The 144,179-nt window shown below is 35.1% G+C and overlaps 2 protein-coding genes across 2 annotated transcripts in view; both read left to right on the forward strand.

Moving 5' to 3' along the window:
• The first annotated feature begins 469 nt into the window (after positions 1-469).
• Positions 470-81,824, forward strand: IFIH1 (interferon induced with helicase C domain 1). The gene is made up of 16 exons (XM_044669106.1): positions 470-535; positions 3,614-3,785; positions 13,581-13,742; positions 39,328-39,432; positions 47,930-48,150; positions 53,929-54,139; positions 55,328-55,545; positions 56,623-56,739; positions 58,451-58,574; positions 60,290-60,532; positions 62,136-62,398; positions 65,395-65,544; positions 69,772-69,933; positions 79,301-79,491; positions 81,455-81,548; positions 81,639-81,824. The coding sequence occupies exons 1-16, from the start codon at positions 470-472 to the stop codon at positions 81,822-81,824; spliced, it is 2,685 nt and encodes an 894-aa protein (XP_044525041.1).
• Positions 81,825-116,981: 35,157 nt separating this feature from the next.
• The window catches only part of LOC123242237 (fibroblast activation protein alpha), a 92,839-nt gene continuing 65,641 nt past the window's right edge, over positions 116,982-144,179 (forward strand). Inside the window, exons 1-7 of the mRNA XM_044669830.1 lie at positions 116,982-117,235; positions 118,333-118,528; positions 118,848-118,932; positions 136,097-136,192; positions 137,915-138,009; positions 138,136-138,210; positions 140,258-140,310. Of these exons, the coding sequence (XP_044525765.1) occupies positions 118,523-118,528; positions 118,848-118,932; positions 136,097-136,192; positions 137,915-138,009; positions 138,136-138,210; positions 140,258-140,310 (410 nt within the window). The 5' untranslated portion in view covers positions 116,982-117,235; positions 118,333-118,522. The remainder of the gene's footprint in view (positions 117,236-118,332; positions 118,529-118,847; positions 118,933-136,096; positions 136,193-137,914; positions 138,010-138,135; positions 138,211-140,257; positions 140,311-144,179) is intronic.

Below are 144,179 nucleotides of genomic sequence, written 5' to 3' on the forward strand. Positions count from 1 at the left end.
ATAAAGGCAATATCCTTCTGCTGAGGATGGAGAAAAATTGAGGAGCTGAAGGAACTATCAAGGCATAGTAACTAAAAGCAATGCTGTAATATCATCTTTAAAATCTGGAGTAGTAGAGTGAAGTATTATGAGCAATACTGCATTATAAAAATAATGAGATACACTAGATAGAAAAAGCAAGCTATAGTGGAAAGACCACTGGTTCTGGAGACAGAGGACTAGAGTTCAAATTATGCTTCTAACATTGATTGCCTATCTCTGTAAGGAACTTGGACCTCATTTTCCTTATCAGTAAAAAAAAAAAAAATTGGATGGCTTCTGAGCTCTCTTCTTGTTCTAGTGCAATGATACTCTCTGATCCCTTAAATGTTCCAAGTTCTTAGAAATGTTTGACAGAGTACTCAATTAAGATTTATATCCTTTAAAGGGTAAAACTAGAAAGACAACGAAGAAACAAAAACTATTAAAGATGTGTGAAAATTCCTATAAGTTTTCTCTCAGTGATTTTGGAGCTGCTACATTTGTTCTGAAACATGTCAGTCCCCAACCCAGTGTGCTACACTAGGAAATATAAAATGGCAGAAAAGAAAATTGGAATTGGAACTGGACAAGACCTAAGTATATACAAAAAACAGATGCTAGAGGCAATATAATTTTAAAGTCACTGTGGATTCAATTCTCAAGCAAGGCAAAAGAAGGAAGGAGGAATTTTTGTTGTTTTTTAATTTGGAAAATTTTATTTAATTAATTTAGAGTATTTTTCTATGGTTACGTGATTCACATTCTTTCCCTCCCCTACCCCAACCCCTTCTCATAGTCTATGCACAATTCCACTGGGGTTTACATGTGTCATTGATCATATTATTGATATTTGCACTAGGGTGCTCATTTAGAGTCAGTATCCCTAATCATATCCCCATCAACCCATGTGATCAAGCAGTTGTTTTTGTTCTGTGTTTCTACTCCCAGAGTTCTTCCTCTGAATGTGGGTAGGGTTCTTTCTCAAGTCTCTCAGAATTGTCCTGGATCATTGCATTGCTGCTAGTAAGAAGTCCATTACATTCAATATCCATCTTTGTGTGTAATGTTCTCCTGGTTCTGCTCCTTTCACTCTGCATCAATTCCTGGAGGTCATTGCAGTTCACATGGAATAAGGAGGAATTTTTTTTTTAAAAAACAACTGTAGACATTAATACTACTTAAAAAAGGCAATCTAGATATTAATAACCATCAACTCATCTCTACAAAAATTTTAGAAGAATGATTTAAAGGTTCAAGATGGCCAGCATAGAACAAGTTTTCTCTTAATTTTGATTCTGATGAGTAGTAAAGATTTATATTCAATTGATGTTTGCTGTTCCTCCTTCAAAGAACCCTTTACTCCAAGACTTCAATGTGGGATGGAATTGATGTTGGATTCTTGGATTCATGTTAAAAAAGGGCATTGGTGCAAGGCCTTGTAAAAATCAGCTTTGTACAGATTCTAAGAAGGACTCAGTATTTAATTCATCACCAAAAGGCTGGCCACCATGTGAAGATTTTTTTAAGGCCCCCACCAACTTATGAAACCAAACTCCTGACAGTTTTCATCTTTTATAAAATTTTTTTTCAATTTGCTAGTGACAAATTATATATACATATGTGTGCATATATATTGCTTTTATATATACATATATAAGGAAATTAGATTTCTTTAGACTCTTTTAAAATGAATAATTAGGTGAAACTATTGCTTCCCAAGATCTTGATGTTTGCCAGCACCCAAAGTAGAGGATTCGTTTACTAGAATATTGATTTGACTGTCCAAGTTATACAAATGTATTGAAGTGTTTCTTTCACATGGATATTATAACAAACTAAAAAAAAAAATCTAAGGAATAATAGAATTCTGAAGATCAGCCTACATGAATTTAGGTTAGACAAAAGACTCACAAATGTGATTGCTTTTAAAAATAAATTTAGCAGATTAATAGTAAAACAAAAAGTAGTAGTAAGTATAATGATCCTAGACTTTTGATCAAGCATTCGTTATATATTTCCATCCATTTTAATTAAGAGAAATACTTCTGATTAGTTTGTCTATGGGTGTGTATCGCTTTATCAAAGCGATTGAAAACTGATTAAAGGATAGTATAATGAAAAATGGGAATGTCTTGAATTAAAAGATGGTGCTAAATCTGGTCATAATTTACATGTAACAACCCAGTGGAATTGTGCGTTGGCTACAGAGGGGTAGTAGAGGGAGAGGGAAAGAACATAAAACATGTAACTATGGGAGAATATTCAAAATACAACAAATACAAAAAAAAGAAAGAGAAGAAGAAGAATACTGAGGAAATATGATGATGTGAAAAATAAGAAATCAATAAAAATTTATTTAAAAATAAATAAATCTGGTCATAACTACTTTCTTTATCAATTATCTCTTAAATCAGCAGATAATAGTGTGTTATAAATTCAAGTGAACAAGAAATCTTCATAAAGGAGGTTCAGGGAATCAGTAAGAAAAATTTAAAATATCAAACTAAAAAATGATAAATGGTAGGAGAAAAAAGTCATCTTTCATGTATTAAGGGAATATTTTAGGTTTGTAGATGGTGTAGTGAATAAAGGGCTGCTCTTGGGAGTCAGGAAGATCTGAATTCTGTCTCAGATACTTATAAGCTTTGTGACTGAGCAAATTGTATAACCACTCTCAGTGCCATCTGTTTCCTCATGTAAAATGGGAATAATAATAGCACCTACGCCCCAGGATTGTTGTGAAGACAAAATGAGATAACATATATAAAGTACTTTCCAAACCTTATAGCACTATATAAACCTAGATAATGACTACTATAATTATTGAAATAATGAGACTAGATAAGTATCAAAGAGCTTGATTAAATGGTACAACAGCCTTTCCTTTACCTCTTGCCTTAGGTACCTATAAAACTTAAAAGAATTTGAGTGGTGGTTGGGGGAAGGTTAAAGGGTGCCCAGTACTGTCATATTTTCACTGTCCTCTATAGAATGCACCAAAATGCTTTGGGAAACATGCTAGATTTGGAGAGGGGAGACATGATTTCAAAGCCTGGTTCTGCCACTAATTACCCACCTGGACTTGGGATAACTGACTCAGTTTAGTCAACTTTGAATGAGGGAATCACAATAGATGACCTCAAAGGTCCCTTTTGTTTCTAAATCTTTGGTCATATTACCATAAGTAGATTGCAGACATTTATTATTTTGTACATTTTATTGTATATCTAATAATTTGCATTAAATCTAATTCTCTTAATTTTAGTAAAATATGAACAAAGTAAATGTTAATGTAAATTATTTTAAGAAAAAGTGAAAATAATGATTTAAAAAAAATTTATATATACTATTACACTTATTCATTTATTCAAAAAGGGAAAGTTATTCCATAAAATTTGGAAACTAGCACTTTTGGTGGTGACAGTTGTCTCTTTGCTAGGTAGAAAGAAACATTTATGATTTCTTTGTCCTAATTTGAGTCTTTATTTTTACTTGTGACTAATTATAAACTTTTTCTGGTAATTATTACCATCCTGTTGGATCTTTAAAGAAGTTTTAGGTCTTGTTAATTCTATTTTTCTTTTTAAACTAGGTTGTTCATCTTAATGAAAATTATGGAAATGAACATGCTGTCAGGGAGCTACTGAATAGGATAGTACAAAAAGAAGATTGGTTTTCTAAATTTCTGAATATTCTTCGTGAAACTGAATATAATAAACTTGCTGAAGACTTCATAGTCGTCGATTGCTTGGAAGACAATGAAGGTTATTTCTTTTTTTTTCCCCTTTATGTCAAATGAAAACAAATTTCTATGTCATGCCAAAACACTGAACATTTAATGAAACCTGTGTTTACATAATGCCAAACATCTAAGATATCAGAGTGCTAATATTTGAGAGCTGGAAGAATCTTAGACATCATCACTTAACCTCCCTAGGCCTTATCTTTTAAATGAAGGAACTGGAATAGATAACCTCTAAGCAAGATATTGTGGGGGAGGGTATGGTGTAAAAGATGGGGCACCAGGGATTTTAAAATATAAATGGTTTTGAGTACACACACTGGGTTGAAGGAGAGACAGGACCAACCAGGATAGGGAGACCAGAGTTCACTGCCAAGCTGGTAACTGTCAAAAATGGCAGCTCACCCAGCTCACCCCTAGGCCAGGGTCTATGGAACTAGCAGGCAAGGTAAAAGTTTATACTGTTTAATTATGATTAACTAAATAAAAGATGGAATAGGGGATTCTGCACTTAAAACCCTAAAGAGCAAAACACAGGGACAAGGGGAGGACTTGTCTACTCTAATTCTAATTGACCTAGGCCAGGCAGGGCTCAAAGGAGCAGTTTTGGAGTCACTGGGAAGGCTGCTTTAAACCTGGTTCCAGCCAGGTTTGACCCAGCACAGCTAAGGGGCCTGAGGGTGGCTTTGAGGGTTTCTCACGGTAATCCGTGATGATCACAGGATGCCAAAAGCCAAGGTAGTCCAAGGTACCCAAGTAGAGAGAGTGTGCTTGAGATACTGTCCACCAGATCTCAAACTCCTCCTCCACCTGGTGCAGCTCTGCAGGTCTTGTCCACTTGCTGAAAGCCACCACCACTCAGGATCCCAGGGAATCAGGATGCAGGTGTCCTTAACTCTGAGATCTCCCAGGGCTAGCAACAGTTTGTGCCAACCACTAATGGAGTCTCTCTCAGAGCCCAAGCCCCTACTTCCTGCTCCTTCATTCCATCTTGGAATTCTCCAGTCCTTCCTGCTAGGTCCAACACTAATACTAATTAATCTTCCTTACAACTATGGTCAGCAAGTGATTATTATATAAAAACAAAAAAATCAATAAAAATGTCTTATTTACTTATTTTTTTAAATTTTACCTTAGAAGAGGAAAAGTAGATCATCATCTGAGTGAACAAATAAGTTGATTTGCAAATAGCCTACATGGATGAAAATTTTCTTATCAACTTGTAGTTGATTCATATTTTGTAGGGTTTTTGGTGTCTTCCTATCTTCTGGGAAAAGTACTCCAGATCAATAGGAATGAGGCTTCTAGGGAGGCAGTGAGCCTATGGCTACACTCCTTTCTCAATTCTTAGCTAAATTTTCAAGCTCATTTTTTGTTGTCTTCCTCTATGCCCACTTTGGCATTGAAGTTGAGTGTTAAGGTATAAGCTGACTTATTTTAGAGGATTTTGTTAAGTTCTTAGTAGAATTTCTCTTGTTTCTGAATTTTTGCAGCAGTTTCTGGCTTGGTTATCTTCATGGTGAAAAATGCAATAAAAGATGGCCCAAGTCTTATGAAATAATGTTTGTAGTTGTAGTTGGGTGAAGAGTGAAACCAATTCTACTCATCTCTGTATTTGCCTTTCCAAAAAAAAAACCAGGTGTGATCCTTTCCTACATTTATCTGCAACACCCTTATGGTTTCTAGTTTTACTTATTTTGAATAATATCCTTTTTTTGCTTTAATTAAAAAAAAAGATTTTTCTTTACCCAAACTGGAAGTACAGGCCTGGTACCATTCTAATAGGCTTAAGAGTGTTGACCTACTATGTTTCTGACCTGAACCTGAACTGGTTCCTTCTTCCTTGGGCATCTTGATGGCCCCTGGGGACTTATCACATTAATGCCAAACTTAGTGGAAGCACTTCATCAGCTTAGTCCACTCAGCTCTTATTTCTCATATCTCTCAAATACCAGAGAACCATCAGCCTCAGCCTCCCTGATAACATACCTGCCTAAGAACAGAAGTGTTAATATGTTAATATGATTATATGTTAATGTTATATGATTCAATAAATACAAGTACTTGTTAACTAACTGTGTAGGCAAGGGACTATGCTGGGCATTGGATATATGAACACAAAATGCTACTTCTGACATGAGGCTTTTCCTCATGTTTCAGTTGTTGATGTTCTCTACCTTTTAATGGGCAGCTACATATCAGAGTTGATAGAGTGCTGGGCCTCGAGTCAGGAAGGATCATCTTATCTGGTCTCAAGACTTGTACTTAGCTGTGTGACCCTGAACAAGTCACTTAACCCTGTTTGACTCTGTTTCTTCCTCTGTCAGATGAGATAGAGAAGTAAATGGCAAACCCCTCTAGTACCTTTGCCAAGAAAATGCCAGATGGGGTCATGAAGAGTCAGACATGACTCAACATGAACAACAAAAAAATCTTTCAAAATTACTAAGTACTTTGCATTTCCTTATACGAGTGGTTCCCAAACTTTTTTGACCTACTGCCCCCTTTTCCAGAAAAAATATTACTTAGTGCTCTTGGAAATTAATTTTTTTTAAATTTTAATAGCAAATAATAGGAAAGATAAATGCACTTGTGGCCATCACCACCCCCCTGGATCGCTGCAGCACCCACCAGGGGGTGGTAGTGCCCACTTTGGGAATCACTGGTCTATACTGTTTCATCACCTTACGTTTTCCAGCCCCACCATTTAAGATCCTTGAAGACAAGATCCTGGCTTTTGTTCTTGATATCCCTCGAGAGTATCTATGGTCAGCTCTAACCTTACTTTCTTTCTTTCTTATTGACACTGTAGTTAATCAAATTCAATATTACACTGTCTTTTAATCTCAACTCCCTCATTCACTTATCTTATTATTGCTTTTGACTTGCCAACCCCCCACCTAGATTAACCCCAATATCTTCTTGTAATACTTCTCACAGATCACTGAATGGTACGGATCTAAGCCACATAATCATGCTGCCTGGGTCCACCGCAAGTTTGTCTAATCTCAACACTGCCACCATTACTTCCACATATTGTTTTACTCTTCCTTAACTGATTCCTTATCTCACTCCCCATAGCAGCTGTTCCAGATAGTCTTTCTCCTTTTTAACCTCTCAGACCTCCATTCCCTTGACCCTTTCATCAGAATTCACCTCATACTTTACTAGAAAAGAGCTCATTCATTCTTGCTAGCGAGCCTTAATCTCAACTCAAGCCAGAGCCTGAGCCTCAGCCAGAAGTCAGCCTTAAATACTCTTCTTCAACAAGGCGTTTCCCATACTCATGTTGTGATCATACAAAATTTCGTGACAGGTGCAACCACAGAAATAATTTTGTTTTGTCATCTTTAGATGATCCATATCATAGGAGGCAGGAAATGGAGAGGTAGATGAATACCAAAGGTATTTACCAGTGTCAAGGATGCTATCGTAAAAAATCCACAATGGAAATGGAATTCCCCCAAAATAGTGAGGTTCTTTGGATGCTTCTGCCCATGGATGACATCGTATCGATTATCCTAGAACACTAGAGGCCATTTTCAGTGAGCTATATTGAGACATTCACCTAGTAACCCCATAAAAAAACTAACTGAATGAAGAATATTTGGTTCTCAAATTGTGGCATGTAATTATGGGAGCAATGTGTTGTTTTGGTACCTTAGTAAATACAATTAAAATGAACAATGACATCGGCCCATGATTAATGAGGAGGATGAGAGCAAATTGAGTCAAATTAGATACACTGAGAATTATTTTACATGATATTGAGCTTCTCCCTGTCCCTCAAATCTATATTCTTACTAATATTTTACTTGCTAGGCTATGTGGATATAAATTACAGGAGTCCACCCTGTGAGAAGAATCAAAATTAGATATCACACAAACAGCCATATAAAGTTGCATAATGGGTATAAATACTTATTTTCCAATGATGACTTTCTTGTAAGAAATGCCCCCCAAAAAGTAAAAATCAAGGACACAAAAAAACTGGAAAAGAAGGTGTTGATGATCAGCCATATGGCAAGAACATCATTCCAGTTTCTGGAAATTGTTAGTATCTTCCCTCCCCTTTGAAAATTTGTTTTATATTTATGTTGTGTATATATTTAGTATTTACTTACCTATGTACATGTAGAGTATAAAGACAAGGACTATTGTCAAATTGGTTTTTTGCTGAGAGCTTTACTGATATGCTCCCAAATATCGAAAGAGTTAGAATAAGCCATCCAGTGCATTGGGTGCATCCACTATGAGAGATTCATGGAAGGACATATATAAGAATAACCTAGGATAAGAAGGCCTTATGGAGTTATGATCTACTCTTATAGAAAAAGTTTCTATGCTGATGAGATCATGTATCTGTCAGCATCTGTAAATAAAAACATATTACAATTATTTGCATACTGTCCAGAACATTCTCAAACAGGTTATAATAGATATCACATTATAACATTAATTATAATCTCAATGTGTCAAATGACTTGTTAATGGTAAATTATATTTTGCTTTTTACTTTTGAACTATGTGCAAGTAATATATTATAAAACATACTATATAAAACAAATTAAAATGTTAGTCACCAGTAATAATTATCAAATGAATCTAAATCATTGAGAATCTCATATTTGAAAATACACTTGGCCTTCTTCCACTTGGTTATCTAATTATTTTAGAGAAAAAACAGTAAATAATTTTCATGTTTCAAATGTAGCCCTGTTATTTGGGCATTTTTTCCCTGAAATTTCATGTATGTAAAAAATTAAACAGCCCTTATTAATCTTCAGTCTCTACTGCAATCTCCCTTTACATTTAGAATTCAACAAATAGATTCAATCAAATAGAATTCAATCAAATAGAATCAATGAGGTGAGCTAGTAAATGGAACCATACTGTGTATTATATCAATTAAAATTAACTAGACATGATCCTAGTCTTCTAAAAATAAGTACAGTAAATATCTCTGTATTAAAATGTTTTTTAACCAAAAAGTTTAGATCACTTGCATTTATGTCTGTATTCTATTATACCTTTTTGAGAAAGAGAAAAAATTTTAAAAATTGAGAATAAGTATCATTAAAGCATCTTTTATGGCATGACAGGATTGGTTCAGAGACAGTCTCATATATCTTCTTGACCTCAGGTCAAAGAAGTTTAAAAACAGATATATTTTGATAGCTGTATTTCAGTATAGTTGGTTTCCTTTAATGCTATGTGTTTTGTTTTGTGCATTTAAAAACATTAAGAGAAGCTTCATCACACTGCTGAAAAGGTTCTTGACACAAAATAGGCTAAGAAACTTCTGTTGTAGATTCTCAAAATAAAAATCAAAGTGATTTCAAGAGCCTTCTGAATCTTCAGAGGAAAAATATTTATTATATGATTTTAATAAAATATCATTTTATTGTCACACTTTTAGCTTTAGTAGCCAATATATGCATACATATCTATATCTATCTTAATCAGAATATTCAGTTAAGAAGAACACACAATTGCTAAAGATTATTTCAGTATTGAAATAGATATACTTGTTAATGGCTAAATCAATAAACTTTAACTGGATAACATATAGAGAGATAATACTATGTGAAAAGCATATGCTAAGTGGCAGCTAGATATGCAGTAGATAGAGAGCCAGACCTGGTGTCAGGAGAACCTGGGTTCAAATCCAGCCTCAGATATTTCCTAGCTGTGTGACCCTGAGCAAGTCATTTAACTCCAATTGCCTAGCCCAGTGATGGGCAAACTTTTTAAAGAGGGGGCCAAAGGAAAGGAAATGCTCATCTGTTAGTCTGTTTCTAAGGCATCTCTTTTGAAGTTTCATTGTATTGTTTCCTACTCATTGTATTTGTCAGATTAGGAATAATGTTGCACAGCTGGATAGAACATTTCAGGGGGTGGCATCTGACCCGAGGGCTGTAGTTTGCCCATCACTGGCCTAGCCCTCGCCACTCTTTTGCCTTGCAAACAATACTGGCATTGATTCTAAAAAAGAAGGTTGTTTTTTTTAAGTACATATTAACCAATACATACACATGTTCACCATTCTTAGATGTGAATTTATATTTTAGAATGAGTCATTCACATTCTGGAGATGATTTTTGTTGTTCAGTCATTTCAGTCATGTCCCCACTCTTCAAGACCCCATTTGAAGTTTTCTTAGCAAAGATATTGCAGTGGTTTGCCATTTTGTTCTCTAGCTTATTTTTTTTACAGATGAGGAAACTGCAACATGGAAAATGGCAGGGTGGAATTCCTACAAGATGCAGGGTCAAGCTTCACCCAGAATTCCAGGGGACCCCCCCCCCGGAGAACTCTGGGTGAGGGAATAGTTTGAAAGCAGTTGGACAGTTGGTTCCTGGGGGTTGAGGTGAGCAGATTGCTCTGCTTGCTGTTCCCAGTTTTGGGATTGCTAAAACTGACCTTTAGCTAGCTTGCCCTCAAGCCTATAATTATCACTTCTAATATCTAAAATAACTAAATAACAATTGTGCTGTTGCTAGAAAGGTCTAGTTCAGCTAAACAGGCAAACTGCAAAGCAGAACCAAAATGGTTCTTGCCCCAAATAGCCTCCTAAGCAATCCCAAAACCGGGAACAGCAAACAGAGCGATCTGCTCACCTCAACAATGGCAAAAATTTCTCATGAGATTCCCTGTTCATATCTTATTTGACATTCATATCCAGAATTTTTTTAAACAAATAGCTATTAAATATTTCGAGGAATATCGGACAATTTGACATAAAAGAGATAGCTTTGCAATCTGACCCCAGTCTCATCATTAAACTAAAATAATTTTCTCTCATGTACAAATGATCTCTCATTTGCCAAATCTGATAGTCCTATCCAAGTTCTTATCTTTTTTGATCTCTGCTACATTTGTTGCAGTACTGTTGACTGTCCCCTCTTATCAGACCTTTTCTTTTGAATTTTGTACCATATTTTTTGCCTGCCATTATTACTTCTTCTCAGTCTTCTTTGCTGGCTTCTTCTATCATAACTCCAACAGTAGGTATACCCCAGGAAACTGTTCTGGGTCCTCTTCCCATCTCTTTTTACATTCTTTTTCTTGATGACCTCATCAGCTCCTGTAGTTTTAATTATCCTGACCATTCAGGTAACTCACAGATATGAATTGCTTATCTTGCTCCTAAATTGCATCTTAATGTCCTATTGGACATTTTGTTAACACACACACAGATGGAAAGCACAAAGGCTATTCTGAGGCAATAGGTAACTTTAAATTAGTTAAGTTAATTAATTTTGACCTATTCAATTCCCAACCTAAGACCATTTGTCTCTCTTTAGCCATCTCAGACAATTCATTGATATAGGCAATTGGCAGGTTTCAGCTCAGAGTTCCATAGATCATCTAGCTTCTACCTCTTTGGTTAGATATTTCTAACTGTAAGCTCTGGAGACATTTCAACTCGTTTTGATCCTCTTGTTTTCAGTTGAAATTCTACTGATGGCATCAAACAAAATTCATTATTTTTCACACTCAAACCCACTCCTCTGCCAAAATTTTCTGGTTCTGAGGAGGGCACTACTATTCTTGCACTATTAATACAAGAATGCGTGACCCCTCATTCTCCCTCACTCAATATATCCAGTTATTTAGCAGATCTTGCATTTCTACATACATAATATCTCTCAATCTTTTTCCTTCTTTCAGCTCATATAGCCACCAAGTTAGATCAGGTCCTCATCACCTCTTTCCTGGATTGTTTATTACTGGAGCCTCCAAAATGGTCTTCCTATCTAATCTATCCCTACTCCAATGTACTGTGGAGCATAATTCTGAAAATGCTGAGAAAGCAATTCTCAAAGACTATAAAGAGGATTCCAAAGGTCTGAGAAAAATCAGACCTTATTATTATCCCTCAAAGAGATGACCAAAGAAATATCAATAATTGCCAACCCATAAGCTCGAGAATAGTCTAAATGTACCTCAAGGACACTGAGTAGATAGGATGTCCTGCCTCCTCTCAATTTTGTTTTCTTTAACATGATTCTGCTTCCTCATTGAGGACCTCATGCTACTGTGATAGACCATAAGATTAGAATTCAAATAGGGTAGTTCAGTTATTGCATTCTGGGCTCTTTTGAAGAAATTACTCATGATACCCAGTTGCAAAGATTCTTTATATTGCTTCTTGTTTCTCATTCTCAAACCATATTTTCCAACTTTTTTTGCTGTCCTCTCTTATGCCCAAGTTGGCATTGAAGTAATTTAAGTATTAGAGCATTAAATTAGATATTGACTGACGGTGGAGTTTCCCTGGCTCCTTATTTTCTATTAAGAATACTTATGCAATTAATAGTGCTCTTTTTTATAAATATCTGTTGTAAACACTGAAATACAAGATGACAAAAATGTATCATAAATGATATTTCTTATTGCCTTTAGATATATAATATCCAGCCCCTTTGTTAGCAGCCCTTTTATTTATCTCTTCAAGAAAAAAACAGTAAGATGTCCTTCCACTTAGCTGGAATATACTTTTGTCTTCTGGTGTCAGTGGTTATGAGAATATCAGGATTTATGGTACAGTTACTTTAGTAGAATGTCAACTTGTTGGTCACTGGACAAGGATCTCAAATCTAGAGTGCTAGGACATTAGGTATGATCTAAAAATGGCATGAATTTTTAGCACTCTTTGTCAGAGTTGGCACAATTTTGCTATTCAGGTGGAAGGGAGCCATAAAAGACTGAGGGGCATTGTGTACTTTTCTTTGTTCCATGGATATCAATGTCCAAACAATTTATCACAAACTGTTCAACCCATGAGGAGATAGAGAATGAAACCCAGAATTGAAATAATTAGATAGTTTATTAAGTTATATGGCTAGAGGGAAGAGCCAAAAAAAAGAATAGCCTGTGCCCCTAGTTCTTTAAGTTTTACATTATATGGTAGGGCTCTGTACCTGTAGGTCTGTATAGGATTCAAACAAAGGAGCAAGGAATCAGTAGTTGATTGGTCAACATTTTGGCAGTTTCCAGATAAGATACATGGGAAACTTGAGTTGTATAGTGGGAGAAAAAAACTTCCTACAGTCTTTGCATCGATTTTCAAATCTGACTGGGTTTCTAGTTAATATAAACAAAGTTATTATAATGCTGAGTTTAGCATTAAACAAATCTGGTCTCTAAGCAGCTGGTCTGGTTTCTGAGCCACACAATGCTAGGTTCAAACAGTGCCTTACGGTTTTCCTACACCTAATGGTGATGAGCCTCTTTTGTATTTAGCTGGGCTAGTCCTGGAAAGCAGAAACAGGCAATTGTCACCATCCTACTTGAAACCATTCTAACTTAGTAACGGCTTCCAGAGAAGATTAACACCCAAGATTATATTCATGCTTTAATGAGGAACTTGAGTAGGATTTTACATAGGATAGATATTTTATTAGGTTAAAATACATAATCCTAGCTTTTACTGATTGAGTAAAAGATAAGAATTTAAAACCAAGCTTCAATTTTAAGCAGAAATGTTACTTATTAGGGGGCAGGTAGATGACTCAGTGGATTGAGAGCCAGACCCAGAGATGGGAGGTCCTGGGTTCAAATTTGGCCTCAGACATTTCCAAGCTGTGTGATCCTGGGCAAGTCACTTAACCCCCATTGCCTTGCCTTTACCACTCTTCTGCCATGGAACCAATATGCAGTATTGATTCTAAGATGGAAGGTAAGAGTTTTTTTTTTAATTTAATTTCATTAATGGAAATGTTTCTATTAGTAAGAGATATAAATGTATATGGTGTCTATGAAAAGCAGTTTTAAAAAATATTTGCATCTTAATATTTTTGCTCAAAAACAGAAATTAAGGAAAATGGAACTGAGGAATTATTCCCAAAGGATGGTCAAGATGTTGATGAGACATTTCATTCTTTATCGGATCAACAACAAGAAGAAAATGATGGCCTATCTGTGGAGAGTGATGAATTGGAATCATCTTTTGCAGGTTCTTCTGTGGTTTCAGGTAACATGGTTGTATCTAATATTAGGAACACATCACAGAGGCTAATATTACAGAATGAATAACGGTTATCTTATTAGATATGAAGGAAATTGACAGCCAATGAAAAAAAAGGAAAACATTTTGGTATACATGCTTTTCTGAACTTTAAAAAAATTAAAATGATACTTTAAAGCAGAGATAAGTCAACAACACTCTGGAGCAGCTAGAACCCTATTCAGAATATATTTAGGATATCGTTAACAAAATAAATAAAAATGAAATAGAATATAGATAGTGTTAATATGGGGCATTCTAAGTCATATATGGCCTGCAGAGATCCTTATGTACAGGTTTACTAGTACCCTACCTCCTTTCTATTTGAGTTTGATACCACTACTTTAAAGAAGTGAAGTAAACTTCTTTTTTGTGATCAACATTCTATGTCTATTATGTGTGTATATATATAAACATACACATATATGTATATATGTATACATATGCATATCCTATTTAATTTATTAAAACAAACTATGATCTGAATTTGGGATTGACTAACTGACCAGATTCAAAGATTAAATCATTAATGGTTTGATGTCAACTTGGAGGAAGAGGAATGATTCTGGGATGCCTTGATCCTATGCTCTTCAACATTTTTATCAATGATTTGAATGAAAACCTAGATGGTGTTATCCTATTTGCAGAAGATGTTAATCTGGAATGAATAACTAACATATTGGATAAACAGCTAGGATCTAAACAAGTTAGGATGATAACCTGAATTTAATAAAACTAAATTTAGTAGGGATAAATAGGATCAGTAACATAAAATTCCACACTTGTGTTCCTATACCAGTATAGGCTGAGGGAGGTAGCAGATTCTCTGAAAAAAAAATCCTGGGGAAGGGAGTTAAAAACAAGCCACAAATGTGTTATGGCTGCCAAAATTACAAATGCAATTCTGTATTTGGGATTACATTATATTAGTCTATATCAAGAAGGAAATGAAGGAAACAAGCAAAGTGCCTCCTATATGCCAGGTTTCACAATTATTATTTCCTTTTCTCCTCAAACCAGAGGACCTAGACCTTCTTGAATGCCCCATTTTACCCATCAGATACTTGATAGTTGTGTGATCTCTAGCAAGTCACTTAAAACCACTTCTTTCAATTCAATAAACATTTATTAAGTGTTTAGTATATGCTAAGCCCTTTTCAAGGCTGCTTTCCTGCTCTGGTGTTCACCTTTCACCAACTCTCACCTCTGGCCCTACTATGCTATAGCCTGTGTAGTGACTACTCATCCTGGTAAACCATTTCTCAGGAAGGTGGGCTAAATAAGACCAAGGGTGATCAACAGGCTTCCAATCTATTGGTGATTTAGCGAGATTCCCTGATGTACTAAGAAGATGAGAACAATTTTCCCCAAAGGCCATAGAGGCAACTGAAGCAAGCACTATGGAGCTTAGAGCTTGGTCAGACAAGGAAGGAGCCACAGTCATTCACTGCATCCTAGGCCTTCCCTAGTCCTCCCGTCATCTTGTCACTGGATTTCAGTGATTCTGGAAGAGAGTGAGACTGACCACTCGGTGCAACTCTGCCCCACTTAAATCCAACTCACGAGCAAGTTAAGACATAACCCCATATCATTCATCCTCTTCAAAAAAAGAATGAGCCACAACAATCTTTGAATTCTAATTTGAATTTGAATTCAGATCTTCTTCATTCCAAGTTCAAAACTCCATCATCACCACCACCTACCTACCCTAGCCAATGTCCAGAATAAGGGAGGTGAGTATCTCCACTATATTCTGCCATTGTCAAGTCACATCTATCATATTTTGTTCAGTTTTAGGAGTGATATTTTAGGAAGGACATTGAAAATAAGGCAGTCATGATGATGAAATGGCTAGCGAACATGTCACCTGTGTAGTGCTTCAAAGAAATAATTGAATATTTAGCTGAGGAAAGCAAAGACTTGGGGAGAAGATGGTAGCTCTTTTCAGGTATTTAAAGGGCTATCATAAAGCTCTTTTGGGATGAAAGAAGAATAAATCTTGTTCCCTTTGACTCCGGAAGACAAGGCTTAGAAGCAAAGAAATAGATTTTTATTCTAGTTAAAGGAGAAAAAATTTTTGTGTGACTTAAATCTTTTAAAAAATGAAATGTATCTCAGGAGATAATAGTTAACATTTTAATATATAGTTTTAAGGTTTGTAAAAGACTTTACATTCATTATCATATGAGTCCTAATAATGTGACATAAATACTGTGGCTATCCCCTCCATTTTATGGGTCAGAAAATTGGACTTGAAAGAGGTCATTAAGTCAATTAGATTTTATTAAGTTCCTATTATGTGCCAGACTTGCTTATGAGCTCTAAAGAGTTTCTTAAAATATAGAAGAAAACTGATCAAATACTGTCCTCATCCATCCCCCACCACCTATAATTTATTACATTTAACAGTACAATTTCTTTAAGAAAATAAACTGCCCAAGGACAAATATATTTTAATTCTAGGGGTTATTGAAAGGTATTATTTTTAGCTTGACTTGGGAAGGCTGGTTTAGAGGATGCTGCAAATTGGGCATCCACTAGCTAGCTATACAATTACCCATGGCATCAGATCAGCCCCTACATGTACTGTCTTCTCAGCTTGCTCTTTTTACACACAATTGTTTCCATTGCTGATGTGTGTTAAAGATGCTTCTTCAGTTTTCTTTCCTTCTCAGTAGTTCTAGGGTAAGTGTCAAAGATAGAATTCTAATTCAGGTTTTCCTGACAATGCATCCAGCATTTAATCCACTCCATCTGGTAGTAGCTTCTCCTTTTTACTGAAGGTCTTAAATCAGAGACTAGACGGCCATTTGTTGGTCATATTGTAGATGTTATTTTTGGTCAGGTAAACCCTAAACTGGATGATCTCTGAGATCTCTGTGATCTATCTAGGCTTTAGGGTTAGAAAGAGTAGTTACTTTTGTTTCTATAAATTTTTTATCGCTGTTTTCAACAGTTTTGTAATTGTTTTCAAAAGGTACATCCCCAAATTTAAGAAGAATTAGTAACAAAGGAAAAGAAAAGAATTTTTATCTTTAACTTCAGATTGTTTTGGACATTATAATCTTAAAAAGCTGGACTAAAAAACTAGTCAAAGGAATTAGGATTTCTCTCTTTGAATGAACAGGTTTATTTGAGGCACAGAGGCAGAATTCCAGAGTCTTAATAAATAAAGTCCTTTGTATTTTTCTCAATGCAAATAAGTATGAGCCATAGTTAAAAAAACAGGTTTTACATGAAGAGCTATGAAGGATTGTAGTATAGATTTTGAGTTTGTCAATTTTCTGAACCAACTCATTAAAATTTCTAAAAGAAAAAATTAAGAGCACTAGATATGACAAGCTTAGAGAACATTGTTTCCTGGGGTCCCAGTCATGATTCAGGGTTAAGGTCAGAGGGGTTAAATAATGAATCCCTTTAGTAAAAGTATATACAAATACTTTCAGGTAAAAGCTCTTCCTTAGGCAGTTCATGAGTATAAAAGAAAGCAAAAACCACTGTTGAGGAAATTGAAATATTTTTTTCCAGGAGATTCCCTGGGGTATCCTGTGTGTATCCTCATAACTTTCCAGTTCTACTAATATCTTGACTCACAATTTTGCACCCTTTTATTCCCAGCCACTAATAATATAGATGGCAAGGGTCACACACCTCAGCTTTAAGGCACAAGAGTCCACCCCTTCATCCTGGCCCACATATTCATTCTGCTCCATGTTCTTTCCCCTTCTTTCCAAGACTGAAAATGGCCAGGTGAACCTCTGCAGTGTCTGTGGGCAGAACCTAGCCAACTAAGCGGACCAGCAACAGGGGTTGGATTCTTTTTCCAATTTTGATGGTGCCCCCTCAGCATTGCTGTAAAAATGAGGAAATGAGATGGGCTGTGATGCTCACGTTCAGTGTCTTGGCCACCTTAGTTATTGGCAGCCTGGGGTCAGAGGATAGTGGTGGAACTGGGCAGGAGTGAGATAACCCCCGTGCTCTCTCAATACCAGCTTGGATTGTGAATGGAGAAGCTATGGGTATGGACGTGGAGTAGTTTGAGTTTGGCTTCAGGACATCATTTGATGACCCAGCTATGGCTTTTTGGGCAAGAATAATTTATAAAAGTGATTTCTAGGACTTTATATGGGGAATTCCTGAGACCCCAGAGAACCTACTCGTTGGCTACCTATAATGTCCTTTGACCTGCTTTTATTTTCAGGAGCTGCTTTGGGAACTTCTTTTACTTTGGGGGTATTTGTATAATTTTTTTTAAAATTAAAGGACTGATTATTTGAGCCTTCAGATTCTGAGTCATATCATAATAACAGCAACAAAAATAAATAACAAATATGTAAACAATAGAGCATTTTATAGTTTTATAGAGTTTATGTGTGTTGTTTCATTTTGTCCTCACAACCACACATTGTGATCAATGCTGTCATTATCCCCATTTAATAAATCCCAAGTACAACGTGTTGAACACATTTAAATCAATATATAATTAGATGAATAATCAAATATGGTTTACAAAGATGGAGGATTGAGAGAATAAGCATTTATATAGAAACTATTATGTGTCAGGCACTGGGCTAAAGCGCATTTTACAAATATAATCTCATTCAATCTTTAAAGTAACCTGTGAAATGGATAGTATTATTATTGTCCATATTTTACAGTTGAGGAAACAGACGAAGAGTTTAAAGGATTTCCCCATAGTCACACAGCTAGTAAATGTTTGAGCCTGCATTTGAACTCATGTCTTCCTGATAGCAGGCCCAACACTATATCTACTGTGTCACTAGTAGACGCAAAAAATCTATTGATGTCTTCCAGAATTAAAATTTTTATTGAAAACATTTCAATTTCTTTTTTTTTAAATAATTTACTTTTATTTTTTTCTCTTTCTAAATGAATTTGGCCAATTAAATGAAAACAAAAAAAATAATCAAACTTTTAAAAAATAATTTTATTGATCCTTTTTGGGGAGGGGTACAAATAATTTCCCAATATACCCCTCACCCATAGATCTCTTTAGTGTAACAAAGAAAATCATTTAAGAAAAAACAGCTGACAGAGGCTGAGATGCTTTAGTATATAATATTCTGTACCCATAGTCCTCTACCTTTATCAAAAGGGTCGAGGAGTTGACATCTGTTTTCTAGGATTTGAGTTTGATCACTGCAGTTAATTAGAGATTGATAGCCTTTTGGTATTTTTTTAATTATATCATTGTAGTCTTTGTGTTTGCCATTCTCTTGATTACGCTTTCCTTGCTGTGTTAGTTCATTTAAGATTAGTTAAATCCTTGGTAGCTGTCATGAAAGAAGCGATTAAGAGGTTCTGGGACTTTAGGAAGCAAGTCTGCAGCATGTTCCAGATCTACCTGTTTAGTAACCATATGGAAAAAAAAAAGAAATTATATTAACCAACTTTTTGATGAAGCCATGTTGGTGCTTAATCATCATTGCCTCCTTTTCTAAGTGCTCATAAACTATCCCCTTAATAATTCATTCTGAAACAATCCAGTGAATTAACATTGAGCTCACCAGCATATTTTTTTCAAATTTTACCACTTTCCTTTTTAAAAAAAATTAGAGCAGAATTTTCCATCTTTAGCCTTGCAGTACCTTTCCTATTCTTCTTGATTTTTCAAAGATTTTTGATCAGTGGCTCAGAAATAACATCTGCCAATTTTTTATTTCCTGAGTAATCTGAGGATATCTTCCAATCCAGAATGAGTTCTAGTCATTCTGACTGTACAGCATCTTGGGGGTGTTTAGTTTGATTCCAGTTATATATCTAAGACAAAGGTAAAGGCTGGCTTTTTCTACAGCAGATGCAAAGATTGCCTACTTATAGTGCCTGCATATAGGACAACTAGGTGTCCCAGTGGGTAGTGTCAGACTTGGAATTAGAAAGATTTATCTTTATGAGTTCAAATCTGGTCTCAGACACTTAATAACTGTGTGATCCTGGGCAAGTCACTTAACCTTGTTTGCCTTGGTTTCTCATCTGTGAAATGAGCTAGAGAAAGAAATGGCAAACCACTCCAATATCTTTGCCAAGAAAACTTAAAACGGAGACCCAAACAGTTAGTCGTGACTGAAACAACCAAACAAAAGTATATGTTTGGTTCATTTGTCTTGTCGTTTAGCCCTGCTGTACCAGCGCTGATTCCACGGGGGAAAAAAAAGCACATGTGAACACACTCAGAAAGACAAACCCTATAAGGAACTGACAATATTTTTGTTGGTTTTTACAGTACTAAAATGTTGTAGTGCCAAATTTACTTAAAATAAACAGGTCCTTGGTGGTAGTTGGCAAACCTTTTTCATTGAGATTTTCGTTGAAACGGTTTTCTTCAGGAAGTTTTGCTTTTATAAAAGTTCTTAGAATTAGGCAAAGAGTGATAATAATCTACATTATTTAATTATTTAATTCTTTAATTTTTTTAAACCCTTAACTTCTGTGTATTGGTTCATGTGTGGAAGAGTGGTAAGGGTGGGCAAATGGGGGTCAAGTGACTTGCCCAGGGTCACACAGCTGGGAAGTGTCTATGTTATTTAATTCTTAAAGGTTTACAAAGTTCTTTCCCTACTACACACGTGGGAAGTAGGCAGTGTGGATATTATTACCTTTATTCTCCAGATAAGGAAACTGAGGCTTTGAGAGATTGAGTGACTTACTCATAGATGCACAATTAATTAGTGGCAGAGCCTGGATTGAAATCCATGTCTCAACTCCAAGCCCCACTACACCATACTCAAAATCTCCTAGATCTTTACCACGCATTGCTGCATGCTTATTGCCTTAGGTATTTTCTCAATACTGAATAAGCCTCATTTTGGATTCTAATGTATTTTATGAAGATTTCACGAACAGTAAAAGCAAAGTAGCATGAAAAAAACTTGTTACTCAAGCTGCACCCATTCTGTAAGTAGACAGAAGACCTCAGTTTTTAGAATCATCAATCTGGCATATTTACATGTGCTAAATTCACTTGCAGAAAGACAAAACTGGGGTTGGTGAATTTTTTTTAAATGACCTGCCATTTCAGATTTAGGACTCTCTAATATTTGTTTTTGCATCCATTTTTAATCTTAACACATGCTTATCTTTATAAATTTATTATTCAAGAATGATTTGAGTATCTATTACACGTAAAGCATTGTGCTAGTGAATTAGAATGTTATTTCTAATTCACAGTAAGTATAAATGTGAACCATTATTTGGAATTTTAATACAAAGGTTAGTAACTTGATTCCAAAGAAAAATCTAATGGTCATTCAATAAATATTTATTAAAGGCCAACTAGGTGTCAGACACTGCTAAATTCCAGGGATATAAAGAAAAGGAAAAGATACCTCTTCCCTCAAGGAGCTCACAGTTTAATAGGGAAAAGCACCCATGCAAACAGCTCTGTATAAAGAAGCTATATACAGGATAATCTGGAAATAATCAACAGAGGGAAGGCACTAGAATTAAGGAGGAATCGGAAAAGTCCTGCAGAATTTGGGTGGGGGTTACTTGGTTTGAAGCTAGCGAAGCCAGGAGATGGAGATGAAGAGGAGGAATATTCTAGGCATAGAGGACAGTCAGTGAATATGCCTGGAATCAGGAGATGGAGAAGCTTATTTGAGGAATGGCAAGGAAGCCACAGTCACCAGATCACAGATTATGTGGGAGAACTAAAGTATGAAAAGACTGAAAAGGCCAGAAGGGTCCAAGTTATAAAGAACCTTAAAAGCCAAACAGAGGATCTCATATTTGATTCTGGAGGTGATAGGGAGCCACGGGAGTTTACTGAGGAGGAGGAGGATGTGGTCCGATACCTGCTTTGGGAAGATTTCTTTGACAGCTAAGTGGAACATGAACTGGAGCAGGGAGATGGAGACTGGAGGCAGTAGCCCAGGCAGGAGGTGATGAGGGCCTGCAATAGGGTGGTGACAGTGTGAGAGGAGATGAGGGGATGTATTGAAGAGATATTGTAAAGTCGAAATAGACAGGCTTTGGCAACAGATTGGATGTGAGGGATGAGAGAAAGTGAGGATCGAGGATGACCCAAGAGTTGTGAGCCTGAAGGACTGGACGATGGTGGCGCCATTATTAGCAAGAGGAATGTTAGGAAGAGAAGAGGAAAGGGAGGTTTGATGGAGAAAGAGGATGAGCCCAGTTTTGAATATGTTTGTCTGGAAATGCGGAAACGCTCTTTTGGAGTTCAAGATGTCCAGTTGGCAGTTAGAGATGTGAGTCTGGAGCTCCAAAGAGAGGTGAAGGCATATGTTGGAATTTTTTTCCCCCACATAATTATCTAGAGAATCCAAAATGTTTTTTTAAAAAGAGAAATGAACTTTTCCCCTTCAGAAAGAGTTGAAAACACACAATTAATGATATATTTCTTTTTTTAAAATTCCTGGTCACCTGTAGAAGAGACGCAAGAATAACCCATCTACAAGCTCTATTTATGTTGCTAGTGACATTCATCTAGTGCTGTACAGATTGAAATGTGGTTTACCTATGTCATTTCATTTAAGCTTTTTAACAGCTCTGTAAGGAAAGTAAAAAAGATATGATTATATCCATTTTACATTTAAGAATACTGAAACTCAGAGAAGTTACAAAAACCCATGAAAGTTGAGATTTGAACCTAGGTCTTATTGACTCCAAAGCCAGCCCTTTAGTATACTACCTCTCCTGAAAGAAAGAAAAAATTTAAATAAAAAAAAAGGTTTATGGAGTATCTTCCTTATAATAATCCTGTGAGGTAGGTATTACAAGTTATATTTCTCCTTTTTTTACAGATGGAGGAAACTCAAGGCTCAGATTAAGTGATTTACCTGTAGCTACACTTTATCTGTCAGAGGCAGATTCTGAATTTGGTCCTTTCTGACTCAGGTCTAGCCCCACTGTGCACTATATCACATAAACTCTGTGTTGGACCATCAAGGCAGCTCTCTTCTTGATTATTTGAATACTGTTTTCCTAAAATATACAAATAATAGGTGATCATTTTTCAGTTCTCGGTTAGATATACAGATCTTAAATTTATTGAAACAAATGACTATTTTCAAAAATGTTATCCTTTATGTGCTTTGCATTTGGAGTGGTTAATGTAGCTTATTAAAATAAGAGTAAAAGTCAAATTGATTAAAAATATGAATTTGGGTTTGTAATTTTAAAAATTTTCACATTTATAAAATGAAGCACCCCCCCCCCCCATATTTTTGTCACTGGATGTTATTTATGGTTGCTTTAATTCCTCTTAGGAACAAATACCTTGCATTTTCCACCAGAGGGTGCTTTTGCATTTATAAAGACCTAAAGTGAAACTTCATCGTAAGAGTCTTATAATGCAGCAGTGATAGAAAGTTAAGTTTTTGTATATGAAAATGTTATGTGTGAATGCCTAGTGCGCATGCATCTGAATACGTGTGTCTATTTTGATTTATATATTCTTTCACGTGAAGATTTTTAAATTCCACCCCAGCTAATGAGCTCACCAACCTGCTTGTTTTCAGACTTCACTACCTTCTTTTTCATATTTCCCCATATGTTCCATTCCTAAGGTTTATCTGGTGACATTATGTTCTGGGAGTTATTGTAGATATATTTTGCAAAGAGAAGATCGTGTTCTGTAGGAGGAGTTTAAAAATTGACCTTTATGGAAATACCTTCCCCCTCCCCCATCTGTTGTAGCATTTTCCCCTGCATTTTTTATATATCAAAGTCCAATCTTGGGTCTGGTCTGTATTTATTTCTGGATAAGTCTCCCCTATCCCTTCCAAACCAAATTTCTTTCTCATCCGGCCATATAAATCATCACCTAGTTTATCAGCTCCCGTTCTTCACCCCCCCCACCACCATTTACCCCCAAAATATGGACAGCATGCTTCATGAACTGCCAAAAATAAAGAACAGCATTGAAGGGTAGCACCTTAGATTCCAGCAGCTGGTATCCTCTAGCTATCTAAGCCTCCTACACACTTAGTATATTATGACTTGTATTATAGTTATTTGTGTACCTGCCTTTTCCTTCTACCCGACTGTAAGCCCCTTGAGGTCAAATACTGCTGTTTTTCCATTTTTAATCTCAATTATCTAATGCCGTACACTCACTGTACATGGAAGGCTCTCAAGAAATGTGAGTTGAATTGAATTCAGTTGAATTTTAATGTGCTTTATATCTTACAGGAAAAGGTTAGCGTTTCATTTTAAAATTTTTATTTGGTGGCCAACTTTGAAATGATCAGCTTAGGAAATGTACCTTTAAAATTGAAGTTTTAAACTGCAGATTTTAAGGCAAAATTGGTGCAAGGAACATCGCATCATTTGAATAATTGAATGCCAGATTGATGTGGATATGTTCCATAACTTTTTCCATATTTTACTTTTTAATAATAGTTTGTAAGTGGAGGACTGCATTTCTCATTGGATCATAGAATTTATGGTAAAATGGATTTGGAGCTGGAAGAGACTTTCTACAATCATCCAGTCAAAACTTATTTTATAAATGAGAAAACTGAAACGCAGAAAATTTAAGAGACTTACTTGCCCGAGATCACACAGATTTCAGGAATACTTGAAGAAAGATTTGAATCCAGATTCCCCCAGCGAATTTTTGGAAGTTAAATCTCCCCACACCTCTACTTAAAGAGTGGGGAATCCATTGGCCAAAGGAAAACAGTCTGACTCATTCTTTCCTACCATGTAACCTCATTCCTAATGATTGCTCAGTCTTGGGTCCTCCGCTTCTTCCTGTGTAGGGTAGCCAATGGGACAAGTCATTTATAATGCATGGATGTGAGTGTTCATATTTTTTATGTCACAATTTAAATGTATAACAGTTATACAAAATACCACACTAGTTCATAGAGATGCAAAAACAAAGATAGTCTTGCCCTAAAGGCACTAACCTCTCACTGAGACAATACACCGTATTAAAAGATAAAAATATATTTGAGAAGGAAAGAACACTTAACAATTAAGGAAAGCCTTTCTGATGGAGGTGACATATGAGCCTTTAAGAAATCTAGTTATTCCAAGAAGTGTTGGTGAGGAATATAATACATTCCAGGCCTTGGAAACAAACTCTATAATGGCAAGGAGGTTTAAGATGGAGTACCCAGCGTAGGGAAAAGCAAGTAAGCCAGTTTGGCTGGGATACAGAGTGGATGAAGGTGAATAACACGCAGTTGGATTGGATTTAGCTTATTTCTTTTTGTGGCTCCTCATCTTCCTTCATCTTCTTGACATGGGTGTCTTCCAAAGCTCAGTTTGATGCTCTCTCTTTTTCCTTATTTATAGTGTCCCATGGTGATTTCACTCCGTGTTTTGCCTCAGCTCTCAACTCTATGTTGGATGACTCTCTTGACTCTTTCTCTTTAGCCCTGGCTTTTTCTCTGAATCCTGAATTTTTAGTTTCTTGTTGAGAATTTTTTACTCATGCCCTAAAATCACCAATTTCTCATTCCCAAATCCAAATCTGTTTCTCCTTTTAACTTTCCTTTTCCTCCAAGGAGTCACATTTGGTTTCTTTTTTTATTTTCTCCAATTTCTCATACCCATTCGATCCAATATTCAAGGTCTGTGACTTTTGCCCTCATAGCATTTCATATATCCCTCCTTGTCTTTCTACTCATATTGTTTCCACTTTAGTTCAGGTCCTCATTACCTTTGTAAACAGTCCTTCAGCAACCGTTTACTAAGTGCCTACTGTGTGCAAAGTATTATTTTAAACCCTGAGGTAGGTAACAAATGGTCTTGAATGGGGGATATGACACATGCATAGATAAAAATATTATATAATACACAAGTATGACTTGGATTTGAATATAAGGAGAGCACAGGACAGGTAACAGTAGGGTGTAATACTGGAGGAAGAAATGGTTATTTCTGTTGGTAGAGAGCTGGAAAGGATTCCTGAAAGAAACATGAAATTGGGAATGAGCAAGTTTCCAACTAGCAGAGCATTCTAGGCAAAGGGAATAAAGTATGAACAAAGGCACAGATATGGGGAAATCTCTGAGCAAGTATATGGAACAGAATGTAGTATAATTTGGGTAGAACATAGCACACTTGGAGGCAACAGCGTGAGATAAATTTGGATACACCAGGATTTAGGCTAGGAAGAAGATCTTAGGCTGTATTTGGAAGCCATCGACGGGTTCTATAGCATGATCAGATATGGCAGTGGTTTAAAGGCTACTTTAGAAGGAAGAGAATCTGGAGGCAAGGAGAACAATTAAGCATATAGGTAGTAATAAAAGGCTTGTACCTGGGTTGAGAATTAGACTAAATTTGAGGAGATCAATGGGAAAAATACAGTAGAATTCTAGATTGATAGGAATTCAAAACTAAATATAAACAGGAAATGAAAGAGAAAGGGAACAATGCCTTTTGATCACTAACAATTGAGTGTATGGTGACATCTTCAAAGTGGATTGGTATTATTAGGAATCACTTATGAATACAGGATGACAAATGCTGTTGTAAACACTGAATTTAGGCTGTTCTTTCCAGTACATAGTTGACTGTGAGTAAGGAGCATGAGAGAGGGGGTCCACTGGATCCACAGATTCTAGGCAAAGGGAATAAAGTTTCCCTTTTTCCATGTTTCCCATCACTCCTGTTCATCTTACATCACTTCCAAAGTGTCATTTCTCTGCCTTAAAAAATAAAGATCTATGCTGACATCTCTGGATGAAATAAAATCCAAACCCCTAGAGCAAATGGTATTCAAGACCTATCACAATCTGGCTTCACCCTATTTATACACGCATTGCCCCAGCTGAACTACTCACTTTTCTACCAACTCATCGTGCCCTCTTCAAAGTCTCTTTAGACTTTGAGATCCTTGAGAGCAGGCTTTGTCTTTTACCTTTCTTTGGATCCCAGGCATTTAGCACTGGCTCTTAATTGACTGAACCACTATTCCAGGAAAGTCCTTTCCTTTTTTCATCAGTAATATGAGTGAATTGTACTAGAGTCCCTTTCTGTTCTTAATCAGTCATTTTCTGATCCTTTTTGGTTCCTCCTCACTTTACCTGCCAATTTTTCCCCTTTGAAATACCATCAAGGGACAGCTCAGGTGGTCTTCTCCATGTAATTTTCTCGAATATATCAGTTAACAATGTTCTTTAACTCCTTAAACTTCTCATAAGATTTTGTACCTCTCCTGTGCACTTACTACATACTATTTTGTACTGTAATTATTTTTATTTTCCCGTCATCTCCACTACTTCAGTCTTCTTCATCTTTGATTCAACCCTGGGACCTAGCACAGGGACTTACTAGTAGTGCATACTTGATAATTTTTTTTAATTGAATTGGATCCAGGAGAGAATGTGGGAGGTGGGTGGAGGAGGCTTTTCTCCCTTCTGCACTCAGGGAACACATGTTCCCTAGAATAGAGGGGAAAAATGTAAAAGACCAAAATATGTGTGTGTGTGTGTGTGTGTGCATGTGTGTAGGTACATATACATATCCTCTAAAAAATGTAAGCACATTTTTCAGAAAAATCAGGAATTTTTTCAAAGGAATTTTTATACCAATAAAAAATGGCCAGATTTCACCTTCGCCATTGTAGGAAAAAGGGGTAACTTTTGTGCTTGTGGTCACAGCCTCAGGTATGAGAAGTCCAGTCCAAATGGTAAATGACACCAGTATGGAGATGAATGAGTGGGTCAGGGGAAGTAGTGCCTCAAAAAAACCAAGAATAAACCAGCCACCAGAGTGTGATGAGGAATCGTTTCCCAAAGGGGTAGAAATTAGATTATTTTAGGGCTGTGGTTCAGCACTATAACCTAAAATCGATTTGGAGCCTTAGTTCATCTTATGTAGCACTCCTAGAGACGACTCCATGCTACATTTATTTCTTTATATAATGCAAACTTGTACTCTGGGGAAAGGGGGATTGTGGAGGTAAGGAAGAGACTGGAAAAAGGAAAGGAGGAAAGAAAGAAAAGAGTCGGGGTGGAGATTTCTTGTAAATAACAGGATATACTGATCCAGAACACTGGGGGAGAATACACTGGCAGGCACAACAGAAAGATGAAAATTGAGAATGTCCTGCTTAATCCACTATATCCGGTCTTTATTATTAGAATAGAAATATAAACTGTCTTGCAGGGTTATCAATTTATCGTCATTTTATGTTTGTCCAGCAGAGGGCACACCTCACATTGGGATAAATTTAAAATTAATTCATGCCAGAAAATGTGTGTGTGTGTGTGTGTGTGTGTGTGTGTGTGTGTGTGTGTGTGTGTGTGTTAACTTTGGCATATAAAAACTTTCTATATACTACACCGCATTTTACTTTGGGTCTCTAATTGGCTTAATATATCAATATGGTATTTTAAGCTATTACTAAATCACACATTGAATTTGTCAGTTGTCATTTAATGTGTGTTTTTACCACTATAAACTGATGAGATTGATTTGTGTGTATGGCTTGTAGAACAAGTCTCATTACTTTATAGCCATGCCACATATGTGTGAGATAGTGTATTATTTTTCATAAAGTGAAAAAGTATCATAAACATTCTTATTAAGTTTAATTTCTTCTATTTCAGTAGACTGAGAGGCAGCATGGAGTAGTTGAAAGAAAAGGTTGATCTTGGAATCCAGTCTGGATTCAGTTTCAAACTTTATTGACTCTGTGACCCTAGGCATGTCATTGTCTTGCTGCAGACAACTTGATAATAAATAAAACAATCAATAAAATTGGTAAAGAATAAAAAAGGGTAAAGAGTATTTGCTGATTTGTATTGGCAGGAGGAATTCCTTCAACAATGAAATAAAAAGTTTAGGTTTTAAAAAATCTAATATGACATGACCTGCTCAGCTATACTTTTTGAAATAGAGTGATGCTATTTTCTAGTCTTTTCATATATTACTCTAAAATTCCTCCTGCTTCCCAGGAGAAACTGTACTTAGACTAATGATGAAGCTGTTTTTCTCTTCAATAACACATCCATCTAAAAATGTATAAAAGAACTTTGAAAGTGGATTCTGTTTCTTGTCAAGCAATTTTTCCCCAATTTTTTTCTTAATGAATAATGCCTCATAAACATATAGAGATACTAAACTGTGCTTTGTAAACCATGATCATTTAGCAAGAAAGAAACTTTGGTCAATAAAAAAAAGCAAGAGAATCATTAGACTGACCCAAAATTAACTATTTCTTCATAATACCACTTGAGGGAGAGGTTGAAAACCATATTAACAACCATTTAAAACATTTTTTTATTTTTAATATTCCCCCATAGTTACATGTTTCATGTTCTTTCCCTCTCCCCTAAGCCCTCCCAGCCCCCTTTAGCCAATGCACAATTCCACTGGGTTTTACATGTATCATTGATCAAGACCTAATTCCATATTATTGATAATTGTATTAGAGTTATCATTTAGTGTCTACATCCCCAATAATATCCCCATCAGCCCATGTGTTCAAGCAGTTAACAACCATTTTCTAAATGTTAGTAGGTACCTGTTATATTATTAAGTAAACCAGTTAAAAAGGGTAACTTTTTAATCCTGTTTTTCATTCTATCTGTATGTCTTCATCCATTAGGAATTAGATATTATTTTAAAATATTTGGAAACTTGAAAGATATAAAGCATATGAAGCATGTTCTTTTGGTTTTTAAATTTTGTTTGTTACATTTAAGTGCCCAGTTAACTCCCTTTCTCCTCCATTAGAGAAGGCATTATTTGACAAAAAAGATTTATGTCTATATAAAACTATGTCTTACTTTTTTTATTTATTGTTTTTTTCCCTGACAGTGGATGTACACAAGTCATTCTTCAAACAATATTTCTGTTGCTATATATAATGTTCTCTAGGTTCTGCTTGTTTCCACTCTTCATGATTTTATGTGTTTTCCCAAAATTAACCTTTTCATCATTTCTTATGGCACAGTGGTATTCCATCACAATAGCCACTCCCTAATTAATGGTCATCCCTTCAATTTTCAGTTCTTTGCCACCTTAAAGAGAGCTGCTATATAGTATTTTAGAACATATAGGAATTTTTTCCCTTTTCACCTGGTCGCCTTAGGAAATAAATCTAATAGAGATATTGCTGGGTCAAAAGATATACACAGTTTTATAACTCTGAGCATAATTCCAAATTGCTTCAACTGAATGTTGTTCCACAACAGTGTATTAATGTCTCCGTTTTTCTATATCCCTTTTAACATTTGTCATTTTGTCTTTTTATCATTTTAACCAGTCTGATAGGTGTGAGATGATATCTCAGAGCTGTTTTGATTTGCATCTCTTTATTCTCTATTTCTAAAAGAAAGATATTCTTTTGAAAGATAGCGTCTCAGTATTATAGATTTAAAACTAGACAGACTGACTGAATTTTGAAACTAAGTAGAAATTTATAAGGCCTTTGGCTAATTCCCTTATTTTTAACCTGATAGTATTAGACAAATGTAGGAAGGAAAGAACCAGGAAATGAACCTTTAGATACTATAGTAAATATGAAATCTATTTCATTATTAAATTCTTTATACTATATATTTTATTTCTGTGAATATTGAAATACAAAAGACTTCAACTCTGCAGAAGCAAAAATATTACTTACAAATTGATCTTATGTTAGAAAAAGGAATTGATGTATACTTGTGATAGTGAAAAAAGAAAATTGGTCAAATGGATATTCACAGGAATAGAGAGAGAAGAACAAAGAATTGATATTTTCCTTTTTCTTTGTTTTTAGAGAAAAACTTAAAACTGCAAGTTTAAGTGATTAATCCTGTCAGGATGGAATCAACATCAATTTCATATCTAAATGGATTTTTATTTTTGTCACATTTCTTGAAAGGACTTTTTTTGATTTTATAGACAATATTGTCAAGCCTATTGGGAAATGTTTCAGATCAAGTGGACAATCTGTAGATGTACCTTATGTGATGTATTTTTGAAGCAGTTCATATCCCTCAGGATTAGGAGTATAAAAATTTTGCACGATATAAGGCATAGCTGGCATGTGCCTTAGATTCACAGATGATGCTAAGTGGGAAAGGATGACACATTGGATAACAGAGTCAGGATGGCTAGCGTACTGGGTTGAATCTAGTAAGATGAATTTCATTAGATACAAATGTAAAGTCTTATATTTGGGTTTTAAAAATTCGTTTCATATATAAGGGACAGGGGAAGTATGGCTAGCTGACAATTAAAAAAATGTTTTTTTATAACCCTTACCTTCCATCTTAGAATCAATACTGGTTCTAAGGCATAAGAGTGGTAAGGGCTAGGCAATGGGAGTTAAGTGACTTGCCCAGTGTCACACAGCTAGGAAGTTGTATAGTAATGTACTCAAAAATTTAAATGATTTAAATTTTGTATGACAGTTATACTGTTAGCCTTAGAATCAATCAGAAGTCAAGGGGTAGGGAAACACTTAAGGGATTCTATCAAAGAAAAATAGATGGAAACAAAGGGATGCAGTTAGGCAATGCCCTAGGTTTTCTACAAAATCTGTTTTTAAAAGTCTATTAAGTTAAACTCTTCAATAAAAATCCAATTTAAGTCCTTCCTCTTTAATAATAATAATAATAATAATAGTAACTTTTATATAGTGCTTTAAAGTAAGCTCAAGAAGATTCTCCCTCCACCCTAGGTTCTAAGGAAACCTCTGAAGGGTAATGGAGTTCATTCTAAAAGTCAGGCCAAACCTGGTATATTACCATCAATATCATTCACCATTGATTACTGCCCCAGTATTGGCTAGTGGATATCTCCTTGATAGAGTTGCTAAGCAATTAACATCAGTTACTTTTACAAAAGAATATTTACTGAAAATATATAGTAAGAACCCAAGTCCCCCAAACCACTCTCCCTTGTACCTCAGTCATTTGGGAGAATGGGATTAAACTTTATGGTATTACTATTACTACAAAAGAATCGCCCTCATCAAGTTCACTTCCAAACTTAGCATAACGGTGGGTGGCGCCACCTCCTCACAAGACACGGCCTCTGAGATGCCTGGTTGTTCTGCCATTGGGCTAGGTCAAGCGGTGTGGAGTTCATGGCTCCACTGGTTCAACAGACTCAACTGCTGGGAAACTCAGACCTCAGAGTCCGCCTCTCTCTGGTGGCCTGTCTACTTTTCAAAGCTCATAAGCTTGTAGCCTAGCCCAGTGATGGGCAACCTACGGCCCAGGGGCCAGATGTGGCCCCCTCAAACATTCTATCCAGCCACGGGACATTATTCCCAATCTGACAAATACAATGAGTAGGTTACAATACAATGAATCTTTGAAAGAGTTGCCTTAGAAACAGACGGACAGATGAGCATTTCCTTTCCTTTGGCCCCCTCTTTAAAAAGTTTGCCCATCACTGGCATCGTCCAATCTATTTCCAACACTCATTCATCTCATAGCAAGGAAGAATAAAACACAGCAGAGACAGAAAGAACAGTCAGTACTCATGGCTTCCTGTCAGTTGGGGAGGGAGAGTAGATGGCTGGCATGACCTCTCTCTTCTTATGTAGTCCTTACATTATTCTCCTCCAGGATGAGATAAAATAAGCTGGTTAATTCCTTTTGTATGGACATTCAGTTCCAGCTGATCAGCTAATTAAAAGGCTTTTCTTCATCACTCAGTTCGGAGCCAGGAAGCAGTCACAGAATTTGGGGCTGTTGTTGAGTCTTGTCTGACTCTTCATGACCTTATTTGGGGTTTTCTTGGCAAAGACACTTCAGTGGTTTGCCATTTCTGGCTTCAGCTCATTTTACAGATGAAGAAACTTGGGCAAACTGAGTTACATGACATACCCAGGGACACAAGTTAGTGTCTGAAGCCAGATGTGAACTCAGGAAAACGAATCTTTGTGACTCCCAAGTCCAGTGCTGTATCCTCTGTCGGCCCACAGAATTTCTGTGCCTTTTCCAAAGTGGAGAGTCAAGACCTTTCATCCCACTTCCCACACTTCTAAAACAGGTGCATCAAGAATCCATTTGATTTGTCACCAGACAGATCTGACGACTTATGCTGGAAGGGGTGGACTTTCATTGGGTTCACAAATTTGATTTTGTGTATGCACACATATAGCATATATTTATACTGGTGTATGTCTTATCTAATTAAATAAAATGTGATCTTCTTGAGGGCTAGGACTATTTACTTTTGTCTTTGTATCCCCAGGATGGGTGATCGTAGTGCAGTGACTAGTACACAGTAAGTGCTCATTGATTGATTAATTGATTCATTCATTTCAACAAGAATTTATTAAACCTCAACTATGTTCCAGTCACTGTGCTAAGCCCTGGAGATACAAGGACAGAAACAAAATAGTCTCTTCTCTCAAGGAGCTTCCATTTAATAGGAGGGAGAAACATGAACACAGATGTAAAGTAAAGATGAAGTAATTGGTCTTTGTGTGTGTGTGTGTGTTGGGGGGATATCAGCAATTGAGGGGTTTAGGACAGTTACTGACTAGGATGCAGCATTTGAATTGAGTCTTGAAGGAAACTAGGGATTATGAAAGGCAGAGATGAGTAGGAATTGAATTCCAGGTATGGGAGACTTACTCAAAGAAGTGGATAGGGGAACTAGAATGACACATTTGGGGAATAACAAATAGGCCAATTTGGATGAAATGTAGAGAATGTAAATAATAATATGCAATAGTCCTGTATTGGAAATGTAGGCTGGGACCAGATTATAAAGGACTTAAATGCCAAATAGAGCAGTACCTATTATATTCTAGAGGCCAAATGGAGTTTCTTGCATTAGGAATGTGGAATTGGCCACTGTGATAGGCCCTACCTGAAATGTGCTGGTGGCTCTGAGAGTAAAATCAATAGGACAGATATAAAGATATAGGATTCATAGGCAGAAAGACGATATTTGAACCAATGGGAGTTGATATGATCACCCAGAGAGTGTAGGGAAAGAAGAGAAAAGGGCCCAGGATGGAGCCCTGGGGCATTTCGAAGAAAAGGAGATGGAAAGAGAAGTACATAGCGCTTATTATGTTCCAGGCACTGTGCTAAATACTTTACAGAACTTATCTTGTTTGAACCTCACAACCACCATGAGAGATAGGAACAATTTATCACCACCATTTTACAGTTGAGAAAACAGACAGTCTAAGTGACCCATCCACAGTCTCATGGCCATTGAGTGTCAGGTAACATTTGAGCTCAATCTTCCTGTCTCCTCTACGCCCAGTGCTTTGTCTAGTGTGTTACCTAATTGCCCTAAGGAAGGAGACACAAATGAGGATCTAGCAAAAGAAACGGGAAGGAGCTGCCAAGAGAGTAGAAGGAGAACAAGAAAAGAACCAATGTCACAAAAATCCAGAGAAGAGAGACTACTGAAAAAAGGAGGGATGAGCAGGAGTGTCCAAAGCTGCAAGGAGGTTAAGAAGGATTAGGACTTAGAAGAAGGTGTAGCGTTTAACAGATCAGGTCTCACATCACAACTCCCCAACTATAAAAGATAACAAGAGAAAAATGATAAATGTTGGAGGGGAAGTGGGGAAATGGGTACATTAGTATGTTGTTAAGGGAGCTGTGAAATGGTTCCATCATTCTTGAAATCAACTTGGAACAATGTCCAGAAAGTTGCCAAACTGTGTATATCTTTGACCCAAAAATGCTAGACCTATATTCCAAAGATACCAAATAAAGGATAAAAATATCTATACATTTAAACATATATTTATAGGAGTCCTTTTCATAATAGCTCCAAACTGGAACCTAAGGGATTGTCTTCCTTTTGGAGAATGCCTAAAGCAATTGTCATATATGCATGGAATAGAATATTATTGTGCCATAACAATTGAGGAAATGTACAATCTATGAGCTGATGCAGAATAAAATAAGTAGAGATGGGAAATAATTTATGCAATTATAGAGAAAAACAATTTTAGACATTAAAACTTTGGTCAACACAGTGATCAACCAAGGTCCAAAAACATGAAAATAAAACAGACCACTCAACTCCTCACAGAAGTGATGAACTTAAAATGTAGAAAGAGGTAGACATTTTTGGAAAGTGGTCAATAGGAGAATTTGTTTGAACAAAGTATGTAGATGTTTTTTGAGGGATTTGTTTTGTTTTGTTTTTAACTTGATCATTTGGGGTGGGTTAATAAGAAGAAAAGATATGCTAAAATACTTGTTACTTAAAAATGAAAATTTTTAAAATTAAATTAATTGGTCACCTTAGAGAAAATGGTTTTGGGGTCTAAAGCAAGTTTGTAGAGGGATAAGGAATGAGAGGAGAGGAAGTAGAGGCAAAAAAGTATAGACAGCTTTTCGGTGAAAGGGAGGAGAGATAAAGGACAAATGTCTCCATCAATTAATCAGTCAACAATTTGAGTATTTACTATGTGCCAAGAGTTGTGACAAGATCTGAGGATACCAAGCCACTGCCTTAGGAAGTTTACATTCTGATGAGGGAAACAATATCAACATATACTTATATGTGTATATACATAGTGGAAGGGAGTGTACCAATAGCTGAGAGCATCAGAAAAGGCTTCATATGGGGGCAGCTGGGTAGTTCAGTGGATTGAGAGCCAGGCCTAGAGATGGGAGGTCCTAGGTTCAAATCTGGCCTTAGACACTTCCCAGCTGTGTGACCCTTGGCAAGTCACTTGACCCCCATTGCCTACCTTTAACACTCTTCTACCTTGGAGCCAATACTCATTATTGACTACAAGACGCAAGATAAGGGCTTAAAAAATAAATAAATAAAATTTAAAAAAAAGAGAAAAGAAAAGAAAAGGCTTCATATTTATGGTGGCATTTGAGCTGAGACTTGAAAGAAACTAAGATTTCCAAGAGGTAGAGATAAAAAAGAGAGGCATTCTAAATTTAGGGCACAGTCAGTACAAAGGCATGGAAGTCAGACAGTAAGAGTAGGTCTCAGAATACTACAACGAGGAGAGTAATGTATAAGAAGATGGGAAGTAAGAAAAGGTCAGGATATAGAGAGATTTTTTTTAATGTTAAAGAGTAGAGTTTCTGTTTGATTCTGGAGGCATCATAGAGCCACCAGAACTTATTAAACAGGGGCAAAAGGATCAGACTTGAATTTTGGAAAAATCACTTTGGGGTTAGGATTAAAATTTTCTGGAGCATATATCTTAATTTATAATTATTTGTTAAATAAATTAAAAGAGTGGACCAGAGAAAGAAAAGGCACCAGCTACATGTGGCCAGCTGTTCCCTTCAGAAGTCTCCTCTCCTAGCCAAAGTTTGCTCAAAAACTTGCCCTTTCCTCACCACCTTCCCTGAGCTCACTACGTGGTCCCATTACAGATGAGCCTCCTCTCACCATGGTTCTGGGACAAAGGAGCCAGCTACATCGTGCTCTCCTAACCCCCTCCTTTCTCCCTTTGGCTGGCAAAAGGGACCTTTTTCCTTTCTGGACCCAAACTTATGTTTTCACTGATATCACTTTACTGAGTCCTTCTGACTTGGCAGTCTCTAAACAGAGGCTGGTCTTCCAGATGCCCAGAGTCCCATGGAATAAGAGGCAAGCATCCTCTAAGCGCATCCCAAAGGGTGCATGTGTCCTCCTTTCACAGCTAAACCCTAGACTGTGTGCTTAACTCAGAGAGAGGGGTTGAATGGCAACCTCCAAAGAATGGGGTTCAGGATAGTGTTAAATTCTCACAGTGGTGATATGAAAGATAGACTAGAGCCTGGAGAAACTTAAGGTAGGGAGACCATTAGGAGGCTCTTGCAGTAATCTAGGTGAGAAGTAAGTAAGAAGGGTGGTGGCTATATGGAGAAGAGAAGACACGTGCAAGAAATGTTGAAGAAATGTCAAGATTTGGCAACAGGTTGGATATGTGGAGTGAAACTGATGGGCCATAAACCAATTGGTGAGTTAAGGGGGGGGTGTCTACCTCAAGCAAATGAAGACTTCCCATGGCAGAATGGACAGAAGAGAATACTTTGTTCCATTGGCCATGAAGGTAGTTGTGGGATTTCACATGGAGAAGGGCCACATCTTTATTAGACATTAGAGCAAAGAAAGAGAATGGGTAATGATGCCAAGGGGTGTTTTTTTTTTTATGAAAAATAAAGGAGTAGAGAGAGTCCAGGAATAACCTCTTTCTCAGCAAAGTACAGGAGAGGTTCTTTGTTGAGAAAATGGGGAAAGGAAATGATGTAGAAATCTTGAGCAATGAAAATGTTTGGAACAATGACAGTGAGGACTTAATTAAGGAAGAGTAAAATGATTGCATCTCAGCTGTAAGGACCTCTAGCATAGACTAGATAATAGATAAATTTGTGGTAACCTTGGTTAGCACTGTCCTGTGGCTTTTTCTGGCACCATTCTTCAGTAGCATGTGCATAAGAGTGGAGAAGGAAGATGGTGGGGGTTACATAGCATTAGGGTTTGGTAGGGGAACCATCATGCTACAGTAGAAAAAGAACTCAAAGGACCTATGTTAAAATTCTGACTCAGATCGTGTGACTGTGGACATGCCATTTCAGGATCTATTTCATGATCTATAAAATGAAGTGGTTAGAGTAAAAGACTGTTAATGTTTCTTCCAGTTGTAAACCCATAATCTTTTTATTAAGACATAAATGGCAATTGGACTAGGGAAGAAAGGGGTGTAAGTGAACTATTATGTGGTAAGTTCCATAAGGGCAGCAATTATATAATTTTTTAGCACCTGGGTTTGCACATTAATAGTAGGCTTTTAATAAATATTGATTTAAGTTGAATTGAACTCTCCTATTCCAAGTATTGGGTAAGATCTTTTTAGCTTATGAAACTTGGTGAATTACAACCTAGCCCAATAAAATATGCATACCACGTCCCTTGAAAGCTAAAGGGAACTGATAAGAATTTTATAGAAAAATTCTCTGCTAATATGCATTTTGTTTAAGCATATTAGAACAACATAAATACACAAATGTGAAAATACTGTGCTTATCAGTTGTCACAGATTAGCTCCAAAACTCAGATTTGAAGGCTCCCTTATGATTGCAGGGGAAAACCTATACATCTCGCTGAGAGATTTTAAATATGGCACTTTGCAATTCCCAGAGGTACCTCTTGTTAGTAGCTCCGAGGAGAGTGTGGGATAGAGTTGTCAAGTAGGAGAATTTTATGGGCAGATGTACCAGTGAGAGGAGTATGTTATTTAGTGAGAAAAAGGCAAGGAATAAAATCAAACAGGAAAAATACCTTTGAGTACTTCTTAATCTAGAAAAAAATTTAAAATATGTTCTCTTGTTAATTTTTATCTGTTATTTTTGGCTAAATTTACTTTGAGAGAATCAGTGACATCATAATGACTAACTGGAAATAGAAACAAAAATGATCTGATCTTCAAAAACTATGTGTAATAAAAAAATTTCCCTAGTGATATTAAAAGAACATGTGATTTCCATTTTTATTGTCAAAATATAAACATTTAAATTGATTTACTTCCATTTCATTCATTCAATAAACAATTATTAAGTGGCCCAAGTCCTGTAGTAACAAAGGCAAAAGCAAAATAGTCCCTGTCCTCAGGGAGCTTGGATTCTATAAGGGAAGAAGAATGTGCAAAGATAAATGAAAATAGATCACCTTCCAGGTCTCTACTGAATTCCCTGAAGATGTACACAGAGTAGAGCACTAACATGTGGGCATTTCATGAAAGACCTGCTAAAGAAGGTGGCATCTAAGCAGAGCCTTGAAGGAATCCAGAGATTCTGTGATATTATTTGGATTTTAAGAGATTTTGACTATTGATTCTCATCTTAAAAATGCCCTTCTATAATGCTTGAAGAGAAATCCACAAAGAGGAAATATTTGGAGAGATAGTGAAAGAGTTTTCCAGAGTAGTTTTTTTTGAGAACCTTAAAGGGGAAAATCAGAGTGGTTAAGGCAATGATAAAGAATCCTTTCATCTGTTCACATCACTCACTAAGATTTAGCTTAATGCTAATAAAGGGCAAGGTTGAATTCCAACCTTAATTCCTTCTTCTACTATGAATTTTAGATCAACCTATTTTCATACTTATCAGTGAAAAGCAAATGAAATTTCATTTTGGTGATTTGAAATTAGATTTTTGTTGTCTAATTATAGTATTTTCATAGTCAATCAATATATTACTAGAGTTGCTTAATGTCTTGCAAAATTTACATGTATAGAATTTAGTGAGATCCAGATAATCTTTTGGTAGATAAGATAATGATATCAAGTCCAGTTTTTTTTCCCCCAGGTTTTTCTTGTATAACTTGTACCAATGGAAAAAGGTGCCCCAATAAGTCCCAGTGCAATGATTGCATTCGACCGTCTTCTATTTCCCCATGGGTACATTCTCACTATGTTGTACTTGCTAAGAAACCAGTATTTCATAGTTGATCATCAATGTTTGTCTCCCCATCCAGCAGCTGCTTGCCCAAAGTGGTGAATTTTTTTAATGTAGCTATCCAGAAACTCTTACCTTACCTTTTCAGCATCTCCTTTGGGTGTGCCTTCACCACTCACACTGAACTGTATGTACTGTGTATTGTAGAGGTGTGCAGTTAAAAATACGTTTACGCTTGGAAATATTTTTAAAATATTTTAAAATGTTTTCCTTTGCAGAATCAGACACAAGTTTGGCAGAAGGAAGTGTCAGCTGCTTAGATGAAAGTCTTGGACATAACAGCAACATGGGCAGTGTTTCAGGCACCATGGGAAGTGATTCAGGTACCGTATAACTGTTGTGTAAACCTTAAAAAGTGTGAAATAAGACAACATATAGTAGGAAGAGTGGGGGCTGCGGCTTATACCCTACTTAGTGTATTTATGGAAGTTGAAACAATTCTTTTCCACTGTGAGGTCGTTTTGGAACTTTGCCATATACCTTCTTTTGAAGTGTAACCTACAAAAGTCTTTCAGAACTAAATAATCTAATTTAGATTCAGAACCTGTCTTTTGGTCTGGCACATTCTAAATTCCATAGAGTCGTAGCTATTTTATTTATGAAATCTGTTATAATTTAATTTATTGCTTTTGGATTCTGTACTTCTTTTTGTACATGTGCCCAAATGCCCAGGGGCATATTTTTAATCCAAGAATTAATAAAGATTTGGCTAATGAGAGTAAAAATGTATGTGGCTTTGTAAATAATAATATAATAACTGCTCTTAAAATGCATATTCAAAAAAGGACATGTAGAAAAGAAAAAGAATTCTATTTCTTCTAAATGTTGCCAGAAAAGAAACAAGAATTACAAATTATTTGGTCATTTGTTTTAGGGGGGAAAATTGTAAAGATTTGTGTGAAGACCACTGGTAAACTCTTATCTACTGTTTTTGTTTTGGAGTCAGGAAAGTGGCCACATTAGAGATGAAACATTCTAGTACTTTTTGATTCTATAGCCTAGTGGTAGAAAAAAACAGAATAAAGAATATGTGTATATTTGGGAGTTCCCTACAAAGCACTTAAAAAAATCCCATAAATATAAATCTGAAAGAATTTTTAGAGAAATCACAGAAATATTGGACTGAAGAGGAAACATTATAAAATCATTCCAGAAAGACTGTTTTTAAAGATCTCAAGAGGAAATTCATATGCTCTTTTGATCACATTTCATTTCTCATAATCCTACTTCTAAAATCACAAAAGAAAAAATTGTCATTTTGAATATCAACCACGTATAATAATAAAAAGGGCATCATTATTTTCAATTAAAAAGAATTCAGCTCAGTATTGTTTATTTAGTATTTACTATGTACCTTTTTCCCTGAGGAAGGCAGTGTGGTAGTGAAATAAACTTGGAGTTGGGAAAGAATCAAATCCTGGCTTTGGTACATCTTAATATGTACTTGGACAAGAAACAACCTCAATTTTGTTATTTATAAAATAGGGGTAATAGTATTTTTACAACCTACCTCACATCAGGGGCACTATGTATTTAAATCATTTAAAGTGTGTTTTAAATATAATTTGTTATTATTGCTTATTTAATTTTGCTTCTTTTATTAGATAAACAAATGCTCTAATGGAAAGAGAGCTCACCTTAGGAAATGAAAGAGCTGGGTTGGAATATCACCTCTGACACATACTGGCTCTGACCCTGGGCAAGTTGCTTAACCTCCTAGTGATGTGGTCAACTCTCTGGTGCCAACCGGCATTGGTAGGAGGAGTTTTCACATCTGAGAGTTCTCTATATCAGTAATATTGCATAGAAATTATGTATTTTAGTCATATATTTCATGTACTTGCCATCAGAAATTGAGGTTGGTACTTCCCAGATCACCCTATTAATAAATATCAAAGTACTAAAATAAAGAAGTGGGGAAGATTATTTCAGATTAGGGATGGGGAATAGGTGGTTGGTGGAGAATAATGCTATAAGCAGATAATGATGTCCCCAAAAGGAGACGTTATTGTGGCAACAGTGCTCTGGCCTTATCATTTGGGAATAAGAAATTCACAGATCCTTCTCTGCTGCTTTAAGCCTAAAGAAAGATGGGAAGGTCAGCTCCATTGAAGAGAATTTTAGGGAAAAATGATGTCATCAAGTGAAATATTTTTAGCGATATGGGGAGTAGACCTGGGGAAACATCATGAGAGACTAAATAGGGAAATGAAGTATAAGAGAACATAATACAGCGTGTCCCAGAAGTTTTGGTACAGATTTGAGCTATTAAAACTATTTAAGTTACACTAAGATTTTTTGGACTCCTTATTTATTAGAATATGATAGCATCTATATCAGTTAAGTTGTTAACAGGAGTAAGGGAAGTAGATCATTGAGAGGTAGCATGCATGTATTTTTTTAGGGAGGAGTAACAGTGAAAACAATTTGCTTTAGAAAAAAAAGAATTAAGTTTAATTAGCTAGCTCAGGGTTTCATGGACCCCTATATACTTTTCTTTCTCACTAGGTAGTAGATCTGACATGATAGTTTAATAGAAAACAAGATTTAAGACCTTATCAAATGTTATTCATGTTACATAATAAGATTAATTTCTAGCTAGATTTTACATAATAAAACATTTTAGGAACCTTCATGGATTGTGATTCTGATTAGACCTTTGTTTCTTAAGTGAATTTTTATTTATCTTATTCAGGATTCATTAACATTCATTCCTAAAGTCAACAAATATGTACAATGCATTCATGGTATCTGAGGTATTATGCTAGATGTCTTAGAAATATTAAGAAATGTTTGCTGAAATACAAGACTTGTTCAATCCAATCCTAAACATACTTATAAAATGCAAATTTGTCAGGAAACCATCATTTATTACCAACTATGTGCCAGGCATTTTGCTAAGCACTGGGGAAAAATACAAAGAAAGAAAAACATAGTCTCTGCTCTCAAGAAATTCACAGTCTAATGGAGATGGGGGTGGTAGGAAGAACAACCTACTAATTCTTACAGTTGCTATTTTTTCCCTTCCTTCAGACATGATTGGGGTTTAATCTTTAGCCATGGCTGGAAAGATACACGTCCATAGGCGCTGCCCTTGTATCTTTATTTAGAAAACAGTATTGTAGGTTTAGAATGAGAAGAAAGCTTAGAAATAATTTATCACATTCCCAGCCTACCTTGATTTTCAAGCATATGCTTCCTTGATGAAGTACTTTACTTTGTTTCCTCCTTAGAGTCCCTTGTTACATATTACACCCTGCTCATATATATAATGTGTTCCTCCATTGATTTCTAGGCCATACTTGTTTTCAATTACTTAAGCCACCCTAGTGTTCCATGAACAATAACCAAACAATTATGTGAGTAAAATACAACTTTTAAAAAGATGGCTCTTTATTTTGCAGTGAAGTTTGATATTTTGAAAGGAATTTTGCTATTTATTGAAGGCAAACTATTCCATTCTCCTCCTGTTTAATCCTGGACCTCACTATTATTCATTGACTTTGCTATTTACCCAAAATATTTTCACTGATAGATAATCTCTTTAGTCCATCTTGGTGTCAAAATCTGGACAACAGACATTGTTAGTCCATTTGTTTTTTTTTCCTGTGCAAATAATAAGATTAAAATTTTCAGTAGTTGTGAGTCTTCATAGTGTTTAGAGCTTGTTGCAAAATTCTCAGGGTTATCTGAAAACAGGAGCATCTGAGGGACCTCATTGCCCAGAAGAAAACCCTCTGCAACTTGGATTTTAGACTGTCTCCTTCATGATATATATAAACATATTTGGCAAGCATATATCTCTTTTGTTTTATTTTAACTTGATATTTACAGTTGAAGAATCATCAAACTCTGCCATACCTTTCAAGAAATCTTGGATAACTTTAATATGGCAATGGAAGACACCTTATTGGAAGAATGCTTTTAAGACAGTGTTTTTCTATATGGAATAAAATATGTTTTTGATGGCAAAATAATGGCACAATGATATCTTATATCTTAGTCATCATTTGGTCAGTCATGTAATGGTAAAGATAAGACATAAAATGGAATATTATATGCAAGTGTATCTCTCCCCTCCTAATAACCAAATTGAGAAGATCCTTGATATTTTTCTATTAAAATTATTTATAGATCAGAAAATTGTTTGCTATAAAAATGTAGACAGTGTAGTAGCAATATTTCTCTTGGTTATCTTTTCTGATATTAATATGATCTGAGATTTTTTTCCCTATCCTTTTTAGCATCTTCCCTTCCTTCAGATTCTTTGTGAAGCAATCCCTCAATATCAACACCATTGTGTGGCCTCAGGCAGGAGTCTCTTCTAAGTATACTGTTATAATCCAGCTGCTTTTCCAGTTTTTGTGGGAGGGAGATGGGGTTCTATCATTTCTTCCATTTGTACCATTTCTGTCTCCTCTTCAAGCACATTAGGGACCATAATGTCAGAGACAGGAATTGGTGGCTTAGTTGTTCTCAAACGTTTAAAAAAATGTTCACAGATCTTTTCCATTTTTCTTTTATTTGTTGATATCTGTACATTTTTATCCTTAAATTTCATAAAGGTGATTTTCTTAGTTGGATCTATTACCAAGATTTCTTCAAATTGGTTTTAGCCTTTGCTGCTACCTTTTTATTAGTTTATGATGCTCATAATCTGCCATCTTTATCTGTGAGATTTGATGAATAAATTTATATTCTAACCCCAGGTTTCCTATGACAACCATATCTTCTGCTTGAAAAGTGAAATGTTTGATGAACCTACTTTTTAGACCTTTTAGTTATTTTTATGGCAATTAATTTACATTGTTAAAACTGCTGTATTCACACACCATATAATTGTCTTTGTTCATATCTTTCTCCACATAGCTCATCTAGTTTGACTAGATCTGGGTTCATTTTTTTTCAGTTACACACCATTATCTTTTTCTGATAGCTTCATACTAATTTTGAGATTTGTTTTATTAAATTTAATTTGTTTGTTGTTAAATGGTAAATACATAGTTAATTCACTAGTGATTCTAATTTTAATTATCTTCTGTGTTTTAAAATAAAATAATTTTCATTTTTTTCAATATTATTGGTACTTGCTATGTCTAGTGCCTACTGATTCTATCCTTGAAGAAGGTATTCAGGCATTAGGCTTCTATAAATTTGAGGCCTCTCTAATCCCTTATTTTTTATCTGTATTTTCTACTACATTTTGTATCTTCCTTGTTTATTCCCATTTGAATTGAAGTTGTTGAGCATCAGATTATATATTGATACAATCTGAAGAATCTTATTAAGCTCTTTCTTATAATTTTGGTATATCTTCATCCTCTGAAGCCTGATGTTGGTGTATTTAAAAAATACTTTTTGTAAACAGGTCAGCTAAATAGTAGACAGAGAATATAGAGCTCTAGCCTTGGGGTAAAGAAGACCTGAGTTCAAATTTTGCCATAACCACTTACTAGCTGTGTATGACCCTCAGCAAGTCAATTAACCTATCTAGGCCTCACTTTCCATCTGTAATATGGGAATAACAACATTTATTATGTGGGTTGTTGTGAGGATCAAATGAGATATTTGTTAAGTTCTTTGTAAACCTTAAAGCACTACATAAACATTAGCTATCATCATTGTTATTATGCGCTCATCAGTAAGAGACTTTGAATGTCCTATGGAATATTCTTTTTTGTATTTGGTCACAGAGTAAAATCAACTCTACCAATTCCCTTATTTTCCTGTCCAAGGAGAAGGAATAAATAATCTTTCCACTTAACTGAAACTTCTTTTTTCTTCTAATTTAATTTGTAACAAGAATGTAAAGATCAGTACTATTAGTTCCTTCAGTTGTATCTTGGCACATTCCTGAAGGATCATTTTCACTGTAACTTTATATTCTCCAAGGGTGCCAGCCCTCTTGGCCCATTCTCCATACATGCCTAGCTAATCATTGATTAAGCATATCTCATTTAGAATACCAAAATATGATAAAAAAATTTTAGATAATATAAAAACAATGTGATTCTTATCCTGTTTCCCTTTCCTGACACTGCCACCATCACTATAAGAAGCAGAAGGTTAGGCACACAGCACTTGTAGTTTATTTTTGTTTCATAGGTTGTTCGTGGCCAAAAAATTTCATCACCAAATGGCCAGCCCTAATGGTGATAGCTTTTGAAAAGTGGACTCAATCTTTTGCTGAGACTATTCTTAAAAACCTTTCTAGCAATGTAGGAGCTGCCAGTTTTTACTCCATGAAAAAGAACCCTAGGTTTCCCCCAGGATGAAACATTAGAATAGAACTTAGTGAGGATTAGTTGCTCTTTTTTAAAGGTAAATTAAGAATTCTAATCACATATAACAATTTTTTCTGACTCATTCATATTGGGTTAAAATGCTTCTCATAAAAATGTTAATATTTTAGCATTAAATATTTGTTTAATGTGTAGCTATTATTCCCCATAGATTTGTAGATAGTGCATTTCAGCCTGTCCAGCTGGAATAGTGTACTTTTCCATCATTACTTATTTTAGGTGGAGTTATGCTTTTTGGATTTCTAACACATGCAGTGACAGACCTTTTTTCTTCAAGAATAACTGAGCTGTCAAAATCAACTTGAGGCTGAAATTTGCCACATGGTGTAGTTCCAGTCGCATATTATTATTTAAAGAATATTTTCTTTTAATTTGGACATTGATGAGCTATAGAATTCCAAAAAGAAAAATGATTTTTATGTTTTCAGGCTCTATATTTATTGTGGAGGGAGGATATTTTAAAAATATTTATCTATTTAAAATTTATTAATTGATTTTGTGTTCCTGAAGGGAATCAAATGATTTTTTAAAAAAAATACATACAATAAAATAAGATCCAAACAGTGCTTTTATAAAGGAAGCTGGTTAGTATCTTGGTTAAATAAAAATCAGCTCAATTCTCTACTTTTAACCACAGAGGGATGAAAACTCTTCCTCTATTGATAATACAGAGAAATTCTTCCTTATCACAAGGGAATATGATATGGCAAGAATCAAAGTGACAAGTTGACACTTACCAAGTAAGCAGGGCTGTTTATTTAAACAGTTAATAAACCAGTCTTCTTTCCTCTTCCATTTACATTTATCCATCAAGTTTCATTGTCTTCAAAGGGATTTTAATAAATAGTTCAAATAGTACAATATTTGTAAATTGTAAATACATTAAACTCCATTTTGAAATGGAATTATCCAATTGGGTTTTTTTTGAGGCTAATGAATTCTCTTTGGTTTTATTGGAATCATTATATAAAAATAATCATGAGTGACACTTGGGCCTGACCACGTAAGCAGTAAAAATCTACTTTGACCAGTTTATAGAACTTCTGATCAACAATAAGATCATATGATGTTAAAACTAGAAAAGGACCTTAGAAACTAAAGATCGAGAAGTCACTTAACTTTCTTTGAAAATGAGTTTCATCTATAAAATATGAGGGGGTTGGACTCAGTGCTTTCTAAGTTCTTTTCCACCAATCACATTCTATATAAATATGATCTATACTCACTTATGGGGAAGAAGGCTTATAAAGTCACTGTGTCTTTCTTTGAATCTTGATATCCACAGATAGGGTAGCATGAGTTGGGTAGGAAGAGTGGAAGACAACAGGAGGAACAATTTTATAAATAAATTTTAAAATACATGTAACTATTTTGATGGAAGCAGCATTTTTTTAATCTGTGCAAAAATGTATGCAGATTGAAATAAAACAAAAGAGAACTGATCTTGTTGATACCTTTTAACAAACTGTCTAGCTCAAACAGCAAATTAGCAAAAGTAAATACACTGATCTTGAAGTTAAACACTGCTTAAAATATAACTTCTCTTACAAATGTACTAGTTCTTATGCAAAAAGTATTTTTAAAAAGTGATGAATGTAGTTAAAATAAGTGAAATGTTGGTATTTTGGTGATCTATAAAGAGTCTTTCATGAAGAAGTAATGGTGTTTCTGGATAAGGGTTCACCTTAATGTAAATAATTTAGATGAATTATTAATAATTGTTAGCTAACTGCAAAATAAGCATAAAAAGAACTCAAAATATAGCATTTTAAAGTCTGGTGGGCTAGAATGAGAATTTGATGATACTGAAATTAAATGAATCAGACAGATGATCCAATGTTAGTTTAAATGTAATGCATCTGTTTGTATTCATTCATACAGAAGGCAAACTTCCTGCAGGGTTAGTAGATGACTATTACTAAGCACTGTTTGGTGTGAATTTTCCTACCGTTCAAATAGTACTATCAAAATAAGTTAAAATCCATTTTGAAATGGAACCATCAGCAAGTTGGTTTTTTTTTTTTGAGGCTAATGGATTCTTTTTGGTTTTATTGGAATCATTGATAGTAGAAAGAGAGCACTTATTGTGTATGTAATATAAGACTGATAAGTCCTACAATTTCATTTTTCTCTAGAGATTTCATATAACTTTGGAGATTTTTAAGTTGGAACAATATTAACTTTATCTCAATGAGGCCATGTTTTTTAGAATTAGCAAGTATATAAATAGATTCAATATTAATAATTGTAAAATTCAGGTAGTCTTCAAAACTTTCTAAAGGGAATGATATTGAAATAATTTTTTGACCCAGAGCTCCTTTTTTAAAAAAAATCTCATAATGCAAACTGAGAGCAGAAACTCCATCTGTGCGACAGAGCAGAAAAAGGTTTGAATTAAACTGTACACAAAAAAGAATATGGAAGACAAGGCCCATGCCTCATTCAGTGTTTCCTACTGTATCTTATTTGACCCTTCTCTTTTTCTTTTTCCTCCCCCCAACTTTTTAACTTCATTCAGATCAAGATGATGAGAAGAAAAGAGCATCTCCTGAGCCAGAACTGGTCCTTAGGTCTTATCAAATGGAAGTGGCCCAACCAGCTTTAGAAGGGAAGAATATTATTATAACCATCCCTACAGGAAGTGGGAAAACAAGAGTAGCAGTTTACATTGCCAAGGACCACTTAGATAAGAAGAAAAACGCATCAGAGCCTGGAAAAGTTATGGTGCTTGTGAATAAGGTATAAATTTAAATCTCATCTAAATATTGGTTTTTCTTTTTTCTTTTGTTATTCTGTTACATTTAATCCTCACAATAATTATAACAAATCACACAGAAATAGTTTCATCAAAAGGGTATGGTTAAAATAAAAGTCATCTTTTTTCTCTTGTACTTGAAGTTCTAAATAACGGCTAACTTGTCACTTAAAAAAATGAAGTTCTCTAATGACAAAACCTTCTATTTTAATGGTTTTAACTTATGAATACACAATGCATTTTCCTTGATATTATTTAAGGTTAATTTGTGCTAGTGGAAATTATCAAAACATATTGACATAGATGATCCCAATGGGGAGAAGGGAAATGTGGAATTAGACACTTTTTTTTTGGCTAGACCATTGATTCTATTTGTCCTTGGATAAAGTGTGTGGAGAAAAGTCCTATTTATATATGGAGTGGTTTGGGAATGAAATATCCTGGCTAATGGAGGGTTTTAGTTAACTATAGGATGTATCAATTGAATAACTTTATTACTCAAGGCATCATGCTATATCTTTTACAGTATATCAGAGGGAAAATATGCTTATTTTCTTGGTTATCGATTAGATAAATGAGAATTTATTGCATACAACCTCCTTCAGGGAATTGGAATAGGTCAGAAGTATCAAACTTGCAAGCTGAAAAACTCCTGTGTGGCCCAAACCAGATTAAAATATAATCAGGAAATGATTATATAAATGAAATAAATTATATAAATGAATAAATAAATAAAACTACATTGTAACCTAGAGAAAATGTCAATTTGTGATTTTCTAAGTCAATATGCAGCCCATTGGGATCTGCTTCTATTTGAATGGGAAACCCACTGAATTAGGGAATTTTTAAAGCATCTCCCAATTCTTAGATTCAATAATTCACAGATTTTCAATATTCATTATTTTTCATACTGTGCATAGTAATTTAATATTGACATCAATATTTCAATGGCCCCATGATCTCATGGGTTGCAACCCAAACATGCCTCATACTTGATAGTTCTTACAAGTGTCTTTCTACCTTCCTTTTTATAAAAGAGCTTTCCAGGGTTTTCTGGACCCTTTCCTCTAGGTCTTTCAGGATAACATAGGTACCAAGGCAGCACTTAGATCAGTCATATTTTATGCCTTGTTCTCACTAAGAGACTCATTTGCCTTGATTATTCCTTGGAAATATTTTATTCCCCCTTTCATCTGCATCACTAGTAAAAGGTTATAACCAACTTTTAATACCAGTTATAGTCAGCTTAATACTAGCTAATGTATTTCCTTTTGCCTTACAGTTTTAATTCTTTGGAAACTCTGCTGTTCCATGATCAACAGCCATATGATTTCACCATATTGTATTCCCAGTAGAATACTGGTGTTAAAAAGATGGTTCTTTCTGACAGGGAGCCACTTGAGGTCATTAAAAATACTGTTCTATTTCCTAAATGCACAATGTAATTCATTTATATTCCCTATGTAAAATGAAGCATTTTTATGAGGAACATAATTTTTCTATCCAGTTTTTGAGATTATTAAAAAGCTATATCTGTGAAATGTAGCATCAACATTTTCCTTACATAAAACATGTTATATAACCTTTTAAGCAATTGCTACTGCAATTAAAACTTTAAAGTGAGAAATACTTTTCAATGCTAAAGTAAACATATGCCCAGAAAAATGCAGTAGAAATCCTAATTTTTATGTCATTTCCATTATGTAGCTCACAGTGAATTTTGTACATGTCATCATTTTGTAAACAGTTCTTCATATGAAGTGGGCAGCTAGGTGACACAGTGGATAGAGTGCGGGGCCTGAGGTCAGGAAGATTCATTTTCCTGAATTCAAATCTAATTTCAGCCATTTATTAGCTCCGTGATCCTGGCTAGTCATTTAACTCTGCCTCATTTTCCTCATCTATAAAATGAGCCGGAGAAGGAAATGGCACTCTATTATTTTCCCTGAGAAAACAAATAGGGTCACAAAGAGTGGGATATGACTGAAAATAACTGAACGTTATATGAAGTATCATATGGGCATGTGGTTTGTTTTTTGTATTTTTCCTCCTCCCAGTAAGAGGCACACATTTGTGCTACTCCACCCACAGTCTCTCATTTGGTACCCTCTATGACTAATGGCAAAATTTTTTCATGGTCTATAAGGAGGAGAAAAAGTGAAGTCTATATCCATAAAAGAGATAAACTCTAAGTAGAACTTATTTTGAACTATTTTGGTAGTTCTATGCTTCAGACACTTGAGCCAGTCAACATGATAGTATTGAAAATGAAATTATATTCAATCTAAATTAGACTGCATAATTTTTAGTTATTAATTAAATTTCTGCTTGTTCAAATGAACATAACTAAGAGACTGGAGGACCTTCATAATTTGATTTTTCAAAATATACTCATCATATTCTAGATGTACCAGAAAGCATTATGACTAAAGTCTAGGGATTCAGTGATAGATGGCCATGAGTTGTTGGGATTATAAAACACAGTCTTTGGTTATTAAGGGAAAATAGATTGCTGGATTAAAGATAAAATATCCAGAAATAGATACTGCCTGACATTCTGTTATCATGTGATGTTTGTCAGTAGTGAGTACAAAGTTTTTATATATGTAATTGGTGGCTGATTTATACTGACTTTTGCTCCACACATAAGAAAAGTAGTACATGTTCATAATTCATTGCATTCAGCCTGTTGTGGTATGACAAATGTGTAACATATATTAAACAATCTTGCATTTCAACTGACTAGTGAACGGTCCATTCACTATATTTCTCATTGTCCTTGACCTTTCCATTCTATTTTAAACTGTTCTTCCTTAAAATCTTTTCCTTCATTAGCTTTTTTGACACTGCAATGACATTACCCTAGTTATCTTAACTGCCTTGCTGCTCCTCTACCACATTCCTGTACTCTATGGTTTTTCTCCAGGCCCAGTTCCTGACCTGCTTCTTTTCTCTCTACAAATCCTACCCTAGAGAGCTTATCTATTCTCCTGGCATAGATAATCAGTTCTATGCTGATTATGACTCTTATATTTGAATCTCTGGTCCTAATTCTCAAACTAAAACTAGTCCTGTATCTCCAACTGGTCTTGGATTTCAAGTTTGAAAAGTTCAATATTGAACTCATTTTCTGTAGTTCCTATCAGATTCATAGTCTTTCTTCTTTCCCAGGCCCTGACGTCAGCATTCTCCCAGTCATCGAGATAAAAAAACTTCACTCATTTCTTTCATCCATCTCTTATATCATGTAGTTATAGAATCATAGAATCTTCACATTGGAAGGGTCTTTAATACCTCCTTAATCTGAATTTCTCACCAGGTCAAGAAATTTCCTCTACAATATCCCTAAGAGGTAATCATCCAGGCTTTGCTAGAATTTCCAGTGATAAATACTGTTTCAGAAGGAATCACATTCCATTTTGGATAGCCCTATTTTTTTAAAAAAAAGTTCTTTACATTATAGACTCATTGACCCAAAATCTGCCTCACTATAAATTCTGCCCATTAGCCCTCTTTTTGCCCTATGAAGTTAGAATGAATCCAGTCTGTCGTTCATGTGACAACTCCTCAAACAGTTATTATTCCCCCCACCCCCAAACCTTCCCATTTATTCCTAGTTCTTTCAATAGTTTATTAAACAACTTTACTATCCTACTTGGCCTCCTTTGTCAAACCATAATTTGTCCATCCTTCTCAAAATGGGGTTCCCAGTATTAAAAGTGGCACTCTAGTTGTGGTCAGAGCAGTGTGGATGTAATCTGAATAATGCAGGAGACAATGAAACTATTAACTCCTTTGTTCTGTCTTGAAAGCCCAAGACTATGCTTTCTTTGGTAGCAACATCACACTGTTCACTCACATGGGTCCTCATAGGCAATGAAACCCATACAGCAAAACCTTATAGTCAGCAAACCTCCATAACAATTCATAGGTTGTCATACCGATGAGCTTTTAAGCTAAGTTTTCTCAGTCCTATGCTTATATAATTCATTTTGTATGTGTGTGTATTTGGGAAGGGGGATGGAATGATGTGCAAGATGTTATGTGTATCATGTTATTTTCAGTATTCTCATTCTACCTTGCTGTCATCAATCAGCTGGCATTTATTAAGCCTCTTCTATGTGCTGGGCACTTTACTAGGCTCTGGGTGGAGACACAATTTTAATTTTTATCCTAAGACTTCCTTTTAGCTTTTTGTCTTTCAAAGATTTGGGTAAGCATGTCTTATTCTCTTTTCATATTAATTGAATAAGATATGAAGCTGTATGTGGTCAAGTTTAGGGCGTAAGAGAACCCCAATGTAAAATCTGTGGTCATTGGATCATATCAGTCTTTTCTTTAGACATTTTAAAAAATGCTATTCCAAGGGCCTCACTTTCCCCTTCCTTGGTGATTTAGATCTTTAAGATGACATAATACTTTCTGCCAAGTTTTGTTATTTCCATATCATCAACTAGTTCTTTCTTGATGGTTATAATTGTAGTTTCCTTTTTCTTTATCTACCTCGTTTGCTGCCTCCTTATTCTCCTTTAAGATAAGCTCTAATATTGGACCCCTTCTCTCTTGTCTCTGTACCCTCTTTTGATGAGCTCATCCACTCAGAAACAATTACACTTAAATTAACAACTTGATCCCTCAGACTCTATTCTCATATTTCCAACTGATTGCTGTACTATATAACTGCATAGGGATGTCCTTTCGACTTCTCTGACTGCACACTCACAACTAAACTCACCATCTTTGCCCTTCAAAGCTATTTTCCCAAACTGTTTCAATTTATGGGCCATAAAGAACAGTCATGCCATTATAAAATTCTCCTTTTTACTCTTTCCTCTCATTCCTTCACACCACACATCAAGGTAGTTGCCAGCTCCTAGTTTCTACTGCTTTAATGTCTCATTCATCCTCTTCCTCCTTTCTACTCCCCTGCCAAAGAACCCTTCATTAAAGCCTTCCTGATCTTTTTGTCTCCTGTCTGCCCCCTCACTTTTCCCACCATTCCATTATTTATTATTAACTCCTTTATATCATATCAATTTCATTATCATTCATGATTTCAATTATTAATTCATTTGTTCATTCCATACTATGTATTGAGGTAGAAGGCTTATTTTGGTCAAACACTTCCTTTGTCTTGTCTATGATTATAACTCAATGCAAATAAGTAAATAAGTTCAGTTTACCAAATACTTATTGTTTGTAGGCACTATTTATAGAAATGACATGAATTCTGCTCTCAAAGATCTGACAGTCCAAAAGGAAGAAAGGATTATACAACTTTGATACAGGTGAAAATGAGATAAGTGCAAATGATGGGCAGTTTGAAGGAGAAGGCAACTAGGAGACAGGGGTCAGGGAAAGATTTATGAAAAAGATGGCCCCAGACACTGTTTATCATCTGTATCTGGATGCCAATACTCCTGTCCACTACAGTGATCATATTTTCTTCACATTTGTGGCCACGACAGCCCTTCTATTATGGGACACAACAAATATGGCACCAGTGTGAGGTCTCCTAAAGACTCTGCCTAGGATTTGTTTTTCTATCCTATTTAGAAATCCTTCTGCTTTTTAATCAAATGGTATATTAAAGAGGCATTCCTTGAGCCTATTTATCTTCTCAGGAGAACTGTTTGAAATTGTAATTGGTGAGTGCCTCTAGCAGGAAGTTTTCAATAGTAGGATCATAGTAATTGCTGGATTGATATTAAGGATAACTTTGTTTTTGTTTTTGTTTTTCCTATTTTGGGTATATTACTTAGGTACCATTAGTTGAACAGCACTTCCGCAAAGAGTTTAATCCATTCCTAAAGAAATGGTACCAAGTCATTGGAGTAAGTGGTGATTCCCAACTGAAAATATCATTCCCAGAAGTTGTCAGATCCCATGATGTTATTATCAGTACAGCTCAAATCTTGGAGAATTCCCTTTTGGACTCAAAGAATGGAGATGACGATGGTGTCCAATTATCAGGTAACTTTGACTTAAAAGAGTTTTATTATTGTAAGTGGAAGTTCAGAGGTCTTTGATAAAAGGAAAAAGAAGTCTTGATTTGGTTGGCATTTTATGATTTTTAAAGATTCCTTTCTTTTACCTTTTCTTTTAGAAGCGAACTAAAAATGTTTGAAATTCACTTATTCCATTCCCTCTTTTTTTTAAGGAAATAAAAAATGTATCAGGGTTAGAATGGGGACAGATTAAGTAATAATGGGGAAGGTAGAAAATGTATGTGAGTACATATTTCAACAACCTTGAGCATAGGCATTACCCAACAGACTTCAGCAAGGTATGCTTCCAGGGAATTTTATTTTTTAACAACCATGTATTGACTCTTCAACCAAAAGGACCATTTCTATTTCTCAAACTAAAGTAGCACAAGCTTAACTAAACTCATTTAAAAAAATAATCAGCTAAACTTTACTTTAAGAATGTTAAAAAATGAGATATTTAATGAGACAAAAAAATCAAATTTTTGTTATAGTGATAATCATCTATATACAAACATTCTCTTTTCGTAGGAAAATTACATAGCTAATTTGAGAATCCCTTGAACTTTCCATTTATTTTCAAACTCTTTATTAGGGACTGCATTATATTTTTTATTCACAGTAGTACGTTTCTTTATTAGACCTACCTGTAGAACAAAATCACTTAATTTTGGGCGAAGAAAGGAAATGTACTAAGCAACAAAATGGAAGATTAAAAAAAGATATTAAATATGTTAACCTTCCATAATAGTGTTATGGATTTGAATACTTATTCTCATATTTACTACATATATATATTTGTGTACATACTATATATTTTATAGAGAGATTAAGTATTCAAATACATATATATGACCTTGGGCAAGTTTTACCCCCTTTTCTAAACCTCACATCATCATCTTTAGGATGAAAGGTTGAAGCTAATGACATGAGGTCTCTTTTAGTCCTAAATCCTACAAAACCTATGAATTAATCATTGTTACTTGAAAAATCATAGTCATTCTGTGACAAGTGAAATGTAGCCACTCTCTAATAAAAACCAAAAATATCCCCTTTCCATAAGACATCCAAGTTAAAAATAATTTAATGTGTTTGAAAATTTATAGTTTGACACTATAGCTCAGAGAAGATCATTTAAAAGGAATACTCTGAATAATTTTGATTTTCTTTCTAGACTTTTCCCTCATCATTATTGATGAATGCCATCATACTAACAAGGAAGCTGTCTATAATAATATAATGAGACGTTACCTGATGCAAAAGATGAAGAATTGTCGATTGAAAAAGGCAAATAAGCCAGTAGTACCCCAACCTCAAATACTTGGACTGACAGCTTCACCAGGTGTGGGAGGGGCTTCGAAGCAAGCTAAAGCTGAAGAACATATTTTAAAAGTAAGTAATTACTTTGAAAGTGAGAAATTTAAAAGTAAGTAATATTTTACATTATAGGAGAAGCAGTGCCATGTAGTATATTGATGTCTGCCCTCATAGTCAGGAAGACTTGGGTGTAAGAACCCCCTCTGACATACTGGCTATGATGCATTGATCATTCAAGTCACTTATTCTCTCAATGACCAGGGCAACTCTCCTAGATAGTAAATTGCAGAGAGAGGTACTGAGTTACATTATTAAAGGAAACTTCCTCGCTGGGAGTTCTCTGTTCTAATGAATCATAGGTCCAGTTAAAAAAATTATACTTTGTAATTTTTCCTAACATTGTTTTGAAATTTTAATTTGTGTCCAGTGATTTATAAATAAGAGAAATGAATATATGCATGCAGAAAATCTGTATAGATAACCTTCTGCAAAACATTGATTCATCTAGTTATAATTAAAAGAGGATACTATTGCATGAACCATGAATAATGTGGGACAAAATTAATATCGCTTATTTTTTAAAACATAAAGGCATTGAGGTATTGTGAGAAAAAAGCACCATCCTTCTCATAAAAAGACAAGTTAAAATCTGAGATTTGCCACTTGCAAGATTGTAAATAAGTGCTCACACTGAAAATTTTACAGTCAGTTTTCCCAAGCTGGTTGGAGCTTGCTCTAGCACACCACTGGTTGAGAGCATTCAGAAGAAGAGATCAGTCATTGGGAGGAAGACAAGGCTTTGATTATTGGCAATCTAGATTTCAGAATCACTTAGATGAGAAGGAAAATATGTTAATCACTGAGGGATGAGTTCAGAAAGGTTGTCATTGCTCACAGAGCCTGGGAGTGGAGTTGTCCCAGGGCATCAGGCAGCAGTGTCTAGCTAGAAGAAGGGGACAGGGTGGATCTGTCCAGGCTGGGGCAAACTGACTACTGTAGGGTTTGCTTTCCTGGAGAGATGTCCATAGCAACTATAGGCAAACAAAGCAAATAAGGAATATTGTCTACTTCTTACATGAGAAAGATTTCTATACCAAATGGATCCAATACATAAATGAAAAGTAATTATGTCGAAAACATTTCTTTTTACAGCTATGTGCTAATCTTGATGCATTTATGATTGTCACTGTTAAAGAAAATGCTTCCCTTCTGAAAGAACAAGTGAAGGAGCCTTGTAAGAAGTTTGTGATTGCAGATGACAACAGAGAAGTATGTTTTGAAATTTCTGTACTGTCTGTTATAAAAAAAGTGTTTTAAAATTGAAAATAATCATTACTTCAGATTTTAAAAATTACACAGGCTATTTTTACCCTTTCCTCCTAAAGCTTATTATTCAAAACGATTAGAATATAAAGCTTCAGGGCAGGTAGGTGGTTAGTGGAGAGAGAGCCAGGCATGGAGACAGGAAGTCATAGGTACAAATCTGGCTTCAAGACATTTCCTAGCTATATGACCTGGGCACTTCACTTAGCCCTAGTTGCATAGCCCCTTACCATTCTTCTGCCTTAGAATTGATAAGAAGGTATGTTTTTAAGCCCCAGTTTTGCTATTATGCATTGATAGCATGAAAGAATATATAGCAAATTTTCTCTTCTAATTTTTTGCTGTCAGTTACCAATAGGCTATCAGAGAATACTTGCTAGATCGAAATTTAGGGTAGAAATTTCCTTTAGCCTTGACTATCTCGCAGAATTCCAATACTACCAAGCTAATATACTGTTACCTTTCTAAAACTTTTGAAATAATAATAATAGTAGTAGTAATAATAATAACTAATTTTATATAGCACTCACTATGTGTCAGACATTGTGCTAAGTGCTTTACAATTATTATCTCATTTGATTCTCACCTACTCTATGAGGTAGGTGATATTATTTTCTCCATTTTACAAGTGAGGAAACTGAGACAAAAGTGACTTGGGCAAGATCACACAGCTAGTAGGTATCTGAGGCCAAATTTGAATCTTACTCCATGAGCAATGCTCTATCCATTGCACCACCTGGAATATGACAGTGGTAGTCCTAGTTTCTGTAAATTACTTCAGGTTTTTGAAGAAGATATCACTCGTTGTGAAAGATAAATAAATTATATTCACTTGTGGCTGTACTGTGGGTGTATGTGTGTATAGTAGAGGCCCTTCTCTTGCACTGGAAACTCAAATGCCCCAGAGTACGCTAGCTACTTCTTGCCTCAGGGCTCTAGAGGACCCTGAAAAGCTTTATTACTATAGTATTTGAGCTCCTACTCCTGTTTTTTTCTCACTGATTGCCTTTTTATATCAGTTAGCCAGCCAAACTTTAGTTTTTAGAAAAGAGTATTAACTAATAAAGTAGTATCGTATTAGAGTAATTTGGTACAAGACTTTTCTCCAAACTATTTCTGTAAGTATGTACAAAATCCAGAGGAAAGTGAGATATCAAGGTTAAATCACATGTGGCAAAATGGGTAACTTCCCAGCCCCTAGAAATCCTTTTTTCCCCTTCATGGGGCCTGTAGTAACTGTTCCATAGACCTAATGTAGAATATTCAGGGTTCTTTGTATAGAGTCCTGAAGCTATCTTTCCTCCTCTAGTTGTAGTTTATCCTGGAATTCAAATGCAAATAGTGCCACAGGCTCTTCAGAAAAAACTATGAGAATACCTATCACACTTTCAAAGTTCACAAGGTCTTCCTCTGATCAGGCAGAGGGAGGAAGACAGACAAAGCTGTGAGGATAAAGCATTTAGCACAATGCCGTGCACATAGTAGGCTCTATATAATTGCTCATTTATTACTCCTCCTCTGGATTATCAAAAATATACCCATTTCTTTATTGTAAACAAATATTCCTGCTGAAGTCCATGGTAATACTAATGCTATTTTAACAAAGAGGTCAGTTATCAATATGAAAGTTACAATTATTTTGTTATTTTATTTCTAGAATCCATTTAAAAAGAAACTTCTGGAAATAATGACAAACATTCAAAACTTTTGTCAAATGAATCCAACATCTGATTTCGGGACACAAAGCTATGAACAATGTGTCATTCAGAAGGAAAAAAGAGGTAATTTTGTGCTTCTTCTCAGTACTTTTAAATTTGATTTATCATACTGTGTCAAAAATTCATATTTAAAACTGTATATTTTCTAATATTGTTTTTTCTGTACATTATAGATGCGATACAAAGTCAGGATAAAGATCAATATGTCTTTACATTTTGTCTAAGGAAAGAGGAACTAGGCATCTTGACCTCTTAATCATCTGTCTTAAGATGCTTCTCCTCAAAAAAAAGCCTTCAAGATAAATATTATAAGTTGATATTAAAAGATAATTAGACAGCACATTTCCTCCAGTGTTGGTTGAAGAAAAGTCAGCAGACTAGCTAACCTGCTTCAAGGGAGGGAGCAGATGCAGTCAAAAGTGCAGCAGGATCTCTCCTTTGATAGGGAATGGAAGTAGTCCATATACTTAAACTCAAGGGATCAAGAGGTGTTGGAATATTTTAATCCTTAAACAATCCTTACAAATCCATGTTTAGCGCATGAGCCAGTGTAAGGCCAGATCACAGCATTTACAGCCGAGGTCATCTAGTCCAGCTTCCCATTTTTCAGAAGATAAAACTGAGCCTTCGAGGGACTGTGACTTGACCAGGGGCACCCAAGGAGTAAGTGTCAAAAGTGGCGATGTATCTGCAGAGAAGACTCCCAGTGAGCCGCCCTTTGCCCTGCACGGTGCTGCCTCCTCGTGGAGAGTTTCTAGTGGAATTATGGAGTTATGGTCTCCTGGGTTCCTAATGTTTGTACAAGAGGAAAAGTAGAATCATAGAGTCAGGAAGGGAGCAAGTATAGCCACTGGCATCGGAAGAAAGTACCTTAGTGATTCCATTCATTCAGAGGCAGAGTCATGCTGGCATCACACACACACACACACACACACACACACACACCTGCCTATAACTAAGAGACAGATAGATATAAAAATAGCTGCCTCTGTGTATGCATGTGTGTATACCCTTACACACACACACACACACACATACCTTTATCTACACACACAACAAAATTATGTGTTTTATGTATACATTGTGCACATATACACTGAAATAAATACATTTATAAATGTATATACAGCAGAATTAAATATATATGCTATATACAGAACTAAATATATATGTATATATAGCAGAATTAAATATATATGCTCTATATGCATTTACCCACCCACACATACATATACATTTTGGAAAGTCATTTTTTGTATCTGTGAGAGTGATCTTTTAAACCTTAGATTCAGAGCATGGTAGGTAAAAGCAAAGGAAAGAAGGCAGTAGATGGGGGTCGTAGTTGTGGCAAGGCACGCAGCTGTGGGAGCCTTTGTCTGTGCGTCCTCCTGGCACACCAGTCTCCTTAGGAAGCAGCTGAGAGAACAGGGAGTATGAGTCTGTAGCCATATTAGCAAAATAAATACCATTTGGGGGTGATGGCTCTCCCTTCTATTCTGTAGAAAGTTTATACCTTTTAGAAAGGTTCCACGCCATTCCTTTCTTTGGGGCATACCTGGTACAGATCTTAGGAGCATTTCTAATGCACATTTATCCTTTATGTTCTCCTGGAATGCTTTCAAAGCAATTTTAGTCTAGAAAACACAAACTAGTCATCACAGATATGGGGCAGGATCTGGGGGTGGCCTCAAAGAAGAGCACATTTCAGGAAACATTAGGATTTTAGAAATGATGTATATAGCATGATCTTAGGCAATATTTTCTTGAATTCTTTATAGCTGCAAAAGAAGGGAATCGCAAAGAACGTGTTTGTGCAGAGCATTTGAGGAAGTACAATGAAGCCCTACAAATCAATGACACAATCCGAATGTTAGATGCATACCACCACCTAGAAAGTTTCTATAATGATGAGAAGGAGAAGAAGATAGCAACGCAAGAATATGATCAAGAGGAGGATGACGATGAAAAAAAACCATTGAAAATAGATGAAACAGATACATTTCTTCTAGATTTATTTTATGGTAAGTATCAATTTTTGGTTACATTGCAGAGAAGTAGAATTAAATTTGATGCAAGGAAGATTTTCCTAACAATCAGCACTATCCAAAAGTGGGATAGGATAATTTAGGAGATGATAATGTTTTCCTCATCAGATGTCTCAATTGAAGGCTAGGTGACCACTGGATGAGGGAGATTAATCAGGTACAATTTATAATGCATGATCACTGAAGTAATTTCTAATTCTGAGACTGTAAACATTAACTTAAAAAAAATCTCCCAATAATACAGCTCCAATATCCTTTTCCAGGCTTAAGCTTAATCACTTCCCTTGACACATTCTCAATTTACAATTACACTAGACTTTTTTTCTGTTTTCCAATCTTTTCCTATACTTTCCTATCTTTAAGCAATCATTCAAGCTGTTCCCTCAGGCCTGGAACACATTCTGCATCTCTGCCTACTGAAATCTTTCTTTTATAGGTCCAGCTTGCCATTTCCAGATGCCATTTCCTTTCTTTACCACTCAAACTGAAAGTGTTCTTCCTTCCTAAATTTTCTTGCTTCAATCTCTTTTTTGCCTTTATCAAGCTCTACTTTATATAATACTTATTTGAGGATATGTACGTATTATTATACAATATTTCCCTTAGTGTATAAGCTTCTTGAAGACAATATCACATTTTATTTTTGTATGTCCAGTGCCTAGCAAAACATAATGCATATAATAATAATTAAGGGATGTAAAGAGTGTTCAGGGAAGACCAGTACATCTTGTGTGAGGGTTTGCCATACCCTTTTCAGGTCATCTTCATGAAGTCCACCTTTCATCCAACTCTCATCTGTGGCTCCATGAAGCCATAGCATGGGCATTGACCACAGCCCTGTAAGCAAGCCATCTAGGCAGGCAGGCTAAACCAGGCTGAGGGTCACCAATAGTCCTCAAACCCATCAGTGAGATAGGAGGATGTATACCTCAAAGCATGTGAACACTTCCCCTAGCAGAAGGTGATGGAAACTGGCATTGTGGAGTGCTTAGGACCTGACTAGACAATCAAACAACCCAAGAAGCCACTCATCCTGGGCCATCGCTAGTCATTTTCTTGATTTTTGTTTTGCCACTAAACTTCAATGACTCTGGAAGAGAGGAAAGCTATAACTTCATGAAACTGCCTCACTTAAATCTAATTTATTTAAGAGTCAGAAGACACCACCTATGATGTCATTCTGGTCCTCTTTGAGTAGGAAAGACAACAACCAACCATAAGGCTGTAAAAATTCCACATGCTGACAAGATTACAGGTTTTTTTTGTATATTTGAATATATTCAGGATTCTTCAAAGAATCTCAAAAGGGAAAGTAATATGAGGAGGTCTTTGACATTTAGCCTGTTTTTCTGTAATATGACTGAAGTTTCCACAGTATGTGTTTTGTAATTGATTGATTGGTTGTTAGCATGATTTCTTTGATGGGATTTTCTGCCACATCTAAGTTATATTAACAACCTTGAATCCTCTTGTAGTTAAGACACTTTTAAGTTCCTATTTCCAGGAATTTTGGGATACTTTTGACATAATTGTTTACATATTTCATTGATTTTTTTGATTTATTAATTGCTTCTTAAAGGAAATAAGAAAAAATTGAAAAAACTGGCCATGACTCCAGATCATGAAAATGAAAAGCTGACCAAATTGCGAAACACCATAATGGAAGAGTTTACTAAAACTGATGGATCTGTAGCCCGAGGAATAATCTTCACCAAGACTCGGCAAAGTGCATATGCTCTTTCTCAGTGGATTAACAATATTGAAAAATTTGCAGAAGTAGGAGTAAAAGCTCACCATCTGATTGGGGCTGGAAATAGCAGTGAATTTAAACCCATGACGCAGGTATCTCACTGGGTATATTAACCAAACTAAAACTGTAATATAATTTTATTTCTAAGCAAATTATTTGTACTTTCTTTTTATTCACTTTTTTAATATGTGTTCTTGAAATTTGACTGGGTACAGTGTGTAAGCACCTTTCATAAACCATACTGCTCTAGAGGCTAAGGCAGAAAGATCTCTTGAGCTAGGCTGCCAAGGGAAGGGTAAAATGACCCAGGTCAGAAAAGGAACAGGTCATTCCTCATCTAGGAGAGTGACCATTATACTTCTAGCCTAAGTAAGATAAGGAGACGTGTGTATATGTGTGTGTGTGGGAGAGGCAGAGGCAGAGACAGATAGAGAGACAGAGACAGAGGGATAGAGGAGAAGAAAGAAGAAGAAGAAAAGGAAGGAAGAAAAGAGTGAAAGGAAGATATTGTTGTAAATTTTAATAGAAGTCTTATATTTTATTATAAAGTGTGGCTAGAGTACTATTCCAGCAATCAGAACCTTTCAATTCTGATCTCAGATCTGGTACAAAATCAAAAGTAGAAGTGAATCATTACTTGACATACTTCCAGAAACCACATTACTAGATTGACTGTTCTTTGCAAGAATTATTGCCATTACTCAAATAATTAGAGGTTCAGATACCTCCCTCTTACAACACATCCCTGAATGATGTGCAACTATGAGTACATTATCCCCAGGTCATAGTTGGCTTAGCTATTTGTCCTCTGTGTAATTGTGTATTTGGAATTTCTGCCATTATTTCAGAGGGTTATGGGTCTGGGATATTTGATTATTATTCACCCAATGTCAGTAAATCTAGATCAGCATAATCCCAGGTGGTCTGCAAAACCCCCAAAGGTGGCCCAAACCAGATTAAAATGTATTTATGGAATTTTTAACAAAATAAAGAAAAATGCAAAACATAGATAATGTTAATTTGAGGTTTTTCCAAGTCCATACGTTTCCCACAGAAATCTATGTCTATGTTAGTTCAATACCACTGATCTAAAGAAAGGCTCCTATTTGGTTTAGATGTGGAAGACTTATGGGAGGGAGTGGACAAGAGTCACCAAGGAGATGATATGAATAGATAACTTACATCATTGCATAGAGTACCCATATTATTTAGGTCACAAATCGATTGCAGTATCAATTTATAAGTTCCATTGGGTTATTCCATTATTGTTTGTTTCTGTTATTAGCCTACTTCTTCTTTATGAGTAGACTTGAGGAGTGGACAGATGTTTAATATTAAAGCTTATTATCCAATAAGTTTATTCTTTTCAATTTATTCTTTATCCACTCTTGTTCAAACAGTGTATCTTTTGAGTATCATGGTGGTAAAAGTCAGTTCCATAGGACCTGGCACTTGGCTATGAATGCAATTCTCTGGCTTGCATCTTGGTGGAGGCTAACAAAGGTGACTCTAGGATTTAAGAAAAGACTTTTGAAAATCCTACATGTACTTTTTCCTACTGCAAACCAATCAATCACTCAATTAGCAAGGACTTAAGTGCTCCCTATGTGCCAGACACTGTGTTAGGCACTGAAAACACAAGGACACAAGCGAAGCTTTTCCTCTGCTCTCCTGGAGCTAAAGTAGCACAGCTGTGTTTAGCAAAAGGAAAAAAAAGCAAACAACTGCACACAGATTTTTTCTACTCCTAGAAAAGTGGCAAGGCATATTGACTTCAATCTGAAATAAAAAGACCCAGTTTGGAATTTCAGCTTTACCATTTACTTAAGGCATGTTCTTGGGTAACTTGAAGCCTTTCAAAGAATTGATTTTCTTCATATGTAGAATCTGATAATAAGGAATTTTAGGCCAAAAGAACACTGTAAACTGAAAAGTGCAAAAATATAACCTCTTTTGGTCATTCATTCCTTATTATCCCTGCTTTGAGAGTGTAGGGAACTCAGGATTTACCCCCAGATAAAATCAGAATACATTTTTTCAAGAAATTTTTAAATATTTCTCTTAGAGCATTTTATTAAATTTGCCACCAGCCAAAAAGAGAATATTACCTGAGCCAATGGAATACTTAAAAGGGAAGTTTTGGTATGTGGGAATGATGGCAAGAAGAGAGGATAATTCTGAAAGACCTAGATAGTGGCCTTGTATATATAGAAACATGTACTGATTCTATCACTATACATGCTATAGTGCTATTAATGCTAGTTCAATTCACCATTTGATACTACAGAATATATATTTGTTTTTTAATTCACATATAGCACCAATATTTCAAATTTCGGATAGTCATTATTTGTTTTAAATTTAATTGAAAAAATCATAAATGTTAGTTGTTTTATATAAAAAAAATCCATTTTATGATTTAATAAACTTTCAAAACTTCAGTGCCTTTGATTTTTATGTTATGTTTTTTTACTCAAATAATTTAGATGCTATATATTTCACTATTTGAAATTTTCTCTCACTCACATGAGATACCCAACTGAGCCACTATATTCTAGATCAGTGGTTCCCAAACTTTTTTGGCCTACTGCCCCCTTTCCAGAAAAAATATTACTTAGCCCCCGGAAATTAATTTTTTTAAAATTTTGATAGCAATTAATAGAAAAGATAAATGCACCTGTGGCCATTACTGCCTCCGTGGATCGCTGTAGCACTCACCAGGAGGAGGAAGTGCCTACTTTGGAAATCACTGTTTTAGATTTTTGAAAGTCCAAAATTGAAATGAATGCAGCAAAAATATCCTTTGCAGTTTTTTAGTGATATTGAATATTCTCCTACAAAGGAGAAATTAATAAAACAAAGGTACTTTCTTTCCATCTCCAATTTAGACAGCATTTCATCTCTGTAGCATAAAAAATATTTTAACGTGTCATCATCAAAATGAAAATCAGATGTTAATTTGCTCAAAGCCAAAAGTGAGTGGCATCTTTTGATTTAGACCAAGTTTCAGTTTATAATAATTTTTCCAATGGAAAAATTTTTTAATGTGTTCAACTACATAAAAATAACTTTTTGCATCTTTCTGCAGAATGAACAAAAGGAAGTACTTAATAATTTTCGTACTGGAAAAATAAACTTACTTATTGCCACCACAGTGGCTGAAGAAGGCCTGGATATAAAAGAATGTAATATCGTTATTCGTTATGGTCTTGTCACCAACGAAATAGCCATGTTGCAGGTATATTAATTTAACCTTAATTTCTTTCCTTCTCTATTCAATTCTTTTTTCCTTTTGTCTGATTTACTTTGCTATTTGTTTTTAAACAGTGCAAAGTTAATTATAGAATAGAATATTCGAGCTGAAAGTAACCTTAGAGTTCATATAGATATCTTCATTTTACTGCTGAGAAATCCAAAACCTAGACAAGCTAAACGTCTTAACCCAAGTAAAACAATAAATTAGTGTATCAAGAACTGTCTCCCTCAATAAATAGAAATAGGAATTGGGACCAGATCTGTGATTTCATAAGTATAAAGAATTCCCAGATGAGGAAATGTGCTCTACCAATATAGACTGGCACTTCCTCAGCAACTTATAGTCATAAAGAACAGCTCAGCATACTAAAAGCTGAAAGGTAGCCCAGGGTCACTCTAGCAATATGTATTAGAGCGGTGCTTGAACCCAAATCTTCCTAGCTGACACCAGCTCTCTAGCTGCCCCTTTCCTCTATCCCTGCTCTTTCTCTTTCTTCATTTAGAGATATAATTCTTCAATTTAATTTTTAAAATATTTGTTAAATGTCTACAGTATTCTAGGCTTCATAGTAATCCTGGAGAGCTAGATGGTGCGGAGGATAGAGTGCCAAACCAGGAATCAGTAAAACCTGAGTTCAAATCTGGCCTCAGACATTTGCTAGCTGTGTGACCCTGGACAAGTCACATAACCCTGTTGCCTTAGTTTCTTCATCTGTGAAATGAGGAGAAGGAAATGTCAATCCTCTATAATATCTTTGCCAAGAAATTCCCAAATGGGGTCACAAAAAGTTAGACACAAATGAAACAATTGAATAACAAAACCAACTCTGTGTGTGTGTATATACATGTATATATATATATATAATATCCATATATATTTATATATCTATATGTAATATATATAATATCTATTATTGTATGTGTGTGTGTATATATTCACACACCTAGAGAATAATTTTCAGGGGGAGGGTATTAGTATTTGGAGTGATCAGGATATGCTTCTTGTAGGACATTTAAAGCTGAGCTTTAAATGAAAATAAGAATGATTTGAGGCAGAGATGAGAAAGGAAGACAACTGAGATATGAGGGACAGCCCCTGTAAAGGGCCCAGAGATGGAAGAGAGAATGTCAGACAGAAAACTTTGGTTAGTATGTGGAATATGTAAAGGAAAATGATTTGCACAAAGCCTATAAAGATAGGTTTCATGGAACCATCTTGCAGAAGGCTTTAAAAGACAAATTACCCTAAAAGCAAGAGAAAGCCCCTGGGACATCTTGAATGGGAGGTCATGGTGTGTTTTAAGGAAATCAGTCTCTCAGATGTATGGAAGACAGATTGGAGAAGGGAGAAGCTAGAGTCAAGGAAGCCACTGCTATAGGTCAAGCAAGAGGAGACTGAGGGCCTGAACGAGGATGAGGAGTACAGAGAAGGAGACATAAAAAATATGTTATGGAGGCAAAACTGACAAGACTAAGCAGCAGATAGGATATGAAAAATGAGGGACATGGAAGAATTAAGGATAATCCAAGTTGACAGCTTGGGTAATTGGGACAGTTGTGGTGTCCTCAACTGAAATAGAGATGTCAGGAGAAGGGAAGATTTAAGGAAAAGATAATGGGATCTGTTTGGGATGTGTTAAGTTTTGAAATAAGGCAGCTAGATGGAGAGAGTGCCTTGCCTGTAGTCAGAAAGACTCACCTGCATAATAAATTCAAATTCAATCAAATAAATAGTTTTATGATCCTGGGCAAGTCACTTAAACCTGTCTGCCTTAGTTTCCTCATCTGTAAAATGAACTAGAGAAGAAAAATGTCAAACCACTAGAGTGTCTTTGCTAAGAAACCCCTAAAGGGGATTACCAATAGTCAGATATAACTGATATATGAACAATAGAAGTTTGAAATGCTTATGAGACATTCATTTGGAGATGTCCAATAGGAAGTTGGTAACATAGGACTAGAGATTAGAAGAAAGACTGGGGTTGGATATATGAATCTAAAATCTACTACATACAGTTAATAATTAAACTCTTGGAATCCGTGATATCCTCTAGGAAAGCAATTGCAAAGTTAGTTTTTTTTTGTTTTCTTGCATAGCACCAATGGCTTTATTTTCACTTAATTGATATAGTTAATATGTTAGAAGTTTCAGCCCAATTTTTTAAACATTTATTAATATTTATTTTTTAGAAAAGTTAACATGGTTACATAATTCATGCTCTTTACTTTCCCTTTCACCCTCCAAGCTCCCCCCCCCCCCACCATGGCTAATGCGTATTTCCACTGGTTTTAACATGTGTCATTAATCAAGACCTATTTCCAAACTGTTGATAGTTGCATTGGTGTGGTAGTTTCAAGTCTACGTCCCCAATCATGTCTGCCTCAACCCATGTGCTCAAGCAATTGCTTTTCTTCTGTTTCCACTCCTATAGTTCTTCCTGTGATTGTGGGTAGCGTTCTTTTCCATAAATCCCTCAGAATTGTCCTGGGTCATTACATTGCTGCTAGTACAGAAGTCCATTACATTCTCTTGTACCCAGTGTATTGGTCTCTGTGTACAGTGTTCTTCTGGCTCTGCTCCTTTCACTCTGCATCAATTCCTGGAGGTCTTTCCAGTTCACCTGGAATTCCTCCAGTTTATTATTCCTTTGAGCACAATAGTATTCCATCACCAGCATATACCACAATTTGTTCAGCCTTTCCCCAATTGAAGGACATACCCTCCTTTTCCAGTTTTTTGCCACCACAAAAAGCACGGCTATAAATATTTTTGTGCAAGTCTGTTATGATCTCTTTGGGGTACAAACCCAACAATGGTATGGCTGGATCAAAGGGCAGGCGTTCTTTTATAGCCCTTTGAGCATAGTTCCAAATTGCCAGCCAGACTGATTGGATCAGTTCACAGCTCCACCAGCAGTGCATTAATGTTCCAATTTGGCCACATGCCCTCCAGTATTCATTACTGTCCCCTTCTTTCATTTTAGCCAATCTGCTAGGTGTGAGGTGATACCTCAGAGTTGTTTTGATTTGCATTTCTCTAATTATTAGAGATTTAGAACACTTTCTCATGTGCTTATTGATATTTTTGATTTCTTTATCTGAAAATTGCCTATTCATGTCTCTTGCCCATTTATCAATTGGGGAATGGTTCAGCCCAGTTTTTGAGGCATGTGATACTTGAATCCTTTTTGTTTCTTTAATAAGACTTTAAATATAGTATTCTTTTTTTGCATAGCTGGAAATAGGCTACTTGATTCTTATGATTTCTCTTCTCTATTCTGGCCTATTACTTGCTAGAACAGTGTTAGATAAATTAAAATATAACTTAGACTGGATTTTTCTATAATCATTACAGAATTCTCTTCTTTTATGCCCATCACCTTTTAGAAATAAAAAAAGGTATCAGAATTTTTGTAATCAATTTTTATCCAGATTCTTTCTTTTTTACTTTTCTCTTACATTGTAAAAAGACCAGTTGTGTTAGGGAAAAGAATATCTGATCTGAGTGTATATTAAATTGTAACTTTTATGGAAGAACCTTTCAGGATAAGGTGGTCATGTATGCCATTTGCTAAGCTATACTTTTTGTTGATTCTCTGAAACCCCCTAATATTTTTTATATACAGCATATACCTCCTTTCTTTTTGAAAATTCAATTTTAAATAAATGCGTTTGAACCAGCATCATCAACAAAGCAATGTCTGTTAAGAAAAGTATCAATCTATAAATAAATTAAATTGTAACAAACATATTTAAAGATCAAGTATAAATTCAATGCTCAGAATATCCTGGGAGTACCCCCCGAAGAGGCTGGCTTCATTGTATCTAGTATTGGTGATATTTTTAATTAATGTGAATACAAAGACTTGTTAGATGTTGAAAATTTATATATTCTAGTTGTTTGATCATGTATCCTAGCTGCCTACTAGAAATAAGCTGCATTGAAGCAGCCACTATGTCTTATTTAACCTTTGGGTCTCCCTTAGCCAAGTGTTTTGTATACAGGGACCTAATAAATAGTTTGTCAGATTGATTGTTGAATATATGCAATAGCCTACTATTGCCTTCTATTGCTTTTATTGCAACATTTTATTTCCAACATAATGATCTTGGAGTAAAGAGTATTATTTTTCCATATTTTGTTTTAAAAAGGAGGTAAGTAGAGCCAAGATTTTTTTGTAAATAATTAATTCTTTTTATATTTTTATAGGCCCGAGGTCGAGCTCGAGCTGACGAAAGTACGTATGTACTAGTGGCAAGTGATGGCTCAGGAGTAGTTGAACGTGAACGTGTTAATTTATATCGTGAGAAGATGATGCATAAAGCTATTGACCGGGTACAAAACATGAAACCAGAGGAGTATGCTCAGAAGGTATTGTTCATGGCTGTCTTTACTATGCAGTTGGTTTTCCTAGAGCGTCACAGAATCTGAGTTGGTAGGGACCTCTTGTCTAATCCATACCATTACAGGAATCCTTCCTACAATGCCCTTTTCGTTTTAAAAGAACTCTTACTAAGCATGGTAGTCCACACCTGGATGTCTTGATATTAGTGAGGCTGAGGCTGGTCAATCACTTGAAACAGGAGTTCTGAACTTAGGCTAAGCTGATTGGATGTCTATACTAAATAGGGAACAAGTACAAGTGAATCGGAGTTGTGGGCCACTGGGCTGTCTGGGGTTGTTGAAACCAGCCTCAGTTGAAAACATAGATCAAAAGTCCTGTGAAAATTAGTAGTGAGCAGAATTAAACCCATTAGTGACCTGAGTAAAGAGAGCAGTCCCAGACACACAAGAAAACAAACAAACAAAAATTGTCCATATTTGGTTGCGATAACTTATGTCTGGCTGAAGGAGAAAATGTATCTCCAGTGGAAATAGTGAGTAGCACCAGGCTCTCCAAATCCAAATCTGTAAACAAATATATTTTCAAATTCTGTAGAATGAAAGAAATCTCAAAGGAATCTAATAGACCAGATTGTGCCAGTGACGGTCCTCAGCAGTATCCATGGATGCTCATCCCAACTCAAGGAAATTAGTGTAGTTTACCATTTCGGTTAATGTTTTTATTCTTAGAGTGAAGCATCCCATAAGGGCACTGACAGTATCTCCACATTGCAGGATATTGTAATTGAAAATATAGATCATGATAAAATGAAGGCTGATGTGCTGTTGCAGAAGAATAAGGAACTTCTTCACTTCAGAGGATCAAAAGATACATATGCACAATAACAAATCAGTTTTTTGGGAGAAAATTAACCTATGTGTCTATAAGGGTGTTATTTTATTTATTTATTTTGTTCTTGGGAGCAGTATGGAATTCTGTGATGCAGCTTGAACCCCTCTCAGAAACATGGATATCACACATGAGATCTGGTTCAGTAGCATTTTGTGAATCCATGGGTCCCAAGTTGGTACATGTTGCCTTCTGAAGAGAAGTTTTTTTTAGGTTGGTCCAAACCCACCTGGCCAGACTTTTAGCTAGTTTCACCTAAGTATAATAGGGATAGGCTTGGGGAATATATCTATATCCATTGATATTAAGAATTCCCTAAACAGAAACTCCCTTTTGTAATAAAGAGCAGCACCTTTTTGGCAATTTGAGTCTTAGAAAACATTTAGAGCACTATGAGTTTAAGGGACTTACCCAGGATCACACAGCTTAGAATTTAGAAATGTAAAGTACCTTAGAGGTTCAAACCCCTTATTTAATAGATTGATGAAACTGAAATCCAAAGGCATTAAGTGACTACTTGTCAGAGGGTAAATACAAAGGTACTACATGGCCAAAGTGGAATCTGGAACAACATCTTCTAACTCCAAATTCAGTACTACCTTATCTTTTTTTTCTTTTTACATTTGTGGTTTTCTTTTCTTTCTTAATTTTTATTTAGAATATTTTTGCATGGTTACATGATTCGTGATTTTCTCCCCTCTCCATTGTCCCTCCCCCCTCCTGGAGCCAACAAGCAGTTCCACTGGGTTATACATGTGTCATTGTTCAAAACCCATTTCCATGTTATTCATATTTTCAGTAGAGTGATCCTTTAGCATTAAAACCTTAATCTCATACCTATCACACTATGTGATCGATCATATATTTTTCTAATGCATTTCTGGTTCCATAGTTCTTTCTCATAAGTCCTCTGGATTGTCCTGGATCATTGCATTGCTGCTAGTAGAGAAGTCCATTACATTCGATTGTGCCACACTGTATCTGTCTCTTTGTATAAGGTTCTCCTGGTTCTGCTCGTTTCGCTCTGCATCAGTTCCTGGAGGTCATTCTAGTTCACATGGAATTCCTCCAGTTCATTATTCCTTTCAGCACAACAGTATTCCATCACCAACATATATCATAATTTATTGAACCATTCTCCAATCGATGGACACTGTGCTACCTTATCTTTTAAATTTTCAGCTTTCCATGCTAAAATCAAAGAAAAAACTGAATATTTGTGGACTAATAATACCATTAGGGAAATTATTTGTCACCATATCCTTATATTTAACAAATATTTATTAAATTTAATTCAGGATGTTGTGGCAACTGTTAGAAGAGATATAAAGTTTAAATAAAAGATGTTCCCTGCCTTCATGGACTTTATAGTCTAGTTCCACATTGGCGAAGTATTGGCATGGGTTTAGAGCCAGCACTGAGGGAGCTGCTCTGTTCCCTCTCTTCCTAGCACCAGAAGACATCTTTTGCATGCTCCACCCCTGTGTCCAGCTGCCCAAAAGTGAGTACTCCCTCCCTCCATGGGGCTTACAGGCAGTTTGAAACTGCATTCTGGCTACCCAAACTTGAAAACCTTCGCCAACAGTGGTCTAGTCAATAGACAATTAAGAAACTGGGTTCTTAATGAGAAATGAAAAGTGACACCTAAACATCTGAGTTATCCTAGTTAACTCCATGAGAACAACATCTAGATAAAACCCAGCCCATCCTGGTCTTCCTTGTACCAAGCCTAAATGTGTACTGGACAGAAAATTGTTTCAGCATTTTTTGGTTTCTCTGGAACATTCAAAGTCCACTCTGCACCTGATCTTAAACCTCCTTTGAGCCATTTTTCAGTCAAGTTCTATTCTTTGTGACCCCCATTTGGAGTTTTCTTAGCAAAGATATTGGAGTAATTTGCCATTTTCTTCTTTGGTTAACTTTACAAATGAGGAAACTGAGGCAGAAAGGGTTAAGTGGCTTGTCCAGGGTTACTTAGCTAGTAAATGTCCAAGGCTGAATTTGAACTAAAGAATATGAGTCTTCCTAATTCCACACCCAGTGGTCTCACCATTGTGCCACCTAACTGCCCCTTAAACTTTATAAGCCAAACCAAATTTCTAGGGACAAGAGCTGTTCCTCTACTCCTTCTCCCTGGAATTCACCCAGTTGTGTCCACTTTTCTTATTTTTACAATTTCTCTCTACTTAAGTTGATTGCCACAGTGTCCATCATCATCATCATCATCATCATCATCATCATCATCATCATGATGTCTATTGCTCTACTACTCCTATATTTTCATGTTCTTGTGATATTTCCAGACTGTTCTTTCAGCTTCTTATATAAATCTTACATTATCTTAATGTATTCCTAAAAAGTTTCTTCTGCCTACTGTGTGTGATTCATCACATAGTACTTTGTAAGCGCCCACATGAACATGGTGCTATGCTAGAATGCCTCCTCTCTTCAGTTCATTGAACTGTAAATGTCTTGATATTCACTTCTAGCATGACCAATCCAGCTAACATCCTAACTTCAATCCTCATATTATTTTACCTTACATATAAAAGTTGTTTATACTTGATTGACTAAGTAATTGTCATACAGCCTTATGATTAGCATCTGGCCTTACTTTGGAGTTTGTTTTTTCTTTTGGTCTTCTGCACTAATCTAAAATTTAACTTTGTCATCCATAGCCCCTAGGCATAATATAGTTGCCAGGTATGCATGATAGCCCATAAACTTCTGTTTAGTTCTGAGGAATGTAGAAAAATAATGACAAAAACTTTGGTATATAGAAGCACATTTAGCTACATTTAATAATCAGTTAATAAGTTGAATTAGAAATCTTATCTTGGCTTGACAAAAGTTTGATTGCAAGTTTGAAAGATAAGAGGAACTCATTAGAATATGACTGTCAGCTCTTAGAGAACAGGAATTGTTTCTTTTCTTTCTTTGTATCCCTAGGGCCATGGTGGCAAACTATGAGAAATAAAATTTAGGAGTCTGGCCCTTAATTTCCATCAAGTTTATTACTATTTACTTGGATAGGTAGAGGCAGAGAATTAGAGAAAAACCTATTCTATTTAACTATGTGGGTGCTCTCAACATGGCTCCCTCAGCCTTTCCTCTTGGCTGGTTCCTCCAGAAAGAAGAACTTCCTTGTCTCGAACCTTTTTTCCTCCCTCTCCCTTCCTGGTCCACTTCATTTAGGTTGGGTTCAAACTCAGTCACATAACCCACACTAGATGATGTGATCGTAGGAACACAAGTAAGACCCTGTACATGATCCTGGGAGAGGGTTCCCTTTACACAAAACTATGCATGCCAGAGGGCACTTGGAGCCCTCTGTGGGCACGTGCAAGTTGCCCCAGCACAGAATTTTTGTCAGAGTTCATTACTAGAAAGCCAGAGAGAGGCAGGGCTGGGTTGCTCCCCTACTCCTCACCTGAGGACATTTCTCACATTACCCACCCCTCTAAAAGATTCGCCATCACTGTCCTAGAGCTTATCCCCCGTGCCTGGCACATAGTATGTACTCGGTAAATGCTTGTTGATTGACAATATAGGTACAGGATCCATATGTCCCATAGTTGTTACAGCTGTGTTTTGCCAGTACATGCTCAGAGTTCCTCTATAATTCAATTTAATTTAACAACTATATTGAGTATTTACTATATAAGGCTATGTGTGAAGGAATACAAGGAAGAATAAAATATGATTATCAATGCTTTCAAAGAATTTATATCCTAAAAAGGGATTTAAGACACATATTAAATTTAGTGCTTTTAAAAATGGAAAATAAATGTACATTAAAGTGGTGCCACATATAGTAAACATTCAAAGGTAAATGGGACCATTCCTAGGTAGATGAATAGATCAGAAAAGGCTATGTCCAGGAAGTGGCACTTGTCATAAAATCAGGTGTCCATTGAAATGAAAGTGATCATAAATAATTACAGCATAGTCAGCTCTCAATTCTGTGTTCATCACAGGAACTGAGACAATATATGCTAGACTAGAAATAATCCAAAAGCAAATACACCATTTTAACAACATATAAAATCCTTGCTATATGAAGAACTTGAAAAATATACATAATTTAATGTCATAAAATTGCAATCCCCGTTGCCCTTCTTGACAAATCATTTCCATAAGCATTGATTAAATGCCTACTGCGTGCCAGGTACTGCTCTTAATGCTCTGTCTACAAAGACCAAAAACTCAATAGTCTGTAACCAGGAGCTTACATTCTCCTGGGAAGATTCAACATGTAGACTGACAAATATATATATAGATATATATAGATATAGATAGATATATTTATCTATATGTAGATATAGATATAGATATAGATATAGATATAGATATTATACTCAAAGTAATACAAGTGACTTCAATGGAACAAGAGCACTAAAACTGACCAAGACTAACCACTCTATTTGGGCAGTAAGGTGGTGCCATAATGCATTCATCTTCTTGAGTTCAAATTCATCCTCAGACACTTACTTGCTGTATGACCCTGGGCAAGTTACTTAATCCTTTTTGCCTCACTTTCCTCTTCTTTAAAATGAGCTGTAAAAGGAAATGGCAAATCACTCTAAGTATCCTTGCCAAGAAAACTCCAAATGGGGTCCCAAAGAGTCAGACATGACTGAAAACTACTGACCAACAACCATTCTACTTGTGCCTTTGTGTCTCTTCTTTCTGTCCCCTGGGAGCTTTCCCCCAAGTCCTTCTCTCTTATTTTCAGTCTCTCCCTATCTATTGGATCCTTCTTACAAATATGCTCAGGTATCCCTCCATTCTTAAAAAACAAAACAAAAAAAAAACCTTTCATTTGGCCGTGACATTTCCTTAAGCCATATCTTAAATCTCTCTTTCTTTTTCATTGACAAATTTCTAGATCTAGGAAAGTTTAGAAGTTTGGAACAATGATGATAAATTCTACTGAAGACATGTTGATTTTGAGGTGTTCACAATGTACAGAGTAAAATTTATCAGCATACTCCCAAAATTTCCAACTTCCCTATTTTGGTTGAGGGCACCACTATTTTCATGTTCACCTAAAGTGATAATTTCTGAGTTATCCTTGATTCTTCTCTCTCTCTCATACCATTTGAGTGAATCAGTTGCCAAATCCTATTGATTCTGCCTCAATATCTCTTGCCCTTATTTTACCTCTAATCAAATGTCCATTACTTCATATCTCAACTCCCTCATCCCATTGCCAAAATTACCTTGGTGGGGAACAGGTCTGACCATTCATCACTGCTTTCATTAGCAGACTGAAAACTTCAGTTTGGTCTTTAAGACTCTTCGCAGTCTGAATCCCACCTATTTCTCTAGTAGGTTTTGCATTATACCTGTTCATGTGCTTTTTGTCCTAAACAAAATGGACAATTTAACAGCTGTTCCACAAATTCAACTTTCCATCTCTTTTCTTCTCTACATCCCTATTAGCTAGCCCCTGTGCCAAAAAGACACTCCTTCCTCATCCCTGTCTTTTGCAATCTTTAGCCTGCTTCAAGATTCAACCCAAGTAAAAATTCTCTCTGAAGCCCTCCACAAGCCTCCTGGTCAATGTCCTTCTTCATATTATCTTATAATCACTTAATTTGAATACTGCCATATTTCCCTAGTGAGTCCTTAAAAGGTAAGCTATGTTTGGTTTTGTCTTTGTTTATTTAGTATCTTGCACGTAACAGGAATTGGATAAGTTTTATTATTTAAATCATTTTATGGGGGAAAAAATCTTCCCTTTTACATTGAATTGAGTCTTTGAAAGATAAGCTATGTTTGGTTTTGTCTTTGTTTCTTTAGTATCTTGCACATAACAGGAACAAGGTAAGTTTTTATTATTTAAATCATTTTATGAAAAAATCTTCCATTTTTCATTGAATGAAAGCTTCAAGTCTTCACTGGATAATAGAACTCAGGTGGAAAGCTTTAAATGGAAGGTTCCAATTCACAAATGTTGCTAGGCATTTGTGGTTTGCTAATGCATAGTATCATTTTCCTTCTCCTAGAAGAAGTATTTATAACCTTGAATGAGTGAACTTGTCTTGTTTTTTGTTTTAAATCCTTATTTCTATCTTAGCAACAACTGTAAAACAGAAAAGCAAGGGCTAGGCAGATGGGGTTAAGTGACTTGCTCAGACTTACGCATCTATGGAACATCTTAGGTCAAAATTAAACCCAAGATTTCCCAACTCCATGCCTGGCACTCTATTCACTATACCACATAGCTGCTCTTGTACTTGTTAAAAGCCTATTTTGATAACTATATTTCAATATAATGTGTTTCCTTATACAGTGATTCCTCACCTATTGTGGGAGTTATGTTCCAGAGACTCCCGTGATATGTGAAAATCCACAAAGCAGCGGGGTTTACTGCCAGAAGCCTTAGAAGGCGCAGAATGTTTGGGTGGCATAGGGCTTGAAATAAATTCAAACTTTTATGAAAACTTCAAAAAAACATACCACCATAGAGCAGCGCTATGCACAGCTATCAGACGTCTATGTGAAGTGGACAAGGAGAAATGCTGAATGTATGGGCACAGTGTAGGAGAGCAAACGGACTGATGCTACAGTCTCTGAGCCAATCAGCATCTAGGATACAGAACACAGCACTGTGGTTGGTCACCTTTCATTCCATCAATCAAGAGTGTGACATGTACAATCTCACGGTGGCAAACTTGCCCAAGTGGTTGTATGGTATTCATCTACAAAATTCCACAATATAGAGCAAACTCCGCGATATAGAATTAGATTTTTTTTTAACCCATGATACAGTGAAGCCACGATAAATGAACTGCAATATAGTGAGGGATGACTGTATACTTTATTTTATGCATTTAAAAACATTATTCTGAAACTGTTATTATGGATCCCTATTCTTTGGCCTATGGGCTTTAACCACAATGCTAAAGAAGTTCATAACACAAGAATATGTTTTTAAAAATTTGCCTTGAAGATTCACTTTGTTATATCTTCTTCATGCTAACACAAAAATTGGTTTTCATTAACAGGGAAAAGTATTCCCTGCAGCATTAGACAAAGAAAAACTAGTGTAAAATTAGAATTCTTGGTGGCTAGTTCTTAAAAATAGAAAATGAACCGGTAGGCTAATTCTCTTAGAAGGTTATGGCTAGCCAAGACTTAAGGGGTCATTGTGATATACTCCATCTCACAGGAGAGGAAGCATAAGCCTAGAAAGTTTCAGAAACTTGCTCAAGATTGTGTTTTCCTCATTAGTGTAGCAGCTGTAGCCGGGGCTAGCATCCTCATCTGTCTTCCCAGTCTAATTTCTCTTCCCTCACCTCCAATTCTTAGAATCCTTCTCCTCCTCCACTATTGATCTCAACCAAAATTTCCCACGTGACTCCTTTCTTGATTCTCACAATCTACTTGTGCCTTCACCCAAATTACTTGTTATTTTCTGTGTTCCTGTGTGTTTTGGGGAGTGTGTACATACATAGCATTTCCCCATAGGGTAAGGACATTTCTTTTTGTATCACCAACACATAACATAGTGCCTGTCACCCAGTAGGTGCTTAGAAAATGTGTGCTGGGAAGCCAGGTGGCTCAGTGGATAGAGCACTGGTTCTAGAGTCAGGAGGATTTGGATTCAAATCTGGCCTCAGACCCTCTCAAGCTGTGTGCAAGTCACTTAACTCTTTTTGCTTAGCCGTTACCCCTCTGTCATAAAGTTGCTACCCAGAAAGAAAATGAGTTAAAAAAAATGCATGCTGATTAACATCTTGCCACCTAGTCCAGTCGTCATTTTATTTTATCCACCTGGCTTAGACGTCTTGAATGATTATTTTTAGTAATTGGCAGAGGTGTTGCTGGAGCCAGCTCCAACCACTTAGGAAAGCTGATTGTTAAATTTCCAGTAGGAGCAGTTATGCTTCAGAAATTGGCTATTGCCAGAAGTTAGGGCTTGATTTATGATGTTGTTGATGATCCTAAACTTAAGGAAATGTTAATAATAGAGATTAAATTTATGTGTGAATGCATACATTCTCCACCCCCCCCCCCATCCCCAGAGATCCCAGTTGTTAAATATTTACCAACTCACCCTGGATTGTTCAATAAACATTACCCCTCAAGCCCAGCAAGGGCACAGCAGAAGGCTCAGAGAATGTAGCTAGACTGGAGGCGTGGGTACAAGAGGCTAATATTACTACTAATAATAACTTGCATTTACATAGAGCTTTAAGGTTCACAAATTATTATTATCTCATTTGAGCTTCACAACATCCTTAGTTATTGGTCACAATTCAGCAACTTTAACAGTCATCCATTAAGCACCTACTCTGTGCAGAACAGAGCCAAGTGTTTATTTTCTCTGAGTAATATGTTTGTTTTTAATTCTCAAACTAACAGTCATCAGATGAATGGCAGACATTTCAGTATTTTTAAGGAATTTAAATGACCTAAAGCCTATACTCAAAACTCTAAAATATTGCAAGGTTAAAAAATCCAACTTTCAATTCTCTTTTTTTCCCTTTGGTACAGATTTTGGACTTACAAATGCAAAGTATAATGGAAAAGAAAATGAAAACTAGGAGAAGTCTTGCAAAACAATTCAAGGACAAGCCATCATTAGTAACCTTCCACTGTAAAAACTGTAGCATCCTGGCTTGTTCTGGAGAAGACATCCAAGTGATTGAGAACATGCATCATGTCAACATGACACAGGAATTTAAGTAAGTGTCTCCCAATTAATATTTAAAGTTTTTTCTTAAAGGGTGTGTTGTAATTTTAATTATAAATACTTTTAAAATGCATTCAGCATCTGTTGATTACAAGATTTTCTATTTTCTGCTCTCCTACCCTTCCCAAAGTTCTAAAACAAGCTTTTAGAGAACGTGTTGTTCTGATTAAAAAAAAACACCCCCTTATCCCTACAAGTGAATGCATAAGTGAGGTAAAACTTTACCAGTCAATCAAGCAATGCAATGATACCCACCTTCCAAAAAGGTCTGAGATGTTTGTCATGTTTGTCATCCTTACTCACCATACTACTAGGACTTCTCTACCTATTTTTTCAGACCTAAATTAGAAATTACATTAGTTTTTTTTTAATGGGGGCAAGGCATCTAGGTGGCTTAGTGGATCGAGGGCGAGGCCTAGAAGGTCCTGGGTTTAAATCTGGCCTCAGACACTTCTACCTTTGTGATCCTGGACAAGTCACTTAACCCCCATTGCCTAGCCTTAACTGTTCTTTTGCCTTGGAACTAGTACACAGTATTGATTCTAAGATGGAAGGTAAGGGCTTTTATTTTAAAAAGAAAAAATGATAGTTGCAATCTTAATTTCATAGAACCATTTGAACAGTGTAATATATTTAAAGTCTAACCTAACAAGTGATCTTCCAAATTTTAATCTAAATTCAGCTCAGTGTCTTCAAAAACAGCAGAAATATAGCCTGTGCAAAACTTACCATGTTTGTTATTAAGAATCTAATGAGCTCCCTTAGTGTATGACACTGTAACGAGTGCTATAAATTTATGTCAAATATTATTCATGCTTGCTTCAGATGAATTCCTGATCAAATGTCAAAGATTAAAAATTAAACACAGTCTTAGAATTATGAAATTAATTGTAAAAGTGAAAGAACTAGAGTGGGGAAGACCTAGATTCAACACAACTTCTGATAGTTACTTCCTGGATGACAAAGGGAAAGATACAACCTGTCAGCCTCAATTTCCTCATAAGTAAATTGAAAATAATAGTGTCCATAGCAGTGGTTCCCAAACTTTTTTGGCCTAGCGCCCCCTGTCACATACTATCACTGCCCCCTTACCGTTATTCACCGCCCCCAAATGTACCTGTGGCCATCACGGCTCTCCTGGATCACTGCAGCACCCACCAGGGGGCGGTGGTGCCCACTTTGGGAATCACTGGTCTACAGCATATACTTGACAAAAGTTGTTGTGAGGTTCAAGTGAGATTATGTAAAATACTAGCTAAATATCAGCTATTTTCATTATTTTCTAGTGCAGTTGTTTTTTAATCATTTTTGAGTCATGTCCAACTCTTCATCACATGACTCCTTTTGGAATTTTCTTGGCAGAGATACTGGAGTGGTTTGTCATTTCCTTCTCTGGATCATTTTACAGATGAAGAAACTGTGGGAAACTGGGTTAAGTGACCTGCCCAGGCTCACCCAGCTAGTAAATGTCTGAGGCCAGATTTGAACTGAGGTTTTCCTGACTCCAGGTTCAGCCCTCTATCTGCCATTTTTTATTGCCACCCATCAATTTATACATGAGAAAACTAGGGCCAGGAGTTAAGTGACAAGCTAGTTCAGGGGTAATGTGTGATTATAAACTGCAGCTGGGAAAATTAAGAACATTAATTCTTAAGAACAAAAAAAAAGAACATTAAGATTACTTCAAGGAAACATTCAGGACTATGGAGTGGCTGGTGTCTTTTGGCCAAATGGAGAAAAAATAGCCATTCAAAATATTCAGCAGAACTTGAGTAAATGTTTGAAAATAAAAACCACAGCAGAGAACATAAAGATATGTTTTTTAATTAAAGAATAGTATCTGGCATATTGTGTATGGCCTGTTACTTGGTTTGGCAGCACAAAGCTCTGATACCAGTTCAGACTTAGCAAATGCAAACTTCTTGATTGATATGATATCCCTTGTCAAATTTTAGGACGTTCTACATTGTGAGAGAAAATAAAGCACTACAAAAGAAATTTGCAGACTATCAAACAAATGGTGAGATCATCTGCAGTCGGTGTGGCCAGGTAAGCCAATTTTTTTTGTCCTTCCAGCCAAAAGTCAGGCTTCATATAATATGTATATAATTTTTAACTTCTCTTTTCTTTTCTTTCCAGTCCTGGGGAACTATGATGGTGAACAAAGGCTTAGATTTACCTTGTCTCAGAATAAGGAATTTTGTGGTGGCTTTTAAAAATAATTCCCAAAAGAAACAGTACAAAAAATGGGTGGAATTGCCTATAACATTTCCAAAGCTTGACTATGCAGAACATTGTATGTTTAGTGATGAAGATGAATATTGACTTAAGTTTCTCTAAATTCTTTGAACTTTGCATCTTTACACGGAATACAGAATCATATTTTTTGCAAAGATTGCTCCAGATTGTTGAGAGAAATTTCTTGAAATCATTTTGAGCTCTCTGAAGAAAGGTACTCTGTCAGGTTTCATATTATCTATGTTATTAGTGAGCAAGTATGAGAAAAATCCACAAATGATCTAAAACTACATTTGATTAATGTAGGAGACAGCATCATCTAATTCTGAGAAAACCAGAAGAAGCTTGATTTGAAACTCACTAATCTTATATTCTGAGGGTCATGATAAATGGCAGAAAAATTTACCAAAAAAGACAGGAACTCAGAAGGAAAAGAAATGAAAGAGACAAGTCCTAGGGAATCAGAACTTAAATATTTATCAGTCATTGCCATTATTTATTCCCAAATTTTATTTACTGATATCTGCTAATTTATTTAGTAAAGAAATAACAGTTATCTCTTTCTTTTCAAAAGTCTACTTGTGGCCACTTTGACATTGCCTAGTTCTCATAATAAAAGCCAATGAGAAAAAGCAAGGGTTTTGCTTTTGTGAATCAATGAACATTCACTATGAGTAGACAGAACAACCCTAGTTAAAACACTTCTGTTTTCTCAAAAATAAATGAGGACCAAGAACTCTGATCCTTCTTTATCAAGGAACAATAATTACTGAATTCTTTTAGCTGACTTGTTACAAGACAATTATCTTCTGATGTATCAAGAGGAGAAAACTGTGGCCACTTATTGAAGATTCTTCCTTCTCCTTTACTGATTCTTCATTTTAGAGACATAAAAATAAGCTTAAACATAATATCTTTTTAATTTTTTTCTGATGATATTTAGATGCAAATTTACAGCATAAGATACAAAAAGAACAAATTAATCTATTCTCCTCTATGAAAACAAAACAAAACAAAAAATACCCTGAAAGAACACCTACGGATTACAGAGAAAGTAGAACTCTCTTCAAGTGGCATCTGGAAACTGTACAAAAATATCAACACATAAAAATAGCTAATTGAATAGCTATGAATTTTTGAAATATCAACAAACATCAGATTTTTTTTCATCTAGGTTTCCCAGTGCTTTCTTCAATGCAAAAATCATTTCTCTTCCAAAATCTCAAGATATATGTTTCAAATATTCTAAACTTTTATATATATTAGTGCCTCAAAATGGAGACTGATGATGAATTACCTTTGACTCGAAAATAAAAGCAAATCTTCATTCATTTTGTACTGATTATTGCTGCTATTGAGGAGTTGTAAATGCCTAGAGCATGTTAGATACCTTATAGAACATGCATATGCACTCTCCTTGGCTTACGAATACAGTCTTCTTACCATTGTTCATTCTAATGGTTAAATGACTATAGAGTAAAATTCCACATAGCCATTTAAGCATGTCTGCACAAGAGAGGAAAAAAAAGGCAGGGGAAATAAGCTTGGCTTTATTGTACTATGTACTATTTTTATACATGTATATTTTTATTTGTCTTATAGTTTTTTGATATGTCTTAAACCCTTACTAAATTGTAAGCTTCTTGGGAGTGAGGACTGCTTTTCAAGGTTTCCACAGGCATTCATTAAGCATTTCCTCTGTGAATAGAAGCTGTGCTGATCTTTGTATTTCCCTTCCAGCACAGTACAATGCAGAGAATGGAAGCTTTAGAATCAGTGTTCTTAACCTGTGGCTCCTGAACTTTTAAAAATACTTTATTAAATGCATTTCAATATGATTATTTTTTTGGTAATCCTATGTATTTTATTTTATGAAGTTAAAAACATTCTGAAAAGAGATTTATTTGCTTTACTAGACTACCATAGAGGTCCTATGACATAAAACGTCAGCTTTAAAATATAAGCTTCTAAAGGTCCATATGAACTGATGCAGAGTGAAATAAGCAGAACCAGGAGAACATTGTACACAGTAACAGCAATGTTGTATGATAATCAGCTGTGAAAAATTTAGCTATTCTCAGTACGACCCAGGACAATTTTGAAGAACTATGACAAAGAAAGCACTATTAGAATTGGAATGCATATCAAAACATATTATTTTTCCCTTTAGTTTATTTGCATCTTTATATGGGAGGTTTGGTTTTATATGAGCATTCTCTTACAATGACCAATATGAAGTATTTTCGCATAACCCAGATCAAATTGCTGACCATCTACAGGAGGTGGGGAGGGAAGGGAGAAAGGGAGACAATTTGGATCTTAAAATTTCAGAAAATGTAAGTAAAAATTGTTATTAAATGTAATTGGGAAAATAAAATATTTTAATAAAAACAAATTAAAAGATCAAAGAAGAAATAATAAAATAAAATTTAAACTCCTGGAGGGATGGATTATTGTTTCATTTTTTTGTATTTGTATCCATAGAACGAAGCACAGTACCTGGCACATAGTAGGTCTTTAATAAATGTTAGTTGGTTGATTGATGAATGCTTTAAAATGTTTGTTGAATAGTTAGAAATGTGCTTGAATGAACATGTAGTTTTTGTTTGTTTGAATAATGCTGTCATATCACCTCTTTGGCAAAGAAAACAGCATATTAATATCTAACAAGAAGGCACCATGTGTACATTTTTCTTCTTGCACTTTTGATTGGTTACAATTTCATTATGCTGCCCATTCAGAATGAATCAAATTTAAAGATGGGTAGCCAAGTGATACAGTCGGTAGAATGCTGGATTTGGAGTCAGAAAGACTCATCTTTTTAAATTTGTATGTGGCCTCAGATACTCCCTAGCCGTGTGATCCTGGGTAAGACCTTTAATTCTTTGTCTCAGTTCCTCTTCTGAAAAATGAAGTGGAGAAAGAAATAGCAAAGCACTCTAGTATCCTTACCAAAAAAAAATCCCCAATGGGATCATGAAGTGTTGAAAGCAATTGAAAAATGACTGAACAATAAACAAGTTTCTTAGATTACAGATTGCTTAGGGCAATAGTCGGCCACCTTTTTGACAGAGAAAGCCATAAATGCCTGTGGAAGGAGGAGGATGGAGGCAGAAAGCGCTGGAATATGGGGGGGGGGGGCCTGAAGGGCCCCCTGGGGCACATCCTGGGGCTCTGCCTGGACTGGCCGGTGTGGAGGTGGAGCCAGATATAGCTCAAGAACCATACATTGCCGACCCCTGGCTTAGGGGAATATATAAATACCCTAGCCCCAGCTCAATAGGTCTTAAAACAGGTATACTTTTGAGAAAAGATATCTAAAAGGAGACATTGGTGATAAGATCTTCTTGGAGCTATTATAGAGAACACGCAAACTGGTTTATGAAAAATAATTTTGATAACACATTATCTGTAATGGGGATAAGTAAGAAGCCTTTCCAATAAGATCAGGAGTGAATCAAAGATGCCCATTATCACCCCTACTATTCAGTATTGTACTAGAAATGATAGTTCTAGCAGTAAAAGAAGAAATTATTAAAGGAATTAGAATAGGCAATGAGGAAATAAAAATATCACTCTTCACAGATGATAAGATGATATACTTAGAGAATCAATCAAAAAACTAATTGAAATAGTGAACAATTATAGCAAAGTTTCAGGATATAAAATAAATCCACAGAAATCGTCAGCATTTCTTTATGGTACCAGGAAAGACTAACAACACAAAATAGAGAAATTCCATTTAAAATAACTGTAAATAATATAAAATACCTGAGAGCCTCCCTGCCAAGAAAAACCCAGAAACTATGTGAACATAACTACAAAGTACTTTTCATACAAAAATAAGTCAGATCTAAACCATTGGAAGAACATTAATTTCTCCTGGGTAGACCAAGCAAATACAATAAAAATGACAATTCTACCTAAACTTACTATTCAGTGCCATATCAATCAAATTATCCAATAAAGCTAGAAAAAATAAAGTTCATCTTGAAGAGAAAAAGCCAAAATTTCAAGGGAAATTACGAAAAACAAAATTAAGGAAGAAAGACTAGCAATACTGGATCACAAACTTTTATAAAGCAGCCACCATCAAAACAATATGGTATTAGTTAAGAAATAAGAGTAATGTATCAATGGAATAGTATGCATTCAACATATTGTAGTAAATGAGCAAAGTAATCTACTGTTTGGCAGATCCAAAGATCCAAGCTTTTGGAAAAACTTGTATTCAATAAACTGCTGGCAAAACTGGAAACCAGTATCGCAGAAACTAGCCATTGACCAATCTCACACCATATACCAAGATCAAGTCAAAATGGATACATACATCATTTACCAAGATAGGATCAAAATGGATACATGACCTAGATATAAAAGGAGATATCAAGCAAATTTAAAGAACAGGAAACATTCCCTATTAGATTTATGGTTAGAAATAAATTTATGAATAAGAGGTAGAAGGCATTGTGAGATGTAAAATGGTTAATTTTGAATACATTTAAATTGAAACATTTTTTGTACAAATAAAATTAATGTAGTCAAGATTAGAAGGAAAGTAGTAAGTTGGGAAACATCTTATAGACAGTTTTTCAGATAAATATATACAGAATTTAATCAAATCTTTAAGAATATGATCCCCAATTAGAAATAGTCAAAAGATACAGTTTTTGGATGAAGAAATCAATGCTACATGTAACTATGAAAACATGTTTTAAATCATTATTGATTAGAGAAATACAAATCAAAACAATTGAGATATTATCTTATACCTATCAGATTGACTAAGATGATAAAATGGTAAAATGACAAATGTTGGGGGAGATAGGGAAAAATGGGAACATTAATACGCCATTGATAGAATGGACCCAGCCATTTTGGAGAGCAATTTAGAATTATGCTCAAAGAGTTATAAAACTGTATACCTTTTGACTCAGCAATATCTATTAGGTTTACTTCCTAAAGCAATTGGGGGAAAAGGGGGGGAAACCCCTATATGTTCTAAAGTATTTATAACAATTCTCTTTGTGGCATCAAAGAACTGAAAAACTGATAGATGCACATCAGTTGGGGAATGGCTACAAAAATGTTGTGGCATATGATTCTGATGGAATAATATGGTGCCATAAATGACAAAAAGGTTAATTTTGGAAAAACATCAAAATATCTACGTGACATTATGAAGAGTGAAACAAACAGAACCAAGAGACTATTATAAACAGCAACAGAAATATTGTTTGAAGAATGACTTCTATTTGTTTACCTGCAGAGAAAGAAACGATAAATAGAAATAAATTAGACAGTTTCTTATATACTGTTATGTGGAGATGCAAAGCATGGAATCCCTGCAAAGGTACAGGGACAGCCTCACCCAGAATTCCAGGAGACCCCCCCTGGAGAACTTTGGGTGAGGGGGCAGTTGAGAAGGGTTTGAGACAGTTAATTTGTGGAGGTTGAAGTGAGCAGACACCCTGCTTACTGCTCCAGACTTGGGGGTTCACCTGAGGTGGCCATTGTAGCATAAGCCAGTGGTTTCTACTCATGGGGTTAGCCTGTTTGTTAATATTATTCTTCATTAATATCAATATATAATTACCTAGTGATTTAGTGATTAGATATATAAATTATCTAACAAGTTCAGTTAGGTGCCTTCACCCCTCCAGTGAGGGGGGAAGGGCAGCTTCAATCTTAATAGTTCAGGATCACCTTTCCTCATTCAAATATTTTCATTAACCTCTCTAGTTTTCCTTGTTATTTCTTAATATAACCTTTACCTTCAAATCTGTGCCTGGAAATTATTTGGGGAAATACTCACAACTCAGTCTGGACATCTAGTTTGAATCCTGTCTGCTGCCAGTTTAAGAAGATCTTCTCTGTCCTCAACAGTTAGATAACTAGCTTCAATTTACTCATCTATCAGATCTGTGAGGAATATAAATTAAAGAAAAGGAACATCAATTGGGGTTTCAGCCATAACAGAAACTTACCAGAAGAATCTCATTCCTGTCTTCATTACCAACCAGCAATTGTTTAGGGGGGAGGGCTTTGAGAGCCAGGAGTATATTACCCCCTCCTCCCTTACTGAAGCCTGTCAATCTGTGGTTCTTAACTTGAAGCTCTGTTTGGCCCTGACACATTATCAGCTTCTCCAAATTATCTGTTATTATCATCATAACAGTTTTGGCCGGCCAGCCTAGGATTTGTACTATAGAACCTAGTGGAGAAGAGATATATGGCCAGCATGTTCAATAGAGCAATTGTTACCTTGGGGTGCTCTGGTGTTTTAATGTATGGGATTTGGCAAACCTGTGCCACATTTTGGTTTGTCACAGTTCCCTGATTTTTTAAGACAATGATAGAGTTTTATGATACTTACCTGTGGCTGACGATTACAGTAGGGGAGGCCTTGGCTTATGTACCAACAGGGATAGCCATGACTGCCACTTGCTATGGAGCCTTAATGATATTGAGGAAGATACTGGCTTTCACCTTTGGAAAGGCTGAAGTTACTGATCCAGTTATGGAACAGATGTTGGAATATATGAAGACACTAATAGAGATTAACAAACAAATTAGAGAGGGGAAGGATCTAAATGCCAGGACAGTTATGCAGCTGGAAATTATAGAAAACACGGTCACAACAAAGAAAGGGGGTGAAAAACAACAAGAGATTAAACAGGACAACCCAGAAAAGCAAGAAGTTGCAGGGGCAGAGGCAGCTCCTGTAACAATACTTCCCATTATATACCTTTTTGTTATATGATGCTTTCTTTAATGGGAAGAGGAGAATGCAGGAGGAAGTTAACTGGGTATTTTAATGTCACAAACTAATTCATTTTACAAAACAAATAAAAGAGGATACTGTAAGCAAATTAGGAGAGCACAAAAGAATGTAACTATCAGAGCTAAGGATAAGGGAAAAATTTATGACCAAACAAGACATAGAAAATATTACAAGTTGTAATATGACACATGATTGTAATGGACTACTATTGTTCCATGAGAAATGACAAACAAGGTGATCACAAAAAACCCTGGAAAGATACATAGGAAGTGATGCAATGTGAAGTAAGTAGAATCAGGAGCACACGGTACAGAGTAATAGCAATAATATATGATGATCAACTGTGAATTACTTAAATATTATCAGCAATGCGAAGATCCAAGACAATTCCAAGGGAATCACAATGATGAAACCTATCTGTTGCCAAAGAAGGAACTGATGGAATCTGTTTACAGGTTGAAGTATACCATTTTTCACTTCATTTCCTTCATGAGCTTTTTTCTAATATAAGTGATACATGCCTTCTTTTACAACATGACCAAATATGGAAATATGTATTGCATAATGGTACATTTATAACCTATATCATACTGCCTGCCACCTTGAGCTTCTTCCAGGATGGATGAGAGGTAGGGAGAGAACATGAATCACAAAATGACAGAAAATGATCATTAAAAATTGTATCTGCATAATCTGGGAAAATATAATTTTAAAAAGTGTAAATAAAAAATTACTTTGCAATTACTTATTTGTGTATATGTTATTCACTCCAGTAGACGGTATACTCCTCAAATGTAAGGCTTGTTTTCCCTTTGTCTTATGTAGTAGATGCTTAGTAAATGTTGAGTAAAAATTAATTATAATTTCTATTATTCTAATTGTTAATTTTGTAACACAATGTTAAATTCTCATGTGATATTCAAAGTTCAGATGCGGTTTTCAAATTGTTCCTTTTCCTCAAAGCTATATTCCCAAGAAGCTAAGATAATTCAAAAGCAACTATACACATTAAAAGAAAAAATGAACTATAGACTGAATCTGGAATTTTTAACCTGGGATCTATGAATTTAAAAAAATAATGGCATTTCAATATAATTGGTTTTGTTCTATAATTTTATGTATTTTGTATATTCAAAAACATTTTTTCTGAAAAGAATTCATAATTTTTCACTGAGGGAAATATGACCAAAAGATGGGACTAATAACTTCTGGACTCATCCATTACACGCTGAAGCTAATATTTAGATGTTTATCCTAGCACAGAAGAGAGGTTTATACTCATATTTTGTGATCACAACTAGTAAAATTTGCATTATTACTTTCATTAATAGTAATTGAACACCCATGGAAGCTAACTGGATCTATGAAGTTTACAAAACTGAATCAGAACCATTTCTCGTCCTTAAGTACTTGTACTGACTATTATGTTGATTTAGCCAGTAATAATGGAAAAGCATTGAGCTTTTAAAAAAAAGTCAAATATTAAGTGGTAAAGTGTAGAAATATGAGATTTCATTAAAAAAAACCCCGCACAATTCATTGTCAACGAAGCTCCTGGAATTTGGCCACTCTAGATTAGGTTCACATCACCTCTAACATGAACCTCTTAATTGTTTTTCTTCATATTTCTTCTCAAATCCATCTTCCACATGGTTGCTAGTGTGATTTTCCTAAATCATAGGACTATGTCACTTCCCTAATAAACTCCAATGGTTCCCTCTGCTTTTAGAATCAGATATGAACACATCTTTTTGTTGCATATAAAGCCCTTACACAACATGATGTTAAACTCTTTCCAGCTTTATTATATAGCACTCATTTCACACAGAGGCAAACCTGCCTTACCGGTTTTCTTGTGATATTTCATCTCTCATCTTCATGCTTTTGCAGAGACTGTGCCTGGAATTCCCTCCTTCTTCAAGTACCACCTAGGTAAAGTTTTCCAGTTCACCTCTCCCAGCTTAATCCTTCCCCCCACCAATAAAAAATTATTACAAAATCTATTTTGCAAATATCTTTATATGTGCTGTCTCCCCTAACCGGACAGAAAGCCCCTTGAGAGCAGTAAATGATTTCACTTTTGTTTTTGTATCTCCAGCATCTGACCCATCATACAGTTATGCCCCTTGAAGCTCTCCTATGTATTTGGATTTGCACTATTCAAATTTTAACTAGGTGAAATATGGTCATTGGCTGTAGTCCAGTGGGAATATGCAGTGTGAATTTGAATAACATGACTACTTTAAGGAATTTGTTTATTCACTCTAATCAGGACTTAATTGTAAGCACTTATTAAATGCTCATGGCTTGATTGATTGTCTTTGGACTCCATACTTCATATTATGAACTTGAGATCCCAGCAAAACTTCTATAGGGGGATGTCAGGTAAGCAATTGTGAAATAGGGCTTGGTGCCCAGAAGAGAGTTCAGGCCTATAGACAGTGACCTGGGAATCTTCACCCAGCAATATCTTTTGAAACCATGGGAATTGGTGTCATTAATGAGCAGGAAATATTATTCCACTTTACAGATAAGGAATCGAAACCATTTTCTTAACATTCCTCTACACTACCTCACACCAAATGAATAAGATGCATTATAAGATGCTAAACATATTTGAAAAGTGTTTGGATTGCAATTTAATAGTGCCAGTAAATATCCCCTTCCCAAAGAATATTTCTACTCTTGATATCAAAGTCTCTAAGGTATAAACCAGTGGATCTGGTTTGTAATAGGATTTTGCAGAGTATAAACAGCATTCCACTACATCTAAATCTAATTTTCAAGGAAGATTTTTATGGAAGACTAATTAATATCATGAAAGAAAATTATTTTATGACATATTTGGTAGCAAATATAAAAATATTAAAGAATTATAAATCTCCCATCTGGTTTTTATTATTATTATTATTAATAAACAATGATTTGAAAATAATATGAAGCCTGTTCGACTCATCATCTTTCTTCTGACTTATCCATCTCTTTTTTTTAAATAAGTTTTTATTGATGTCTTCTGTGTCTTACTTCCTCATAGTTATTCATGTTATCTTTCTCCCCCTTCCTTAGATGCCAATCCCAGAAAATAGTAATTTTTAATTTTCAAAAATTATTTCTTTTAAAAATTTTTGAATGTCGGGGTCCAAGTTTCTCTTTCTCCCTTCAGACCTTCCCCCCTACCCAAGATAAGGCAAGCAGTATAATACCCATTATATTTATGAAATCATGCAAAACATTTCTATATTAGCCATGCCACCAAAAAAAAAAGAAAGAAAATTATATTTCAATTTGCACTCAGAGTTCATCAATTCTCTCAGAGTCTGGATAGCAATTTTTGTCATGAGTACTTCAGAATTGTGATCTTTGCCAAAAGCATATTTTTTGAACCATTAACTTCTGCCTTAGAATTAAAACTGTGTACTGGTTCCTAGGAAGAAGAGCAGTAAGGTTTAGGCAATGAGGGCTAAGTGACTTGCCCAGGATCACCCATTTAGTAAATATGAGTTCAGATTTGAACCTAGAACCTCCGGTCTGTAAGCCTGGCTCTCCAGCTCCCTAGATGCCCCCAAATATAATATTTAAAAAAAACAACCAATACAATTGATAAATTTTTTTGAAATTTTTTTGAAAAAGACTGAAAATAAGTGTGCAATATGTAACACTTGAGGATTTCCCCCACTTCTCGTTATCTTTTTATTTCAGTAATGGTCGATCTTTCTAATTTTGTTATATTTGCATTTGATCTTTTGGTGTGTAGTTTCTAAAAATCTCTTTCAGTGATATTACTATTCTCCAGTTTGCCTATACTGAGACCTTGTAATCATCTTTGAGTATCCCCTTACCATCACCCTCCAGTCTCTAAGGCTGTTGATTTCACCTTTGCAATAACAATCCCATCTCTGGCATTTACTATTTACTGTGTGTATGACTCTGGGGTCAGTATAGAAATCCCTTCCTCTCTCTGGGCTTCAGTTAACTCATTTGCAAATTTTGGGGGTTGACATCTATAGAGTCTATGGTCCCTTTCAGCTTTAAATCTAGGGTTTTATAATCTGGCATCTGAACCTCTCCCTTTCTTTATGATTTTCTCTAACCTAGCTCAGGTCCTTATTACCTCTTAACTGTCTCCTGCAATCTCTCTTTGCCACTCTTCCCACTTCCATTCAATCTCCCCTTCAATCCATCCTACATCCTACTGTCAGATCAGTGTCCTCGATACCTCAGTCTGATCACAGCTGATCTCCAAACTACTCACACTTTGCTCTTGCCTGGAATACTCTCTCCATTAACATTCTACCCATCTTTAAGACCTTGCTGAAATGTTACCTAAAGCCTTCTTTGATCATCTTGTTCATAAGTGGTAACTTCCTTCCATAAGCCCTTATTACACATTGTTCTTTTTTTCTCATGTCCATTTGTCTTTTATTTATTTATTTTTATTTTTTTGTTTTTTTTAAAAAACCCTTACCTTCCATCTTAGAATCAATACTGTATATTGGTTCTAAGGCAGAAGGGCTAGGCATTGGGGGTTAAGTGACTTACCCAGGGTAACACAGCTAGGAAATGTCTGCATTTGTCTTTTAAAAATAGTTCATGTATTTATCTTATTGTATCTTTCCAACTAAACTGAAGGTTTCTTTATTTCTATGGCTTCAACCACCACTTCATGCCATGTACTGGTAGTATATGGAAGTTATGCAGATGTCTCCCAAATCTATATTTTTCACTCTGGTCTCTCCAAGGTTTAGACCTGCATCTGAGCGATATCCAGGATGCCATTAGCACCTCAAACTCATTATGTCCAAAGCTGAGAGTATTATCTTCTTCTTCCTCACCCTGACTATATTATTTCTCTCTGTGGCACCACCAGTCTCAAATGTTCATAACCTTGGGATTCTTTTTTAACTTTTTTCCCATCATCTTTTCTACGTAGCATTCTCCATCTCTGTGACTTCTCTCATTTCCATCTCTTCTCCAAGAGCGATCTACTTCTACCCTATTAAATGCCCTCATTTCTGCCTTCATGGATTATTTATTGCAGTAGCTTCCTAACAGATATTTCCATTTAAGCTCCCGCTGCTTTCTAATCTATCCTTCATGAATTGGCCAAAATAATCTTTTTTTATGCATACATACTATATCACTTCTCTGTTCAAAAATCTTGTTTTTCCATGAGGGGGGTCTCCCTCAAGTGGGGAATAGCTGAACAAATTGTGGTGTATGATGGTGATGGAATTCTATTGTGCTGTAAGGAGTGATGAATTGATGGATTTCTATAAGAAAAGGAAAGAACTCCATGAACTGTTGCACAGTGAAATGAGCAGAACCAAGAGAACATTTTATACAGAGACTGATACTTTGTGGGATGATCAAATATGATGGACTTCTCTACTAGCAGCAATGTAATGACCCAGGACAAATCTGAGGGACTTATGCGAAAGAACACTATCCACATCTAGAGAAAGAACTGTGGGAGCAGAAACACAGAAGAAAACATGTTATTTATCACTTGTTTATATATGGGTATATGATTTGGGGTTTTGGTTTTAAAGAACCGCTCTTTTACAAAAATGAATAATATGGACATAAGTTTGAGTGATTACACACACACACACACACACACACACACACACACACACACACACACACACAGTGGAATTGCTTATCAACTCCAGAAGTGGAGAGCAATGAGAGGAGGGAGAAAATATCAATCACTTAACCATAAAAAATTTTTTAAAATAAAAAATAACACCCCCCCACCAAATCTTGTTCTTCCTTAGCTGAGTTAAAATCAAAGCCCTTTCCTTTGCATGCTACCAGAAAAGAAAGTAACAAAGAAATAGAAATGTTTTGAGCCTAAAGTCATATCCCTCTACTTTGTGCACCCTATATATTAGGCAAACTGGGCTATTCTCTGGCCCCATTTGTCTTTTCACTTCTGCCTTTATTCATGATGCTCCCTAAACTCTCTCTCTTTTGTGTGTTATATTTTAATCATCTGTTACAGTACAACTCAAATGCTACTTCTTCCAGGAAGCCTTATTTGCTTCTCTTCTTTTAGAAACAAAAATTATCATAGTTTACATTTATATAATGTTTTTAGACTTATAAAGTACCTTATATGCAATATTTTACTTCATATTTTCAACAACATCATGAGGCAGCCAGTACTATGAGTATTATATTCTGGGGGCCACCCTGGTGATTATTAGAAATGGAAGTCAAAGCCTCACCTGATTTATGGTCCAGAATTCTATCTATGACAATGCATTGCCTTCCCCAGAATTTTTATGGTAATAACTGCTCCTTGCCTCTTACAACTTTCCAACATATTCTCTATTGACTGGAAGGATCTGGTTGTAGCAACACCCACTTTCAGTTCTAGCCTACCAGTACCAGGGAGAAAAATGCATGTGACCCAGAAACATCCTATTCAATACCTTGCATACATACATTTATTTATTCAATATATATATAAAAACATGCATGTACAAATAATACATATTAGAAGATAAGCTCTGTGAAAGGAGGGGTTATTTCATTTCTTATCTTGCCAACCCTAATCCTAGCATGGTGCCTACTATACAACAATGAATGCTTGTTGATTGATTAATTGATTGGGTTTAGTAGTTATTTCTGCTCAAAACATATTTTCCTACTAGAGAGTTTATGCTCTATGACAAAGGTTGACACTGCACCCTTATCTAAGCTTTGAGTCTTCTCCAGTGCTTTTCACATTTATAATAATATAATAAATATAATAATATAATATATATTATATATCTTATATAATATATATTATATAATATATAATAATATAATAAATATAATAAATGTTTGTTGAATAAGAAATTAATGAATAAATAGGCAAACTCTGTCTTAGTGTTTTGCAAATCTACCCTGGTGCCCATCACAGTGCCTTTAAAGTCAAAAAGTTGTTTAGTAAATGCTTGTTAATGAATGAAGAGATGCGATCATGTGTATGAAAGTTCTTTATAACTGTTAAATGCTGCATAAAAGTGAACTTTTTATTATTCTATTGGTGGTCCCCAAAAAGAAGACTTTAGAGCAGGGGTCAGCAACCTTTTTGGCCGTGAGAGCCATAAACGCCACATTTTTTAAAATGTAATTTCGTGAGAGCCATACAGTGCTCACACTGCGAGCTCTTGTAACAGGGTCTGAAAAAAAATTGACTTTATGGCTCCTACAGAAAAAGCCATATTTGGCCCTCAAAAGAGCCAGATATGGCTCGAGAGCCATACGTTGCCGACCCCTACTTTAGAGCTTAGGATAAGACCTGCCACAATGCTTGCATTGAGATCCCAGGTTTACTTCCATTCTATCATGAGGCACTGGAATAATACTTAAATGGAAGATATGAGTAAAAGTCTGATGATGGAGTATATGTCGGTGATCTTTAGGACAAATTTAGATGTACATGGTGAGGCTCACTGCCAAAAAGTTCACATATAGGTGGTATTTTTTTCTTTTAAAGAAATTTAATTCTATCTGCTAAGAATAAGCAATCTACATTATTAGAAAGAATTCCCCAACTGGAAAAATGATGGACACTTAAATAGTATGGGTAAATCATGCTTATTTTTCAAAGATTTTCATTCATAATCATTTTGACACATGCCAAAGAAGCCGTGAACTCATTCATTAACAAGGTTACATAAGTCATTTGGGTGATATAAATTTCCCCAAATGAGCATTCCTTGAAAGTATTCATATCTTTAAAAAAACCAGTCTTCTGCCCTCCTTTGTATTTATTTTTCCCCTTTTTGTCTCATCTGCCTTTGACTATGTATACATGAAAGGAACAGATCACAGAATTGTTATTCTACACATATTGGCCATCTTAATAAGCAAGGCAAATAAATTACATGATATATTCAGTTTCAAGCACTGGGACATACTGAAGATGGTTGAAATGAATGGATTAGTTACATCACTGTTTGCTTTTTTCCTGAAGTGGATCAATGCAGCTTTATTTTCATCACCATTATTCAATAATCAGAACTACCGATTCTGTCCTTCATCTGAAGTCTTCTTTTATAATATCAGAGCTTGATCATGCAGCCAACCCTACATTTCTGAAATTAATTGAATATGTCCAGATTTATAAAATATAGGTTGTTACTATTATTCTAAAATGTGTTCATCTTTTTCTAAAAATACAGTCTGGTCTATTCTTCAAGTCACTTATTATTTTACTGCATAAAGCCAGACAGAAAAAAGTGGTTTTTTTCTGAGTAAGAAAATCCACAAGAGGAAGACAGAAAAAATCCCAAATAAACAAAAATGGGTGGAAAAAATTTCAAATTAATGTTTTGTTTTTACTTGTATGTAAATTTATTTTGTCATAAGGCTTTTTTTGTTTTAGCTTAGCTTTAGAGTCAGAAGACTCATTTTATGCATGAAGAAACTGTGTCTCAGTAGGTTAAGTGACTTGTTCTTTTTGTATTGTGGTTGCTGGTGGTTGTTTTCATTCGATAAATACCACAAATAATAAAAGTTAAACCTTTCATCTTCATATTTACTTACTCTAGAAATTACCTAATTAGTTCTTGACTTTCCCACACAGGACAGGAAAGAGAGCTATCCCTCATTTTGAATCCATCTTCATGGTTTTTGTGTACATATCCACAGAAGGTAAGTTAGACAGTCCTTGAAAAAGTGATAGAGCTGCAAACCTAAAATTATAAGCTTGGCTATATTCTACCCTATAGGAATTGGTTTCAATGAAAAGACCCAGGTACTTTTCCACCTAATTCCTAAGAGATATAAATGCCCTTCTCCTGGATATAACACAGTTTAGGTTTAGAGACATGGTAGTCTGGAGAGCCAGAGGGCATTCCCAGTGATTTTAGATGAGGAGTCCACCATGCCTCCAAAAAAGGAATTTGGCATCTGGGATTTGGACCTACTCTAAATTATACTTACTGCAGATGGAGCTGCTAGTTAAAACCTGCTTTGTTTATTATTATAATAAATCTAGATTATCTCCAAAACTGTAAGTGCTTTTCTGCAGCTCCTAATTCAAACTTGATCCCCAATTAACATGTCCATTGAGTTAATATATAGGGTTATTAAGAAAAAAGTAGACTGTAAGTTTTTTTTCAAAATAACTGTATTCTTTGATTCAATAATTCCATTATTGCAAGCATAGCCTGAAAATATTTTTTAACACATTGTACAAAAGTTTTTAGAAAAGCATTATATGTGAGTACAACAAACAGGAAGCAATTTAATGTCCAAAAATAAAAGAATGGTTGACTATATTATAGTATGCAGTACTATAATTCCATCAAAATTGTTAAAAAGGAAGAATACCAAAAAATACAAAAATACAAAATAATACAAAGTAAAAAAATAAAATGTGGCATGGTCCTATAAAATGAAATGTTAAAAATAAAGGATACAGAATCTTAACAGTGACCTAGAGAGATTAAGCGAAGCCATAATATTTTATACATAGTAATTACTCAATTAAAATGTAAATGCTAAAAAGTTTAGTTCATTATTTTGTTGGGGTATTTTTGCTGGTATGTTTTTAAATAAAACAATTTTAAGATGAAATAAAATATTGAAGGGAAAAATAATAGCACAAAGATAAAGGATAATATCTTGAGAATTCACAATTTTTAAATCTTCATCTATCTCAATGTATAAACTCTGTACTCCACATAGGAAATGACTCAGAGGCATATGACCAATTCACTAACAATATGATAATTTGGGAACAGGATATAAAACCACAAAACCCTTAACAATGTATTTTGATAGCCAGATCATTTCATAGTCTGGATCCAGACAACCAGCAAAACTTAAAATAGAAAAATTTACAAATTTTGCAACCCAAAAAACTGAATCCTCTGCCTGAATTCATTTCTCTCACTATTGACAGTTAATCAGCCTTATTATTAATGTACTCAAGACTTAGAAAATATTATTGTTAAATATGTATGTACTATAATAATAGTTATTGGCATTATACAATGCTTTAAGTTCTATAAAGTGCTTTATAAATATGTTCTCATTTTATCCTTACAACAACCCTGAGAAGTAGGAGCTATTATTATTCTCATTTTATAGACAGGCTAGATAGACAAGGAACTTACCTAGGACCAAATAATGTTGGAGGCCATATTTGAACTTGGGTCTTTCTGATTCCAGGCCCAGCATTCTATCCACTGCCCTACTTAGCTACCATCTCATGGAGTGTCTAAATTTCAAAACAAAGAATTTATGTGCTTTCTAAGAAGTACCAAAAAAAACCCAATATTTAAGGAAGAGCAAGCCAAATGGACCCACTAGTCTCAGAGAGATAGTGTCCTTCAAAGAGTCAACTGACCTGAACACCAGAGCAACTTATCCATCAATGATACCATGTCCTTCAGAGATGAAGACTCTCCAGAAAAGTGCAGTTTAATGAGTCAATTCACTTGAACATCATAGCAATTCATTGTCATTAATGCCATGCCATCCAGAAAATGTCTGAAGACCCTCCAGCAATATCTGCCATTCCAGAATTGTGAGTTGTCTATATGTGTGTCTCCCTGTCACCTGTACTTTAAGAAGGTCCATTCTCCCTCTCTCCTGGACTCCATGTATTTGTGGGAGATTGTGCTACTAGTTTAAGGGGAAGTGCTTTGTACCTACAAGATCTTGCCAGCCATTAAATTCCTTTTCTAAAAAACTGAGTCTACTGGACTGGGAATGAGATTCTAAAGGGGAAGTTCATCAGAGGTGGGCTTATGGGCTACTGTTTAGGAAAATAGACTCCTAAAATAAATACTAAAAGTATGAGCAGCTATTCTTCTGGGGCCCAGGGAATGTTTCAATAGATAAATAGATAGATAGATAGATAGATAGATAGATAGATAGATAGATAGATGTAGATATAAATATAGATATTTCAAGTATTTAAAGTTCTTTATATATATGAAGTTATATATGTTTATATATAAAGTTCTTTATAAACATTTATATGTATATGTACAGAATTTAAAGTTCTTTATAATATAAAGTATTATTATTGAACAGGATTATTCTGATTGTTTTGTGCTTCTTTCCTTCCTTCAAATGCCTTGTTGAGAAAGTATGGTAGATAATTTTAAATAGATAAAGACCAGATGGAAAGTCTAAATGGCATACCAGAAAGTTTAGAGAATATCTGACAGTTAATAAGAAGCCTTGGTAGATTCTGAGGAAAGAAGCTATATGAGGAAAGAAATATTCACAAGAGAATAATTTGGCAGGAGTTTACAAGATAGATTAAAGGGAGGGAGAAATTGGAGAAACTGCCCTAATGGAGGCCATTGTGGTAATTCACAAACAGGCTAGCCTAGAATGGTGGAAGGGAGCATGGAGACATTTGAAGACACTGAAAATGAAAAATGAGTGTGACAAAATAAAAAGAGATGGGAAATAGAATTCCACTATGTAAAGCTGGTGATAATATAAAAAACACAAAAATATGGTATATTTAGAAGTATGAAAAAAGTAGTTTTTGTACTAAATATGATTAATAATTTATTATAATTGTTATCTTTTAGCAATCTAGTATGAACTATTAGTAGAGGCACCTGGTGGTACAATGGATAGAGAGCTGGGCCTGAAGTCAGGGAAGTCATGACTTCATATCTAGCCCTTAGACATTTATCTGCTGTGTGACCCTGGACAAGTCACTTAACTTCTCTTTGCCTCAGTTCTTTCAACTATAAAATGAAGATAAAGGAAATGTTTGTAAAAAGCACTTAGGACATTACTTGGCACATAGTTGGCACTATATGAATGCTTATTTTCTCCCCTATTTCCCTTCAGCAATCAGCTATTTTTTTTCCATTCTCCATACATTGAGGAATTATACTTACCATTCTCTTACCCCAATGATTCAGGTTAAAGTGGATCAGAATCCCTTTTGATTTGTGGAGTTTTATACAGCAAAACTTGTTGCCCTCCAGGTAGACTTACACCCCTTACTAATTCCCAAAAGCAATTACTAGAATGCACTGTGGGTACTTCCTTCATCCTTCCCTACCAGCCCTCAGTTGAGTGAGCTAACTAATATTTTCATAACTGAGGAACAAACCAAGTGAGATGCTTGAGTTTCTGTTCTGGAGAGGTCAGGAAATATACTACACATGGAATAATGGGATTTCAAAGGTTTCAGATCACAAAACTCCCCTATTCTGGGGCCCTTTCCAATCTCTTCCCTGCCTTTAGTTTGTGGTATGAGGTAATAGTACCTTTGTCAGACTGTAAGATTATCCAACCCATTTCATCTTTCAGAACAGACACAGAGAAAATTCAATTCAAGAACCAGTTCCAATTTTCCAACTCTGAGTTAATTGACTAACTATAAATGACAAATCCCCTTAATCTTTTGGCCATGCTCACCTCTATGTCTGATACAAAGATTAGTGCTTGGATTTTAAAGTACCTATTTCCCAGCCAAAGCAACTCTACAAGCAGTGGTAAAAGTAGGAAAGGGAGAGCAAACAAATGTAGTGCACTGTTTCTTTTCTTTAAAGCTACAATATTTTTTATAAGAATTTGTTTCCCATAAACTACTGGCAAATTCTTTCTCCTTTTTCCCCTTCTTATTTTATTTTTTGCTCAATTACAAAGGGAAAAATTAACAATAATTTCTTTTAAATTTGGAGCTCCAAATTCTCTCCTTCCCTTCCTTCCTGCCTCCTTGAGAAGGAAAATAATTTGACATAGATTATATATGTGCAGTCATGCAAAACATATTTCCATATTAGCCTTGTTGCAAAACAAAACATATATGAAAAAACAAAGACTAATAAAAAAAAGTGAAAAGAATATGCTTCAGTCTGTGTTCAGACTCCATCAGTTCTTTCTCTGGAAGTAGATAGCATTTTTCATCATAAGTCCTTTGCAATTTTTCCAAATCATTATGTCACTGAGAATAACTACATCTTTCACAGCTGATCATCCTTACAATATTGCTGATACTGTGTACAATGTTCTCCTCGTTCTGCTCATTTTAATTAGAATTAGTTCACATAAGTCTTTCCCTATTTTTCTGAAACCACCTCGTTTGTCATTTTTTATAACACCACAGTATTCCATTACAATCACATACCACAACTTGCTAAAACATTCCTCAATAGATGGACATTTTCAATTTCAAATTCTTTGCCACCACCAAAAGAACTGCCTTAAATACTTTTGTACATATTGATTCTTTTTTCCTTTTCTGTGATTTCTTTGGGATACAGATCTATAAACCTAGCAGCAGTATTGCTGGGGCAAAAGGTATACACTTTTTAATAATTTTATATATATAGATAGATATAGATATAGACATAGTTTTATAGCTCTTTGTGCATAGTTGCAAATTGATCTCCAGAATATTTGGATCAGTTCATAGCTTCATCAGAAGTGAATTAGTGTCCTAATTTTTCCATGTTGTTATATTTAAAAATAATAAAGGCTGATATTATGAGGAAAAGTAATATTTTAATTAAGGCCATGTTAGTAGAATAAAATAGACCATGCGCCTGGCTAAGATCCATTCAAACTCCCTGCCAGTCCATACCTTCTCCCATCTTTTCTACATAGCAAAAGAGGAAGTCTCAAGCCCGACCTCCGAATTTAAACTGTGCTCTACGTTTGTTCACATTGGTTGACGTCATCACGTCAAAAACCAGAAACCCATTGAATCATGGAAAATGTAGTTTCAAAGTCCCCCAAATGTCCACAAGAAGTTTGTCATTTAAAAGCTCAAATGAGCCCAAAATACCTCTAAATGGAACCCCCAAAATTCCAAATAACACATTTCCCCCCTGAGATTCGGTGAAAAAGACTGGTCTTTTTCAGTGGTTCTTCTAAACATAGTCAACTTCTAAATTATAGGAAATTGGGGATAAAAGAAAAGAGGATAAAAACTAGCCGCATTGACAAAAAGCCAATTTGGGGTAGTCCCCTATTGGCCTAAGAGTGTACATTCAAAACAAATGCATTCAACTCATTCAGCTCTCCATAGTTCAAATCAACTGCACCCCAAAGTTCAATTTGGATCTTCATGATCCAGTGAAGGCTCTTCAGGCATCTTCATGGTGTCTTCACCAAACAGGTTTGTTGTCTGGATTCTGGGGAGATGGCAAAATTCTTATCCTGAAATTACTTTCAAAAGAATTTAAACTAAGGGGCAGCTGGGTAGCTCAGTTGAGTGAGAGTCAGGCCTAGAGACAGGAGGTCCTAGGTTCAAACCCGGCCTCAGCCACTTCCAAGCTGTGTGACCCTGGGCAAGTAACTTGACCCCCATTGCCCACCCTTACCAATCTTCCACCTATGAGACAATACACCGAAGTACAAGGGTTAAAAAACAAAACAAAACAAAACAAAACAAAAAAAGAATTTAAACTTTACATTATAGATTATAAAACATACATTTCCATCTGAAAATTATACGTTACCCCCCTGAAATTACTCCTAATACAGTTAAAATTTTACATTATAGATTATAATTCAGACATTATGATTTTAAAACTTGCACCCCCCTGAGAAAAATTCCAAATAACACATTTCTCCCATGAAGAGGGTACCTCAGTTCAGATAAGGATACAGGACTGAATCACGGGGTTGTATGAAATCAATTGGCAAAAGAAATAAAAAAAATAAAATCCAAATAAAAGAGGAAAAATTAACTTGTGCATGAAATGTAAAATGTGCAAAAAATGTAACGAAAATAAACTAATAACAGGTCCTTGAATCAAGGCCCAATTAAAGTGACTTAAGCAGTTTGCAATTACCCATTGAGAGTCAGAACTACAGAAAATTGCCATTCTCTATATAAGAGAAATAACAGGACTAAATATATGAACAAGGGAAATGTCTTTCCCTGGTCTGACTTGTCTGCACTTTCTCAGGGAATGAGCCATAATGATAGCCAATCTTAGGTGCTTTACTAGGAATTTAAGTTAAGGGAAAGTCTGGCCTCTAAAGTATTAGAAAAGCTGTAACTACAAAACTCAAACTCCATTGGAATCCTCCTCAATCTATAGTCTGCATGGCCTTATGCTCCTTGGCACTTTGCAGATTCTCAGTCAGTCTCCATGACCTTGTGGCTCTTTTTAGCATGTCTCCTGGAATCTGACAGAGACATTAAATCACAGTCCCACCATATTTATCAATAATTGGCAGGTTGCCATAGTCTCAGGCTTTTCAGGTATGCATTAATAATATAGCAAATATATATTTGCATTATGCTTATATCACTGTAAAATCAAAAAAAAAGGATTAACATTGATTAGATGTACTTTAAATACAAAAATAAGGAAAAAGGAAAAAATCAATTGCTCTAATTAAAAAAATTAAAAGGAAAAGCAATTAGAAAATTCAAAACTCAGGGCAAAAATACAATGCTTTCAAGGATAAAAAATGAGGGAAGAGAACACATATTGCATTGCACATGTGAGGAAGAAAAATAAAAGAATGTTTTAAAAATCAAAAAATAAACTAGTGAAAGGTTTTTCACCCCAAAATGAGATTCATTTCCTGTTAAGCTTTTGCATGAACTGTGAGTGTAAATGGGTTTTACAAAATAGCAGATTCATAATGTACATTCAAATAGAGTACCATAATTTCTAATAACACATTTAAAAACAATAGTAAACAACCCATTATTATAATTACTTGCTATGATGCTTTAAAAAAATGTATACTTGTCACAAATACAACAGGCATAGTAAACCTTGGCTAAGATATTTTCTCAACAAACTCTGTTACTGCCTCCATAGCAATTGTGGGGCAGAGCCTAAAAAAAATCTGATTTAAAAAAGAAACAAAAAAAAACTTCTGGGTCTAAATTATCTTCAAGAATTCTAGATCCTTCTGATGGAAAAAAGGCTAAAACATATAGACAGGAGCTCTCTTGGCTTCCTTTTTAAAAAAATATATAAGACAACAATTCTTCACAATAAAATATATAATACCTTATCCTATAAGACAATAATTCTTTAAAATAAATGTATAAAACATTATCATTTATATAGAAGAGTACTAGGCATCTAAAGTCAATTTTAAAGACCTCTTATAAAATTATAATTCAAATTCTCAAGGCATCAAAATCTCCAAGGTTGTACACAATTATCAAGATAGAATAAAAAACTTATGGTATGTGATCCTATAATTGAGATGGCAAATCCAGTATACATAAGGCTATTTACAACTTTAAAATGTGTAAGATGTTCATAAATGTTACATATAACAGAATTGTGTATTTATACAGTAAAAATGAAACCTTAAAAAATTAGGAAATACAATATGAGTAACAGATAGCAAGCTATACAGTTAAAAAAAACCCTTTTTACCAGTTCTAATAGATTTGTTCACTATTTGGGAGTTACAATAAAATCATAAACAGAATTAATCTAGCAGCCAAAACTTCATTAGCTTAAACTGATTCAGTGCAATGGAAAAAATCAACAAAAAAAATGACAATTCACATAACTAATCAGCAAAATACAGTAAGATACAGAGTCTTTTTAAAACAGAAATAAAACCCATTCAGTTCTGAGGTTTTAAAATCCACCTCTGGTCCAATTCAAGGTCCTTCTAATCAAGCTCTGCTCTGAGCATAAGGGTTTCAAAGTTCAAAATCCTTGAGCAAGCTTAGCGTGTGTACAGGGGTAAATTTTTTTTCCTGAGTTTCAGTCTAGTAATCTCAAGAAAGTTTGAAATAGACCATGCAGCCCAATTGAAGAGTAGATGCTAGCCAAGCTAGAGAAAAGCTTAGGTCAGGTTTTAGAAAACCCATGTGGAGGGCATGTGTGTGTGTGTGTGTGTGTGTGTGTGTGTGTGTGTGTCTAGGTCAGGCTTTAAAAGAAACACATGGAGGGTGAAAGTGGAGTAGAAGCTCCTTTCAGGTTAAAAGTTATTACATTTGTCATTTCTCTTTTCTATCAATTTGATAGATATGAGGTGAGACCTAAGATTTGTTTTACTTTGCATTTCTCTAATCGTAGTGATTTAAGTTATTTTTTCATATGACTATAGATAGCTTTGATTTTTGGTCTAAAAACTGCCTCTTTGTATCCTTTAACCATTTATCATTTGGGAAGTGAATCATATTCTTAAATTTCACTCGGTTATTTGAGAAATGAGACTTTCTACAGAGAAACTTGCTGCAATACCCCCCTCTACCAACACCACTGTCTTTCCTGCTTTCTTGCTTGGCTGCATTGATTTTGTTTGTGCAAACTTTCAAATTTAATATAATCAATATTATCCAGTTTCTATCAAATAATGCTTTCTAGCAATTGATTAGTCATCAATTCTTCCCTTATCCATAGATCTGACAGGTAAAACTTTCCATATTCCTATAACTTACTTATGGTCTCAATCTTTATGTCTAAATCATGTATCCATTTTGACTCTATCTTGGTATATGGTGTGAAATGCTGGTCTACACCTCATTTCTGCCAAACTGATTTCCTGTTTTTCTGCATTTTTTGTCAAATAGTGACTTCTTCAAAAAACTTTGCATTTATCAAACACTAAATTACTATGGTCATTAACGGCTGTGTATTGTATACCAAATCCATTCAACTAGCCCACCACTCTATTTCTTAGCCAGTACTAGATTTTTTTTTGATGATTACCACTTTATAAGACAGTTTGAGATCTTGTACTGGTAGGCTGCCTTCCTTCACATTTTTTTCCATTGATTCCTTTGATATTCCTGAACTTCTGTTTTTCCAAATACATTTCATATTTTTTTCTCTAACTCTGGAAATGAGTTTTTAGGAGTTTGATTGCTATGGCAATGAATAAGTAAATTAATTTAGGTAGAATTGTCATTTTTATTATATTTGATGTGTGCTAACCTTGAGCAATTAATGAACATTGCTCCAGTTGTTTAGATCTGACTTTATTTGTGTGAAAAGTATTTTGAATTATATTCATATAGTTCCTGAATTTTTCTTGGCAGGTAAACTCTCAAACATTTTATATTGTCTGTTGTTATTTTAAATGGAATTTCTCTTTCTACCTCTTCTTGTTGGTCTTTGTATATATAGAAATGCTGTTGATAATATACATGAGTTTATTTTATATCCTGCTACTTTGCTTGACATTGCTAATTATTTCAACTAGTTTTTTAGCTGATTCTCTAAGAACATTATACTGTCTGCAAATAACAATATTTTTGTATTCTTATTGCCTATTCTATTCCTTTCATTTTTTCTCCAATTGCTATATCCAGCATTTTTAGTAAAATATTGAATAATAGTGCTGATAGTGGGCATCCTTGCTTCATCCCCTGATCTTATTGGGAAGGCTTCTAGCTTATCTCTGATATAGATAATTCATTTTTAAAATTCATTTAATTAATTAATTAGAAATATTTTTCCATGGTTACATGATTCATGTTTTTTCCCTCCCTCCTTTTCCCTCCCTTCCACAGTCAATGAGCATTCCACTGGGTTTTACATATGATACAGATAATTTTTGCTGGTAGTTTTATATAGATACTACTTATCATTTTAAGTAAAACTCCATTTACACCAATGCTATCTAGTGTTTTTAATAGAAACAAGTGAATTTTGTCAAAAATCTTTTTTCTGTATCTATTGAAATCATTATATGACTTTATTGTTTTTGTTATTGATATGGTCAGCCATGTTGATAGTTTTCTTAATACTGGACCAGTCCTGAATTCTTGGGATAACTCTCACCTGGTAAAAATGTGTGATCTTGTGATTTATTGCTATAATCTCCTTGCAAGTATTTTATTTAGAAATTTTTCATCAATATTCATTAGGGAAATTCCTGGTTGAGGCATCAGCACCATATTTTTGTTATGAAAGGAATTTGGTAGATCTCCTTCTTTGCTTATTTTTCCAAATTCTATATATAGAATTTGAATTAATTGTTCTTTAAATGTTTCTTAGAATTTACTTGTGAATCCATCTGGTACTGGCGATTTTTCTTAGGGAGCTCATTTATAGCTCATTCAAATTTTTTTTTCTAAGATGGATTTACTTAAGTTTTCTATTTCCTCTTCTGTTAATCTAGGCAATTTTTATTTTTCCAAATATTCATCTATTTCATTTAGATTATTAGATTCATTGGCATAAAACTGAGAAAAAGAGATAATAATAACTGCTTTAATTTCATCTTAATTTCCATTTTTGAAACTGGTATTTTGGTTTTCTTCTTTTCTTAAATCAAATAGATGATTTATCTATTTCATTTTTAAAAAATCTTTTATTTATTAGTTCAATAATTCTCTTACTTTCAGTTTTATTAACTTCTCCTTTGATTTTCAGGATTTCCAAATTGGTGTTTAATTGGGGATTTTGGATTTGTTCTTCTAGCTTTATAGTTGCATGCCTAATTCATTGACCTGTTCTTTCTCTATTTTATTGATGTAAACATTTAGACACATACATTTCCCCATAACTATTGCTGTGGCTGCATCTATAAATTTTGTTTTGTTGTATGTGTTGTCACTCTTTAATGGAATTTTTTCTTGTTTCTATGATTTGCTCTTTGATTACTCATTCTTTAGGATTAGATTATTTCATTTCCAATTAAATGTCTTAAATATCCTTACCTTCTGTCTTAGAATCAATACTGTACATTGGTTCAAAGGCAGAAGAGTGGTAAAGGATAAGCAATGGGGGTTAAATGGCTTGCCCATGGTCACATAGTTAGGATGTGTCTCATGCCAGACCTTCCATTTCTAGGCCTAGCTCTCAACCCACTGAGCCACCTAGCTACTCCCTCCAATTAATTTTTAATCTATGTTCCCATTTCTCTCTCTTAAATGTAAGTTTTACTGCACTATGGTCCAAAAAGGATGCATTTAATATTTTTGCTTTTCTGCATTGGGTTACATTAGGCTTTTATGCCCTAATACATGGTCACTTTTTGCGAAAGTGCCATGTACATCTGAGAAGAAGATATACTCCTCTCTATTCCCATTCAATTTTCTCCAGAAATCTATCATATCTAACTTTTCTAAGAAGATAATCATCTCCTTAACTTCTTTCTTGTTCATTTTAAATGCTCTAGACCCAATCACCACCCTGGTATGATATACGTTTTCTGCTCACCACCTAGATTGTCTTTGGGATGGAAACCCATTTTGCCCCAACCTTTTGTTATTTATATTTCTCCAGAATTCAATTTGAGGCATTATTTTAAATTGTTTGGAGATGAATTTGGGAGAAGTCAAGTGAGTTCTTGCCTCTTTTCCACCATTTTAGCTCTGTCCTTGCACTAATTCTTTCTCAAAGATTATAATTGCTCCCACTCAACATCTGAGAAATGCCCAATCACTCTTTCAAGCCTTCTCTTCCTACTCCACACTGTCATTTCTTTTTTTCTACCAGCCTTTTATACAATATAATCCATTGCTTAGCCCTGAACTAGGGTTTAAGAAACATTGAGTCTCTTTCTGAGAATGCTTCTTATTTGAGTTTGCTAAGTCTATTTTTAATTTGGAGTGCCATGTTATTTATTATAATTTTTACCTCATAGAAAATGATCTTATGAAATATTTTATTCTTTTAGAAAATCTCTGGTATATAAATATAAATGAGTGGACTGGAGAAAATCACAGACAATATGACTTTTTTCCTTCGTAAATGTGTCTTGGCATCTACCTCTTTGGACCAAGCATTTCCAGAGCCCAGTAAAATATAGGAGGGTAAGTGGGAAAAATACCAATTTAGGTTCTTTATATTTTAATTCAAAAGAAAGTATTGTGGAAAATAAATATTTACCTACAATGGTAAATTAGAAAACATAATTATGACACTTTTTCATGAGTAGTTTTGAATCTATTGAGAAGTACAGATGGAAACACTGAAGAATTTCAGAAGCTTATGCTACTGGAACGGCTTGTATCACCTTAAACAGAGTAAAGCCAGGAGAACAAGGAAAACTATATACAGTGTTTAAAATAATGAAAATTATAACTATAACAATGTGAAAGAAGAGAATAATAAAATGAAGCTAAACACTGTGGAATGAATGAATGAATGAGGGAGAGAGTGAAAAGTATTTACAATATGCCTCCAATTGGCAAACACTATACTTAACTCTAGAGATACCAAAGGAAAGCAAGGATGATCCCTGATCTCAAGCAACATATTCTAATGGGGAAATCTGATGCATAAAAGAATGGTAGTCAAGAAGAAGCACTCTGATAGAAAGTTACAAGGGAGAGTGATAGAGGAGTGGATTAACATGCTCCATCTAGCAGCAGTGGTAGAAGTGACTTGATCATGGTTCATGGTCTCAGTTTCTACAAAAGTCCTTTCCTGGTTCCATGAACAATCTTGACCCAGAGAAGAGTTGAGGAAATGTGCTATCCTGTTTTCTCTTGCATGGTGCACATGTTAGGTGAGATGTGTTACTTGCATCTGAGAAACCATGATTATAGAACGTGCCTACTGTCAGATTTGGTCACCAAGTTTTTTTGGGTTTTCCTAAGTATTTTTATATGTTTCTGGGCAAACATAAGTATCTAATAAATACTTATTGACTGATTATTAAAATAAAAGGCTCACATTGGGATTAGAGGAGATGGATATGATATGGCAATATTGCTTCTATTAATATGCCTGAAATGATAGGATAAAAAAAAGACATCAATAAAACCTTTAAAAAGAGAAAAGATTTTGTTGCTAAGTAAACAAAAGAATAATAGTTACAGAAATGTAATGTATTAGTACAGATGTTTGAGTGCTATTCAGAAAAGAGCCTTCTATATTCAGTACAGACCCAAATGTAAGGATTAAAGAATGGAGAAGTTGACATAAAAACAAATATTTCAAGTGGGAGCACAGTAGGCATTATCGGATGTCACAATCAAACTGTTTAATTTTATTGATTGCCATTTGTAAGTCAATTCCTAAAATAGATGCATAGGATCGAATGCATAAAAAACCCCTCAAAACAAACCCTTAATCTGAATAGTTTTGACACAACAATTCCATAAAGAGCCAGAGACAGGAGCAGCTATATAGCACAGTGGATAGAGTGCCAGGCTCAGAATTGGGAGGACCTGGGTTCAAATGTGACCTGAGATACTTTCTTGCTTTTTGACCCTGGGCAAGTCATTTAACCCCAATTTGAAAGCCTTTGCCACTCCTTTGTCTTAGAATTAATACTAAGACAGAAGGTAAGGGTTTTAAAAAAAATAAGCAGGGATAGCAAATATTCCTTGTGATTTCTAGGATCTACTATATGAACTTTGGTAAATTGAAAGAAGGCATTTATATTATTTTATAAAGAGATGACTGGTCACTTTGAGGCATTCTGAATTAATTAATAATCTAACCATTAGATTATTAATATTATTAAATAATTAAATAATTGAATAAAAATAATAATTATTAAAAGACCCTTTCTTCATAAATAAATCATTCCCAATTTCTTTTCTCCAATTTTTTCTATATCTGAAAAATTATAGACCCCCCCAAAGTATTCTATGAGAAAGACCAAACTACCCAAAGCACACTAGCAAATTACTTTTCAATTCTTGTATTTATCAAACTTAATAAAATTAACTGAGGGTCATATAGATTGTTTTCCATTGTAGTGCATTCATGTGTCACTCTAATGGCTCTTCATGGCTTATAGGTCACCTCAGATTCCCCAAGGCTGTTTTAGCAGAACACAAATTCTTAGGAGGGCTAAAAGATGAAATCCTTCAGATTGGGTACTGGGAAATTATTTGTCTGATGATTTCCAAGATGGATATGTAATTATTATTTCTTTTGACCATGGAAACTCATTAGATCTATCTATGAGGACATGGAGAGGTTTTGATCTGTGTTAATGGAGGGAGCATTTAGGCTGATGAAATCATGAATCTTTTGACATATCCAAGTTATCACATGCATGTCCCATTTCCTCAACTTACTTATTGCTCATGAACTATTCCTCCATCACAACCACACACAGAAATGGCATGCCCTTGATCTTGCTATCACCCACAAGTGCTCCACAATCATGTTCATGAACTTAGAAATCCCTTTATCTGATCACAATCTTTCATTCTAGTTCTTCCTCTGCCTTGTACTGAGGTTCTTTATATTCAGATGGTCTCCAATCTCTCTATTCCTCATTTCTTTTAAAGGCTATCACCCCTGCCCTGGCTACTAACTGACATCTTAGTGAACTAGTTCAACTCTCCACTGTCCTCTCAAATCTCAGAGTCTATTTTTTTAAACCCTTAACTTCTGTGTATTGGCTCCTAGGTAGAAGAGTGGTAAGGGTGGGCAATGGGGGTCAAGTGACTTGCCCAGGGTCACACAGCTGGGAATCAGAGTCTAATTGAAGATCCTGCTCTTCCAAAGCTCATGTTTGAATTGCCCTCACTATCCATAGCCTTGACACTTAGTCACAGATTGCTGAATGAAGCTGAAAAAAAAACACCCCACAAAACCATGTTGACTGGATCCCAGGCTTGAAACTTAGGATGTTAATTTTGATTCTTCACTCACTCTCATCCCTTACCCCCATATCCAATTATTTGTCAAGTCCTGTCATTTCTATCTTTGTAACATCTCTTGTATTCCCCTCTACCCCATTCCCTGACATTGCCACCACCCTGGTAAATACATATCTGGATGACTACAACTGTTTGCTGGTTGTTCCCTGTGCTTCAATTCTCTTTCCACTCCAATCCATCCTCTACTCAACTAGCCATCTCACCCTCCCTCCATTCAAAAAGCTCCGGGGCTCCTTATAACCTCCAAAAACAAATATAATAATCCTCTGTTCGGTTTTTAAAGCCCTATATAATCTGAACCCTGCCTACCTTTACAATATTCTTAAACATTACTCCCACATACTCTGTTTTCCAGTGACACTGATCTTACTATTGTTCCTCCTCCATGAAAATCTTCCTGTCTTCACTGAGCATTTCCCCAACCTGTCCCCCATGTTTAGAAAGTTCTCCCTCCTGTCTTCTCTAGCTTCCTTCAGTTCTCAAATGAAGTCTCAATTTCTACAAAAGACCTTTCCTCAATCTCCTTCATCTTAGGGCTTTCCCTCTGAGCCTATTACCATTTTATATATCTTACATTTATTAATTATATACACATCTTTATCTTGCTTGTACATAAGTGTTTACATGTTATTTTCACCCCACCAGTAGGCTTGCAAACTTCACGAGATAAGGAATTGCTTTTTGCATTTGTTTCTCCAGTTCTTAATTTAGAACCTGGCACATAGTAGCTCCTTAATAAATGTTAGTGGACTGAACTGACTTACCTCTTGAAATGATAGCAGTAGCCCTTAATAATGAATATTTCTATATTTTGGATGGTTGAAGGAATCTTGGAAATCATTTAGGCCAATCCCACTATTATACTTAAATTTTCTATAGTCAGACCACATTATCTCTAATTCCAGTTTCCTAGTGAAATTCATATTCATCTTAAAGAACTTTGTCAAGGTAGAAAATAGATAATAAGTCTGAAAACAAACACAATTTAAGCACTTTTACTCTGGCTTGCTAGTATTTAGCCATGGCCAAACAGCTTTTATTCTTAAGTTTTATAATTTGGGATATACCATATGTGTAATATATGAAAAACCACTACATTTCATGAGCTTTTCAGCATGCAACATTAGAGAGAATCACATTATTCTGTTAATGTTTCTTCCTTAATCTACTTTGCTAATGAAATAAGTTCCTGGGCCTGTATGAGTCATATGAAAGTAGAAAATAATTTTCACTGCAATAAAACATCATGAATCTAATTTTGTAGTTTATTAGGACTAGGTATTAATTACAAATCAGGAGGGGTTTTAATCCATATTTTCCTTTCATATGTTCTACTTGTCACATTCAGAATCAAATCAAATCAGATTGTCATAAAATGGTAGAAATCAATATAAATTCAACCATTTTCATGTATTTCTCTGGTAACCCCTCTGTCCATGATTATATATGGATGATACATGCCAATGCCTTCCACTTTCTGATTATCTGGGATCTACTCTAGAAGCAGCTAAGTCATATAACAGATAGAACACCTGGAGTCAGGAAGACCTGAGTTCAAATCTGGTCTGAAAGACTAATTGACTCAGTTTCCTCAACTGTAAAATAAGGATAATAATGATACTTCACAGGGTTGTTGTGAGAATTGAGTACACTAAAAGTTGTAAAGTACAGTATCTGGTACAGTCAATATATGTTTGTTCCTTCCTCTATATATTTATATCATTTATCTATCTATCTATCTATCTATCTATCTATCTATCTATCTATCTATCTATCTATAAATATAGATATATAGGTTGTATCCTCCATTAAAATATAATTTCCTTGAGGGACTATTTTTTTCTTTTTCTTTGTAAACTCAACACTTGTCACAATGCCTGGCATATAATAGGTGCTTAATAAATGTTTATCGACTTATTTTTGATTGATTGGAGAAGTAATAAATTCAATGAGTGATAAAGGAGACTAAGTGCAATGGAGTACAATGCTTCTTTTTAAAAGGTACACAAGGTACATGGGCTATAGGAATAGCGATTCCCTTTCTTCAATCCTCTGTTCCTACACGAAGACAGGCTAACCTGGGGATTTAGTTTTAATATTGTTTTTGCTTTAAATGTACTCTGAGAGGCAACCCCACCTTAGACTTCTCTTTCTGTACTCTAATTTGTCAGTGTTGGCTTTCGCCCTAGAAACACCCAAGAGATGACAGACTCCAACCTCTGCTTAAGGACAAAATAATGAAGTCATGATCTGGTTTTGACTGATCACAGGGATTGAATTGCCATTCTTAGATGATAGATCATTTCAGTCATAATTTAACATATTCATGGATGTTTCTTTCCGAGGGGTACAGGGAGTGCTTAATTAGGACTTTCCACTTTGGACACACAATGAATAACCGATCAGTCTCTGCACCCTCCATGATTCTCCCCTTCTCTTGGATATGCTTGTCTGTTTTGGCGTCTAGAACACTATTCTTTTCTATTTCCTTTGCAAGATCATCATCTATATTTTTCTTCTCTAAACACAGGTGATTCCAAAGCTCTGACTTGGAGCCTTGCTTCTCTGTGTATTCGACTCCTTGGCAATCTCACTTGGTCATAAGTATTCAGTTGTCCTGTCTATTAAGTAACCAACCCTAATCTCTTTTGGACTCCGGTCCCATGTCTCCATCTGCCTGTTGAACACCTCCACCTGGATGTCCTGTTGGCATCTCAAATTCAAAATGTCTAAAATGGAACTTATCATGTTCCCACTAAACATGTAGCTTCTCCAAACTTCCCTATTTCTGTTGAAAGCATTAACACCCTCCCAGTCATCCACATTTTTAGTTGCCAAGTTATACTTGATTCCCTCACTTCCTTATCAGTTGCCAAGTCAAGCTGGTTCTACCTCCACAAAATCTCTTGTATTTTTCCCTTTCTCTCTACTTATACTGCACGACCCTAGCTTAGGTCCCCATTATCTCTAGTCTATAATATCTAGGATATTATAAATTTCCCAAGTGGTATCCTTGCTTTCAGTCTTTCTTCCCTACCATCTATCTTTCTAAGACACAGCTCTGACCTCTTTGAAAAATATTCAATAACCGACTCCCCTTTGTACAAGGAGAAAACATAAAACATTTCAATTAAGTACTTAAAACAGTACTTCACAATCTGCCTCTAAATACATTTCTAATCATATTACAAATTCTTCCTCTTCAAGCATTTTATGTTCCAAATGCACTGGTCTACTAGCTGCTTCCTGAAGCTGACATTCCATTCTATATTTCAGTATGGTCATGAAAACCATCCCAAAGTGCAGAATTCAGCCCATCTTCCCCCAGTCTCCACCTTATCTCTGACTTTCAGAATCTTTATTTTATTCAAGGCCCAACATGGGTGCCAGACCTTGGCATTACTTTTCCTTATTTCACTCCAGGCCGAGATGGTCAATATTCTCTCCCTTTCCCAATCATCTCATTTTAATTTATCTGTGTATTTGTTATAATAACAAAAGCAAACCATTATATAGAGCTTTTAGTTTTGAAGAAGAGCATTTCATATATATTATCTTATTTGATCCTGTTGTAGACAACTCTGTGAAAGTAGGTGCTTATAATTATACCCATTTTACAGGTGAAGAAACTAAATCTGGAGGAAGTTAAGTGACTTGGCCAAATCACATAGCTTTCTGACCTGGGATTTAAACTCAAATCTTCCTGAATACAAGTCTAGTTCTCTGTCTCCTATTCCACCTGTCAAGTTATGTCCCCTTATGAGAATGTAAGCTCTTTGAGAGTGAGACCTGCTTAGCTTTTGTCTATGTAGCTTCAGTGTCTCACACACATGATAAGCACTTGTTTACTTGAACTGAATGAAAGATTTCGACTTTGACTTTCACTTGGAATTTGGACCCCATAAGTCCAAAGAATACATAACCTGCTAATGGAGGTTATTTATTCATTAAACTTATTTTTAAATAGTCTTATAGGCTTCTGTGATAATCATTGTTTGTGCATATTTAATAATTACCACTAAAGTGGATGCCCCGGCTAAAGTTCTCTACTCCCACTTCATCAGTGTTGAGGCAACCCTGGGTTCTTGAAAGTTAAGCCAGCCCAGCACAAGCTCTGCCAGGTTCCACTAAGCTGCAAAGGCTAGGAGATGTCTGAAGAACAGGCTAACTATGTTCAGGCAGGCTCAACACCAGGCTAGTAACAGGGCGGCAAATTTTTTCAGAAACTATAATGTTGAAAACCTAGTCTAATTCCCACAATTGTTAGGGACCTCCGTCACTCTCAAAATTACTTGGAATGTATGTATTTTGGATTTTATTTTCCTTGTATGTATTGTTTCTGCACTCCCTAGAAGGCAAGTGCTGTTTTATTTTTTCTTCATATCTCTAACATGTGGTACATAGTAGGCACTTAATAAACATTTGGTGAATGAAGGAATGACCTACCTGCTAAATTGTGAAGAGATTGCAATCTGCTTCCATGAAGGGAGTATATGTACTAACAAAAGCACACATTTAACTTACTGGAATAGAAGTAAAATGTACAGATTTTTCTAGAATATACTGAAAATATAAAGCAGGCTTAATGTCAGTTTTATTTTTATCAAAACTTACTGGTTTTCCTTTAAACAGATTTAACAAGGAGGTATATGTAGAAGTCATCATTTGAATCATATAAATTTTAGCCAGTCTAAGCTATCAAGTTAAACACACACACACACACACACACACACACACACACACACACACACCCCTCAAAATTCTCACCTTCATACTTTTCCTCTATGCTACCATTTTGGACTTAAAATTAGTTTGTACTTCATCACAGAACACTGTCTTTCTCGTGAGAGAACCTGACACCTGAAGTTTTTTGTTGTTGTTGTCTCCCGCTTGGCACTGTAGAAAAATTAATCTATAACCCAGACCAATCACAGGCCACTGAAATTTCTCATTCCCAAAGCTAATAATATTCATTTTAATTACCCTGTAATTGTTTATTAAAGAGGAGCTGTTCTGCAGAGATTTTCTCTCCAAAGCACAAAACCGTGTTAAGCTTGTTGCATGCAGCGTACTAGAGTGGAATTGCTGGTTTGAACGAGCAGAAGAATGAACAGAACTGCCCAGAACACTATCTCTGAACAAGTCCCAAACTAAAAGGAATTACCCAAAGCAGGACCACAAGTGAACAGTTTGCTCGAAGGTCAAGAGGAGGTTAGTAGCTTTTTGCCTTAAGATGTCAAGAAATTGAAGAAGCCACCTGGGTAACTGGGAGGGTCTCCCTAGTCAATAATAGGACCTTTACTGATTGCTCCAAGTCCAGAAAGGTTGATCTCATTTACTGGCCATCTGCAAATGGAGATGCCTTCCACAATCCTGTGGTGGCTATGTCTTTGTGCTAGTAAGTGCCTAATGACTCATTTTCCTCAGCAGCAGTTTTCATAATACTGGAATTCAGTGAGGTGTGTCTGGGGAAAGTCTGAGTGTGAAAGCTCTCATGTCAGCTTCCCAGTCCCTGCTGGAGGAAAATCCAGCTGGTACCCAGACCAGTAGGCTAAAATAAATAGCAAACAATAACACTGACTGGCCCACTTTAACATACTGTCCATATTCTCGAGTTCCTCATTCCAGAACCAACTAGAAGTCCATTTTATTTCAGGAGGAAGATTTTGCATTACTGTTACATTTGTAACAGTCATTCCCACTCTGCTCATGGGTATTTGGTGAATTATTTATGTGTCTTAGTTTTTACAATATGTTCATACATATCTAACTCATAAGCATATCAGTCTTTATTCTTTAACTTAATTCAGACATTTGATTTTTAAAGAACTTCTATATTTAACAAAATTGCATGTGAAGTTATTTGGACAAAAGAATTACATCAAGAGAAATTGTTATTTCTCTAAGGATTTCTTAAGCTCCCCAGAGAGTCAGAACAGACGAGGAAAATTTTATTTCTTATTTAGTCCTATATACCTTCGCTGTTGATCTGTTGTTAAAAACTGGGCAGAAAGTACATATATAGAGAAAACGATGATTTTCTTTTAATCCTTCATTTAGTTGCAAATAAAGTTATTCTAAACCCAGTGGTTTTCCAAAGCTTACTGCAAGTGATTTCCAGAGGGAAATGAAACATAAAACTGGACATGTATTAAAAACAAAAAAACAAAAAACAAAACTATATGTCAACGTAAGCAGATGTTGGTGTACAATTTATAAGGATGGGGAAGCTATAAAGACTCCCTAGAGCCACCCACAGGTCATTTTAAGGCCAAGAATGCCCCCAAAATCTGTTTCTAATTTTACAGAAATCCTTTGAAATTTGGCACAGCATTCAAAAGTACGCGGAAAAAAAAAAACGAAAAAAAAAAAACAACCCTGGTCTTGGGTTTGGCCTCCAACTGCGAAAACAGACTGCTTCTTTTTAACTGCTCTCATAGATCCAGTGACCCACACTCCGAAGAGAGGATTTTCTTTCTTTCAGAAACATCTGGAAAAATGAAGGTTAGTATATGGAAAGTAGATGTCTTTTAGAGAAAAAGTGTTGGATCTATTGTTAGGAGATTTTTCTGCTTAGAAGGTGAGACTCTTGTTCATTAGTATTTACTTCCTGGAGGGGGCTGGGGATGGGAAATTGTACTAAATATACTGTAGAAACATAGTTTCAGAGTTGGAGAGGTTCCAGCAATTACGGTCAGATCCGTGGAAGAAGACAATCAAATGCTTTGTGGGGAGGGAACAGTAGGATTTAGGTGCAAACACAATTTTGCCGTTTCAACATTTGAGTAGACCCTGAGAATAAAACTAACTTTCTTTTATGTAGCTCTGGCTCAAAATTGTCCTTGGAGTCGTCACTTGTGTTCTACTTGCCCTGCTTGTGGTCTGTATTGTTTTACGTCCACCAAGAGGTAAGATCCTCCCATAGGCTACCCTGTCTGTCTTCCCAGAATGTCCAGAAACTTGCAACATTGCTACCCATGTTTCCAAATGGTTTAAACATTGCCTAAAGCTTAATTTGTCAGTGGTAGCTGTTAGTATTCCTGAGGCTTTAATAGATCATAAAATAGCATTCGTATTCCAGATTAGAGAGATGTTAAACCAATGAAAGTCCCAAAGTAGAGATTCAAGGTGAAATTTTAACACCCTCAGACCCACCAAATCTCTCACTATCGCCCATCCCTTATGCATTTGCTTTGGCTATTCTAAATGACATGGATTGAATAGATTCACAGATAATTTCTGTACATTCTCAGCCTTCTTGTCAGGCTTACTTTGAAAACAAAAAGTTCTGGGACTGAAAATCTCAGGAAAAAATGTGTATAATATAGAGAAGATCAAAGCATTCATTTAAAGAGCAGAAAAAATTAATTGAATAGCCCAGTAGTGCCTAAGTAAGGGCATTCTCACTGAAAGATATAAATTTGGACCCAGGTCAGAGAATGAGTAGGTTCTTACATTCAGACTTGGACAACAGAATACTAGATTCTAAAAACGAGTGTGTATGGTAACAACCAATCATGGTGGGCAGTCAGAAAAGAAAAGGGTCACCAGAGTAGCTTAGATTAAAATTTAATTTAGCTTTTCACTAGAAAGCAAATGTTTTTCACTTATCCTGTGGGGTGGTTTGAATTTTAAATTAAATGTCCAGATAAGAATAACCTGTGAATTTGGTGGCATAGTTTCTTGATGTAAATCTTTTTGAAAAGAAAGCCTTGCCTTCTAAACAACAGGAAAAAAAAATACTAAAACGCCCCAGACTCAGATGTTTGGAAAATATGTGGATAATGCATTGTATTGGCAAAGAGATACCTTCAGCTGGAAGTAAATTGATAGCCATAGGGACATCAAATGGAAACAGTATGATTCTTCAAGTTAAGAAAACACACAGCCTGAATGCTTCAAGAGTTTCAAGGACTACAATGAAAATGGGCCTCAGAAAATACATTCCTTGCAAATATGCAAAACTTCCACAGAATTTTCACAGATTTAGAAAGGGGATAGGATTTAACAGAGGGTGAAAAGCAGTATTCAGAATGTCGTTATTAAAAATAGTTTCTTGCCTTCGATGCTTTTCATCACTTCTTGCTGCTATCTGGTCCCAAAGGAATGCTCACAGACTGTTGAGGGGTCCCGTTGGCACTGAGTTACACGGGGAAAATAAAACGGAACAGGATTTCACCTGAATGGTTTTGTGGCCACATTATAAGTGCACCTGCAGTGGTCAGTGGTAGCTCAGACCTGGTTTTTACCCCTCTGAGTGATAATCTGGTTAGAATTAGCACCTGATTTTGAGTCACTCAAGAGGACATGAAAATGACCACTTCCACTTTTTCCCTCATAATGAATACTGGGGGACAAAGAAGAGCACAGCTTGTTCCAACTCCATTCCAGCCATGTATACTGACACCTACATACCTGCAGACCTACAACTCACGCCTACAAAGGAGAATTTAGCCACCAATTTTTTTTAACCAAATCCATGACTCCATTAGTCGAGGGAGCTCCCAAAGAAGAAACGTCCTCAACAGAAGCAGATGGGAACCTTCTTTGAAACTTTCAGTCTTAGAAAGTTGCCCGGAGCACTAAGATGTTATATGAATTGCCTGACATCATCCAAGCCAATGAGTCAGAAGCAGGACTTGGTGGCCTCTGATCCTCCTCACTTTGAAGCTATTCCTGTTCCTATGCTATTTGAAATTTGCTGTTATCAGGGGTGGTTAGTGGCACAGCGGAGACAGCAGTGGGCCTGTGAATCAGGAAGACCTAAGTTCAAACATGACTTCAGACACTAGTTGTATGACCAACAGTAAGTCATTTAACTTCAGTTTTTTCCCAATGTAAAAAGTGGATAATAATAGCATCTACATCTGGGATTACTCTGAGGATTAAATGAGGGAATACTTATAAAAGCACTGAGCACAATGCCTGGCACAGTTATTGCACAGTCATTTCTGTTGTGTCCCATTTGGTATTTTCTTGGCAAAGATACTGGAGTGGTTTGTCATTTTCTTCTCTAGTTCATTTCATAGATGAGGAAACTGAGGCAAAAAGGTTTAGGTGGGGGGGGCAGTTGGGTAGCTCAGTGGATTGAGAGCCAGGCCTAGAGATGGGGGGTCCTGGGTTCAAATTTGGTCTCAGACACTTCCCAGCTGTGTGACCCTGGGCAAATCACTTAACCCCCATTGCCTAGCCTTTACCTCTCTTCTGCCTTGGGACCAATACATGGTATTAATTCGAAGGTAGAAAATAAAAGTTAAAAAAAAAAAAGGATTAGGTGACTTAGATAGCTGGGAAGTGTCTGAGGCTGCATTTGAAATCAGGACTTCCTGACTTCAGGTCCAGTGCTCTAGCTACCTACCTGGCACACAGTAGGTGCTATATAAATGCTTTTCCTCTTTCCTACTGTTAAGCAATTTGGACACACATAATGATTCTAGTTCAAATCCGTTAATCTACTCTTAGAGTTTGAGAAAGATGAGGCTCGCCCTAAAAGGAAGAATTTTTCCCCAGCCCCAGTTGAGGTAAGGGCAAGACCACTTAAGCGAGAATTTCTGCAATTTAATCATCTTTTAGCCTGTTCATATTTCAGATTGCATTTAAACCCAGAAAGAGACATAACAAAGAATAAAGCCATTAGCAGTCAAAGACAGAAGTGGGTGTGTTTGCAGACAACCACTCAGTATATAACATCCAGCTAACCCTGGCATCCTAATACTGACGCACATTTGACCAGGTTTTTCTCTTCTATCCTGAAAGTTCAGTATGTATGGTTACAAATTAGATATCGATACAACCAAATTAAAAAGTTCACTTAAACTTTAGGGAAAATGATTATCCTTTAAAAGAGACTAAAAGTCATATCTCAGTATAAAAGTATATAAAGACCAAAAGGTTTAAACACCTGTGTTCTTACCTTTGGATTTAGGTCCTTAGATGACAACCCATGATTAATCTTAATATCACAGAAGACCACAGGTCAAAAGCTGAAAGGGATATTCGTTGGCGGTCTAGTCCAATGCCAAATGCTCATTTTAAAAATGGGGAAACTGAGACGCTAGAAAATTATTAAGTGGGGTCCGATAAGTAGTAAGTCCAGAGTTCTACACACTCCACAATTCTTCTAGCCAGTACTTACCCATAAAATTCCATTTCTCCGACTTTGCCCACCTTGCCAAAATGTTCTGCCTGTTCTGCTTAGAAAACAACCAGGGAGGGAGGCTGGGATTTAGTTTAGTTTGTGTGAATAGAATAGCCCCTAACTGTTATTCATTCACCCACCTCTTTGTGATCCCATTTGGGGTTTTCTTAGCAAAGATACTGGAGGGGTTTGCCATTTCCTTCTCTGTATGAGGGAATTGAGGCAAACAGGATTAAATGATTTGCCCAGGGTCTCACAGAAGTAGTGTCTGAAGCCAGATTAGAACTCATGAAGATATATCTTCCTGATTCCCAACCCAGCGCCCTATCCATTGCAACATTTAGCTGCCCCACACTACTAACACCATTAATAGAAACTCCCAATTGAAATTGTTTCTACCATATTACTTTGGAGCTCAAAATATGCCCTCAAATAGCCTTAACGGGAACAATATTTTTGCATACCTACAATTTAACTAGAAAGTAATTGTTTTTAAAAATTCAACATTTGTTGTCATTTCTACATCTAATTCTATATCTATTGCTATTCTACAATGTTCTGGGATAATTCTGAAGGATTTGTGACAAAGAATGCCTTTAACCTCCAGAGAAAGAACTGTTGGAGTCAGATGCAGATCAAAGCATAACCTCTTTCACATTAGTTTATTTATGGCTTTAATGACCGACGTGGAAGCATGTTTTGCATGATAATATATGTGTAATCCAGATCAAATTGCTTACCACCTCCAAGAAGATGAAGGGAAGGGAGGAAAACAATTTGGATTTTATAATTTCAGAATACATATAGTAAAGTGTTTTTACATGTAACTGGGAAAGAAAAATATTTTTGAATAAAAATTGTTATTAAATGAAATCAGTGAATCATAGATTTAGAGCTAGAGGAAATGATGAAAAAAGCCATGGAATCCAATGTTCTTTTTTGATGAGGAAACTAACGCATAGAGAAAGGAATTTACTTGCCCCAAATTACACAAGTAACAGAGTGAAGATTTGAACCCTGATACTCTGAAATACTAATCCAGGGCTGATAATACAGACAACTTCTTAAATTGTTAGGCAGTTAATAAATCTTAATTTGTAGGTAATCTGCATTTGAAGGTAGTCAAAAAGAGTTCAGTAATAATCAAAGTGAAGACTTGATTCAGAGGAAATTGTAAACACTTTTTGAAGTCTGGAGAAAGATCTAAGTTGTTTAAAATTTTTAAGTCTGGAAAAATTAGAAGGAATTTGAGATAATCAGTTAATTACTTTTCCAAATTACCTTTCAAGAAAATGTTTGGCTAACAATGTAATTTCTTCAAAAAGTCAGTATCATCACTCTCATTTTTATTTATACATAGAGCATAAGAAAAATAAATTAACTTTGTCCAGGGAGTGATTAGCAGAGGTTACTCTTCATTTTCTAAAAGGGCTAATGACATCGTGGGGTGATGGCTTATGGGTGAATTAAATTTAAGAGAGAACAGTAAGTATGGCAGTACTTGGGGAAAATGTAAATGTAGAGCTATAGAAAGAGCAAAAAGGAAGGAGTAAAGTATGATATAAGCAGTAAGCCTTTTGGGGTTATGTTTCTTAAAGTTGTGCTACCTTGGGAGATGTATACAAAGTGTGCTAGAACTAAGCATTTATTATCACTTTTACTATAAACCTGGTGACTCTGAAATAGGACCACATCTTAGACAATAAAGTACAATGAAAGAACAAAGAGTTCAAATCCCCCCACTTTGATACTTATTCCTACAGTACTGCAGGCAAAGCATATAACTTCTCTAGGTCTCAGTTTCCTCTTCTGTAAAATGAGAAAGTTGGACTAGATGATGTCTGAGGTCCCTTCTGTTGCTCTAATTTCTCTTCTAGGATCACAGAAATACTAGCTTTGTAAATGTCTACATGTCAGGATTGGGTCAACGTGCACAAACAGATGTTTTGTTACTTTTATGGAGGCAACAGATAAGTGCCATCAATGTGCCCTATTCTGTGTCACTTTGTAAACAAGTTAAGGATATTTCACTTCTGGGCAGTTATGTAGTCAGAGGACAGAGAGAAGTAATGAATCAGATATTGTGGGCTCACCTAACTATATTGCTCCATCTTATTGACAAATACATTAAAAAGGACATCAGATGCATTATAAAGTCATATCCTTTTAAAATATTTTGCCCTCAACTGTTGGGTCCAGATTAATATAATAAGATCAATAGAATTCCAAATAAGTAGGATTACAAAGTTTCAAAAAGGAGTTGAAAATAGGAAGATGAAAGCATCATTAACTTGCTTGTGAATCATTTTTGTGAATTGTAATTTCTTGGATTCGTAATTGAAATAATTTTCTGCTTTGCACTCACATAAAAGTCAGAAAATTGCAAATAATTAAAACACAGTTAATTAGTATTTAAGTGGCTTATGAGTAACTACACCAAAGATGGGCCAACAAATTGAGTATAAGGGCACTGTCAGGAATTAAGTGTTAATCAAGTAAGTGCTAGATATATTTAGAAGAAGGATATGTTTTTAAAATTCATTTCAACTTCTGCTCAACTATTGGAGATCACAAAGGATGGCTGCCAAAAGTATGGTTCCAGCAAAAGATTACATTTTAATATTGAAATATTAGGAGAGAAGTAAAAATTCATTCATATTTATTGAACGCCTACTAAGTGCTTTGATATTATTAATGGCTATAAAAGAAACATAAGACAGTCTTCCCAATAAATGTATTTACACTATTATTAGGGAGACAGTTCTTATAGAAGTGAAAAAATGAGGGTCATGAAATATGGATACTTTGGGAGAACATAATGTACTCGGTTGTTTTCCTTGCCGTGATATGTAACCAATTTCTTTCCATAACTCCACACTCCAACCTTTGAGATAGGTAGCAGAAAGCTTGCTGAACTTGAGGGTCAGGAGAGACCTGAGTTTGAATCTTGTTTCTGACATTTATTAGCAATGTGACGACAAACTAGTTATTTAATCTCTCTAAACTTCAGTCTCTTCACCTATAAAATGGGGATATTAATAAAACAGTTACTTGTCCTTTCCAAATCATATCTTGGCTAGAATTAATGTATTTTTCTCAGATAGTAGCTGCAAATAAAAACAGTGGCAATGAGTTTTGGGAGGGAGAATTAGCAGGGGAAGTAAACCAAATTCAACCAGCCAAATACTAACTTTGAAATTTAATTTTGAAAAGTTATCAGCTATCCTATCTCAAAGGATGTTTTTTGAAGAACAAATGAGTTAATGTATGTGTAAGTGCTTTGCAAGTCTTAAAGTGTTACATGTCAGCTATTATTACTCAGAGGAATTATGCCTGAGGACTACTGCTATACTAAGTCATAATCTCAGAAAGCCAGGGCCTGAACAAGATAATTAGTCTCCATGTTGCATAAAGGATGTGGTTGGCAGGAGTCCAGACTGCCATTCCTGGACCAAACACCTGACAACATTCCACATTCCACAGCATTTGAAAGTATCGATCTAACCGGAATTGTGCAGCTTGTTTTTAACCTGGTAAATGTAGCATTAGCTTTTTCAATTAGTCCCTTAAATAAAGAGAAATTACTTCCAAATCCTAAACTACAATACAACTAGTGGTAAACCCACCCTTCATGTCCCCCAGACTCTTTGCATTGAGTTGACTTTATTCCCCATCAGTTTCTATAAAGCTCCTTTTCTATCACGCCAACAAATGAAAGGAATTAACTTTTATAAATCTTAATTTGTATCTAGCTGCCATTTACCTCTCTTTTAAAAAACTTTTAAATACTTTTTTTCAATTTCCAATTTTCTCCCTCCCTCACCCATATAGAAAGCAAGAAAAACAAAACCATTGCTATCCAAAACGGATTTCTTAATTAGCCATATTCAAAAAAAAGAAAAGAAAGAAAAATATTTGCTTCAATCTGCACAGAGGCTATTGCTTCTCTATAGCATATAATATAAATATAATAAATATAATATAAATAGCAAATAGAAATTTAACGTATATATTCACTAAACTCCCTACCCCCTTAACAAAAAATTATACCTTTATTTCCATCATGGATATTGTGGATGGATAGGATGTTTCATAATGAGACTTTCGGAATTGTGGTGGTCCAACATTTTGATCACTTATTAAATCTTTCCAAGTTAATTAGCTTCATTATTTTATTGTTACTATGAAGATTATTTTCTTTGTTATTTTATTTTTTTCTTATTTTACTCACTTTCCTTTGTATCAGTTCATATAAGTCTCCCCAAGATTTTTTGGAAACCATCCCCTTCATTATTTCTTACAGTGTATTGGAATTTCCATCACATTCACATACCATCACTTATTTAGTCATTCATGATAACCATCCCTTCAATTTCCTATTCTTTGCCATTACGAAAAGAGTTGCTATAAATATTTTTGTCTATATTGGTCTTTTTCCTCTTCCTTTGACCTCTTTGGAGTAGACTTCTACTCCGTATCTCCTATATATATGTAGTTCACTCAGACCACTTTATATCCTGGAAGCAAGAAATATAAGCTTTCCTCCATACCACTCTCATATGCCCCCTAAAATAATAATATAGTCTTTGGTATCTAGGTGATCTAATGGTTATGGTGATGGACTTTGAGTTGTGAAAAATTGAATTTAAATGGTGGTTCATACTTTCTGGCTATTTAGCCCTAGGCAAATCAAACTTCTCTTTTGTAAAATGAAATGGTTGGGCTTGATGGTCCCTAAGATCTCACCCAGCTCTAAATTTATGGTCATTTCTTTCACCTAGTCAGGAGGACAAAAGTTTAGCCACCAAATTCTAGACCAAAAGTCAGCCAAAAGAAAGCACAGAAAGCACCAAGTTTTTTCTTTTTTGTGAAAATAGTAATATTCTCTGTGGGCTGAAACACATTTTTCATCTGATCTCATAGCCTTTTGTTTTTCTTACATAAATTGTCACATTCTGATTTGTTTTATATTAAACTGTTTTGAGTATTTTATCATTCTAACAGATTTTTAAGATCCATACAAAAAGAGATCATGTTGAATTTAGCTTTCTATCAAGTCTAGCACCTATTAATGTATACTTCATGTTTAACAACTATTTCTAGATATTTAATAGTTATTTTTGAATAAAGGCATTCAGGTGATTTTCATAAAAGGATAATAGTTTTAAAACTAGAAGAGACATGGAAGATCACTTTGTCCAACTCCATTTGCTTTTCTGATGAGGCAACTAAAGCCTAAAAAGATTAATTTGCCTAAGCAACTTGGGTAGGAAGGGACAGAGCCAAGATTCAAATAACAATTCTCTGACCCAAATCCAGCCTTCTTATCACTGCTTCACCCCATTGCCTATCAAACATTTCCATTAGCTTTGAGGAAGCATTTATTAAAGTCTAATCATACACAAAACTCTACTAATTATACAAAGTTCCACATTCACTACCCTTGCTCCTGAGAATTGGCAATCTGAGAATCTAAACTGATATATCACACATTTATAAAATATAGTCAAATAAAAACACTAAATGGAGGCATGAATGAAGTCAGATAAATTTAACAATATATCAATTAAGAATCAGTGAAGAGAGCAAGAAGAAATATAGGAGGGAAAAAATGGAAGAAAGTAGAGTATTTTTCTCCTCAGAATCTTTTACTTACATTAGACTACACATGTCAAGTTGGTTGTTGATACCATTTCTTTGACTGCATTAATGCAGAAAAAGCTGTCAAGTTCAATAAAAATAAATGCTAATTCAAAGGTGAAAATTTGTGTCAAGGTAAATATTGGATTAGCAATATGCCTCTATGGAGTATTTCCATAAAGATTTTTATGAAAGTCAATTCAGCTTGTAGGGTGGCATTATAGCAAACTTTTAACCATATAAAGGAGGGAAAACAGGGTTTTAAATATATTAAGCATTTTCATTTTCCCTCAAGAGAATGTGAACTCCTTGAGAGGAGGGACATTTTATTTTAGTTTTTTTATTCCCCACCTTACAAAGGTGATTTGCACATAGCAGGCACTGAACAAATATTTACTGAATTGGATTCAGTTAAACTGAGAGGAATTCAAAGTTTGTCACTAAAAAACAAACAAAACAAAACAACTTCCATGGAAAAAAACCCAACCACAATAAAACACTAGATGATTCATAAACCTTTGCCAAAGATACAGTGAAAAAAGCCTTGATTCTGAATCAGAGTACATTCTGTCAAATCTTGCCTCTGATTCATTCCTTAATTTCTCTAGACCTTATCTATAATAAAAAAGGCCTTTGGGACTTGATACCTTCTAGGTCTATTATCCTAAAAGATATCCAGTTCTAGATCTATCATCCCAAAAGAAAATAGGTAAATGATGGCTAAATGAATCTTCGTTTCTATACCCGTATGATATTTCTCTACTCAATGACGAATCCAAAGGTAGGCCTAATACACATACCATACCCTTCTATTCTCATTCTTTTAATCTTTACACATCTCCTATACATCACTGGCAAACTGAGACAGCTAGGTAGGCCAGTGGATAGAGGACTGAACTCAGGGAAAATTGAGTTCAAATTCTGTCTAATATCTTGAATAGCTGTATAACCCTGGGTGAGTCAGTTAACCTCTAAGCCTTAGTTTCCTTATCTATAAATTGTGGATAATAAGAGTATCTGTTCCATAGCATTTATAAAGCACATTGCAAATCTTCTAGCCCTATATAAATTTAGCCAGCATTAACAAATTGCAATATTAAGAATTTGACTTGCATGCCAAGTATATAAAGTGTCAAGCTAAAATTCTTTCCCTTCAAGGAAGATTGATTACATTGTGATCCCTTTGGCTCTACCTCCTTCCTTGTGCCTCTGTGGGCATTGTAAACAGTTGTATACCAGTACAGCACCAGGTGATTGGGTCTGAAGGAGACACTCATCAAGTCATGTCAATTTAACAAGCATTTACTGAGAGCTTTACTATATACTAAGCATTTTGTTAAGTGCTATAAATACACATAGAAGCAAGAAAAAAAAAACTGTCATTACCTCCAAGGATCTTAAATTCTAATGAGGGAAGACAAAAGGGAACCTAAAAGGATGAGGAAGATGGTAAATGTTCCCAAAGTAGAAGCTAATAGTAAAGAAAATCTTCCTGAGAAGAGCCAGTTGTACAATAAGAAGAATGAAGACATAGTGGACCTGGGCCTCCTTAAATTGGAGGTTCTGGGAGAAACCACTCATTCAGGGCAGAGGCTGAAGGGGCAGAGGACTTCCAATGTGGATAGTCTAGTGTAAGAGGGAACTTTCAGGGTGACATGAAAGAGAAAGTTCCATGGAGATGAGTTATCAGTGCATTTTTAAGAGGAATGATGACAATCATCTCTTCTATTATCCCTTTTCTCCCACCTACTAACACTGGTATGAAACGTTCTCAGCAAATGCTTTCTATGAAGCCACTAGGAGGATTAATAAGGCTCTTTATTAATTGCTTTACAGATATTTTCTGAGTCACAATAAAACATATGCTAAATACTCCATGAAGACCAATAACAATTACAACTTCTATGTATCCATCAAAAGAAATGACTAGTAGAACACACCCTCATGCATAATTGTCCTAGGCATGTAAGAGAAAGGCTAGCTTCTAATTTAGAGCTTTAGAAAAACTTCTAAGAGAACTTATACTAGGGACTGTGAGATACTCAGAAGAATTATTTGTTTGTTATTAACGAGATGAGAGAGAAATCTAGAAAGATCATTTAGGACACTATATTAACATAAATATTTGAAAAGTTTTTGTACATATAAAACTAATGTAGCCAAGATTAGGAAAGTTGGAGAAAATTTCTATAGACAGTTTCTAGGATAGAGGTCCCATTCCTAAGATATGTAGAGAACTTTATCAAATGTATAAAAATATGAGCCACTCCTCAATTTATAAATGGTCAAAAGATATGAACAGACAGTTTTTAGATAAAGAATTCAAAACTGTATATAACTATACAAAAATGCTCTGCATCATTATTGATGAGAGAAATACAAATCAAAACAATCCTGAGGTATCATCTCACACCTATCGGTGACAAAAATGATAAAAGGGCAAAATGACAAATTTAGAAGGAATGTGGAAAAATGGGGATACTAATACACTATTGGTGGAACTGCAAATGGAACCAGCCATTTTAGAAGACAATAAGCAATCATGCCAAAAGAGTTATAAAATTGTCTATACTTTTTGACCCAGCAATACCACTATTAGGTTTATTTCCTAAGATGATTAGGGAAAAAAGAAAAGAATCTATATATTCCAAAATATTTATAGCAGCTCTCCTTGTGGAAATGGAAGCTGAAGGGATGACTATTAGCCACATGATTGTGATGAAATACTACTGTGCTATAAGAAGTGACAAATGGGTTGATTTTGGTAAAACATGGAAAAACCTTCATGAAATTATGAAGAGTGAAATAAGTAGAACCAAGAGAACATTATATACAGCAACAGAAATATTGTTTGAAGAATGACTTGTGTATGTCCACCTCCAGAGAAAGAACTGATAAATAGGAAAAAGTAAGACAGTTTTACATATACATATATCTTTTTGTCAAATAATGCCTTCTCTAATGGGGTGGGGGGAGTGGAGAGAGGAAGTTAACTGGGTACTTTAATGTAATAAACAAGTAATTAAAAAATAATGGGTGCTATTTAGCATTAATATTAATTATGATTATGCTAGTAGTTTTATTATTTCAGTTATAAAGATAGATTTGTGATACACATTCCAAAAACAAAATTTTCTTCTGCAGTGACATCTGAACACTTCGATGATTTATGACTTTATTTGTGTAGGTTCACCTTCTGTATGAAAGTGAACCATTGTGCAGCATAATAGGTAGAATTTTTTTTAAAAAACCCTTACCTTTTGTCTTAGAATTGATACCAACTATGAGTTCCAGGGCAGAAGAAAAGTGCTAAGGCATTTGGGATTAAGTGATTTGCTCAGAGTAATGTAGCTAGGACATCTCCAAGGCCACATTTGAACCCAGGACCTCACATCTCCTGGTCTGGCTCTCTATCAATTGAGCCACCTAGCTGACCCAAAAAAGAGATTTTATTGCCTGATGGTCAACTCACAGATGACAAAGCTCTGCAAACCTAGGCAACTAGGTGGCTGCACTTAGAGTGTTGCACTTGGAATCAGGATAACCTGAGTTTAAATCTGGACTCAGACACTTCCTAGGTTTGTGACCTTGGGCAAATCACTTATGCCCTGTCTGCCTCAATTTCATCTTCTAAAAATGCTAAGAAGAGCATCTACCTCCTAAGCTTGTTATGAGGATAAAATGAGATAATATTTGTAGTGCAATTTGCAAACCTGCAGGTTCTATATAAATATTATTATTATTATATGTAACTAACATGGTCCTCAGATGATGAAAAATCAGTCATCGAGCTATATCTAACTCCTCTTTAGCAATGAAATTGTGTTGGAATCTATGTTCCATTGGTATAGATTTAGATTCCAGGGTCACTACTATGCTGTGATGGGAAATTGGCATAGAGGTTTGGTGCACAAACAATAGAATATTTTCTTCAATACCTCAACAAATATGTGATCTAAGTGAAGTGGGCATTCTCTCCATTGGTGCACACATCCATGTCTTCTCAACATGGTAAGATTCAGGCCAATTTTTCTCCCAAAGTTTCTTTTCAGAGAATGTGTAGAACACATAGGATATCCCCATTTTTAATTTTATGGATATCAGTACAGTACTGAGGTTATCCATGTGCTCCCTACCTCTCGCTGCATGACCAGTCCATCTCCTTTAGTCATTATACTTTCTGAGAGGCAGGATGTCACACTGACTAGATTTGGCTTTTAAATCAAGAAGACGGGGCTTTAAGTCCTGCTTATCTGTGTCATCCTGGGGAAGTCACTTAACCACTTAATGTCCCAGGCAATTCTCTAAGATTCTAAGTTACAGACGAATTTATGATCTGTACTTTTGGAAAGGATTCCATACCAGAAATCACTCACTCTGTGAAATATTTAAATCTTGGACCAGAATTTTAAATCTCACATGTGGGTCAGGCAGGGGAACCATTATTTGGATTCAAAAGAACAGTGGTTCAAATCTGCCTAGCTATGTGACCCTAAGTTCTAACTCTTCTTTCCTAGACTTGTTACTAGGATCAAAGGGTGTTTAGGAAGACCTCACAGCTCTGGTGAGAGGGCTTGTTATGCCTTTTCAGGACTGTTCGTCCACCTTTGGTGTCCACCTGTCACCCAATGCTCACCTGTGGCTCCAAGAAGCTGTAGCTATACAACCCTCTTGGCAGATGGTCTACACCAGTGATGGGCAAACTTTTTAAAGAGGGGGTCAAAGGAAAGGAAATGCTCATCTGTCAGTCTGTTTCTAAGGCAACTCTTTCGAAATTTCATTGTATTGTATCCTACTCGTATTCGTCAGATGAGGAATAATGTCCCATGGCTGCATAGAACATTTCAGGGGGCTGCACCTGGCCCATGGGCTGTAGTTTGCCCATCACTGGAACCAAAGCTGAGGAGTAACTGACAGGCCTCAAAGCCATCAGTGACTTGGGGGGATGTCTGCCTCAACCATGTGAAGACTTTCCCCAGTGAAATGGGCAGATATGAACAATTTGTTTCAATGGCCATGAAGGTGGCAGAAGAAGGCTCTGTGGATTGTTTAGAGCTTGGTCAGATATCAAAGAGGCCAAGGTCATCCCATGCATTCTGGGTTTCTTGACTTTTGTCTTGCCACTGGAATTTGAAGACCCTGGAAGAAAAAGTGAGGCAAACGACTTTGTGCAACTCTGCCTCATTTAAATCCAAAATACATTTGTTCTCTTCTAAACAAAGGGATGAACAGCATCTTGTGCACAACATGTGCCTCCATATTGCCCTTTGATCACCTGTGGCTGACATTTTGAAATATATGATACTCCAAGATTTTCAATCAGACAGCTTTATCATAAGAATATTTGATTTAAAAGGATGGGATTTTATCTTGAGGGGGTGTCACCTTAGTGCCATTAAAGCATTGAACTATTTATGATACACGATCTTAGATAATCCATTCTGTAATTAAAATATGATCAAAGTAAAACTTTTTTTGTTTTGGTTAATTTATATGAATTTATTTATTTTATATGAAATTTATATAATTTATATGAATTTACATGAAACATCAAGATATTTTCATATAACATCAAGATAAATTCACATAAATTATATAAATTTGTGAAATGATTTATATGAATTTATTTGAAATATTTTACTTCATATAATTCACATGAAATCTTATTTATCTGAAATTTATATGAAATATCTTGATATCTGTAGTATGGTTGATTAAAATTAATTTTTATAAATTGCTTTAAAAAGCAAGATTACAAGTAAGTAAAATAAGCTGTAAATATATTTATGAAGATATAAAGCTTATTGTATAAGATCATAGCTATAAACCCAAGAATAGATTTAGATCTACAAAAGAAGTTAGGTCTAAAAAAAACACTCTAAGACTATCTTTACATGAAGGATGAAAATTTAGAAGAAAAGTGAAATTTTTAGTTGATCATTTACACACACACACACACACACACATCCATACTTCCCCGCATCAAAATGATTTGACTGAATTTTTCCACTTTCATCCATATGTTTCGGCATTTCAGCATTGAATAGACATAGCTCAAGTATATTTCAAGAGGAAAATAATTTTGACTGCAAATTGTGTTGTGCTTTTTTCCCCCTCATTACATTAAGAGCAGATTGCTATTTGTTTGTGGAATTTCTAAGAAAAATTGGATGAGGCAAATATGGAACATTTTTCCTAATGCTATTGTTTTCAGTAAAATGGTTTACTGTCACTTGAATAGGGTTTATAAAACAAATGGTATGAGTACCATCTATAACAGTTCAATTAAATAGAGAAGTTTTTGCAGTATGTGATCATGAAATAAATTCAATCTTAATTAGAATGGAGAGGAAATGTGAGAAAGCAAATTATAGGAAAATTTTTTAAAAGGAAAAAAATGTAATGCTATTGAGAATCCACTTCCTGATTGTAAAAAGAGCTAATAACCCTTATCTCATTCTAGTCTGATATCACTTTCTTAGCATAACATTAATAGCTGCACAGATTAATGAAACAAAAATACATGGGTGTTAACTAGTTAAATGGTTGAAGTAATTTTGTCCTGATTAGGACGCAAACCCTTGTAAAATGAGGGAATTTGATGCTATGGCTATCAAGGTTCATTTTAACCCTAAAGCTATGGTTCTATCACTTCATAGTCCCTTTGATACAGGAATTCTAATTAAGAGTCAGAATTCTGGTATGCTAGAACTGAAAGGGGCCTCAGGAATCATTTAATTCAACCAGATCATTTCGTGAATGAAACAACTGAGGACCAGAGAGAAGATTGACTTGTTAGTTAAACTATCACTTAGCTAATTAGAAACAAGGCCTTCAATAAACTGAAAAGATATAGTTTCATTTACTCTGGTCAATATTATATAAACTATGTGTAAAAGTTATATATATATATGTATATATATATATACACACACATAATGTCATATCATATAAAATAAATACATATACCATTATATAAAATATATCATACAATTAATTAAATATAAGTAAAATAAATATCATAGAATATGCAAATATGACACATTTGTCATATAAAGACATTTGAATGGAGACTGCATATCCCCATTTCATTCTACACTTACATATTTTAAAACCGTAATTTGTGTGAGGTAGGGAGAGAATAAAAACAAGAGAGGAAAGGGAAAAATCCAGCTCTTTGGGGTAAGATCAGTAGTTACACTTCTAGAATGCCTTTTGTTTTCAGAACTCAAAAAGAGTGCTGTGGATTCAAAGTACCTGTGTTCAAATCCCAGTTATTCTACTTACTTCTTGCCTGACTTTGGAGAAGCCACAAACTCTCTGGTCCTTCGTTTCCTCAAATATAAAAATTTGGTTGGATTCTATGATTTCTGTGGTCCCTTCCAACTCTAAATCTAAGAATCTATAAACCTACAAAGATGTACTATTTCTATCACTGGTACTAAAAATTATAGCATTATTTTTAAAAATAAAAATATGATTTAAGAGAATTTGAGTTTGGAATTAAATATAATTTTGTAATCTGACCAACATGATGAATAACCATGATTCCAAAGGATAATGATTGAAAAGGTTACTCATCTCCTGAAACAGAGATGGTGGACCCATATGAAATCATGAAACATATGTTTTTGGGAGATAGCCGCTATGGGAATTTGTTTGCATGACCGTCTATATTTGTTATGAAATTTTTGCTTTTCTTTCATTTATTTCCATGGAGGAAGGGGAGGTGGCAGTCAGATAAAATAATTTTTTGCTCATTAAAAATTAATTTAAAAAAGAAATATATTACTGCATGGTTATAGCTTAACCTTGAGCTGGCATATGAGTTTCTTAGAATAAAAACTTTTCTATTAAAAAAAAAGGGTAATCCATATTTATTTTTTAAAAAGGGTAATCCATATCTATTTAAAAAGGTAAAATGCTGTTCTTTGTGGTTTATCATTTTCTTGCTTTCTCTTTTTTTTGGAGGAGGATCTCTTCTACTTATAAAGGTATGCATATAATATACATATGCATATGATATACATTTATATATATATTATATGCACACTTGAAAATTTCTATACAAATATGAATATATATCTATTTATCTTGTCCTTCAACATTCCTTTGAGGAGGGATAGTCTCACCGATCTGGCCAGTTGACATATTACAAGTGTATCTTATTTCCATAAACATACAGAAGAATACAGAGAAAGAACAAGACAAATGGAGATGGTGATAGTTTCTTTATTGGTGTTCATTGATCTGTTCATTAATGCCATATTCATTTTCATGTTTTCTTTCTAAAGTCCACCACTCAGAAGGAAGTACAAGAGCTCTCACATTAAAGGATGTTTTGAATGGAACTTTTCATTACAAAACTTTTTTTCCAAATTGGATTTCAGGCAAGTAGATTGTCTTGTTTGTGTCTTTGTCTTTCAGTTCTTAACAGGTATCCCATACCTCTCTGAGTTCTCTAGGTACCAAAACATCTTTAAATGTTTAAGGACATATCATAGTGAAAACAAAGGCAATTTGTTCTTTATCCTTTAGACCCCATGTAATATCCTGTTTGACAAATTTCTAATGAACTTTTTCAATTAATATTTATTAAGCACCTATTCTCTGTAACATGCTGGGAAACAACAGATGTAAAATTTGAAGAAGCCTTAGAAGTCATATTATTTTGTTTTATAGCTATCCTTGTATGACTCACATTCCCGTAAGATTCATTGTTAGCTCCATGAGAACCAAGCAGATTTGTTATATAAATGTGCTTTTAGAGTGCTTTGTGTATAATGGGTGCTTAATAATGTTTATTGTATTAAATTGAATTAAATTCTAAATTAAAGAAACTGAATATTTTTCTCAAAACATGAAAATCCAGTATAAATATAAGTATAGATGTGAACGAGGTTTCTAGTAACAACAGAGTCGGAAATAAACTTCCATAAAGATGTCTAGAATTTGGCCACACATGATAAAATAATGAGAATATAACATGAGAATTACTTTCAAGAATGGCTGATATGACCTGCTCTTCTCTTCTGGAATTCTGGTAATCTGAGTTTTCAGAGAGGGGTAGGGGTAGAACATGAGGAGGAGAACAGAATGAATACCATTAAATGGTTTTGATTCCAGAAGGGTTAAGTGTGTTTGTTACTAAGTCTATGCATGTGTGTGTATATGCTTGTGTTGAGACCAACAATAAACTAAATACTCGTGATGTTAGACATTTTCAATATGTTGGTTAGTTTTGATAACCTGGTTTAACAAACTTTGAAAAGGTCAGAAAATCAGCAGCATTGAGTGATTTTTTAGACCGATCATGATTTATTTTTCCATCTAAATGCCACAAAGAATAGAAATGTAGAATTGGTATAGTCAAAGAAGTGCCTAGTATCCACCAAAGGAAAATGTTTTGTGCTATCCTGAGTACTTTCACCACTTATAGAACTACAATAGTGAAAGTTAATGAGGACCTACTTTAATTAATAATGAATATGAAGTGAATGGATGATAGTATTCCAGTTACTAAATAGTATGGAAATGAAATGAGTAATATAACTTGAGTCCAAAGTTAAAAGGATTGCCTTTGCATTTATTTTCAGATACGTAGAGTTGCCCTTAAAGTAAAATTTTTAAAACCACATTTACTGATATCCTTCTGATATCTGTGCTTTGGGATTAAGGTTGGTCATTGCAATTTCAAAACATTCATTTTGGATTATTTTGTTTCTTTTCCTAAAAGTGAATTTTTTAATGCTAAATTGTATTAAACAATGTACTTATGTATCTAGTCTGCTTAGACTCCTAATCTCTATTGCATAAGGATATCTTGTTAATACTTCGATATTTTAAAAAAAAAGCTCTAACTGAGGCAATTTGGTACTAATTATAATGTGCATACTTGTATCCTAATAGAAGATTAGAACTAGAAGGACCTCAGTATAGTCCAACTCTTCCATTTTTACAGATGAGAAAACTGAGAGTCAAGCACTTGTCCAAGATCCTATCATGAGTTAGTGCTGGAACCTCAGTGATCCGATTCCCCATGCAATTTTCATTTTCTTGTAAAAATAAGGTAATTGTAGTGTTACATCATTCTTCTCCCTTCTTGTTTAAAGGACATGAATATCTCCAAAAATCTTCAGATGATAACATTATCTTGTATAACATTGAAACGGGAGAAACATCTATCATCTTGAGTAATACCACCATGGTAAAGTAGCACATACATATATACTTTTCAATAATATTATTTAATGGTGTTCAATTTATTCAAATGCTAAGTAATTAATTTTGATTAATTTTTCTTATTTTCTAATCAAATTCTTCAAAACTTCAGAAGAGCGTGAATGCTTCAAATTATGGATTATCAGCTGATCGGCAATTTGCATATCTAGAAAGTGATTATTCAAAGGTAATCTCTTATTATAGCTGTTTACTTTGCCTGCCTCTATGTGGCCATACATGGATATTCTCCAACTCATTATTTGGCAAACTCTGGAAACAATACTGTCCAATCACTAGATGTGTATAAGGAAGGAGAAAAGGCTGGGGAAATCATTCTATATGAAATTAGTCTCCCTGAATTTCTCTTCACCTTCATATTTCCCAGTACCTCATTAGGGACTTCTTAGGAAAGGAAGAGAAGATATAATTGAGTTTCCCAGATCATTCTTGACTTCTTCTTGTGTCTCAGGTCATTGAAATCAGGTAGCTAAGGAAGTGCTTCTTAGAAAAATGGGGAGAATTAGGTCAAATAAAATTTGACTTCTGAATATGCCTTTATGAATTCTAATTTATTTCAAAGGAAAAACATTCACCCAACTATAAAAGTACTATAAATAATCACTGATTTCTGAAAAAAATTATAAACTATCATTTAGAACTCTGACATTTATTATTTTTGTGATATCAGACAAGTCGCTTCACCTAGATCTCAGTATCTTTATCTATAAAATGGAGTTGAATCAGATGACTCTGCAGGCCCTTCCAGTTCAAGACCCCAAACCCTATATACCTAGAGAAACTTGAATTTCACCCTCCACTGTATCATGAACTTAAGGAAGAAAATTTATATAAAGATGGAAAATCTTAAAAGATAAATTGACCTGTTCAATTTCACATAGTCACTTTTACAGACAGAACTAAATCTCAGTTCTTCCCAACTCTCAATTCAGAATTATTTCCACTAGATTCCATCGGCTCTTTTTTTGTCCTGAAACAGGATGGAAAATAGTCCATCATTATTCCTCTTTTACTATAACACAGAATTTGGAGAAAGGATTATAGTAACTCATTGTCAAACTAGGTTTTTGATTTGTGGCACTTAGGTTAAAATGCCCTATGTAAAGTATCTTTGGTCTCTAGAACCAATTTTTCCTTTACTCTCCGAGATTCAGAATCTTATTGTCAATCCTACCTTACTACATCCATTTAATATAAAGGGTGAAAAGTTATTCTTGCCCATCCTCTTTATCCAGTCAGGTATTAATCTCCTAGATAGATGCTGAGTGACTGTTTTTGGTAAACCATTGATATAACAGAAGGTAATTTTTTTTTTAACTCAGAGAAGTTTCTTTGCCAAACATTTGAGAATCTCTTGAAAAGAATAACACCCTTCATCTTTACCTAGTACACATGCTATAGTAACATATGAAACAAAACACACACAGATATGTTATTTTCCATGAGAGTTGTTTGCTAAACATTTTTAAGTATTACTCTGAAAAATTTGTGTACCAGCCAATATCTCACAAAATAACCACATATATATTGAATGAAATGTAACTCTGAATCTTTATTTCAAAATTATTCTCCCTTTTCTTTGTAGTATTATTCTTCTGAGTTATCTAGTAATCTTAGGTTTGTATGAGGATGGGCCCAGGCACACAGTCTCTGACAAGGAGATTTGTATTTTAATTGATTCACATAATATTTTTTACTTCCAACTATGGATTATAATGTTATGTATAAATACTATACTGAAGTTCAATTAAGTCTTAATCTAATGAATATAAATAATATAGTTTAGGACAGCTTATTCAATAAATGTTTACTTTAAAAATAAATAAATGAAACTCCCTCCGTCTATTCGTTAATGAAATAGACAGCTCAAGCCTGAGGTGGGAAATGTTATGGAACTTTTGACTTCACCGAAATTCAGAGTAGGAAAGTCTGAGCGAGTATCAGGTAAAAGCATAACTTCACATTTTGAATACTTTTTATGGGATTAAGACTTTGGAGTGTGCCAAGAAGCTATGGCTTAAAAAACAAACAAATAAATAAATAAATGAAGGGGAAGGGGAATGCAAAGATCATCAGTGCTGAGTTATTATTGTGTTCAAACCTGTACTTTCTACTACAAATGTTACTTTCATAATCGTAGATTTTACAAGGTTTATTGGGGTTTGCATGTAATTATTTTCATCATAATTTTTTTGCCTCTTTATTCAATCTGACAGCTTTGGAGATACTCCTACACAGCAACATATCATATTTTTGACCTTATAAATGGGTAAGATTTGTTGTTTATTTATACCCACATATAACATTAAAATATGGCATGATATGATAGAACATAGCATAACAAAATATAATGAAGTATAATCCAATGTATTAGAATGGAACTTGACAGAGTAACAATTTACTAGTGAGAGCTAACTTATAGAGATTTCTTTTGGAAATTCTAATTTTAAAATAGAATTTCCTTATTTTGTTGTTTTTCTTAGTCATATCAATGCTAATTTTTATTAGGAAAGAAAAGAAGATAGATCCATTTTGTCATATTTGTCAGTTTTCCACTATTCATTCTAATCAAATACTGTGAAGCCTGAATATTAAGATGTTGGATTTTCATCTTGTGTTTAAATTTTCACTTATAAATTTTCCCTAACATTAAACAAGTCCTTTAACTTTCTTGGCTATTTCTCAATTTCCTCAGCTATGAAATTGGCTTTGGGAAAACATTCATCTACATTCCAGCTCTAAAATTTTGTGGAGTTTGATTCTATAATTTCTGCCCATTTTAACACCTTCATGATTTTCTAATCTCATCATCTAATGTTTTGAATTTTTTCTCTTCTTTTCTCTTTGCCTTCACCCTTCTCATTTTGATTGTTCTTTGATTTAATTTCAAATTCAAGTAACTCTTTTTAAAGATAAATCACAGTGTACAAAGAAGGCATTATCAGCAGATGGAGAATGAATGAGTTTACAGTATCAATTATTCATTCAGTAAAAATTCAATAAGTGACATATCCATCTCATAGTGGAGGTCAACCAACCTAAAATGCATTTCAATAACTAAGTGTAGAAACAGAATAAGAGTAATATAACTTGAGTTTAAAGTTAAAGGATTTTCATTGCATTGATAAAGGGATTTGAGAGATTTGAAGGCGAGATTGAGCCTGAAGTTACAAAGTGAAATTCAGAGAGATTAGTGGAGGCTACATGGAGGAGCACCCAAATTGGGTCTTCAAAATAATTTTTCCAATTCAAACAGACTATTCTAAAACTGTGCCGTATTTAGGATAACCATTGGTATTTAACTGGAAAATTCCAGTTCAAAATACATCTTCTAACAAGAAATGATTTATCGATTATGATTCAAGAAGAAAATCATTCTAGGGAAAAAGATATGCCTCCACAGTTTTGTAACATATCTGACTTTTTAAAAAGCCTATTGCTTCTGAAAAAAAAAAAGGATTTGTTATATCTGAACTTCCAACAAAGAAGAAAAATACAAGGGATGGGGAACTCTTTCTTCTTTAAAATGGTTTTACTTGAAAGAATGCACATACTCTATAGATTCCTAAGGGTTTACTTATCATGACATGATATGTTTCCCTGCTTTTTAAGACACTGAAAATCAGAGTTTGAAGAGACCTTCTTATAACCATAGGAAGCAGGATACAGCCAAGTGGAAATATCAGTGGGCTAGTTTGGAGTCCAAAGACCTGGATAAAAGGCCCAGGTTGATTATTTTACTGACTAGCCATGTGTCCTTAGACAAACCACTTTTAAGTCTCTCAACTTTAGTATCCTCATGTATAAAATGGAAAAAATACTTATGCTACCTGATAGGTGTTCTGAAGTTCAGTCGAATGAGATTATTCATAAAAATTGTTCCATAACAAGAAATCAATATGTTCATCTGTGCTATTAATTAAAGCACAAAAACAATCTTTAAAAGTTTTATTGATTTTTTTATCATTTACCTTTCCCATTTTATCTTTCAATCTATTTTCCAGAGAGTCATCCTCTTTAACAAATACAAAATAAGATAAAATAAACCATTTCAGCAAACTAAAACCATCACATCCAACATCATATGTATTATTCCATAACCATAGCCCTTTATCTCACTCAGGAAAATATGGTCTGTTCTTGGCCAGTCTTGCATTATAATTCCATGATATTCAATTTCAATTGTTTTGCTATATTGTTGTTTTCATCATTATAACCATTGTATATATAAGGGAGGGTAGTCCACCCTCACCCGAATTAATCGCAGAAAGCCTAGATATCAGAATTGAATAAATATAAAATAAAACACGTTTATAAATAAGTTGGATAAAGACTGATGACAACATGCAGGAAATACCTTGCAATTGCAAGAGAAAGATTAAGTGATATTTCTTGGACTATATATAAAAATCAGAAGAGACTACAAATTCATAAACTGAGAAGTCCAAACTCCTGAGAAGGAATCACTCTTAGGGCTCTCCTACCCCTTTCCCATTTACTATTTCCACCAATAAATTAGCCTATTAGGTCACAATATATCCACCTCAAACTGGAGAAGCACATGTTGTTGGCAAATGGGAGATCTCCTGAGAAAAGTCAGCTGAATATCTAGAGGCAAAATTAAATAGATTCTGACCGTGTAAATTTCTAAAGGTTAGAAGACTTGGAAGTCTGGTCAGCTTTGGTAGCCTGATGACCAGGAACAGCTCTTTGAGGCATTCTCGTGTCTAGAATCCCACCTCTATGAATTCCCACTGACTTTCCATGGAGTAATGAACTGGACCCAGCAAATCCTTGCCTAATTCTTGTAGTGGACATTCAAACCCTTTGTTAACTAGGACCTGTGCATAGATGAGGAGCCTCAAGACGCTAAAAGGCCACTTGCTCTCAAAGTCCAGCTAAGAACTCCACCTAAGGGGTATAAGACTCCATGAGGACTCCAGGAAAGGAAAAAGGATGTCAGTGACCCTTCTGGCACAAATTCCTAATACATGTAGCTCACTACCCTCTTAGTATAAGGGACTTGCTGTTCAAGGGGAGAATCAACTTCTAGTGTGAAGTATTTTTTATAACGATTTTTTTTCTTAGACCCATGTAGTAAATACTCTAAGATATACATACTTACTAAAAATCTAATTAAACTAAGATAATGATCATTGGGAAGAAAAGACAATAAGAATTTCTGAGCAACAGTATGAGAGATCCTGGTCCCTCAGAGTTATACTTAGAAATTTGAGGGGATAAGTTGTCAGTCAGCCTCTAAGGACCCAATTTCCCAAAGTAAGTGGGAGTCAGAGTTTTCCCTAGTTTTGATTATGTGTTTTTGCATCAGTTCATAAAAAGTCTTCCTATATTTCTCTGCATGCATTAAATTAAATGTTTCTTATAACAAAGAGATATTCCATTTTATTTCTTTTTTCCATAACCTGTTTATTCATTACAATCAATTACATATCTAAATTGAAAAACTTTTTTTTAGCTTCAATATTTTCGTGATGATGCTACATGGCCGTGATTCATAGAACACCACAATCTAGAAATAGTCAAAAACTGCAGAGATCTATGGTAGACATAAATAGACTTCAAAGGATCCTATCAAGAATGACTTAATATTTGACAAATAGAATAAACAGTATCATCCAGTAAATTCATGATCTTCTGAAGAAGGTCAGTTGTAGGGGCAGCTGGGTGTTTCAGTGGATTGAGAGCCAGACCTAGAGACGGGAGGTCCTGGATTCAAATCTGCCCTCAGACACTTCCTGTATGGTCATTTATGCAATACATTTATTTGAAGACTCATTAAGCTGCTCTGTAACCTCTTTATCTTAATATTAAATAAATCAATATATTCTATGTAGGAAGCACTATGATAGGAACTGGGGGGGGGGACAAATAACATCTGAGAATTTACAATATGCCAAGTGACAAATTAAAAATAAACTTAGCCTTTCTCAAAGAGGTCTTTTCAAACTTTTAGTCATTCTCATTGTTGTCTTCTGTATCATATCCAAATTTTCCATGTTGTGCTTAGCTAATAGAATTAAAAATTGAATTCATATTTCAAGTAAATAGAAGGAATATTGGTCCATAGTTCCTGCATGCTTTTTAACTACTTAGCAATAAATCCAGTCAAAAGTA

The sequence above is a fragment of the Gracilinanus agilis genome, chromosome 3 (assembly GCF_016433145.1).
Source record: "Gracilinanus agilis isolate LMUSP501 chromosome 3, AgileGrace, whole genome shotgun sequence".
In the NCBI taxonomy this organism is placed as follows: Eukaryota; Metazoa; Chordata; class Mammalia; order Didelphimorphia; family Didelphidae; genus Gracilinanus; species Gracilinanus agilis.

Excerpts from the sequence above, each read along its gene's own strand:
- IFIH1 (XM_044669106.1), top strand. The coding sequence starts at position 470 with ATGTGTGAAAATTCCTATAAGTTTTCTCTCAGTGATTTTGGAGCTGCT. Across the intron at positions 55,546-56,622 it reads CTGAAGAACATATTTTAAAA|CTATGTGCTAATCTTGATGC; the intron begins GTAAGTAATTAC and ends TTCTTTTTACAG. Across the intron at positions 56,740-58,450 it reads TTGCAGATGACAACAGAGAA|AATCCATTTAAAAAGAAACT; the intron begins GTATGTTTTGAA and ends TTTTATTTCTAG.